Genomic DNA, 144,179 nt, shown 5'->3' on the forward strand with positions numbered 1-144,179 from the left:
CTCAACCCTGATGTTGAGTCAAATTGGAATCATCCATAACACTATAGCATCTTCATTGGATGTATCATGAGTATCATTGATGGAGTGGTCTCCGGAAGCGAAAAACTATGTCCGGTTTATGTGCAATGCACATGGCTGTCCAATAATAAACCACTTTCGCGCATCGCAAGAAAATAAAATGACATAAAAAAATAAATAAAATAGCGCGGTGGAATTAAAATCCAAAATCAACGATAAAAACCTAAATTATAAATCGCACTGATTTAAACCAAAACCCTGTGGGTCAGTGGGATTCTATTCTTTAGCAATATCTTTATTCGCAAACAATGAGATTGATAAAAAGTACAATGGTTGACTGAGTGAATACAGCAATAGCCTAATAAATCAGAACGTCCTCACTCCTCAGCCGCGGGCCATGTCGATCTAAGTTGGCGTATATTCTACTCCCTTTGTTTTTATTGGCGATGTGATAGGAATGTGGTGGAAATACTGCAATTTTCGCGGGCCGCCTGAAATCGTCTGGTCGGCTGTGTGTTTGACATGCCGGCTCTGAGCTCTACAGTAGACCAATACAATGACCAATTTATCCGGTCGCTATTACGCCGTCGAATTGTGCTAAGATCGCTTCCTATATTCACATGTTTCGAAATTTTTATGATCTCAGGTTCATGTACTCTTGGTCTCCGCAAATATCTGGCACCAACACTCATTTTGACTTCCATTCAAATGCATAATTAAATATAGAGTTTTACCGAAAAAAATTATTAGGCACTGAATGCGGAGAGCGTTGCGTCAATCATCTATCTGGCATGTGTATAATATACCTTACCCTTTGATACCGAGGTTTACAATCCCTGCTTAACGATAGGTGCGACGGTTGGGTGAATGAAGAAGAAGAGGTGTACCGATGGATAGTGAAAACAGGTCCCGCTAAACCCTTCGTCGGTCCGAGATTGGATTACACAAGGCAGAGCCGACGTAATACACAATAGTATTCACCTGTCACTCGGCAACGATTTGTGATGCATGTTTTCTTGTAAACTGCAGTGGGAGGCTACCTTTACTTCGACGATGGGGCGCTATCAGGAAAGGCAATCATTCGCACTCCGCCCATGGATCTTCGCAAGCCTGGTAAACACTGCATGCGATTCGTGTGAGTTTGCGAAAGCATTAGCCTACAACCGTACGGCGTGATAACAAAACTGCGCATTCTATCAGGTATTTTTCACGTGGGACCTCCCCGGGAGAGGTAAGGATATATCACGGCAATCGCGGCGAGTTTGGGAGGCAAATATCGGTATTTTTCAAAGCCGGTGAGAGCATCCGATTTTGATATTGCTACAGATAAATCAATTATACTACCTTAACCGACGTGCAATGTGGACCAATCCTGTCCCATTTACGTGAATGTAAAACCATAGCCAGAGTTGTCATCGACGTGGTTTAAGACTAAGGACGGATGAAATTGTGACTATAGCATAACCGCAAAATTCGATGTGCTGATGACTAAGAAAAGCTTACGTTCCTAATCAAGACCTGATTGTTGCCATCTGTGATCTACCTTGTATCCAGCCAGCTCAGTGATGACTAAAAACGGTAACCACTTTCACCCAGACCTTATTACGGCTTCAGTAGTAGTTGGAGTTTAATTATTACTGTACGTATGGTCCGTGTGACTATTTCGATGTGTGGTGGCCATTGAGAATATGACTAAATGAGGACATATTTTATAATAAATAAGGACGATAACTACCACAACCATAACTATATACCTATTTCCTTATTAGGTCCTTTGAGTAAAAATAACACACATTGGATCTATGAAGACATCTCAGTGCCGAAATTTTACTCCGAACAATCGTTTGAGAAATCCTATGTAAGTGTGCTACAATCGCTTCCGAAATGATTGACTGCATTTTCGTTCCAACTTCTTACGCCCAGTTCAGAATACAAGCGCTGAAGGGCAGAGGGGACGACAACGTCGTGGCTATAGACGACTTTTCCGTCACCCCCGGACCATGTCCGAAATTTCGACTACCTCGAACAGGTGAGTTCACACAGAATGAATGAATTTTTCCATACCTGAAATTGCTTAGTGTGATATAAGTTGTATACTAAGGTAGAACTAGGCATCACTAGCGTAGGAATGACGTGATTCCGTGATGGGACTCATTTTGTAAATGAAATCGCCTCAAAATAGTTCCAAATAACAATCCCGTAATTGTCCTTGGACATTGTGACGTCATGCTCGTTCACTGTTCGTTAGAATGAAGCCGTGACATCATGTCATCGTCAATAAACTTGGACACTCCGAAATTTCCGTTCTGGCAAATTTCCATCCTAAATATACTTATCAAATGATAGTATTTTGAAAAATCCTCGGACCGGATCTATGTAAGCCGTGGGAGTACTAACCTTTTTTAATGTAAATCAAATACAGAAACATATACTTTGGTGTAAACCCCGCCGGCTCGATTGTCAGTTACTTGCTCAGTAAGCATGATCAACACAACGGCCCGAATGACTAAAAAAGTCATTACGGTAACGATTCCCATATTTTTCTTACCGAGTAGAACAACTTTCGTCACTACCAGGTTTTAGCTGAAGAATAGGCATTTGTCATGGATGAAATCATCATTTTAAGACCCTGTCTTGCTGCGGCCCAAGGCAAATTGACTAACAGTCCATAGTTTGGACTTTGGACACCCCTGATGTCAGCAAACACACAGGCCAGCCACGGTATAGAAGAGTAATATTCCCTACCATAACAAAATGCAGGAAAACTGGTGTAGTGACTCGGTCCATACCACTATTCTACATCCCCGTAAAATAATTGTCACCTTTTTCGCCGCCATGCAGACACCCTGATCATAAATACCACAATAATCATAAATCATGCAGAGGTGGTCAAAGTAGTCAAGAAAGCTACTCAAGTAGAAGTAGAAGTAGCGACGCGAAAATCTACTCAAGTACGAGTAGAAGTACTTCTTTCATGAGCAACCTAAAACTACTTGAATTAGAAGTAGAATTTGCCGGCTTTAAATCTACTCAAGTAAGTAAGTAGTTTTGAAAATGGTCATAATACGTTCGCATGGACTTTCAAAAGCTGCAAATTGAGCTACGTGCGGAAGGTGCAGAGAGCTTCATATACAATGCTTATTGATGCATCCCAGAAGGTATATAACTTTCCGACAACATGAGCTACAAATATTATTAGTGATATAGAAATGAGATACTAATCGTTTGTTTACTCGAACAGCCCGTTTTAGAAAATATCAATGACTTAATGTTCCGTCACGCATATTACGGCCTTTAGTTTATTTGAAGAACAATATGGCGAAGTTGTATGTATACGATGTTAACACTTTCTGCGATGCGTATACGATGATAAAATATATGACGTAACGTAAAAATGCCATATAGTGTAATTGTATTTTAGGAAAGTAGACGGCGATGCTACACTTGTTAAATTTAAACACGTATGTTCTCCAGACAAAAGAAATGAAACTATAATTAGAACTCTTAGTAATGATACTGCGAATTGAACGAGAACTACCAATACTACATCAGAAAAGCGGAAAATGTATCCTATGTCTTTTGTCGAGACAGTTTTAACGGTGGTCTGCTAAAACAGATCTAAAGCTTAAAAAGTCAGAGCCCACTTTTCCATATTAGGACACGCCATGGGCTGCTAGATTACGATGTGATAGGTAAATGCTAGATTGCGAAACGGTTGTTTCAAACGTTATGATGGGCCATATTTACTGGGATGAAATATGTCATATGGGCGATAATGCGGTGCAACGCAACCTGCAACCTAAATAATATTCCCTTACGTGAAAACATATTTGTAACTCTATCTACTTGATGTGAAGCGCGATGGAAATTCTGGGTTTGACTTAAATTTTCCTGAAATTGAAAGTTAAAACTCCGTGAAAACAGCCCGAGAATTGCCCAGTTTCTCTTTCTAATTGGAGAGCTACACTACTTCTACTTGACAAACTGAAAATAGCGAGAAGTAAGTAAGTAGATCACAAAATAATACGAAGTAGAAGTAGAAGTAGCGAAGATTATATCTACTTGAGTAAGTACCAGAAGTAGAGGGAAACTACTTGAGTACTACGAAAAAGTAGAAGTACTTCGTTACTGACCACCTCTGTAAAGAAGAATTAGCTCCTGACAATAACGAGTGTGCTGACTGCTGTCATCACGCTAGTTTGTCTTAAACGGATCGCACGTTAATGCTACAGTTTCTATTTCATCCGCAGCCACGACCGCACCACCCTCAGTCGTCGAGAGCGCCCTGCCAGGATCCAACGAAGGCTTACCGGGACAAGAACCGGAAACTTTTCTCACGAATGAGGAAGTCGCGGCTCGAAACACCGCGTTAGAGCTCGCGAACATAGAAAGAAACAAAAAACTAGAAGAGATGAACGCCATGTTGAACTTACGGCAAACTGGAAGCAATATTTCCTACAGCGGACTTTCGGAGGCGGAAGCAGAGCGAAGATTTCAGGGCGAAATGAAGAGATTGCAGGAAATCGAGGAGCAGAAAAAGAGGGAAGAGGCCGAAAGGATTGCGCGGGAAAAGATGGAAATCGAAGCTGCGAAACGCAAACAGGAAGAAGCCGAGGCAGCAAGGCTAAAGATGCAGGAAGAGGAGCGCCTGGCGAAAGAAGCCATTGCGAAAGAAGCCGAGAAACGCAGAAAAGAAAAAGAGGAAGCGGAACGCTTGAAGAGAGAAGAGGCCGAGAGAAAAGCGAAAGAGGCTTTGGAGAGACAGGTCAATGCGGAAAGACGGAGAAAGAAGCTCTTGGAGAAGCAGAAAAAAGAGCGCGATGAAAAGGCGCGTAAGATACGTGAAATGCAAGAGAAGATGCGACAGGAGAGATTGGATAAGCAAAAGGAAGAGGAAGCGGCTCGGAAACTGGAAATGGACAAAAGGCGGGAGCGATTGGAGCAGGAGGCACGCGTCAAGGCGGACCGAGAGCAAAAGCGAAAAGAGTTGCTCGAGCAGAAAAAGAGAGAAGAAGAGGAGAGACAGAGAAAATTGAGAGAGCAAGAACTGGATCGACAAAAGGAGAGACAGGGCAGAAACAAACCACATACACAAGGAAACGTACAACAGAAAGGACAGAGACAAAGAAAAATGCAGCAGCAAAATCCAAAAGCGAACGATCCCGATTACGAGAAGTGCGGGAAAGGATACTCCCACAAGAATACGCAAATATGCTGCAACGGAGGCATAAGGTATGCGCGACTTAGCTGTATATGATCGGATCCTTTAGATATTTTGAATGTGACGTCCGTTACAGGAAAAGGTACAATGAATTCACCTCGTGTTGCGGTAGACGAAACTACAATCCGAAGAGAAAGATTTGCTGCGGGGCAAAAGTATACAGGTAAGCTGTATCAACAGCGGTGGTCAGTGACGGAGTACTGCACTTTTACAAAGTACCCAACTTGGTCTAGCCTACTTACAGTACTTACTGAAGTAGTTATGCGTTTTAAACTACTTCCACTTCTAATACTTTACCAGTTTTTTTAGGTAAAACTGCTAACTCTGTGCATCTAGGATTTAGAAAAGTGAAAAGTCGTTTTGGGGTCACTTCGCATCAATATACTATGTGTGAAATCGTCACGTGAACTAGCCATCACAGTTACGGCCGAATATGTTTTAGAAGATTGTACTTACCTGTAGCGTCATTTTTCATTTACGTTAGTTGCGAAGATGCATCTTGCAAGCCGAAGATGAAATGCATCCGTCACCTATTAACTGCCAAAAGTATATGCGAATTGTCACCCAAATCTATACTTTTCGAAACTACTCACTTGAGGACTTTTCAGACTTTTCATTTTATGCTTCGAGTTAAAGCAGTTTTGACACGTCTTGGAAATGACTACTTTTACATCTAATTTACGGCATTATTTCTACTTGAGTAGCAACACCGAATCATTTGACTGCTATCCAGGCTACATAAATCAACATTTAAATAATAATCGACCAACCATCTAGAATGCTATTTTCATAGAATCGGTACCCTGGCCCCGATCTATTGCTAGATATAAACTCCGTGCTCTTGGTAAATTAATTATTGGCCAAATGCATCGCTAAAACAATTCGAAGTCGTTTTGAAGTAAATATGGCCGTTTTGGGAGACTATTCTTGGACAGAATTCATTAATCCCCAGCATCTTAAAAAACGTTTTCACTTACTCGAATGATAATATTTATGTTGCGTTCACATCAAAGTATGCGACAGTTAAGCATGTGATTAAATATCATGGCTATGGGTAGGTTTTGATTATATTTAGGAATATTTTAAGGTTAGCGTTGGGATTGGAGTTCGTGTAAGGTTAATTCCTGCATTTTGTTGAGATTAGGGCTAGTTTTGGTATTATAACGTACTGAAGTGTCGCATGCTCAACTGTCGTTTTTCATTGTGTCGCATGCTCAAATGTCGGGCTACCATTATTTATGTAACGGAGAACTATACAACTACAGTATATGCAATACATAGACAATTTCTATAGTTTAATGAGTTATAATTGCTCCCATCTAGTCTGGATGACACCATGGCCTGCTGCGGGTCACAGACCTACAACTCGGAGACGCAAGGATGTTGCGAACAAAATGTATTCACACTGGCCGAAAGTGAATGCGTCGAAGGAAGCATACGCCCCATTTAAAATGAAGTGGATTGGGTGGGAGATGGCAATGGAAGAGGATTGGATGCGATAATTACTTCCGATTTCTAACATGTAATCGGCGTCATAAACTTGGCAAGGATGTGTGAATGTTATTTCTAATAAATTCCAACTTGTCGTGCAACGATGATCCAATCCGATTCGATGGTGTGAGAGCTCGATATTCGATCCCGTCAGAGATCAGCAATCAAAGCATTCATCAGAAGGCATACGAATTCGCGCCGTTTGTTTGTTTGTGGAATTCATGGTGTTTGTCGACTACTATGGTCATTTACACCAGGCCAAATTTCTTCATTTTAAATCCGTAGCTGCCGACCTGTAGCACGGCCCACTTCGGCTTTTATAAGACACCGCTTACACGGATGAGTTGGCGAGGAGGAGCCTAGATAAACCTCCAACAGTTATGTAGGAATTCTGGAGTCGGACTCGAACCCACAACCCGTTAGTGTTGCATATCACTATGCTATCTCGCCACGTCGATAATTCGCGCCGTGTTTGTCGATGAGTAGCCTAACAGCAATAATCGCCAGGTCAAAAGTTGACGTGACCCATGCAGCTGAAAATTTCCGCGAGAGCGGAGAGACTTAGCAGCTCCTGGTAAATGGTATAGTGCTAATATGGGTCCTTTGAAGAAAAAGGTCCCCGACCCGTCTTAAACGGACCACAAAATATCTTTGACCATGACTTCATCGTCATGCAGCGTTTCGACGGTTGGCGGCAATCATCATCAGATCATCCATTCCGTGAACATCTTTTAAACAAAGTGTTGTAAAACACATCTTGTCTCAAATGCAATCCTATAGTCGTATTATGTGTACGCGACGTCCTAACACCGGCAATACACTCATTACTATCAAGACATATAGTCAGATTTAGAATACGATTATTCAAGTGTGACTGAAGCAAGAACTATATGGCGTATGACCTTATCAATTGAAATCTGATTTCTGCCAAATGCGCAATTATCGAAATTTGATATTGGTGCATATATTACCAGTCTGCCCAGTGGCGATCAAATTAATTAGAATACAGAAGATTTCCGTTCAAACGAATCGACTAAAATCAGAATTTTGCTGCTGAAAAGCTGATGCAATTCAACGCCGTTCACTGTACAACAGTTGCAGCATTTCACGATCAACGTTTGCAAAACCTTGTTGAGTTACTATTATGCGCACTGCGCAGCATTGAATTGCAATTCGCAGGCATACACAATAACACACTTTCCAATTTCGAACTCCAATAAAAAAGACTAACATGAAAATCACTCACGAATCATTTTGAACACGGGAATGCGACGCTCATGGGTGCAAATACAATTTAATCTATAGCAGACCTGGGCAATGTGCGGCCCGCGGGCCAAATGCGGCCTGCGAAAGGTTGCTGGGAATTCAAAACATAAAACTTGCTTTTTGAATGACTAAAACCAATAGGCTGTATCAACTGAGCAGGAAACTCGTTTACCTTGAAGCCTGTTCATTAATATGTCATGATTACTCTGCCTATCCCTCGCGTGCGTAATCCAGATTCAAAATAAAGGTAATGTGGCAAAGTGTGAGAAGCAAATAAAGTCGCAAGAAATCACTCTTTCAATATATATATATTTTAAAGGGCATTTTATGAAATATTTCACAAATCTGTGAACTATATTGTTACCAAACAATTTCTTCACCAATAGGTCTGTCAAGGTCTCATATAACATGTGTTAAAATGTCGAAGTTCAACTCTTGTGGGAAACCCAGAAAAAAAGCTGTTAAATTTGACAACTTTAAAATATTTTTATCGGCTATAAGTAACCAAGGATGGGTTTAATAATGGTTTTTCATGTTTCTCAATTGATTGGTAAAATTTACATTTTACTACAGGCTGTTTTGTGGAAATATATGTAAAAGTATGGCACTTAGGGCATAGTTATCTAGTCATAAGTACACCGTTCAGTAATTCGATACCGAACGATTCAACAAATTCTGTATACTGTAATACTGGGTAACACACACATAGATAGGCTTAAAACCAGTTCAGTAATTCCTTAAATACAGTTCTAAGCCATGCAGCAAGGTCTAAAACGGTATTTTCTGTATCATTCCGTTCTATAAGATGGACGCAATTGTACCGAAGTAAAAAAGCGGCTATGAATCCAGCACGGCCTTGTGTGAGTTCATTGTCAATTGTTACTGAATGGTTCGTCGCTGTTTCACCATAATTTCTGATCCTTGGCATATGCATCAGATTGGATCAGACGCTCATCTATCCAGGTAACACACTATGAGCAGCGGTTTGGGTTAATAAAGCTAACGATCCTGAGTTTCAACATTCCAACTGGAATGGCAGGATTAAGAGAATCAATGGTAATGATGCAAAACAGCGCGCACAGATCGAGTTCCTTCCAGTTATTGAAGAAGACCCTGATGACCTCAAAACCTTCTTCGCCAGTCTTAAAGAGTGCACATAGCGCGTTGGGGTAGCCACGGTGACCGTCGACCTTCCGATTCGACTGAAGGCTATATATATAATGAAGCAGACAAATTTACCAGTCATTCCAAGGTTGAGTGGTTTTCACATATTGAAATCTTATCTTGGACCGATTGGTGACAACATGGAATAGTCTGGGCTACTAGATGTGATCCAGTTGATCTATGCTGGAAGCACAACAACCATCCACATCATGGATGGTGGATGTTTTGACAAGGCAGTCCCTCCTCACCTCCTCGTCGATGCAGCAATCTATCAACATACCATAGAAATTGCCTTAACTGAGGATAAGCGTGGTGACATGAAGTCCTTCACGGAAAAGGTGACTGGTGGGGAAATGGGAGCCAGACACTGTGACCCAGTATTGCGAGTATTTGAGCGAAGTTTTGAAGAAACGTTCAATCGATTCGCAAAAAGAAGAAGAACACCTGCACTCTAGGTGGAGTACCAATACATGGTAGATATGCCCAATGTCTTTATCAGAACCGAGTGACTCGCAGACCCCAATAAGAATCTGTCCTGCATTGTTACCAAGATGCTTCACACCTGCAGGCCATCGTCAGCGGTTCTCAAACTTTTTCGGCACGCCCCTTGATAAAAAAATTCTCCCCCCTCTTATCGTCATATCGAAAAGTATTATAAAGAGCAACCGATGTTTGCAACCCCAATGCATTGTTTGGTGGCGCGGGAGGTGTTTATGGCTGTTGAGAGTTGAGACAGTTCTCAAATATGTAGTTGCAGTTGAATAATTTATTAAACATAACCATGCGCAATGATAACATGTAGCACATAGATATTTTAGCGATTTTGGTGCCTAACCCCTTCTATTACCCCACTAGATCTTAGCTCGAACGGACCTGACCACAACCTAAATCAAAATCTAATGGCAGCAACACGCATTTACCAGTTACACTTTATTCAGGGACATCTTCTGATTAGTGCAAGGTTCGGTATCACTCAAAATCTAGCATCAGTGTGTGGATGGTACGGCGGAATTATGACATTTCAAATCGAAAGGCCTAATTAGGATTATTTCCATTGTTGAAACTGGAGGTTTCAGCACAAATTAAACTCATTCCGAGTTCAAAAAAATCATTTCTCTCAGGCGGCTTCGCGCCTCCCTTCAGATGACGGGAACCACGTTGGTGAACCCGCAGAGGAAAAATGAGCAACAGCTTTTCTGGCCACAGATGTTGGGTGCCCACTGCCCACTCTCAGTCATCTGTCAGTTATCAACCGACGAATGGAGGAGGACGTCAGCAGACATGTACCCGCTCACAGAGAGCTTACCAAGACACAGATTAAGCGAGATGCAGGGGCCATTGAACTTGCCCTAAAATGGTTTGAAGAAATGAAGCCATTCGTCAACGATGAATAAAAGGGGTTGCTCATGTATTTCTCAACTGGATTCACAAGTATACGGTGGATGACGTAGTCGAAATACTGAGGGAGCAGCTGAATTTAGGAAAAGTCAGTGACGCCGACCATAGTTGTCATGTCAAAGGTGAAAGCAGGGTTTTAATGACTCGAATCACGATTTTTTATGACTCGACTTGACTCGAGTCATTGTCTAAAAATACGGATCTGTGTATTGACTCGACTTCTCGAGTCATTGCGCATGACTCGAACCAAGTCATATGACTCGAGACTCAGACGGCCAAGACCAACATTTTATGATAATTTCGAAGAATAGTAAAGTAACCAAACTATTGGGATTTCGTCTAATAGTACTTGTACTTGAAAATGCGACCAGAAAATGCTAAAAATTAGGAATACTAGTATATTAGAAATGCGAACCATTCGATATCACTAAACAGAGTTATAAAAAAGGGGATTTAACATAGGCTTCAACTGGAAACTGAGCAGTGTCAACACAATGACTTGGACTCGGACTCGAGCCATAATACCATGACTCGGACTCAACCCTCTGCTCGCTGACTTGGACTCGGACTTGACTGGGTGTGAATTGAAAATGAATCGACTTGACTCGAGTCAAAACTATAAAATTGAGATTGACTTATGACTCGGAGCCTTATGAGTTGGTTACAACCCTGGGTAAAAGCCCTGTCATCGCAAAGAAAATGTCCTAAGGTTTACGAGAAAAACATTCACATTGACTCATTGAAGTTTGCTTTCAGAATATCATTGTGGTCTTTGATGGTTACAGCAGTTCACCAAAACATACAACATGTTCTAGAAGAAGACAGCGACAGGAGTGATAAAACCGGAGACACTACCTCTAACAGAGGGTGCAGCTTCATAACGTTTACTCCGCGAGTACCTGCAGACCCGGGATTTGATTCGTTTACAGAACTTGTCTCCGAACCCCAGTGATTACGGATGGACAATAGGCGCGCATAGATATGAGCCTGATGAGCTATTGCAGTTCAGAAGCTATATTTGTCATAAAGATTGCAACAACCGAATATACAGCTGCAAGAAGAATGAGGTCACGTGTATTTCAGCCTGTGGAGTATGTAAAGATCCTATTATGCAATAATTGCAGTTACGATGATGTTGAGTCCGAAGAAGGCATAGGCGATGCCTGTTGAAATGTCTGATATTGTGCATGTGAAATAGGCTACCTTTTCAGTGAACATAGCTATGCGAAATAAAGGCGATTTTGTGCATGAATATAAAAGTGGATGTGTCGTTTTTCACAAAGCAGAGCCTGTAGTGAATTATAAGTGTTAACAATCAATTGAGAATCATGGAAAACCATTATTAAACACGTCCTAAGTTACTTATGGGCGATAAAGATTTTTTTATTTTATTTATTTATTTATTTTTTAATTCGTCAAATTCACAAAGCAGAGCCTGCAGTGAATTATAAGTGTTAACAATCAATTGAGAATCATGGAAAACCATTATTAAACACATCATAAGTTACTTATGGGCGATAAATTTTTTTTTATTTTTTTTTATTTTTTTTTAATTCGTCAAATTTAACAGCTTTTTTGGGGAGTTTCCCACAAGAGTTGAACTTCAACATTTTAACGCATGTTATTACACACCTTAACAAACATATTGGTGAAGAAATTGTTTGGTAACAATATAGTTCACAGATTTTCACAAGTTTCCCTTACTAATTGTCACATTACGAATTCAAATTGTTACTCGCTATTACTATATGACTCACCATATCTATCACCCATAAAGGATGAACGGGCATGTAAAAAAGAAAGCCGAAAACTGAAATTTAAAGAAGGTTTAGACCAGTGGTTCCCCACCTTTTTCGACTCATCGCCGTATTATCAAGCTCAACACAAATTTTCGCCCCCCCCCTTATTTACGGAGCCGACAAATGGGGCATATCAACGGGCGATTTTTCACCAAACTCTGCTCGCCGGTGAATTGACTAAAAAAGAAAGGTAATTTTTCCTAGTAAAAGCTCCGAAAACCGGTTTCCACGTCTATACTCTTCTTTGAGTTGACATTTTTTCGTCAACTTTCGAATCATATGCAGAATTAGCCATCTTCACTTGCATTTTTGGCGAGCATGTCGCCGAGATTAAGGATTTTAATTGAAGTAGGTCTTATGACGGAAAAACGAAGCACTCGGTCCAGGGTGGGCGAATTCCAGAAAAACTGCAAGCTTCGCCTGACATCAAGGCTATTTACTTTGCACACTGCTCGGAATGCATCGACCAAGACAATAAGCTTTGTAATATCGATATGCATTTCAGTGCAGTGGTTCTCGAACTGGGGGCGTGAAAGCATCTGAAGGGAGGCGCGAAGTCGAAGTTTACTGAAAATGCTTTTCGCTCTTCGCGCGATTTAATCCCAGTTTATGGTTGTTGCTCTGTGTATTGTCCGACTTTGATATTTCAGAATTCGATCATCAACAGTCATAACCTTCCATACCATTGAACTATATGTTGGGATTGCTTGCATTCTGGTTGCGCTTTTTAATATGTCGTGATATCATGATGAGGGGGTGCGAAATTTTTCACTATCATAAATGGAGGCGTGCTTGAAGAAGTTTGAGAACAACTGTTTTAGAGTCTTGATAGAAGAGCCGGAATAGGGGTTTAAAGAGATTAAAAAATGTATAATCAGGCTTAACATTGTTTCGAATCACGACGGCAAATAGATATACCCTTACTTTCTCATTACCTAACATCAACACATTCACTCTCATTACCTATAACATCAACACATTCACTGAGCAGCATTTATTAACAATGTATGGGGTGCATCATTTTCCTCCGCTGTTCGCATCTGTACTGTGGGGCTCGGATTGCAAAGGGCACTAAATCAAAATCGAAAAATGAAGTCTCGTTGAATCGCGGCTAGCGCGAAGAAAATTTCAAGTTTACTAAAAATATCTCAAAAATTCGGGAGTCAATTCGTAAATTTAATTTTCATGTCGACAGCCGCCAACACATACTAATTGAATGACATGTTGTGGAGCCCCTGGCTCTCTCTCTCATATCTGTATATCACGTGATGTATGTCTTTCTTCTCGTACCACGTGACTCACCATTTATCAGCCAGTGTATTTCAATTTTAAGCCAGACTCATTTGCGATATCCTATTGTATATTTCATGCATATTCGACCAATATATCTATCTGGGGCAATACTGTCGTTGCGTTCACGTTGAAGTTGTCAGATCAAGGACTAACGCTAGGAACGTGCGTCTACCACTGCGAGCTATTATTTACCCAGCCACACGCTACGTGGAACTCAGGCTACAATTCTAGCAGGTTATCAGACGACACACAACTTCCATAATGTCCACGGCCGCATAAATTTCCTTCTGCGGCCGCAGGTTGGCCACCGCTGTACTAGTGAGTGAAATTTTGAGGGTTTTGTTCGTAATTGAATATGTGTATAATGGTATTCAGTTGATTTTACGGTATTATCTGCTGAGTGCTGAGTCGAGGAAAAATTGACTTTCCCAGATAGGCTAATTTCGCCCCGAAGGCCGTGGATTAACCGACCGCGCCAACTGGAATAGTAGGCTATTCCTCTTTTCGACAATGTCCAGAGATGAAGCGTTTTGGAGTAGGACCAAGCAATTTGTCAAGCTATTTTTCTCATTTCCCACTACTATCAGCCGGGAGACGTAGCCTATTGCGAGTGCAATGCGCCGCACGAAAACATCTGACTACAGCGACACCTGGACATCCACAAAATTAATGAATCGAGAACGAATGATCGTACGGATTGCGCGGTTTATCGAGTCAGCTCGTACTTTGCAAGCCGCTAGCAAGTCGTCATCGAAGACAGCTTGAACTTTAAGTCAAATCGAACATATTTCCTTTTGAGTGATTTTTATTCAAGTATGTACATAAAATATCAATAATTTTATAAAGAAAATCTTTCCCTTTCATCGGGTCATCTCGTCTCAGCCGTCGCCGAATTTGGATTTGTAGTCGAGGTCGTAGCCGCTCGGTTCATCTCATCTCGCTGTAGTCGATGTAAATTTGTAGTCGTGGTCGTAGTAGGAGCCGCCGGTATCTGGCGCTCGTTTGCGTTTGTGGATTGGGTTGGGTGCTGGGTATTCGGTGCGGAGTGGTGGTGGGGTTTGGGAGGCGGGGGGGGGGGTAGATGGGCTGGGGAAGGGTTTAGGGGGTGGGGTAGAGTGAGATTGGATGGGAGGTTAGAGTGGTTGGGATATGTTGTGGGTGGATTGGTCAGGGTTTTGTGGGACTATAAATACGATACAACAACATATTTCCAGACCTAATCTTACCTCACGATATTCTGCATCAGTTAAATATTTGACGTTTTATTTATTTTACCAATGCACAAGCCTTCAACATCTTGCATCTTGAAATTAAGGTATAAAATCATAATTTACCTCGCGGACCGGCATAAAAGTCGTCGCGGACCGGCGGCCAAGAACCACTGCAGTATAGGGAACGGGATTCGTCATAATTGGAACATTTTCTAAACTTTTCATCAAAACTTCATTTCAAAATCCTTCTTATAACGTCACAAATCTCAATCGCATAAAGCTTAAAACTGACGTTTTCGAAAGTTCAATGCAATTTACCAAAAAACGGGACCTGATTAAAGAAAACGGATAACAGTTTTGGATTCAACATCACAAAGTACACTAAGAACCGCCGGCACCGTTCATATACGTTATTAACCTCAAAATTAACGCAGCACCGTGTAATCAATACACACAACAGCACTGTGCAATCAATACACACAACAGCACTGTGCACATCAGCACATGTGCAGTGCACATCAGCACTGTGCAGTGTGCAATTGCGCACCTGCACAGCTTAGAAGGAACATTGGTCAAAAGATATTAATGCATTGCAATTGACAAGTATGTTCTTTATGATTTGGGCGGTGATAACGAGAAAGACATGGTCACTGTTCAGTTCATCCATGGGGTGATTGTGTGGCTATCCGGCCACATGATTGGTAACAATTGGTATAGAGCCGGCGCGTCAAACTAAACTTGGGTAGCGGGCCGGATTCATACTGCTCGATCGCTTGCGGACCAGACCAGTGAAATGATAGCAAAATGATGCCTCTGATTCCATACCTTTTATTTTACACTGGAATTCTTTATTATCAAGCCTATAACATACTCGTACTATGCATTATACGGATCGCAGGGACTTAATGCCAGCAACCCTTTTATTCATAAGTAAAGGAATAGGCAAAGATATGATGATTGGGTCATTTAATACAGTTGTAAAACGATAAAACAAGTGAGCATATTTCTATATAACGATATATATTACGAGCATAACTCGTAATGCGGCATTGGCACCAGGGCTTTGGAGCAGCCGTAAATTTAAACTGCTCCAGCTCCGGCTCCGGAACTTTCTTCTATCATACATTAGCTCCGGCTCCAGCTCCGGAGCCGCATTATTACAACTGCTTCGGCTCCAGCTCCGGCTCCGGCTATGAAATTATCGAATGGGCCTGTCTACATCATGTGCAGTGATGAGCGGATAGTGCTTTTCGAGACTCCGAATCCCTCCGACAACTTTAGGGTCTGAGGAAAACTACCTCCGACTCCGAAGAGCTCAATCCCAGACTCCGAGATACTCCGATGAATCTCGTCAAGTATCCGAAACAGTGGCAAGCATGGTACATGCTGGTCCACATGGTACATGTGATAATGTGGTTGACTCTTAGTATTGTTTACTCTCCAGCCCCCAATTGCAGTGCAGATGGCTAATTTTTATGCACTTGGCAATCATTTTTGCATGTTACCCGTCATATTACAACTTTACAAGGTGTCAACTGTCTGCGTTTTGGTTTGTAATCATAATCAATAGTGTATTCTGGTCAGAGCTATCCAAAGATATCGGAGACAAAAGTTACAATTAGCGTTGGGACCCCGGGAAATCCCGATCCCGGGATCCCGGGATTTGAAGCAATCCCGATCCCGGGATTGGTCCCGATGAAATCCCGGGATTTGTGAACAGCATCTACCAAGGCTTATGTAGCGCCATATCTCTTATTTTGGTAATAAAGCAGTGTCACAAACTCGGCTGATTGTCTAGAAAAGTGGCCTCAAACACGCGGCCCGCCAGAACTGTTTTTGCGGCCCACGTCGGCGTTTTGACTTTTCAAGCATTCTACAATATTAAACTCGAAAATTTCAGATTTCGGATTTGAGTACTTGAAATTTCATTCTGAAACCACTCCAAAAACCTGAATCGCTATCACACATCAAACGTCCACTAGCTGCTAAATTATAATGCGACAGCTTTTACGATGACACGATGCATTTGTCGTCTCGCATCGTTTCTAACTGTCTAACTCCTTTATGTCGCCAAATTATGCCAAGCACAACAATATGTTTAAAAAATATTGAAACATATGACTTTTTCGTGGCAACCGTGAATATTACAATATTGTATTACATTTTCACAATGTGTATGGAATGCCAATCTGCAAGGTCCGACAAAAAAGGCGTACTGGGAAATACATATTATACCCCTATTTGATGCTTCTGCCCGCCGCGTCATCAAAAACTACGAAATTGGCCCGCGATAAAATTGGAGTTTCGGACCCATGATCTAAACGATGATACTCTTGATGCTCTTATGTTTTGCGTCAATTCAATATCACAAGGACTAAATGTTATTTGTGTAACTTGTATGTCTATTGTACTACTTTTCTAATCTCGGGGAGTCCCGGGATTGAGGAGCGAAAATCCCGGTAAATCCCGATCCCGGGATTTCAAATTTGATCCCGAAGTCCCAACCCTACTTGTAATTGAGTCAAATTTGTTTTGCATTGTTTTTGAAGACAGCCCAACAATTGCATGGGGTTGACAGAAAAATTTGAAAAAAAAAATTTTTGAATTCAAAATTTTCAAACTCTACGAAACCCGCGAATATTGGTTGGAATGAATTCAAATTTGGTGTGCGTCGTTTTTTAAGGCAACTAAACGATTTTATAACGTACCCAGCAAGATTCAGGAAAAAAGGTTATTTTTGAACAGCCCTATTGTGTAGCTTGTATGTGTATTTCAATACTTTTCCAATCCCGGGAAATCCCGGGATTGAGAAGCGCGAATCCCGGGAAAATCCCGATCCCGGGATTTCAAATTTGATCCCGAAGTCCCAACCCTAGTTACAATACTCCGACATTCTCCGAAAAAATATCTGTAGTAGACTCCGACTCCGCTCCGACTGTCACAAAATCGGCAAAACTCCGCTCCTAATCCACTCCGACTCCGCTCCGATGCTCATCACTGATCAGGGGTGGCCAACCCGCGAGCCAAATGTGGCCCGCGAGAGGGTTTTGCGTGGCCCGCGAGGTAATATCCTATTATATTATCGAAAATGAATTGCTCAGATTGTGAACTTGCAATGCCAACCAAAAAATACAAGCCTGGCTGCGACACTTGGGATGTTGATGACTAAAATATCAGTTTCGACGCATTGGCAGATCCAGGGTCCAGTCACATTTTCAGTAAATCGTCGTACTTTACAATAAACTAAAATAGTAGTGAAATTTTTCTTCACGCTTCGAGTGTTTAATTGTCACACGATTTCTTGCTTGGTAGCCTACCCCCTATATTGAAAATGAAAAAAACGCCCAATTTCCCCGATTGAATCTAACTGTATTCGCAATTACGGTCTTTTTGCCGACGAGGTAATGTAGGCACAAAACGATTGTCGCATATTATCGGAGACCTTCGAGATCGATGTGGCCAGACGCCGAATAGTCTTGTCCTTGCAAACTGAGCCTAGCGGGCGGTACCCGCAATAGGTTGCCAGTAAATTCGGCCCTCGGTAAATTCGGCCAGTGAATTCGGCCCATGACATCGGTGAATTCGGCCCTCCGAGAATATTGTATTAAAATGTATTTCCAATCGTTAACATGAATTAATTAAATAATTATCCTATTATTATGTGATATTGATGTCAGGGTATGCGTAGATCGCATAATCGTGGGAGATAGCGCGGATATTCCAGGGGCCGAATTTACCGATGGCCGAATTTACTCGGTAAATTCGTCCCCGGGAGAATTTTGTATAAAAATGTATTACCAACTATTAATGTGAATGAATTACATAATTATTTTATTATCGAGTGATTTGAAGGTCAGGGTATGCGTATATCGTACAGTCATGGGAGATAACGCGGATATTTACGGGGCCGAATTTACTGACCACCGAATTCAATCGGTAAATTCGGCCCTCGGAGAATTTTGTGTAAAATTGTATTACCAACTATTAATGTGAATTATATTACATAATTATATTATTATCAATTGATTATGAGGTTAGGGTTATGATAAGGGTTATGATTAGGGTTAGGTTAGGGTTAGGATTAGGGTTAGGTTAGGGTTAGGATTAGGTTAGGGTTATGATTAGGGTTAGGTTAGGATTAGGGTTAGGTTAGGGTTAGTATTAGGTTACAATAACATTACCTAACCTTAACCCTAACCTAACCCTAACCTAATCCTAACCTAACCCTAATCCTAACCTAACCCTAATCCTAACCTAACCCTAATCATAACCCTAACCTAATTCCAACCCTAACCTAACCCTAATCCTAACCTAACCCTAATTATTAAGGGTTAGGTTAGGTTAGGGTTAGGGTTAGGTTAGGGTTAGGATTAGGTTAGGGTTAGGTTAGGGTTAAGGTTAGGTAATGTTATTGTAACTGTTATTATTACCCTGGCCCTGGCCGAATTTACCGGGGGCCGAATTTACCGAAGGCCGAATTTACCGAAGGCCGAAGTGACCGAGGGCCGAATTCACTGGCCGAATTTACCGAGGGCCGAATTTACTGGCAACCCCCGCAATATACTCGAGTAATAATATTATTGACCTAGTTTATTTATAAACTTTGAAAATTTTACCCGCTTGGCGCGGCTAGTGGACCGCGCACTCGTTCGTCAATTGCATGTGCGCCTTTACCGAAAAGGTTGGCCATTCCTGGTCTATATAGATTACTAATCTACCCATAGGTTAGTTATCTATAGTAATCTAGAGTCTGTCAGCCGTCAGTAACATCCGATGTATCAACGAAGACATAGGTGCCGCCGTGCCGGCTTGTGACGTCAGAATGAATACTTGCCAATTGTCGATAACATCGTAGTTGCACTAGAACGCACTTTACTCCATGCCATTGCTGTGCACAGCATTAAAATTCAGGCCTGCTCTTCAATTATGATAAATCAGCAGATGTGGTTGTTACAATGTTACATATATAATATAGCATCTTATGAAATACGTCGGAGCCGGAGCTACTCCTCAAATAACGGGCTCCAGCTCCGGCTCCGGCTCCAGCTGAATTTTATGTAGAGCTCCGGCTCCGGCTCCAGCTCCGGTGAAAATGCACGGCTCCGGGGCTCCGGCTCCGGGCTCCGGCTCCGGCTCCAAAGCCCTGATTGGCACAGTGTATGCGTTGGGGCGAATACAGGAGAATAAACGGTAAAAGCGTAGACTGGAATCACCATTCGGGGTTTTGGAAGCCTACGACCTCTTGAGTCAGAAGTTGTACAACAGTGCGACCACTTCTTTATAATATAGTCTATACATAACGGACATGCAACGGTTTCGCATTGATGTATTCACCCAGAACCGTAACAGCACTTCGTCATCCCCCTCCCCTTAAAAAAACGTTGGTCTTGGGCCCCCCATAGGTTGCTAAGCCGAACTTCTGGGGGGCTATGCGCTTTTTTTCCGCTACTTATTAGCTGCATGGGCTTAATGAATTGGCTAATATCGCCTAAACGCGCGAAGCGCGACAAAATCTATAATTCATGATTGAATCGGTTAATATGATCGGGAATTGCAATATATTGCTATCAATTTTTATCCTCTATCTGTTCACGTAATTTGATTTACCGGTGGACCTAGGTGAGGCGTGTTGGAAAGGTAGGACGGACTCCTAAATAATAATTAAACATCTTCGGGAGGACCCAGCATTGGTATAATGACTTCGCTACATGATGCTATTTCGTGACCTCCTATATCTGCTAAAAGATACTGAAATCGCCCAAACTTACTAAACTAAAAGACGCACCCTATTTAAAATTGGTATTTCTTTACTGGCAAATAATTTTTCCCCGCTGGATGGCATTTGTCTTGTGGGGTTAAGATTACCGGGACAGGAATATTTGGCGCCAGCCATTTAGGTTAGGGTTGCCATACGTCCGGAATTTCCCGGACATGTCCGGAATTTCACTGAAAAATCTGCGTCCGGGAGGAATTTCTAAAATATGCCGAAATGTCCGGAATTTTGAAGGCTTGAAGCAGGCTCAAAAGTTTTTCGTAAATCAACATAAACAATATTATTTTCAAGCAGATTTATGCTATTCAAAATTGTTCTTCGCGGCGCGGGCGAGTTAATGCAGCGTATAATGATATTAGTATGGGATCCAGGCACCAACCACCCTCGCCAAAAAACGCAATCAAAATAAATATAAATAACCATCATTTACTGAAATAAGTCTGATTGTAATCGCAATTATAAGCTATCGGTATATTCCTAGAGTTGGTTAAGGCCGATTGGATGCTTCAATCACAGACAGTGGCTCCAAATCTTGGGGTCATCCGCCTTTAGCTGGAGATCGCGATGATGTTGGACGTAATCAGCTTCCTAGGCCGTGAGTAAGTTTCGGCAAGCTGATTTTTTTTAGTAATCAGCAAGTTTTGAGCTTTGCCACGGAACATTTTCAAGTGGGAAATGAGGTCACGACCATAAAAGGTTGGAAATCACCGGATGTGCAACCTGCTGGTGCATTTTATAGTCGCCTAATATCTCGAAGAATCAATATTATTGACAGAATTCATACATAAAATTGAACAGCCAAATGCATATGGTAAGTGCCCAACAAGTTACATCGACTACCCTATGGTGGGCCCAAGATCAGTGCTTTTTGGGCGGAAGGGGGGGGGGGGAGAAAAAATGTTGTTTCAGACCTGATTGAAACACATAAGCAGATAGCCCCACCGACGTAGCTGTATAGCAGGGCTGTCAAACACAAACCTGACAGGCCAAACACGGCCCACCGGATGATTTCATCCGACCCGTGGAGGAATCTATTGCAAACCCTAGCAAGTAGCAATCACCAGAGCTCACATTACAGATGGCCCAATTCATGACCTATGCTCCACTTCATTCCTGTATAGTGTATACAGTCGATGAGCAATGCTTTGCTAGTGTGACGTCATATTGACGGTCAATGTGTTACACCTCATTTTAAAATCCGCTAGTGGGCGCTAACAAGTGTCCGGAATTTGCTTCACAAAAATATGGCAACCCTAATTTAGGTGCTTATAGACAATTAAACATATATATATATTCATATATCGAAGTTTTCGGTCAGCACAAGAGCAGTCCTTTTCGGCCAAGGTCTTTTCGCTACTGATCGTTCAGGCACACTTCTCGGAGTCGCATCTTACATGGCCTATAACTTCATATGTCTTGATGCGTCGTGGCGCGGTAAAGGGCAATGCCTAAGTGCCCACTTCTATAAATCATGACTATTTTTTATTTGGGGAAGGGTCCCCAATAATCAAGATATTTGGCAATATGAATTCACGCATACATTTGCACAGAAATATTCTATAATTTGTGTTAATTCACGAAAGATATGTCAGACTCGAGTCAAAATTTTCTGATGACTTTACTTGACTCGAATCATTTTCTCAAAATACGTCATTCTGTGTATTGAGTCGACTTTGACTCGAGTCATTGCGCATGATTCGAGACTCAGACGGCAAAAACCGACATTTCATATTAATTCCGAAGAATATTAAATTGACCACCTTTTGGGGATATCGTCTATTGGTGCTGGTACTTGAAAATGCGACCAGAAACTGCTAAATGTAACGAAAATTAGTATAATATAATTGCGAACCATTCGATATCACCAAACAGAGTTATAAAAATATGTTTAACAGGACCTTAACTGGAAACTGAGCAGTCAACACAATGACTTGGACTCATACTCGAGTCATGACACCATGACTGGGACTCGAACCTCTGCTCGATGACTTGGACTCGGACTTGACTCGGTGGTGAATTGAAAATGACTCGATTTGACTCGAGTCAAAACCATAAAAGATAGATTGACTTGTGACTCGGAGCCTTGTGACTTGGTTACAACCCTGGTGTACATTGTACAATTGTACATTTATACTGGAAGATTATTTCAATTAATACTACAAAAGGGATATCCTATACACAACTAGATCTGTAGATATTCCTGATACCGCTGATACTATGGTCCAAGTACATCAAAATTCTTGGTTTTTCATTCATATGCACGTCGCACATGAACAGCTGAACATTTCACGCGTACTATTGTATAGGCTCAGTATTATTGCATAATATAATTGTACAGGTTTTTAATTTAGGCAAAATACAATGTAATCGACAGTTATTATTTCAAGACTCAAGACACAGAACAATGATTTACAACTGTACAAATGACACAATGCACAAAAACAGTTGCGTTATTCACAGGCAATCAGCCTTTATGATATCCATGCGAAGGCATATGTAAGACTGCCAAGTCTGTGGATACAGCCGAACATATCGACAAGTCTTTGGTTCTGGAAACCAGCCGATGACTTTCGTATGCTGATCAACGTTTCCCCGAAATACCTTCAAAAGTGAACAAATATGATGTAAAGGGTAAACCTATGATCCAACAGTATATTCGCTTGGAATTCGCTTGTACGAGAATGCTGGTTAGTGGTTATCGCCTGGAAGGAGAAGTTAACGCGAAGAGAGAAATTAGGACATTTATTGATACAAGACTCACAGCATGTTGTCGGAGTATGCTCAATTGCTCATGCTCATTTGATATTCATGACCTTTCGAAAGCCGTGGCTTATTACGTAAGGCTAGATAGATAATATTGATCTTCACAGAACACGTTCCTTCTGCGTTTTGTACGGCATGCACTTCTTTCGTAGAATGGGAACTGATAAAGAGCTTGAGAGTGAGTTGTCATAGCGCATGCCTATGGCTAATCGAGTTTCAAAACGATGGATCGGGTGCCCTCTGCGCGAAATTACGGTGGTCGAAAACAATATTATAAGTTTTCCTACATGAGCTGGTCCGCTATGAAGAACGTTTTCTTTATCAGGGTATGTGTGTAGCAGACCTGGGCAAAGTGCGGCCCGCGGGCCAAATGCGGCCCGCGAAAGGTTGCTTGGAATTCAAAACATAAAACTCGCTTTTTGAATGACTAAAACCATACGTTGTATCAAATGAACAGGAAATCGTTTACTTTAAAGTCTGTTCATTAATATGCCACGATTGCGATGCCTATACGTATACCTGGTAGGGATGGCGTGAACCTCTGAAAGGTTCAGGTTCGTGTGAACGCGAACCTTTTTGAAAGGTTCTGAGTGAACGCGAACGTGAACCTCATGATGTCACGTGATGTCATATTGCTAATTCTAACCCTGCATTTCAGTGAAGTGAACGCCTATATTAATGTACATTGTACATTGTACATGATACCTAACGACGACTCGGGCCGTTTAATGCCCCAATGCTGAAGTATATATTGATGTTTTAAATGTCGCCAAGTGTATATCAACTCGGGCAATCAAATGACATAATAGTCTCTTAAAAATAATATCTTCCGTTGCTTCTCCAACCATTTCGACGAGGACTGGCAAGGGAATATAAGCTTATGCCTTAACGGTCTTGGCCAGACCGGACAATGTATTCGCCGTCATTGTATTGCTATACGTTGGTATTGAGCAGAGTTTAAAATGGGTTTCTATACTTGCCACCGATATCAACCCATTAACAAGTTATACTGCAACACGCCAATCGCACGGATTTGGTTTTTATGATGCAATAAACATATGAAATCAAGATTCCCCCCGTACGCCTGCTAGGTTTTTTACATCATACAGCGATATCAATTCCATTGGTTGGTTGAATAAGCGTATTAGCTGACTAACTACACGAAGTGTATTTCGCTCCAGATGCTGTGTGATTGCGGGTCAAGCACACTGCGAAGAGCCATTAATATTAACACACGGAAAGCTGGTTATTTCGAGCAAACGTTTATAACAAAAAAGTAAAATTTTGGAGATTGTCAAGGTGCATGCTCGTTTGGTTTTGATTATTTTATGCTGCCAGCGCCATGCACAGAGTCGCCCGCAGTGGAAATGCAATAAATTTCAACCAACGGTGTTATAATATAGTGAAATTGTAATACATGGAAAAGTTCACAGTGCAGAACCTACCAAGGTTCGTTTGTGAACGTGAACCTCGAAATTTCTGAGGTTCCCACACAGAACGTGAACCTCAAGTTTACACCATCCCTAATACCTGGCATGCGAAATCCATATTCAAAACAAAGGCAATGTGGCAAAGTATGACTAGCAATTGAAGTCACAAGAAATCACTTTGTCCATAGTTTACTTTAAACCTTCCTTGCTGACATTGTCACATTACGCATTACGGTATGTTTTTCAATTTGTGACATGATATGTTTCCAAATCCCTAATTCGTAAAACAAGTCAATCAGTGCTCTTAATTACTAAATGACTCGTCATATCTATCACCCATAAAGGTTTAATGGGCATGCCAAAAAAGAAAGCCGAAATCTGAAATTCAAAGAAGGTTTAGGTTTAGGATTTAGAGCACTAAATATTCGCATACTATGGAGCCAGGGGTCAACCTATCCTTTCAGTTTTTGGCGATCATGTCGCTGAGATAGAGGATTTTAATTAAAGTCGGTCTTATGACAAAAGCACGAAACTCTCGGTCAAGGGAAAGCGAAGTTCAGAAAAACTGCAAGCTTCGCTCAACATAAAGGCTATTTAACCTGCACACTGCTTGGAAGGCAGTGACCAAAAAATAAGTTTTGTGCTATTGCATGTACATTAGGGTTGTTCAAAAATAACCTTTTTTCCTGAATCTTGCGGGTTACTTGATTAAATCGTTAGGTTGCCTTAAAAAATGACGCACACCAAATTTGAATTCATTACAACCAATATTCGCGGATTTCGTAGAGTTTGAAAATTTTGAATTTGCCTAAAAATGCAAAAAAAAAAATTTTTTCCAATTTTCCTTCCAACCTTATGAAATTGTTGCGCTGTCTTAAAAAACGATGCAAAACAAATTTGACTCAATTCCAAGCTGCAGAAGCCGAGTTATTCAAGTTTTTTGATGATAATTCTGGGATGATCCACCAATCAAGGATAATCCCAGAATTATGAAAGAAAAACCGAAATAACTCCACTTCTACGGCTTCGAATTGAGTCAAATTTGTTTTGCATCGTTTTTGAAGACAGCGCAACAATTTCATAAGGTTGGAAGGAAAATTGGAAAAAAATTTTATTTTTGCATTTTTAGGCAAATTCAGAATTTTCAAACTCTACGAAATCCGCGAATATTGGTTGTAATGAATTCAAATTTGGTGTGCGTCGTTTTTTAAGGCAACCTAATGATTTAATCAAGTAACCCGCAAGATTCAGGAAAAAAGGTTATTTTTGAACAGCCCTAATGTACATTTCAGTGCAGTGGTTCTCTAACTGGGAGACGTGAAAGCATCAGATGGGTGGCGCGAAGCCGAAGTTTACTGAAAAAAATTTCGCTCTCCGCGCGATATACCCCCAGCTTATAGTTGTTGCTCTGGGTACTGTCCGACTTCGATATTTCACAATTCTCTCATCAACAGCCATAATCTTACATGCCATCAAACGTTGGAATTGCTAGCATTCTGGTTGTACTTTTTGATATTTTGTGATATCGTGTTAAGTGGGCGCGAAATTGTTCACTATCATAAAGGGTGGCGTGCCTAAAAAAGTTTGAAACCCCTGTTTTAGAGTCTTAATAGAAGAACCTGGATAGGGGTTTAAAGAGAGATAAAATGTATCACGTTTAGCATTGATTCGAACCATTACAGCTAATAGATATTTTTTAAAGTAACCGTCACTTTCTCATTACCTAATATCAACACATTCACTGAGCAGCATTTATCAACAATGTAATTTAGAAATAAAATTAAAATACACTGGAGAATATAGCTATATTTTTTCAGTTGGCCCGCCAACGTATTTATTTCTCTCATTTGGCCCGCGGAGGAAAATAATTGCCCACCCCTGGTGTGTAGGGTTTCTGTATACTAACGTGGCCAACGAGGGTCTCGAAACTAATTTCACGTCTACCTACCCTATATTTTTCGAGGTCAAATCAGAAATTGTCTTTTTATATTAAATCATATGAAGTAAATAAAGTTGCTTTTAAATGAATGTCCTACATTTATGAGCGAATTCGTCGTAATCGACACGCAGTCATGACGTGTCGAAAAAACGTCAGCAAACTCTGCGGCAAACATCTTTCTGAAATTCCTTACTAGAGGTAGTGTAGCGATTTTCAAATCTTCCGGTTTATCGTTTTATTTAAATTTGATTTGTCATATGATATTGAAAATTGTTTTTCCATCAGCTCTTGGCCAGTTGTCATTCTAACCCCTCCTGTCAAGTGCTTGTAATGGATTCATAACAGCATTTCGTATACGAACTTTGTCCGATTGTCCCTCGGCTATAAGCGACAAATGAGCCTCCACATCTCCGCAAGCCACTTTGTATGAAATGACCCAATGAGGATACGATGGCCGGCCTTGGATTACCACAGCTGCAATCAGGCGAGGTGCTCCCAGGTCAACTTGTATCCATTCGCTATTAGATACTAAAATAATAACTATAATAAGTTCGTCTGTCACGAAGATCATTTGATATTATTACGCACATACGCGCGAGCACCAGGCCCCGACGCTGGTTGATGGTATATCCGTGTAGTCGAGACGAGCCCATTTTGCCGCATGTCTATGATCGACATTACTAGATGAAGTCATAGAAGAGTCTGGTATCGATCCACTTTTCAATCCCATTAGGCAAAACTGCACTAGGATAATGTTTTTGCAATTAGCATTGGTAGGTCTATACATACCTAATCCCTCAGTAATATCATTCCATCACACTCCAATGACTATTGTAAGTTTGGAAGAACGTCAACTTTCACAGGCATTTAAGTGAGTACAGTATTGATTTTCTATTATACTTTACTACTACTTTTCTGCTACCTTCACTACTTAAGTTTCTAGAGTTGAATAACTGACTTTATATTTTCAATGATGTTCAATCAGTCTTAACCTACTAACGTAATACATGATTTGGTCACAAGGTCGAATGTTCCATTACTGACAATTATCGTGACTCAACATAATTGACACGGAAAAGTCTGGAATTCATCATTCTCATAAACTATGAGTCGCAGCTTCTCGAATTCTTTTCAGCTCTACCGTTTCCAGTGTTTCCCGGCTTTCCCAGAAAATCACATATACTTGAATCGATTTCACAGCATTACTTCTGCTGTGATGAATAGTAGCGGACGCTTATTTGACCTCTTAGGTCTATTACTCACGTGCAACTGATGGAATCACGCGAAGAGCCTGATGTACAGTACCTATAAAAATACATTTGATTTTAATAACTGTGATGGAAACTCTGAAATTTCCATTTGGGATGTGATCCCATCACGTTTACGGGTGAAAGTGTTTAATTAAAATAGCCCCTGTATCACGACAACTGAATATATATTCGATAATTGCACCACTTCTTAGTATACCCGTTTGTGTTAGTCGTGAATATGCACCCAGTAATTACGAAAGTATATTTGCGACGTCTGGACCAAGTTTACTTTTGGCAACTGGTCACTTGAGTACTCCTAAAATCTTCATTTTCTACTTCCACTTGAAGTAGTTTTGACATGTCTTGGAAATCGCTACTTCTACTTATCACTAAGTAGAATTAAACAGTAATTAAACAGTGCTTGATATCAGGGAAGACTACTTTAACCACCTCTGCATGTAAATATCGCAGAATCGCAGTCTCCTCCGGGACAGTTTTAAGGGTGACATGATTTTTTGCACCAAGTTGAAGTTTACGGACGATAACGTCAATTTAATTAAGAGAAAAATGTTTAGGATATCGATTCGAACTTAATTTACTTCTTCTCAGCCAAAGCAATGCCAATTTTTTGATAATAATAATATTCAGATTATATTTAAATCGGGTGTTTTACTAGGCCTATAGTCGCCGTAAAAACGGCCACACGGGTGAGAGGAAAATAGAATAACCCCCACGTGGAATTGAAGTTGCAGAAGTTTGGTTTATGATGCTATGGGGGCGGGGGTAAGAACTGTTTCACTACTACGCTAACTCCCGCTTACGATGTAATTTCCAACACTTCTGCGTGAGATACTTGGATCCACTTCCAGGTTTGCGAATTATACTCTTTATGGTGTAGGATTGCGGGAGGGTCGTACAAGCTCCGTCAAATCTATGTGCGGATCGTGAAGCAGTGAGCACTGGCCACTGGGTATTGGTTGTCGCAACCACGCACATGGGAGATACATGAAAAACGATCTCGATCTCTATACGGATAGGCTACCAGTAATTCTAGCTGCCAATTTACTTTGCAATTCGTCAAGTTGCCTTTTTATATCTGACGCATCCGATAAGTCGCCCTTGTCTCCTTTACTGCCTCTGCTGCCCTGCAAACCGACCGGACCTCGTTTTCCTGGTGTTCCTGTACATTCGGTACATCGTTCGCGATGATACTCCCTGTTTTCGGTCATTACTGTAGAGCAGAATTCCATAACGTTTTGTCGGTACGCGTCCACCAAAACGCACAGACAGATTATTAAACAAATATGGAATATCGACTTCATTACTTTGTCTCTCTTCAGGTATCAAGCTGCACGCATACCTTCTGATGAAGACATCTAATGCTGGAATCGGTTTAAATTGGCTATATATATATACATATTCTCGCGTGATTTTTTTCGAATGCATACCTGATTCGGGCACGTATTTGGAAACAAGCGTGAAGTATGATTTATGTGTTGCAGGTGCACGCTGCACGTGTTTGTTGGTTGTCATCGTTTAGGAGACGAGCACCACTACGAAGTCTACAGTAGTTTCAGAACATATTAACGAGTGAAATTGTCGAAACAACTGGATGAAATAGCCACGGTATCACCGTAACTGAATATATTTTCTAAAATTGCACCAATTTGTAGTTGCATCATTTCGTTTGGCCGTAAAGATACACCCTGCAATTTCGAAAGCATACGACGTTTCCGATTACCCAGATCTACTATCTGCTTTTCGGAATTACCTACTTGCGTACTCTTTAAAGTCTCCTTTTGTATTTCCACTTGAAATAGTTTTCATATGTCTTGAAAATCGCTACTTGTACCTGTAACTGAGTAGAAATCTAGTAGGCGTCGGTTCGAGTTCAAAGTGGGATAATAGATTGCTTTACAAACCACACATATTTACGCAGTGTCATGCGTTACGTATTTCCCATATTTCTGTATCACTTGTCTCAATCGGGCGAGTTCCAAATAAATATTTTTGGTACAATATGGGACAGTCACGGTAGCTCAGTATGGTTACTCTGGCAGTCTCGCAGACAAGAGATTGTGGTTTCCGCTTGCTGTCTCTGAGAACCAACAAGTCGATGCCGAGAAATTCTCTCTCAAAAATGTTATAATGTTTTAAAGTTAATTTTTTGCTAAAATTGACCGACTTATAATTCATTTTAGTTCCAGATATAATTCAATGAAACCGCAACATGGCAATACATGCTGCTGCACAGTAGTCGTGACATATCACACTGGCGATAATGCCCGCCATCCATTTATTAACCACTGACAGCTATGGGTTGCATTACAAAAACTAATTTAAAACAAAGATGTTTAAAACGTGTTTTATTATGTTTTATGTTTGTTTTTGTTTTGAAGTCATCACGTCAAGAATCTGTAATTTTGCCATCACAGTGGGTCGACCTTCACAATTGAAAATATAGGATAAATATGGTTCCTTTGACGAAAAAGGCTTCCGACCCCTGTCATAAACGGAAAAAAATATCTTCAATCAGGACTATATCGGTATGCAGCATTTTTACGGTCGGTGGTCATCATCATCAGACCATCTATTCCGTAGCAGTGATCTAATGGACCCCGGTCCTCGGGTACGGGCTATAACTGTTGAACCGACGACGATTTCGAGGGTTCTAACCATTCCATGTCGACTATATCAGGTGCAAATCGTCCGTTGTTTTTAATGCAACCGGGGCCTACGATAAGTTATCGTAAGCTCCGATGAAGCCTTGCTGACAGTGCTGATGATGTTAATTCATGTCATCTTCCTTCATGGTAGAATACTATTTATCGCTACCAGACCAGTTATACCTTGTTGTATATGTCTGCTGCATACTGCACAATGCACAGAATAGGGTTACCATATTTGGGCAGAGGACACTTTTTCAGAGTTTTCAGACTTACAAAACTGGAGTAAAATCCGTGACAAATGGTAAATTTTTCACCCCTTTGTAGTTGGTTAACTTGAAAAAGGTCATTTTTCCGACTCGACTCCAAAAATATACACTTTTGTTGGATTCTCCGTTGGTTGACTAAAATTCTTTATTTCAGTACTAATTCCTTATATCTCAGCCGAATTTTAAGCTATATTTAACCAACATTTTCACAAAAGAGGACATTTGGGGGTCCTCCGAGGGCACTTTTGAAAAAAAAAGAGGACAATTCCTCTTAAAAGAGGACGTATGGTATCCCTACCAATACATTTCACAGTTTCATATATGAAATCTGTCAGTAGGTAGTCGTAGACGGAGGCGTGAGAGTCAAAGTTCGTAGTTTAATAATTAAATTTAAATCTACTGCTAGCCCGGGAGTGTATAGTAAAAGAGAATTACATATATGGCAATGGTTCAAATCAGTGCAGTTGTCGAGAGCCGGTACTATAAGCATCGAGCACCTCATTCTTCATCCTGCGATCAGGTCAAGCCAATAAAGTATTCTGACTTGATGTGCAACGTGTAAATGACTCGATCCTTATTGTAACGTAATTGACAGGTATAGAATTCTAATGATTTGGAAAACACGAAATACACAAATCACGGACTAGCATTCATTATGCTCCAGAGATAGAGTCTGAGTTAAGCCTATTGGTGATTACCAAACTAATGTGTTTCTCTCCGATTGATCTCATTATTCGATTATGAATAATTAACCTCGGATGTCGTCATAGCTTTCCAAACCCAATATATATATTGCTTGGTGCTACACATATCGCTGATATAACATATTTATGACGATATGGAAATGTAATATATTTCATGTAGAACTTCTGATAAGCAGCACCAATAGAAAAATATATCCCAAATAAACTTCATATATTCATAATAAAACTCAAGCAGAGTTAGAGATTATACTACTTCTAGTTCAACTTGAAGTTCCGCGATCACGACGTCTAAGCGTTTTCGGCTATTGGTGAGCTCCTATAGCCCTCATAAATTAATCCAACTGTATTGAAGACGCTTCACCAGAATTGTAGGAGTGGTGACGTCACTGAGCAGGCCGATAAAAATGGACCGATATCGATATTACTACGGGATGCAGATCTCCATTGGATTCTAGTAATCATTCCTTGGGAATGGGTCGTTTTATCCTGGCGGGTCGAAAGCCTGGTCTACCGATGGGTTGCCTAATCTTGGAGTGACTACACCGATCCTACAGTCCGGCGTTAAACGAATTATCTTGCAGCAGTCTCTTCAGTCACGTACAAGCCTGATGCCTAAATTGTTTACAGCATTCAGACAAGATCCGACATGTAGGCTGTAAAAGCATGATGAAACCCAAGGGATACGCGCGTGGTATTTCCATGGCGTGACAAATCCACGCGTTGTCAATCAAGGGCGGAGATCAAAGGTATGAACTTGTCAACGCCGATTGAGTCAGCTACCAGTTTTCGCAGATCGGATAACAGTCCGATGTCGACAGGGAGACTTTGCGACATGAGTTTACCTTGAAAGATTTAACGGTGTTATTTCCGTAGTACAGGTACCACGGGTTAGATACACGAGTGCAGGTGAACAGGGTTTACAAAATGGGATTTCATGCGTGTTTCGGACGCTCGACAATTCGTGGAGCTCCAGTGCGCGATTGAGAAGATTATATTACGCTTTAATAATGATAAATTGGATGATCTGATAACCTGCTGCTATCAGAACATTTGCGTTCGTATATAGAGATCTAAGTTCGATTTGTAACCCGGGTCCATCCGAAGTCTCCCTGAAATCAGTATTGACAGTCGTGTCTATAACTCAAACCCTCAGCCTAAAATAAGCCCACAATTGAATAACTGGGACGTTTTTCTGAAATCACTCTCGAGGATAAAATAAAATAGTTGTTGCTGGGGAAGCTGTGGAGGTTTGTAAATATGACATGCATTTTGCATGCCCGATGTATGGTAATAATGTATCCGATTCGTGTAAATATGATGCCACCTTCGTTCAGATATGATCTACACATGTGGCGCTCATATAATCCACTTCATTCATTCACATATTACCGTGACACCATAAACAACACGCTCCTCGAATTTTCGAATGTTTCCTAGTTGCGTAGTCGTCCGATGCCTACTAACGTTGATAATTTTCAGTGTTTGACATCGCGTAACTATTTTGTGGTGCGAAATGTGTATTCCTACATCAAATGCAAAGAACGAATCGTGGACAGATTGGAACATGTTTGACAAGCCAATCCGGTTCGGCTGCTGTTTATCCTCAATTTCACGCGATTCCAGGCACGGCCAAACGATTTCCTGTTATTTTAACACAGCCGTGGCAGACGTTTCCTAAATAATCTTTTAATGGCTCCGACGGACAAGAATGGATAATGACTTTCACACCTACAGTACCGCAGGTCTTTAAAACCAATAAAACGTAGTCAAAATTGTCTGACTGAACAGAACACGTTTGCTTTTGATTCGTTCCTTGCCGATTGAATGCAAGATCCCGGGTTCGTTGTTCCGAGTATGATTTCGAAGTTCGCGTCATTGAATCGCGTTGTCTGTAGTCAGATTATAGTGAGCGATTAATGTGACACAAGATGCAAACTTTCAGTTATTGAAAACGAATTTCTAATCGCGGGTTCATCACCCGTCGCGGCCAATTGTGCGCCTCCTATGACGCCTGGCGACATGAATTGAACTGCGCCCCGCTGTTGGTGGTGTCGCAGGATTGTAAATTATAAGGATCGCGGCGTTTTGGCTATCGGCACTTGAGTATGTGGTGGCGCTCGTTGTCCGGTCATGGCCTATTATTTATAAACAGTCGTAATTCATAAACGCGGTTTTATTTCACGGCTCATTTATGGAGTTCTCAATTCGTTATACAAAGAGTGGAAATTTAATTATATGACTTGTTACAAAGATTGTAACACACTATACAGACTTTTAAATGAACGGATATATCTACGAAGTTGGCTTGAGTATTGAATTGAATAGCGCGAGCGACACATTGAAGGACAGGACCTACGACGAATACCGCGCTCTTTAATCCTCATGTGGTATTTTTCAGGCGGCACTCATTCAAAGCGAGCCGCTCGGCAAAGTCGGCATAAATCCGTAATTGAGTAATGCCTTACAACCATCGTCCGCGACAGGGCATGCGCGAATATGAAAATAACGTTGTTGCGGATTTGGTCTCCTATAACTTCGCAGCAATCAGTTCGTAGCTACCACGGGCAGGAAATAGACCATGGTAAGAAGACTGAGAAAAATATCAAGTGTGTTGCTTTCGTTAGCGTTGTTATCCACGATGACGTTACGCGTACTCTGTAGCTTGTTTAGTTGTCCGTGTTTGTTTTATGAAGTAATGTTGGACAATTGGGTACACATCAATTACATTCCGTCTGGACGCGTGTACTAAGTTTAAAGTTGAATTGAATACAGTGCCTTGTTACGTAAACACAACATGGGGGATGTGTTATTACTTTAGATTTTTAGGAAAATCGTTTGGATTTCGTTATTTCACGGGCTATTCTAGCTGTGTTAATTTGCAGCACACATAGGGTGTAGTGTAATTGTAATTCATCGGTGATTAGAAATATTGAAGGAGAATAATAGTGGAATAAATAAGGGGCTCTACTAGCGCACGTGTATAGACTCAGCTTCCTCGAATGAAGGGTTTACGGACCATCATAGCTAAAAAAATCGGTGGTAAGGTGCCATCATTTCAAGAAGATATCCAATCGGTATAAGGTTGAGCGGTTTCCGATAGCAGCTATAGCATATTCGGCCGCGTGACATGGCACCGCCCTGGAGTTACGTATGAGTTGTGGGTTATATTGCTTATATTGCAGAAGAACTTTTTACTTTGTCAAATACCTTTCAAATGTAGGTTATGCGTTAGCTTTTGTTGCCACAAGCGTTACATGCTTGAGTAATATTATCAAGCAATCGTAATATATCCTACCAGAAAGAGAGCCATTGTTTAAACTGAACTTTCGTAACATTTTTATACTATAGTGTCGGCCCTACTTTTAAAATCAGCCTGCATCCAGTCGTGCGTTGCCCAATTGCTTAATCCCACGTCTCACTTCTATTCTATTGACTTGGCTCACCGTGAAATGTTCTGAATGAATCTTTCGAAGGCAACCAGCAAATAGTTTCGCTAGAGTGAAAACTCTCCGTAAGTGTTGCGCGAGTTTAATGGACATGGACAATCACCCTAACAGTGTCGTTGAACCAAAACACAGCCGCGCGTGGATTTTCACTACTATTGCGTCCTTGGCATTACCGCTAACAAGACACCATTTATTCCACTTTCCTTATTCTCAGCCAACTCTTCTTAGCATACACTACGATGGCGTGCCTGAATATATCATTGGTCAAAATTACAGTCTGAAATGGAATATTTCGAGTGTTTCTATAAGAGTTTTGCTTTACCTCAACGCGGCCTATAGTTCATACACCAAGATGGCAGCATTCCGTGAACGACTAATAAAAGTAAATTCTAGCAAAACGTGACAACTTGAGGGGATTTGTCGTAATCGTTTTATGAAAATGTGATTTGTTAGTGGCATGGCCGAAAGACTTCTTTCAGACCGCTTCATTCGTATTTAGCAAATCCCGACTATCCGAGATTTGTAATCAAGGTTGCGTCCGAAGATTAGATCGGTCTGGTTCAATGAATGATCTCCATACTTTTGTCAAAAGCATTAAAAAAGCATTTCAATGCGTGGGTTTAAATGTTGTCACAACTAGACCGTGTTTCCACTAACACACGATGATTCACTACGGGCGTGATTCAAAGACCTTGATCCTGACACCGATGAAATGGATTGTCGGGACGGACTTTACACGGAAATTAACCTACCACTTCCGCTCGCGTCTTTCGCGCGCGTAAGAATGATTAAAATCGCGAACCCACGGCGAATTCGACGAGGAATGTTTGATCGTATTACGAGGCATTGTATTGCATCTTCGAGATCGGCCAGCGATAGCCGCTGATAGTTATGGGCAAATTACATAATTGAAGCGCCGTATGTAACATATCCTCTTCGTCGCAAGAGATAAGAATTTCGTCGAGGTACCGCGGCGAGTACCTTGTTCATGGGAGTTGTTCCCACGGCAATCTGTGAATGAATGGATTGAGTACAGCTTGTAAATGATATTTCTACGTGCGCGATATAGGCGATTGGTTCTCTCGAATTTCACGAATACACTTTTGCCCACACTGCGGAGCGGTTGTTTCGAACTGTAGGCTGACCGAACGCCTTAGTACATCTGCCGAGGAGAATTTATTCATGGTAATTCTTCGTGTATCGTTTGTAGTTCGTTTCGAAATTTTTTACAGCGCCTTCGCAGTGAAAATGAACTAAATTAAAACCATGAGTGACGCTCAATAACCCAATGCCGTGCTGTCCACGATATTTCTGTGCTTTGCAAACCCCGTGAAATTTACGATGGATTTTACTAACGAGCCCTGCAGATATTTTGCTAAGATCAAAAACAGGTAACAGAAATGTTATCTCTTTGGATGGAGCTATAATGGTACGGATAGTGCGTGCAAGCAAAAAGTATTATGAATGGAATCCTAAATTTGTTTGGGCTTCCACTGACTGGCAAAGAGATGTAGCTTATTCGCTACGTTTTCAGCATCCTTCAGTTGACTTCTTTGTCGGTCGAATCCTAGGGAGTCTATTTATAGAATTTGAAGATTTTATTTCTTTTTAGAGAAACTCAATGGCACGCCGTGGCTATCGATGTCAGTAGGCGGTATTCGCTTCTATGTCTCTAGCCAGCTAAACTGGAACGGTAATTTTTTCTAGTGTCTGGTGTGAAGAGTACGAAGAGGGGAGCATCATTTTTTCGTAGTAATTGATTGTTGCAATATAATAGATAAGAGAGTATATCCGATCTCTAAACTAACAACCTATAGCTTTGCGTTTTGCCCATTGATAAGATTGTATGCTCTAGAAAAGAATAATTTTGGAAGTTGCAATAGTACGTTAACAAAGTTTAGCTTTAATGTTTCCCGATAAGGTGAAGTCATTCTGTAACCGTTTAGATTATGTGTACTTCATGGTGGCCAGAAAAGCGTTTGCGCGACTTCACGACTGTATACAATTATATTATACTTGTAATCTTGGTCTTGCAATATTTCAGTTGCTGACTATGCTATAGTGAATAAGGATTACTCCCACGAAACACCATGCACAAAGCGAGTGGGATATTTTGCTTTTGCTTATTTATTATTTTCTGCACGGAATTTTGTAACGCAAAAGACCGCGTGGAAGTGCCGGAATTAACGCCTGTCGAAGCGCAAACTTTAAGTCGCGAGAGACGCGAACCAAGTGAGTATAGCGTGTTGCTTTATTCGCGTGTGAAGTGCATTAGGAATTTGCCAAGATGTTTATACATCAAACAGTTGCATTTGCACTACACATTTCGCCAAACTGATACTAACGGATACTGCTAAACCACATGACGTAACGCGATCTTGGGTACACTTCAACATCGTACAAGCTGTATTTTATTTCGAGTGTTTTATCGATAAAGTGACTGCAAATATGTGACTATATAGTCACGATGGGAAATTGAAAAATCGCGTATGCCGTGTGCGCAATATTCAACTGTAAATGAAAACATTTTATCTCTGTAAAGAGGAAACCAAGTATATCCTACATGCGTAAATCATATTTTCATATATACTGCGTCTAGCGATCGGTGAGTGATTTAATCAAGTACGTCGCATCGACTGATGTTTCCTATTCATAAAGATTCAACTGAAAGGAAGTCTTCAGACAGCGTAGCCGATATTTGATGTTGAACCGCACGCATAAATGCAGATTTCGGCATCGATACACAATGATGAAACTCTTCCATGGTTCAGGCTAATCTGTATGACAAAATCAACGTGGATTTATCGAACACACGTGATTGCTTGGTGTGACTTCTACGGTGGTCCTGCGCTAAGTGATATCCACCACATTTTAATTAAACGGTTTACGAGGTGAGATTTAACACAACACCATTTCTTCAAAATGTATGGTTACCATGCAACAAGATACGACGCTATGCTGTCGTATAAAGAGGATGTGCCCATCAATTTAGTTGCAATTAGCAATCTTTGTGGCAACATGGTGTGATCTTTCGTGATGTGTTGAACGTAAATATCGCAATGTCTAAATTTTAATCGTTCAAAGTTTTTGTTTGCAATGCGAAGGATATGGTATAGGGTAGTCCAAAGTATCGAACACAGCCGATATGTACTACTCCATTTAAGTTATTTTGACAATGCCCGATTGTCCATCCCTCAATTGCCGTATGAACACGCCACGGCCAGGCCCTTGTACTATAAGAAAGGCAGGTACCGTAAATGGTAGGCCTATATACGCAGATATCGACTACCGGACAATGATATTTTGATGGTTCGTCTCAGTGTATCGTAATTACATAATCCTTTATTTTGACAGCACTTTGTCAATTTTATGAATACCTTGAGCGGGTAGTTACGAATGTCGTTGGCATATTTTGCATTTCATTGAAACATGGTATTTAGAGTGAAGCTCACTAAGTCTTAGCCTGAAGAAGAACTGTAACAATGCAACTACTGTTTCTCTGTGCAAATATCTCCGCTCGATAAATTGAAGGAATTTGATCGTAACATTTTGCAAACTTGGTTCGGTCATTTCAATGCCCGTTCATCGTTACAAGAACGGGTGTCAACTGTATTTCGATAATAGCAAATCAGAACTTCAAATTCAACTTTGTTAGTAAGATTTTAAATGCTGCCATTTAACAGCCTTATGCCAATATCACGGCCGACGCCGAGATCACCAACTCGACTCATTACACACAACAGACAACGCTTTCTTAAACCTTTACCGTTTAAGAAAACAATGTGGTTTCGCTTTATCTCCCTCGAATCACAACCAGTGTATATACTAAGACACCGCTGGATTTATTCTTCTGTTTACGTTCATCCATCGTGAAGTGCGAAATCTTCTTTTATTCCTGTGGCATAACCGAAACAAATGACAGCGATAGTCAAATCGCTTTAAATGAGATCGTGTGTGATTTTGATGTGAATTTAAAAACAAATTATACAAACTAATGTTATCATTCGAACACCCATGTCGGAAGAAAAGTGTCACAATTGCGACCAATACAACATCAATACACGTCCGCGTTTCAGACAGTGAAGACAATACTCAATACGAATATAGAAATGATCTTCCCATTTGGGAAGTAGTACATTCACAATCAGGGACAACCAACCTTAAATCAAATCGATGAATGAGTCAGATTATATTGAAAACATGAAAGCCCTTACTTAATATACGCACAGTACATCGCTCATTGCATGTCAACAATTCTGAAGTGTGCGGCCCTTCATATATCAGTGTGACGGCTTACGGGACGTATACAGCACGACTCCACTGTGACGCCACACGAGAAACCTTCTTATATCAAATTAATCTCGTAGACTTGGGCGATTTAGATCAGGATTGATAAAACATTATCGTTATGTGGCCCTATTTTTTTTTTAAACGGAATTACTATGTGATCACACTATTGCCAGTGATATGGTAGTAAGTAGCCTAAATAACTAAGTTATCATAGGCCGCGGGCATAGTACACGACTGAGTGCAAATTTGATAAGCCCCTCCAAGATACTTAGTTACTTACGCTTCCCATATCGCCAAATCTAACCATAATTCATTTCGCAGTCTCGCGCTTGAAACATGTGAAGTATAGAGTGTTGCATCGCATCTGCTTTTTCTTGTGTGTGGGCTCTATGTATGATTGTGTGTTACTGTGTACTTATCTCTATCGAGGCCTAAGATAACGTAGCGTAGGCCACATCTGTAATAACATTTCTCGCCGTGAGGACGCCTAAAAATGCTTTCAATTTGTGTCGAAATATTGTGGAAAAGATTCTACGTACGTAGAACCTATGGCGGTGGTTCGTCAATGCTGGTTTCAGAGACCGAATATGAGATCTTTTTAGTATTTATCAGAAAATATGAGAAAGGTCAAATTGATATCTCCAATCCATTTCATCAGCCCATTAGATTTTATGAACCAGGAATTCGGCGTCACTTGGGCGCTCGTCACCCGTTCACGAATTTTTTGAAATATTTTACAATGTACACAATGCACAATGTAAATATGTCAGTGAGTGCACGAGTCTGATATGGTCATGGGCCGAGGAGCATGGGAACGAGTCCCACGTACACGAGGCAGACAAGCTTGCAAAAAATGAATGTGTCGTAATAATTGAATTTGATGCTATTCATCCGAAAACAACGCATTCCAAGAAACTTTAGTTAACTATATATCATAATAATCATCACAACCCTCAATTTTTCAGGCGGGGGCAAGTAGCATTTGTGCTGAAACATAGTTGTTAAGTTATGATTTTGTTGAATGTTTATGCGTGTTATACTCAATGCGCCCTGTGGTCATGGTCATGGACTGAGGAGCACGGGAACGCGTCCCACGTACACGGGGTGGAACAGCTTGCAAAAAATGAATTTGTCGTAATAATTGAATTTGATGCTATTCATCCGAAAACAACGCATTCCAAGATATGGTTATAAACTATAGTTAATTATAATAATATCATCACAATCATCAATTTTTCAGGCGGGGGTAAGTAGCATTTGTGTTGAAAGATAGTTGTTAAGTTATGATTTTGTTGAATGTTTATGCGTGTTACACTCAATGCGCCCTGTTCGATAATGTATCTTCGTAAAACCAATACAATGTCTGTCGATAATTTGTTACTAGCTTTTTGTATAGTAAATGTACAACGAGCACGCATGTTATGGCTATTATTATTTAAGACGCATGTTTTTTCCATTCAGCTGTATCTCCAATCTCGTCACTCGTGATTTCGAGGATCTCCAGCACTGGATTCAACGCGAATTGGGTGCTTCCGCCGGCGAGAAGGTAACACCAAATTTCGATTATACTGATGCATCTCAATAATCCTATTCCGAGGATCGATTATACTCACCACATAAGACATAACAGCATTCCAAGTATGATTTTGGACATTCGCAATCCACAGAGGTCATTCATCGTTATATTCAAGACACATCACAGCTCGCAGGAGTCGCGCGAACGTGGTATCAAGTTCCGTATCTAGATATATCAATCCACGAGTCATGTATATCTATTTCACGTAATCCACTTGGAATCTAGGATTATCTGTGGTATACGATTTAGCCGTTCTAGCGAAAATGCCTGTGTTGTTTTGTAGTCGAGTCACAGCCATTCACCTGCGTCTGCAAATAGTCGGTGGCGACATCACCCACGAAGAGACACTTAAACGTAAAGTCCACTATTACAAGTTCAAGGGATTAAATCCGAATACTCGATATGTACTATCTTTTCAAACTGCAAATAAAAGAGGAAGCTTAAGCATACCAGTATCAACTGAAATCACTACAGGTAATGAATCTATAGGAGAGTATTTAAATGTGCCAGTTCGCATTGATTTCCTAGATTCTAGTCTAATCAGGGTCACAAGAAACTCAAGTACAATGCCATTGCCCATACTCATGCTGGCCTTCGTCTTCCTGGGTATGGGCACTGGGCAGGGCATATACATCTGGCCCTGTGAGACATATGATCTGGCGAGATAAATATACGGCCATTCGTGGTTGTGGCTTCTCATAGAATATAATTAGACCAGATTAAGAAAAACTATTTAGAGGTTATGGTTGCATAGAGTTTTTAAAAGCAAAGTCGACCCAAACGCTATGAATATCTCCCATTGGACATTTCCTTTTTTAGTCGCTCGCTTTCTCATTTTTGTCAACTCTATTCGTACATATAGTCATATATAGAGATCGCAAGCCCGGCCAGCAATCCCAAACAGGCTGTAACTGAATGTAATGGTTTGATGTGGCCCCGGCGCCTACTAAGTATCGCAGGCCCTGATGGGCCCCATATTTGCAATAGAACATACAACTACAACTCGCTAGCATTCCTATTAGATCACGAACTGCTGGACGGGGTCGCTGCTACAGAAGAAAACGTTCGTCGCATCGTCGAAGGTGTGAACAGATTTTCATAGACTTGCAAGGCTTTTCGTTTATTGCGATTATTTCAGGGGAAGCTCCCGTTCGATTTATTGATGTGTGCCAGAAAGCAAAACGCACCGATGTAGTAATTCTTATTGATGGATCTTGGAGCGTTGGCTCAGCACATTTCAAAAAGATGCAAGCCTTCCTCGTGTCGTTGGTAAACGCATTCGTTATAGGACCCGATCGTGTGCTTGTCGGCTTGGCTCAATACTCCGACAACCCGAGGTAAACTTGCGATAGTCGCAATATCACCTGCGTCTTATTGGATAACACCATGTAACAAAATTGTAGTTGAGCCTTTTTTTTTTATATTGTCTATACGACATTACTTCATAAAACATGTTTACGGTATTCTTTTGCAACAAGTGTCGCTTTTTTAAACTTCCCGCATCATGTTCTTCAAGATCCTTTATGGAATTTCATATTACCTGTGACGTCACATCGATCCATCATTCAATTCAAAATAGCTGGTTGTTAGTAGCAATCATCTTCTCAGTGTAAGTAATTCAGTATTGGCTACGCCGCTACAGGAAGCAATCTCAAATTCCTTTTCGTTTTGTTCTGTTAATGCACAGATTGTGATTGTGGATCTAGTGCAGTGGTTCCCAACAGGGGGGGGGGGATTCCCGCCTTGGGGGGAATTTTGATATTTTTAGGGGGAAATCTGACTTAAATTTTTAGGGGGAATCTGGCTTTGGCATTGTATCGGAAGATACACAGGATTCACAAGGTTTTTAGATTTTGATGGTATAGAACTGTTAAGAAGAAATTTGTTCTTAAGAATTGTATGTTTCTTTGGCGGATTTCAAGCTAGGTGTATGTTTAAATGCCTTCCGCAGATATTACAACCCCCTGATAAAGTGAGGCTCACGAGACGATTTTATTGAGCCCGCGACAGCCTTTCGACCAAATTGCTACTAAGCAGGAAAACGTCAAGCCGAATTCAGCAAGAAGGCCGCTAGTGAAATTGTTTAACTTTTTAAGCCAACATATGAGCTAACGTGAAAAACATACCAAATTCATCGATTCAACTCAAGTCCATAGCAAGCGGACTTGGTGATTTATTTTTCGTCGGCGGCTACCCGACCGGTCAAATTTAACTGTACTTTACCAAAGTTTAGTGCGGTCCGCATTCGACATAGTTCGAACATATCTGAATATGTTTGGCCAATAATTGCTCAGTCAACAAATGGTTGCGCGTTAAAAAGCACATTTTTTAGTCACAGGCAACTTTTTCATAGGGGGGGGGGGGGGATTTTAGCTCAAATATCGGCCAAGGGGGGCACGAGACGAAAAAGGTTGGGAACCACTGATCTAGTGAGTCTCATCAATAATGTCAACATCACAAATGTAATCTGCCTGCTCGCTGTTATTGCTATACCTGCATGTGGTCTGTATTTCAGCTTAAAACAAGTAAAATACAAAATATAGATAGAAGTAAGGTTTCTTATACCTAATAACTTTACTTTGGCATGAAGATTGCAGACAAAGATAAAAACTGGACATTACATGTAATCTGCGAAACACGCCGATGAAAAATGGATGGATGGCTAAGGGGAGATCGGCATTCAATTTCATTTGCTATTAAAGAATCTGAATGGAAATTAGAAACCTCATTCATTACTGTTATTTCTGTATGGGTGACGTTCCAAGGTTCAGAATAACTAAAAAATGACTTGACATTGCATATCCTCCCATGCCATCTTCTGTTAAACACCTGTTCCAAAGTTTTCACTGCCCGAATTATCAGGCAAAAAAGCTCTAGAAGACTTGACAGGGCTTAAAGATACAGAAGATGACTCCGATGACGACTTCAACATCTCTCATAAGGATATAAAACCAGAACCACACATTTCGAACCAACACGAACTTGATGATTTAGTTGGGACACGCTAAATCAAATGCGGAAATTCTGACTTTATGGTTGAAACTGGAGAACTTGTTACATTCGTCGTGTCGATGTCCTTCGTCGAGAAAATGGCATGAACGATTTTCACGGTATATTTCTGTGGCAGGATCTCCTTGCTTATACGGGAATGTTGGCAATCTTTTGTAAAGCACTTTACTATAAAATGACTTCGAGAGAAGCAGGAGCATTTTGTTAGTGTGTTTGTACGTCCAATAAGGAATTATGCGTATTATTACAGGGCAATTTTGAGTAAAACGAGAAATCAGAAAAAGTGCCATTGCCTAAAGACTAGGGACACTTCATAAGAAATTTTTGTATTTTAGTGATTGGTTTGGAATATCAAAACGCAAGACATAAAATTTTTGACTGAACTAAAATTTTGTGGAATATTGTGTCATGATCAGGGCTGTGGAGTCGGTAAATTTTACCGCCGACTCCGGCTCCGACTCCGACTCCGCACATCTTCAATATACCGACTCCGACTCCGACTCCTTAGTCTTTAAACGTACCGACTCCGACTCCGACTCCGACTCCTGGGTCTTCAAACGTTCCGACTCCGACTCCCGACTCCGACTCCAGCATCATTACCAATTTACTTCGAAAATTATATGCCACATTCTCGGTTGAATGACTATCATACAACCATTAAACATATGCATGCACATATGATTAACGGTGGCATGCTAAATTGTTTCATTGTGGCACAGCTCGAATTATCCACTATGCAATTAACATGAAAGAAAGATTTGATAAATATCCTTCCTTTTTCAAGTTTTTGTAACATGGACTCTCTAATATCCTGAAATGTATGAATCATTCAAATATGGCAGATATCCAATCCTGTATAATAAAAATGTAGATAAAAAATCCGAGTGTAGCTCTTGTGTATGAGTCAGCAACTAATAAAGAGATTGAACTTACTAATTTTGTCATTACACACTATCCTGATTACAAGCACACACACTCTTACTACTAATAGACATTGATCGTAAATTGAATTTAGTTAAGTAGTCAAAGACCATAGCCTGTCTAGTCTTCATGTACTTAATTAAGTATTCAAGGATCGGGACTTGCAGTCTTTCTTAATCATTTGTTCGACCCAAACGGCTAAGCTACGCTACAAATATTTTTTATTTTGTCAAGTGGGAAGCATCGTTTGGTCATATTTACATCATTTTTACAATTTTACAAAACCAGCCGATGCATTTGCTCTCTGTCACAGTATCATGGTATAATTCCAAAAATTGCATCAATTTTGACTGCATCGCGAAAACGCATCTTGCGATTTTCTTCCCCTCTCCAACTGAGTTGTAATTTGCAAGTAATGTCTAATTTTATCTATATCAGGGGTGGGCAATTTTTTCGGCGAAAGGGACACCTGAGATTTACGAACCATTGCGCGGGCAACTGGGATGTTGATAACCTTTTTTAGTCGTCGATCGGAGCGAACCGAATTAGGTAACATTGCAAACAAGACTTACGCTTTAAAATTGATAACAATATGTCATGCAACTGTGCAGTGCGCAAACAGGCCCTGGTCGCGCGAAGCGCGAATTTTTTTGGAAAGATAACAACTGAATTAGGCTATATCAATAAATATGTCGCTAACATACATTGGGGTCACATCTGTATACTACTGCGCTCATTTGGCAAGAACAGGATTATTCGACGTTTAGACATAGCAAAATCGACAGTATCAGTGAACATGCCTCTATCATTTTGTGCAAATGTTTTGTCGACGATCTCGCTGCGAGTGCACAAGCGAAGCCGCATGTTGGACGACACGTTATCTCCTAATTGCGAATATAGTTAGACTCAATTCTGTGAATGATATGTATTTATAATTTTCAGAAGGGGGCTCAAATACTGAATGTAGTAAATCTAGTGACAATGAATCATGCGAAGTACCGAGAAAAATTTCAAGTCAAATAAATCTGCTATGAAAAACTCTACTTTATGGTCATATACGGAGATCTGAGATAAAAGTGGCTGGCCCCTGGATACTTCAATGCGTCAGAACTGTTGTTTTAGTCATCATCAAATTTCGCGGTCATGCTAATCAAATTTTGGTTGGCCTTGCAATTGTACCTGATGTCATAAATAATTTCGAGAATTACCTCGCAGGCCACACCTAACCTTCTCGTGTGCCAAATTTGGCCTGCGTGCCACGGGCTGGCCGCACCTGATCTGTATGGTTATTAATAACAGTGATTGGTGGTACATAAAAATTATATTTAAAATCGTTTGAAAGCAAATGTTTTCATGATACAGAAGTTGGAGTCGGAGTCGGAGTCGAAGTCAGGGTCATTCTCACAAACTCCGACTCCGACTCCAGTCAGTATTTTCCCACCGACTCCGACTCCGACTCCGACTCCAGCTATTATAGTTTTCAGGACTCCGACTCCGACTCCGACTCCATCAAGCGAAAATTACCCCGACTCCGACTCCGACTCCACCGACTCCGACTCCGACTCCACAGCCCTGGTCATGATGTTATTTGTGGTCAATAGTAAAATAAGATTTCTCATTTCAAAGACGCAAGTCACGCAAACAAAACCGTTTCTGACCATTTTTGAAGTGTTTGCATTATTACTTGATGCATGAGTATAAGCTATGTTTGTTCATATTATCCTTTTCATTGGCGTTTGATAACGTCCAATTAAGAATTATTATGATCTAACCGGAGCAATTATGAGTAAAATCAAAAATTAGAGAAATTGACATTTCTTCAAAATTCGGGACACTTCAGGAAAAATGTTGGTAATTAGTTTGGAATACTAAAACACAATACATAAAAATTTCCAGCCAACTAAAACTTTTGCAAAATTTTGTTACGTGGTGTAATTAGAATTTAATAGAAATTTTAATATACAAGTATTCCATTCACACTTGAGAGAGTAGCCAATTTGGTATTTCCTTTTCCGAACTTCATAATGTCGTCATATGATCGATTGATGGATCCAGAAACGACAAGCATTTTGTACCGAAACATATAATAACATAATATCGTACAGATAAGTAAAAGTTCATTTATCCTACTTGAGGAAAACCTATTGTATTCATCCCAAATATGGGTTCCATTGTAGATTCCTCGTTGTGAAATGTGCCGAATTTAATGTTAATTTCTGTCCGACGACCCTCCTTATGACAAATATATCACCCAATACACAACTTAATTCGTCTTGGCCTGTACTCGCCATTTATGATTCTTGATCCTTGATTACATTTTCTTATCGTGCCGAAATCCTATTTCCTGCAATCTCGTATTCATACCCAATTATTGACGGTGGTGCATTTCTTAGTACGCAATCTTTTACCGTGGTGCAAACTATCAACAGGTGATAAACACCTAATATTACGATTATTACACAACAACAACAACAACTACTGTACTCATTTGTACTTCCAGATGTAGCTGAAACATGAAAATTAAAACAACAAAAATAATCACACGTTATCCACGTGGCTCGAGTGTTCTAATCGGCACCGAGTATCAATCTTGATTATTCGGATAGAGGCCCGATGTTTCTGAGTGCTGAAATTACACGCCCCTATTATTTTATGTACTAGAATTGTCGCTGCGATACTTTCTTCCCATTGCAGAACCCTTGACATTTTGGCAAGGGGAAGCATAATATTTGAAACATGTTTATGAAAACGAGATTAATGTGTAGTAGCGATCTCGTCCTCCAGTATTGTCACATACCGCATTGACATGCCATGGTCATCAAATTGGCAATAACTAATGATTAATTGATGCTGAATTATTTACTTCGTTGTTTGTTTGTTTTATTCACACACATACAGGCGCTTATCGCCTATACGGTCATTTGTGCCACAACATTAATTTCAGTAATTTCAGTCCATTAGGCCTTTGTAGGCTAATGTTTCGGACGACTTCCATGCTCGCTCTCTTTCGTCGCCGGTCACTCTCGTCTTTCATGCGCCCATAGCTTGAACTTCGCTGCCGACTTTGTGGCTCGGCTCCTTTTCACTCTGGGCTTTGGAAACACTGCCACGGCAGTGAGGTCAGCGATGAGGCGCCCAGAGAGACCTCCGACACATAGAAACTTGGTAGAGCCGAAACTCAAACCAACAAAACAACCATTGGTTTCGTGGCGATATCGCTTGGCACACTGCTAGCTAGATGCCCAAGTCTCCTCGTGACAAGTATCCCATAACACACAAATCAAGGACGCGCAATTGCACATTGACTCCCGGTTCGTTGCAGTCGATCACTATACGGTAATTAACAACTTCGTTTTTCACAATTCTTTTTCACAATTCTCAACAATACAAGTAATATTACAGTTTATTGCTGAGCTAGTATGAATCGTTGTACGTGTAAAACTGTTTCCCTACAATACTTCGACAGGATGGAGTTCGCATTGGGAGAACACACCACAAACGAAGATGTCACCAGAGCCATTAACAACACGAGATACAAAGGAGGAAACACCGCGACGGGATTGGCTCTTACGTTTTTACGAGAAGAAATGTTTGCCCGCGATGGCGGCGGACGAAACGGTAGGCCTGCCTGCTATACCCTGTGCCGTCTTCTATAACAACACTTCCGCGCTCAGGTCGTGATGTTCGAAAAACTGCTCTTGTCATCACCGACGGTGAATCCCTGTTGGATGACGTTCCTGAACCGGCTCGTCAACTTCGGGAAATAGGCGTCGAAGTTTTTTGTATTGGAGTGGCGAACGCTCTGCAGTGAGTTCAGTTCATACTAATAAGCTGTTTTAATACGCATGGCTGAACAATGGAAACGAGACTAATGATCAATGAGCAATTGAACAAATGAATATACATTGTCTAGGTCGGAATTAGAAGACATCGCTTCCGACCCGGACGAGGATCATGTTTTCTCTGTACAAGACTTTGACCATATTGATGAGATCAAAGAAAAACTGCTAAAAGATGTTTGCAAGTCAGTGGGTAAGTTACAACGCAGAAGGAAGGATATATCTCACTGTCTGTCTCGAGTGGTATTCGTGGAGAATTGCCGTAGTTGATTAATCCGCCACCATCGATGTGCAAGACCCCGGTTTACTGTCGACTGTAGCACGTTTCTGGTTTATTTGGCTTCCTCCTCCTCCCTGTTCGTTGCTGTTCTCACGGCGTCTTAACAGAAATAAGCCCCGGGTAAGACCCATGTATACAAGGAAAACGAATACAAAGAGCAAAGAGACCACCAAAGATCAACATGGAACACTGTTACATCGGCCTTTAGGCTAAGGTGGACAGATTGAGATACCTTACTTGACCGTTTTGACATCCTCCTATATGTTCATTACATATAGCATTGGGTCTTGTGCATCGCATTAGACAGACAGACAGACATTTATTGTTTCGACAAACGTAAAATTTGACTGGAAGTGATGATATGACCTATCAAGGCCTTGTTACTCGTCACCTCCATGACAGTGAAGTAATCGAGTGTATTAATTTAAAAAAAAAATATAACAGTGGACAAGTCTACAACATAGAAGAAAATAATAAACACAAATATATATCAAAGACAGTAGCCATGATAACATACTGTTATGTTCTTGATCTTGTTCGAACAATAACTCAATACGACGAGGTTGCAATATGAAATCAGTATATATTAACAGCAGAATAACTTTAAGACTGGCGACACGATCCAGAGTTCAGTTAAATGAAAGACCACGAGACAACAGAACACAGGGTATAAATACAAAGCACGACACACGAGGAAATAATGATTGGCGGTAATTACTGATCCTAGACAAATAAGAAACAAACGATACCAACGTAAAATGCACGAACATAACAGTCCTCCCCTGTAAGTTAAGAGTACAAGGTGATCTACGTTGGCCGATAGAAATCAGTTTGTTTTCTAATTCTATGCGGATAACGTCTGCCCGACGTTCGAGCAGGACTAGCTACAGGACGTTGTGCCCTATTCCTGACCAATGGTTGCTCAACTTGTGGTTGCTGAGGCTGAGCAACTTCCTGTGTGGCTGTATTATTGCCAGCTGAAATCAAGCGTGGTTGGAGTTGGTTTTTGTGCCTTCTCCAATACCTATGATCCGTTTTTACAATGTACACAACACGCCCCAGTATTTCCGTCACCACGCCAGCAACCCACTTTGGTCCGCTTCGGTAACTGCGAGCGTAAACCGAGGAACCAATCTCGAAATGAGTGACTGATTGTCCAGGCGTAACGGGTTTCGATTTGTCGAAGGTAGGGCTGGGCAAAATCGAGTACCTGAGTGATTCGATTCTGAATCACGTAATATGCTTCGAGTCGAGTCGAGTAATCGAGCATCACTCATTATGACGTCATACCATAATAAAATACGTCAAAGTGCAAATATATATCTTTTATGCCACCGCAAATAATATAATGCCTGTTATCCTTCTCATAAATGATACTCTGGTAGTGGTACCATACCGAATTCATTCCACCTGATGACAATGTTGTCGGATAATCATGAATTCGGAAATGTGCTACGTCCAGTAGCCTTCGTCGCTTTGTACTAGACGTTTCGCAAGCTACGATATGGCTAATTAAGGTTATAACGCTTCAACAGTGAAAATAAGTATTAAAACTATAATTTTCATTGATAAATTAACTTTCAGTGGGGATAAGCGTATAATTTCAGTACTCGAAAAATTCGTCTTTTGCTACTCGACTCGAATCATTAAAATTATTACTCGATTCAGATTCGAGTACTCGAATCATTGTGCCCAGCCCTAGTCGAAGGGCGAGCACAAACTTAACAAATTGCGCGGCTGTCGACCATGTAAAATCTCGGCAGGCGTTTTCCAGTCTATGCCCGGGTGCGGTGCACATCGGTACGTAGCGAGAAGTGTTTGGAGCGCGAAGTTGAGATCTTTCCCCCGTCGCAATTTTTTATTAATCCAGCTTTCAAAGTCTGGACGAATCGCTCCGCTTCCCCGTTCGAGGCAGGGTGAAAAGACGGTGATACGATATGGCTGATTGCCAAATTAGAGCAAAACGTATCGAATTCATTCGATGTGAATTGCGGCCCGCCATCCGTGACAAGTGTTATGGGCAAGCCTTCGATAGAGAAGACTTCCCTCAAAGCGTTGACCACACACAAGGTTGTGGTAGAACCGACATTCATTACTTTAACGAAAGGATATTTCGAATGCGCATCGACGATGACAAGAAACATCTTATTTTTTATTGGACCTGCGAAATCCAAGTGAATTCGTTCAAAGCTTTCAGACGTTTTAGGCCATTCGCGATACTGACGATCAGGCGCTTTCATTACTTTGCGGCAAGCGTCGCAACTCTTTACGAGATTTTCAATGTCGCGATTAATGGAAGGCCATGCGATGTAACGTCGAGCCATCTGCTTCATTTTCGCGATACCCCAATGTCCTTCGTGCAACAATGATAAGACTCGCGAGCGAAGTGACTGCGGAATTACTACGCGCTGAAAACCATCAATATTGAGCATGACTATGTCTTCGTGCAGAGAAAGCGAATGTTTGCGAGTCGAAAACCAAGAAAAATCATCAATGTGCGTCTTTGGATTCCAATTACCATGAGTGACAGATAATTTTACTAGTTTCATGGTTTTGTCCTTCAGCGTCGCGTCGCGAATTTCATTGCGAGTTAACGGCAAGCCATCGAATGCCATATTAATAGCGTGAACGATCTCCGCGTTTTCACGAATTTCCAGATCGTCAAACTCAGGGTCTGGACCCTTTGGTAGGCGAGATAAACCGTCGGCGTTTCCATGCTGATTTGAGCGAATATCGTATTGGTAAGCCATGAGCGTTAGTGCCCATCGCTGTAAGCGTTGCGCTGTAATCACGGGAATTTTCTTGTCTGGCGAGAAAATAGCTAAAAGCGGTTTGTGGTCCGTTACGAGCGTAAATTTTCTACCATACAAGAATTGACGAAATTTAGTGACTCCGTAAATGATTGACAGAGCTTCCTTCTCGATTTGAGAGTAGGATTTTTGCGAATCAGAAAGTGTTCTCGACGCGTGCGCGATCGGTCTCTCTTCGCCATTGTGCTCGATTGAGAGGACAGCGCCGATTCCGAATTGAGAAGCATCATTTGACAAAATGAGCTGCTTGTTTACATCATAATGAGCTAACTGCGTAGCGTCGATTACGTCGTTTTTGAGAATGCGAAAAGCTGCGTCACAGTCCGTATTCCAAATGAATTTCGTGTCTTTTTTAAGTAGACGGTACAAGGCAGCGGCTTTATTCGTGAAATTAGGAATAAACGCGCGATAATAATTTACTTTGCCCAGGAATGCCTGTAGCTGGCGAACATCCTGAGGTTTAGGCAACTGTTTGATTGCTTCAACGGATTTGTGAGACGGGCGTTTGCCGTCCTTGTCGATTATGTGACCAAGGTACTCGATACTACTTTTGAAAAATTCACATTTAGCGAAGTTGACGGTGAAACCGGTCCGTGGACATATGAGCATGCGACATTACAGCATGCGGGACTTTGGCATGCGACAATTTGGCATGCGACACTTGAGCATGTGGGTTAAATTACGGGTTAGGGGTAGGTTAGGGGTGGATTTACGGTTGGGTTAGGGTTAGGCTTTAGGTTAGGTTAGGCTAGGTTAGGTTAGGTTAGGCTATGTTTCGGTTTAGGGTAAGTTTTTGGGTTATACAGTCACATGCTGAAGTGACGCATGCTGATGTGTTCCATGCTGAACTGTCGTTTTCCATTGTGTCGCATGCTCATATGTCGGGCAACCGGTGAAACCGTATTCGGTGAGGCGCTCAAAGAGTAGCGATAAGTTGCGAAAATGGTCGCGTTCATCAATGCCAGTAACGATTATGTCATCGATAAAACTAGCAACACCGGGTAAGCCGGCGATCATGGCATCAATACAGCGTTGAAAATTTGCGGGACTAGATGCGACTCCGAAACACATGCGTCGATAACGGAATAGACCGAATTGCGTGTTGATGACACACAAATTCTTCGCATCATCATCTAATTCTAGCTGAAAATAGGCATCGGCAAGATCAATTTTCGTGAAAATACAACCACCCTGTAACTTGTGAAGAATTTCATCTAAGGAGGGCAGGGGATGTTGATCTATCTGAATCTGTTGATTCAATGCTTTGAAGTCACCACAAATGCGTACTGATCCACTAGATTTAGTGACGGCAACAATTGGTGCTGCCCAATCACTGTAATTGATTGGTTCGAGGATACCTTGATTGACTAATCTATCCAATTCGGTTTGAACAGCGATTTGCCTTGCGAAAGGCAAAGGGCGTGGCTTGTTGAATACGGGCTTGGCATTAGGTTTCAAGTGAATTGTCACCTTTGTCTTGGTGCATCGTCCTAATACATTAGAGAAAACGGAGGGAAATTTGGACTGAAAAGATACCAATTTGTCGTTCGAATCAGAAATGTCAATAGTATTACATGATTGCGATTTGACCATCTGCGAGGAAATTGCATCCAAAGCAGACGTTCCCTTAGTGGTCATGGAGAAAGCATCGCTCCAATCGAGACCAAAAATGTTTTGCCCACGGTGTTCGCCGAGAACGACCAATTTTAAGCCTACTCGAACTTCCGAACCCACCTGCACGGTTACAGTGCAAATACCTTCCACTTTCAATGGCTTGTCGCCGTACGCTACGAAAGAGCAATGGTATGCTGAGAGTTTCGGAGAGCCAAAAGTTTTGTACCCAGTCAATCCCACCATGGCGGAGGGTGCACCAGTGTCCCACTATGTCGGCAACGGAATGCCGTTGATGCTGGAGTTGACCCAGAGCTGGTTTCCTACGCGTCGATATAGTTGATCGATGTCGAAGGAGAGGAGCGGCACTGAGCAGAAATGGACGGATGTGACCTGTTGCGTGATACTAGGTTTGGACATGCACACAGGTTTGATATGACCTTTACGACCACATTTCTGACATACTGAATGTCGATATTGACAGTCTTTTCTCTGGTGATCGATGAAACAGCGGCTGCAGGATTTCAGTCTTTCCGGGAAGATGCCCTGAATGGATTTGGAAGGTTTTTTCCCCTTCTGATAGCTTCCAGTCATTTTGTTGACGATGGAAGTATCTTTACCACTACTCTGGCCCTGGATAACCCTATCGGTTTCCAGCGTTCTCACGTGTGTTGCGGCTACTTTGAGAACGTCGTCGAGGGATGGATTGGTTTGTGTTAGACAATGCCGTCTCACATCCGCGTGCGGCGTTTCTTTAATGATGAGATCGCGCATTAGCTCATCAACGTAGCTCTGATCACAGCCATCTCTTGAGCATATGAAGTTGCAATCCTTGGAGATTCCGCGTAGAGTTGCGATCCAATCGGCGTATGATTGTCCCGGCTGCATTTTTCAAAATTCGTACCTGGCCGCTTGCACATGAATTGAGTCCTTGAAGTGTGTAGACAACTTCTCAGTCAACGCGTCGAAGGATTGTGCACTGATATCAGCAGCACCAAACAAATTACGTAGGAGCGAGTACGTTTCAGGTCCAACCCATGAGAGTAGACACGCTCGTTTCTTCTCCATGTTGGAAATGCCGTAAATTGCTAGGTGATGGTTGAATCGCTGAAGATATTGGTCCCATTTCTCCTTTGATTTTACAAATGATCAAACTTGGGAGCGGTAGCTTCAGATGTTGACGCACCGGGACTCAACCTCTGCGTTAACTGTGCCATTTCTTCTTTGTGTTGGTTTTTTTGCTGTTCCAACCCAGCCATGACTTTCGCCATTGCTTCGTCATGCTGTGCGCGTTGTTCCGCCATCATTTCCTGCTGCTTCTCCAGAAGCTTCAAAATACCCGATTCCATCATATATACAGTATTCGTCGCAGAAATAACTTTGAATCCGACTTCTGACACCAATTGTTATGTTCTTGATCTTGTTCGAACAATAACTCAATACGACGAGGTTGCAATATGAAATCAGTATATATTAACAGCAGAATAACTTTAAGACAGGCGACACGATCCAGAGTTCAGTTAAATGAAAGACCACGAGACAACAGAACACAGGGTATAAATACAAAGCACGACACACGAGGAAATAATGATTGGCGGTAATTACTGATCCTAGACAAATAAGAAACAAACGATACCAACGTAAAATGCACGAACATAACACATACTATAGTTAGAGCAATATGAAATCAATAAATAGATGTATAATATATAAATTAACGGGCACAGAAACTCTCAGATATTATTGTAATTTGCAAAAAGGTAATCCAGGTATTGGGTTTTTAATTCATGCTGAGGCAGTTCTTTAATATTGTCGGGTACGCTATTCCAAATGTTACGGTCAACATATTTAATGGACTGTTGGGTCAGTCTAGAGTTCATAAGGTGAACATAAAGATGTCCAGATTGCACATTGCACATTGTGTGTCTTGAGCGAATGAAAAATATAACCCCTCATTATGATAATTATGATGATGATAGATCGGAATAGTATTTAACAGGGCTAATTCACATATCAATCGCTACTCGTGATTCATTTTTATCATTATTATTATTATTTCAATTCATCGCAAGACCATCTCTAATTTAACGATTTTCCTGTATAATAATAGGCCCGTCCTTACCTTAAGCAACATTGTTGTTTATGACTGTGCATTGCTCTTCCAGCTGTGTGCCCTCAGCCTAGGCCAGTTGAAAACGGCCAGGTGACATGCAATGAAGCGGAACACTTGCCTGGAAGCAACTGCAGCTATACTTGTAATGGTCCTCAATACAAGTTACATAATAAGCATGAGGCGGATGCGGGAATTGCTTATAGACATTGCAAAAAGGATGGACATTGGGACAAACCGCAACCGTACTGTGATCGTGAGTTCGAAAAACATTTCAACTACATGATGCAGCATGTCTATGTATCCACTGATTTTATCATCAGACTCGGTATGCCCAGTCTTGAATGATCCCGCCAATGGAGGATACAACTGCACCAAGGAATTCAGGATTGGTAGCGAATGCACCTTAAAATGTGACGCTGGGTACAAACTGTCGCAAGTACTTTCTCCGAGATGTAGAAAAAACGCAAGATGGTCTTCTCAAGGACCCCAATGTATCCGTATGTAACAGCGAATTATTCCACCGAAACTGTTTTATTATTCGTGGGCTCATGCAATCGCTTTGTTCAGAAATTGTATGTCCTAATATGAGTGCTATACCTCATGGCTCCGTGGAATGTGATAACGAAAATTTCCATCTATCCATTTGCACCTTCAAATGCGATGAAGGCTACAGAATAAACGGACTGCCTACGACACAATGTACTGAGGACGACACGTGGTCAAGGCCGGCTCCTACCTGTGCTGGTATGACTTCACACCATTTATGGTTTGTAACTTGTCAGTTCTGCGCAGAGCCCATTCGCGAACTATTGCATTCGCGATCGCGTAATATCGATGCAATCATGAAGCGACATACACTCTGCCATTCGAATGTTTTAAAGTTCTTGCGGAGCTACATTGCGTATTGTACACTGTAAAAACTGGACCCACCCATAGTGAGGTTCAAATGTCACGCAAAATGGCCTAAAAATCAAATGCAGGGTGGGAAATATCCCACCCCTTTGCACCCTATCCGCTAGTTGCATTTGTCTGCAGTTATTGTTTTTTTTTGTGTGTGCAGCTTAGATATTGCATTAAGCATGATCTTTGTCCTATGCAATCTTACATTTATCTTCGTATCGATTATATATATTCCATTATTTCATAATTGTTCGCAATTCGTCTCAGTTCCAAAATATCAAAATGATGATTGAGCAGCGGTGTCATTTTGATGGCAAATATTCGTTATGACTTGTCCTATCAGCAAATACAAAGGAAGTTCGGGAAGCATGAATTAGATGCTCTATTGGAAAGACGGCACCGGGATTTCTGACGTTCGATGACCGCAAAGTATCAAAAGCTTCCCGGTGATAACACAAATGATTCCACAAATGATGTGACTATAAGTAGCCTAGAATTTGTGAGCTGCGGAAGCTTTTTGAGTTGAGTGTCTTTTTTGAAAAAGTCTTCTAATTGCACTCATCTCCGTCGATGTGTATTTGTTGAGAAAGTCTTCTAATTGCACTCATCTCCGCCGATGTGTAATGCCTTAATGTAGCGTGAGTAATCGTATGCACATCTAGTCCTGGTCTTTGTGACACAACCACGGAAGCTTTTTGGAGATATCAGCACTTATTCTTAATGTAATGAGTGATCTTACATCCGACGCTTCCGTTCCAGTAATTACGTGCTCACCATTGGCGCCCCTTGCACACGGCACGACAGACTGCAGTGACGAAGCGAATTACGCATCGAAATGTTCCTTCTCCTGTGCGGAAGGATACGAATTGAATGGTTCATCAGAGGCCGTGTGTGACAGCCAAGGGTGGTGGAACTTCAACGATGCCGGAAATCTTCCGCGTTGCGAAAGTAAACTGCAACTAGTGAATTGTATTTTGATATATTCGTATTGGTGGGTGTGTTCATAGACATCCTGTGCACCGCATTCATCGAATAACTGAGCGATGGTGCTTCCAACGCCACCATGTAAAAATTGTAATCAAGACATGTCTCGTATTAATGTAGGCCCCTATGTTTGATCTCAACGACGTTTTCTTATCTGTTAATGACACGACTTGTAGACATACCTGCCTATAATACATGCTACATCATAGCGTATACGTGTGTGGGACTATTCTCTGCCATGGCGTGCCACGATATGTCAGGATGGGGCCGACATCCGACGCAGCCTAGTGCGCTGTCGAAAGGACGTGGGCCTTAAAAGCCGGCCCTATAAAAACCGTGACCCAAAATGACGACCCATGTTCGTCGAAACAATAATTCTCTATGATGATCAGGCCCGGCGGCCAAAAGATCAGCGCTGTAACGGCCTGCGTAAATATGGCGGTACTGATTAGTCCTGTCTCCCATATATGCGGCCGTTCAAAGTAAAACAGCTAACATCGCGAAGAATATAACATCTCCTCTTTGTCATTTTACTGAAGTTGGATTGTCGAGAGTCAATCGATATGAGCGTGGTCGCTAAACTTGATTGCATGTTATTTTCTGTTATTATTCTCTTCATAGGAATAACCTGCAACTCTCTACCGGAGACCGAACACATGACCAAAGATTGCTCAAGAGGAGACTACTATAGTAGTGTCTGTACATTTTCTTGCGACAGGGGATACGACATGTTGGGCACGGATAGGAGTACGTGTACTGGTGATAGTTCTCCGGGCAATTGGTCGAGTCCAGCCCCATCTTGCCAATGTGAGAAAAACATTCTTATGGAGTATTTTTACATTTTCGATCCACGGCCATATGTATACTCCTGGCTAATAAACTTATAGTATAGAACTCGATTTCAAATTTTCTAGTATCGAGTTGTCCTCCGTTGAAACCACGTCCGAACGGCCGCATCGAGTGCTCAGATGGCGGAAACTATAGATCTGTATGTAGATTGATTTGCGAAGAAGGGTTTGAGTTAGCAGGACCAACTCGTTCGATGTGCGAAGCATCGGGATCGTGGAGTGATGGACTATCCAGTTGTAAAAGTATGTACCAATTAGGATGGTTTTCAGTCTGTTTTGACGGTTTTTTGAAGGCTTGTTTCACAAGCGTGATGTGTAACAGCGTAACCTTTTAGAAATTACCTGCCAGGAAGCCGAGAACATTCAACACGGATCTGTTGTCTGTACTGACGAAAACTATTACAAATCCGAATGCAAATATACGTGCGAAACTGGTTATGAACTGACATCTGGCACCCCGGAACGAGTTTGCGGTCTGGACAGATTATTCTCTGGAGGAGCGCCCACTTGCACCTGTTAGTACCTTTTATAATCCTAGTAATATCCTGTCTGAAATGGCTCAAGCTATAACCTCGCGAATTGAGACAGCCTAATCAAACATCTACGTAATCTGATTCCCATGATTCGCTGTGAATGAGTGTCATACAGGGCATTTATCAATGTTAAATGATAATCCGTCGAAGGATCAACGTATGTCAGTAGCGATGGATAGCTTGTAAATATAATTTCATGCTTGGTGACCTCACTCGCTATGACATCATTATAAGTGCGAAGAATCGGGACAAATGTCAATAACTCATCATCGTACCTAAATGCACATACCGATGTATCTCGCCGCTTTAGTGACCAGCCAATTTTTCGCCCTATTACGCACAGTCGCACACGTCTAGTCGTCTGATTTTATCCAATGTTATTATTTGTTATGCATCATATTTCAGTTTATTTTGAGTAATAACGTTCTAAAATTCTCTTAGACTTTAGAGTTACCTTGAAACGATACCCATAGGCCGTTACTATATACTTTGTGCAACACTTGGTTAGCTTTTTCCGAAGGATTTTTGGCATATGACCAATTTTCTATTCACTGTCTACGGAAGTGCGATGGTAGGCCTACCCCATCATCAAATTCGGTTGGTGTCGGTTATTTGGGCAATACTAACGGCATTTTATCAATTTGTATTAACATTTGAACAATGCCTTCATTTTCGAGGGCAGAAATAAGCATATTTTGCGCAACTCATGCTCATCTGCCGAAACTGTCACCATCAGATTCAGTACCAGTTCATTAGTAATTTCAAAACACCGCAAGACTACGATTCAAAGACAAGATATGAAGGTGTCGAAATGACTTGGAGTAGTCAGTTTAATCAGACACCCAACTGTCACGACGTCGTTAGTTATCGTGACGTCTCATGTGTTGAACCATTGTATGTGGCGCAGTTTGCAACTTACAGTCTATGCTTAATTTGCTAATAGATATGTTGTTTCCAACCCATCCGACTTACTCTAATACTTCACTTTGTAATCGTAGTAATTGCACATTTTTGGTTTGATAAGAGTATACCTATCTTTGCGCTTTCCGCCCTCATGGAAATGGTAACGCATATAAACGAATATTTGCATCCATGGGTTGATATTATGAAGTCATTGTCCCTGATTTCCTGTAAAAATCATCATCGATATATTTTCAGAGACAGCACCGCAGTATTTTTCGTAGATAAAGTTCGCTGTTTTCAGTACGTTGCGTATTTTCAGTGATCAAATGCAATCTGCTGGTACAGCCAGTCAACGGAGTCGGCTCTTGTACTGATGTAAATAATTATGGATCAGTCTGTAAATATTCTTGTAACACGGGGTTTGAAATCTCCGGATCTCCTGAAAGGATATGTAAGGATGACGGGAGCTGGTCAGGAGAAGAAACGACATGCACGCGTAAGTTTTAATCCGTGATATATACTAATACTTTCACTACCGAAGCGTGAGTGACCTTCATATTAAGAGATTTACTTCAATACGTTAAAGGATTTGGCTATTTTCGCTACCCTACAAGTGTAACGTTTGTTCGCGGGATCGCTATGTACTTGAATTTAATCCTTACAACTACCTCGTTGTGACTTAACCACTTATATACTTGTAATTGGATTACGAAGAAGGAATTTCACGTAACGGAATGCATGGTATTTACTTCCTCTCAGTTGTTTGTATACAGATAGGATCCAATGTAGCCGATTGACTACTCTATAAATACGAATGATATGCGTGACAGATCGATAAATTACATTTTGTTTAGGGTAGATTTGGAATTTGAGATACAAATATAGATACATTAAACGATTGTTTGAGCAATACAAGTATTACCAATACTAATATATTCACTATAGCAGCTGAGTAAACGTGTATATATGTATGTATAATGTATATGCCCGATCCATCAAAACATGGGCTGTATATGGACTTTCAAATGCTTCGGATTTCCTTGAATGCGTTCATCTTTTGTGTGTATTACTGATACGGATGCCCTATTTGTACCATGTCAATGGAAATTGGACTTATAATACACCCTCGATTACGAAACTTGAGTGGGTTTTCCAATTGAGATAAGCTTAGCTGTACGCAAGGTATTCGGCAAAAGAACTTTATGCTTAAGATTTATGGATTACTCTTTAACTTCGTCAAGCATGTCCATTGTCCACATTCAAGTGAATACAAGCAGATTCTTCTGAACGAATACTAGTATATGCCCCTTAGATTACTTGACCACGAGCTGACAGCGGCACATGCCGCTTCGTGTTCATCGCTTGTCCTTTTTATGTTATCATCTACTTATCTTATTCCGTGTATACTGTACAATATGTGCCATTTTGCCTCCTATTTACACCTTTCAAATCAATGAGGGTGTTTGATTGAAAGGCTATATTCCGTAATGTTTCGACTCCTCCCTATCTCTTGATTTTACCGCGACCTTGTAGTGTTTTGAAATCATGAAATAATTAGTACACGTACTGAACTGAAAAAATATCTGATTTGAAAATGCCTTATCATGCACCAGTCAATGAACTTATGTGTCTCGCATTATGTGCGGTTGATTCGTAAGTGTAAAATCTTATAATATCCTACGTACTTTCAGTAATGGAATGCGAACCGCTTTCCGCACCGGAAAACGCCGATATCTCGTGTACGCCGAGTGATGGTTTCGACGGCGAAGATAGCGACGGTGACTCCGCTAGTTACGGCACGAGATGCGATATAACTTGTCACGTGAGTCTCGCATTCTGTGCTATTCGATGCTCGTAGGTGTGCATTGTGCATAGAGTCACTAGAAAAATATCACAACTTTGTATGCATACAGGAGGGATATTCTATCATTGGAAGCAAAAAGAGAGTGTGCGGTAAAGATGGAGCTTGGAGTGGCGAGGAAGCGGAATGTGTTCTCATCAGATGTCCTTCATTGCCGGAACCGCCTCACGCATCAATGACCTGTACGAAAACTAATGAATTCGGATCCGAATGCGTGGTGGAATGTGATGTAAGTGACCCGTTGCCATCGCGATATTCCTCCTCTCTTTTCCAAAGCATCAAATGGAGATTTGTTGTTGACTGAGAATATTGGCAGTATCATTCTTTAATACGCTCTTCCTGCCGTAACGAAGCTACGAGCATTCTCTTCATATGCATTTAAGCATTACCAATATAGGCAGTGTATCGACTCAAATTCAACCTGGGGTTTTGCAGCGGGTTGTATTACACTTGATGCCTCTGTTCTTCATAATAAAACATAGTAATACTTATACATGTGTGCATGACGTATTTTAGGTGTACAAAATGGACTTCGTGGGAAGTGTATCGATAATTGCTCTGATTGTCTCACATGTTCACCCTCTGTTGGATTGAGTGTATATCCAAAACATCCACCGCTTCACCAATAAACTATGCAATTATTAAGCACTCGCGGTATTGCCAATATTTTGCCCAAAACACATCTAAATCAGGTTGTGGAACCATTAGTATTGGTTTAACAACATTGGCTTCGGGGACTTCTGAGCTTGATTTGGCCAGGTTTTTTTGTGCCAGACTAAAATTGTTGCTATGTAGGAATGTGGTGATTGACAGACACATTTGCCGAAGTGACACGTTACCTTTCAGATTGGTCATTATCTATCGGAAGGAAGCGCAAGGCGAGTGTGCAAAAAGACCAAAAAGTGGACTGGAAAAGATGCTGTCTGCAACAGTACGACACATTTCTGATTGTTTTTTTCGCCAGGCCTCACATAAAACACCATTTGTTTGTAGTAAAGACCTGCGATAATCTCGTGGCGAAGCCACACACAACGTTATCGTGCACTAATGGAAAGAGATACGGTTCAATATGCACCGCTAAACCAGAGTTGGGTTATAGGTTGCGGGGACCAAGCGTGGTGGAATGCACGGAAGACGGTGCTTTAGATACTCCAATCGCAGATTGTAAGTCTTATTTATTTAACATTTAGCGACGATGGATTATCTGGAAAAAATAGGTAAGCACTCAATAAGGAGATGTCGTGCCCAAAAATAGTTTTGCGTTACTTTTGTCGTGTGAAAATGGACGAAATAACTAGTGGTCGAACATATATCAACATTCCACCTTTTTGAACAGGAAAGAATTGGTCTATAAAGTATTATGATGCGTATATAATGAATCGTTGCTATCATTTCTACACAACGTGCACATTCAAGAGTTTGCTCTCAGAATGAATACATTCATTTCAGTAATAACGTGTGCATCGTTGGCATCTCCACAAAACGGACACGTGAAATGCACGGACAACTTCGATTTCGCGTCAGTATGCTCCTACACTTGCGCTGTAAGTATCAAAGTAACGTAAATCTCCCTAAATAGGGCACAATGATTTTTGGAATCCTAATCAAATATAAATCCTTGTCGAATTGGGAGAGAGTATTTCATCAAGTAGGCCTATTGAAGTTATTCACCCCTTTACACTCGGAGCTAGTAATAATATCATCGAAAATTATAGTTTTTATGCTTTTTATTTCCATTGTGGGACCTTGAAACCCCGATTGGTCGTGTCACATTGTCACAAGCTGTAACGACATAGGCTCGGTCGAAAAAATACCAGATTCCCTGTAATGTGGTTTAGAACTGACAGAATTTTCTTTGTGTTAGCATAATAGGTACAAACTTGAAGTTTTCACATCATCTATACGTCATAGCTAGGGATACTCGAATATTCCACTCGAAAACTAATACTCCCATCCGAATCGATCCACATAGGCACTCGATTTAGCCCCGCCCATAACCTTGTATATACGAAAGACACCACCCTTTGATACCGTCAGTAAAGTACCGATGAGAGTGGAACAGTGTTAATAAGACTATATAATTCTCTTGCGCTTTATTAAGAATGGTTATGATTTGTCCGGGCCTCTCAGCAGAACATGCCTGCCAGACGGAGAATGGTCTGACGATGACGCGAGTTGCACAAGTGAGTTCGCTCAAGCGTGTAATCTCCCTAGTTGCCTTATGCCGAATGCCAATCATAATCACCCATCTTTCAAATTTTTTAGTTGCAAATTGCCCGAAACTAACGGCTCCGACAAACGGCGCGATCAGTTGTACAGAAGAAAACGTTTATCAGTCGACATGTTCTTACTCGTGTGACGTAAGATGCACCGCTTGTCTTAATATACGGATTGTCTTCTCAATATTGCGCCTGCTTGCTGCAGGAAGGATACGAACTGTCTGCCGGTAGTCCGAGAACTTGCAAAGCGGACCACACTTGGACCGGAAATAATGCTATTTGTACGAGGATCACGTGTGAAGAACTAGACGCACCAAAATATGGAGATGTGTCCTGCTCCAGGGGAAACGATTATCATTCAGATTGCACTTTTCATTGCAATGTAGGTTAACGCATGCGTAAATGAGACAGGAAGAATTTATATACACACAGCCTCTATATTTCCTTCAATCTGCTATCACCAGAGCCCTCTTTAACATGGTTAACAAAGTTATCCGGTGTTAACTTCATGTGTTTTTGAAGCATTCAGCACGTTCCGCATTATCCATAATTTTAACTTCGGTCACTCGCGGTTTACCGTAACATCAGAGTCTTCTAGTGTCCAGTGCCACTATCTGTCACCCAAACATTCTGCATTTTGTGACGACATACACAGTCCTCCACTGTGTTTGACATGTTTTACTAATGGAATTTCAGGAGGGGTATGAATTGAAAGGTTCTAAAGTTCGATCGTGTGCTGAAGATCGTGCTTGGACCGGGGTCGCCGCCTCTTGCTCAAGTCAGTGTAAAATCTGATTATTACAAATGAAATGTTCTTAACAGAATATAGTTATTATTATTATTATTGATGAAAAGATGAGTGACGCTTTTCGTCTGTAAGGCCAGGTGCGTCACGGACTAGAATGAGCGATACAGAATATAGTGATAATACATTGAGGAATAAAAAAACCGATGCAGGACTGAGACTGTTCGTCAGACATGACAGCCAATCGTATATGTTTACATTTCACGAACAACTTGACTGTAGGCTATACTCCTTGCTGGCTGAACAAGTTAATGCTTATACCAATTACCAGTGAGAACTGGTCAAAGACGCTCTATTCTATTGTCAATGTCGATGCACTTCTGTATACCAACGTAATGACTGATGAATATCAATATAATTTAAATCCGAGTACTAATGACCGACTCGTCTAATGCATAAGGAAGGTCTATTGTTGTTGTGTAAATTGTTGATTAATAAAGAAAAACAGCTTTGTCGCTTGAAATGCTTCCAAGTCAATCGTAATCACGACGACATAATAGAATTGCACTTGCCTGCCTATTTTCTTACAATTTTCATTGTTCCTGACGGTCACATCATCATACGGGTACTGTACACTACAGCAAACAGGGTCAAACTACAACACATTAAGACCAACAACGTTTCAGTACACAGGAAGGATTTTTATTTCTTACCATCCCTTTCCCTACATCGCAGTGATCACGTGCGACGAACTGAGAAGTCCGAGAAACGGCAAGAAGAAATGCACCGATTCCAATAACTACGATTCCGAGTGCAGTTTTGTATGCGAGGTAATGCGGTGCAGTAGCTCTCTGCCGTGTTCACGTTTTAACTCGGAAATTCGCGAAGGTCGGATACGACTTTTCGGGCAGCAAATCGCGGATTTGCGGAGCCGACCGCGCGTGGACTGGTCAAGACGCGTCGTGCACGATGGTGACGTGTGGCGCATTGGAAACACCGCATAACGGTAGTGTAAGGTGAGCCATATATTTTAGTAAACCATTAGTCTATAAGCCAATGAATATTGAAAATTGGTTCCTTTGAACGCGAAAATGTGAAAATAAAATAGCACTGTCTGTGTCTATGCTCTATGTCAGGGGTGGCCAACCTGCGGCCGTAAAGGGAAATTTGTGCGGTCGTGGACACGCAATTCAATTAGTATGTGTTGGCGGCCGTTGGCATGCAATTTGAATTTAACGAATTGACTCCCGATTTCTTGAAAGTTTTTAATTATTCTTGATATTTTCTTCGCGCGATCCAATGTGGCTTAATTTTTCGATTTTAATATAGTAGCTCCCGTTGCAATCGGAGCCCCACAATACAGATGCGAACAGCAGAGAAAAATGATGCGCCTCATATGGAAATACCAACTCGGAATCGTGTGCTTCTCACTATACCGACTATCCTCATTGGAGGTCAAGAAATAGCAACATGTAGCAAAGTAACTAATCACAATTGGTTATAACTAGGCCAAGTTTTTGTTGCAATTAAATCCGTGGAAAGTTGCATTTATTTATTTATTTTTGAAGAAAGTTGCAAAAGTTGCATTTTGACCACATTGACCGGTTCAGCTCCCGAAATACCCGTAAAATCGTTACTTCGGTGCTGTTTTACGGTGTTTCAGTCGAATTTGGCCGTGTATTTCACCAAAATCGAAAATACTTTCATGAAAAATCAAAAAAGTTGCAAAATGTTGCAAAAAGTTGCATGACAAAAAATGACAAAAGCTGCAAAAAGTTGCACTATAAGATTCCTTCAAACAGCTTAAAACAGCATTCTACATATCTTACGAGTATTTAGGAAGCTGCCGGAAGCTGTAAATAAAAGTTGCAAAAACTTGCCCTATAGTTATAACTTACCCTAAATTTTTGAAAACAACCGTTGCATCAACTCTATGCCGGTGAATATGATCGCTGAGAAGGGGTAAATGTTTGATAGTAATATGTAAAACTACTAATATTAATAATGAAATTCATTAGGGAATCTGAAAATTTTTCGCGCTTCGCGCGACTATAAACAGTCCCTTAACATTACCAGTGACCACTGGAGATTTCGGTGTATATAGTAAGCCTGTATCATTAGATAGATTAGTCCGGAGTTCACCGGAAATGGACATAGAGACTTTAACATGGGTATTTGGCGTCCAGCTCGTTCATTACGACTATGCCCTGGAATGCGGCCGTGGGCTACATGAATAGTCGAAATGCGGCCGTGAATGGCAAAAAGGTTGGCCACCCCTGCTCTATATGAACCTGGTTATCCGAGGAACAATTTAATTCGCCGCATAGCTGAGCGGTTAGAGTACCATGGTCTCATAATATCTAGACCAAGTTTCATATCCCATTCGCGACTGACACCTTAAAGGTAAGGGCAGGTAAAGGCGGGTTTGTGGTATGAAGGTCGTCCAGCGTAAAATATCAGACAAAGTGATTGTGCGGATCGCTTATCCGTTGAGATAACCCCTAGACGGGTAAATCCGAATGATAAGGAGGACATGTTATGATTTGGTCTCTTCCTAACTACTCTTTCAAAAAGTAATCCCAATACACACTGAAATTTAGACAAAAGGACGTACGGTATCAATGTCAACTCCGTCGATACAACGCAGTCATATAAAATCCGCTCCTATGACAGCTCTTATTTTCGCTTCCACTTTAGAGTCACAAAAATGCCACTCAGATACTCTAAAGTCTAAACTAAAGACACAGTTAAAATCGGAGGAAGAATAAAATAAAACCAGACCTGTTCTTGATATCAGGAGAAATAATATAGAAGCGGAGATTATGCGCACGTCACTAGTTCCTAAGCCCAGTTGAAATGAACCAAACCGACTTTGAAAGAGGTATTGACATTCCGTAACCGGACGGCAACGGACGACTTCCTCGAGAATATTTTTCGTTGCGCATATATAACATAGCCTTCTATGCGGCCCGTCTGTTTGATTCATTTTAAAATTATCTAACCGGCTTTAAATAATGTTACGAATGCGCTCAATTGACTTAAACTCATTCAAGGGATATAAAAAGCTTCAGCGCATTCTGTTCATAGTAAAATACGGACATTCTTTCACTTAAAACCCAGTTATTTCGATTCGGACCTTCCTAAGTTGCGCCTCAACATCTTAGCCAATAATAACTCTTTGACGTACGACATCATGCCGCGACTTATACTGAAGGCCAGGTTCACTGACATCAAATCCGATGACGCGTGTGGGGTCGAGGGTCGCTGAACATCATAAAACTAAGGCTTCGCCAAATCCTTTCATGCGGAAAATTGAATGCCAGGATTTGTTTCCGACAGCTTTTCATTATAGGCGGTTTGAGTTATATCCATTCACGTCTGTGATCTCATATCCTATGAGAGTATTTGGATACTGCTGCTACCCAGTTGCCGATGGTAAGCAGGGCCGGGGGAAATCGAATATTTGACTGACTCGATTAGTGACTATGCTGCGAGTAGATTAATTCACTAGAAACATCATTTCAACGAACTTGCGTAGCCATGTGCTGCATGCTTAAAGGCTGCCAAGCCGAGAATAAATTTTCGGAACTATAATTTCCATTGATAAAATCGTTCACAGTTGCGGGGTCATCTAATTTATGTATTCGAAAATATCGACTCGCACTACTCGACGCGAATCATTGTTATCGATTCGTATTTGAGTTCTCGTATCGTTCGGCCTAGCCCTAATGGCAAGCGGCATGGGCGCCAAACTAAACTATCGACAGCTATGAAACTACAAAGCATAATGATAGCAAATATAACGGTAACATATTCAGTGTTGAAGGGTTTGCAGGAATAGTATAACCAGTTGTCAGTTACCAAAATATGTTGTTGTCACGCTAGATCAGTGGTTCCCAACTTTTTTCGACTCATCCCCCCTCCCCCCCCCCCCCCCCCCCCCCCCCCCTATCAAGCTCGACAAAACTTTTGGCCCCTCATATTTACGGATCCGAAAAACGAGGCAAGTCAACGGGAAATTTATTCAGCAGACTCTGATCACTGGTGAATTGACTAAAACAGAAAGGCCATTTTTCCGAGTAGGTGCTCTGAAAACCGGTTTCCGCGTCTACTTTCGGTTGAGAGGACCATTTTTAGTCAAGTTTTGCGTCATATGTATAATAAGCCGTCTCGGGGCCTATCAGTTTTACCTTGGTATCTTATTACGCGCTTGCTATACAGATGTGACGACGAGGACAATTACGATTCCACCTGTCGCTTTGCATGCGATATTGGCTTTGATTTGCATGGCAGCTCGAGAAGATCGTGCGAAGCTGACGGCAGATGGTCCAGAAAACAACCCTCATGTTCAAGTGAGTTGCGCTACGCGCGGATTGCTTATTGGGCGGAGTCGTGTTATCAGAATTGCTACTAGCATCCTGAGAAACGCCTCATTGTCGCGGGCATTTCGTGGGCGTGTTTATTAAAAACATATCGCTAAGGTTTAACTTCTTAATAGATGGACGTACGCGTTCCAGATGGCAAATTCCTTTATGTTCAAATCTTCAACTAATAAATTTGAACTATGTATTTATTTCTCGATCTTTGCAGTTGTCAAATGCGGAAAAGCTACAGCGCCTCAGAACGGATTCGTAGACTGTACTATGAAGGACCGGTACGAGTCTGTTTGCAAATACAGATGTCGCGTGGGTTTCGATCTTATCGGCTCTAGCATGAGGGTCTGTGAATCCGATCATCAATGGACTGGCACGCAGCCGAGCTGTGAACGTGAGTAATCCTGTATGCCTGTATATATCACATCGCACACTAATAGCAAATCGACAATGTCGAAACATTACGTGTTTAGGTGGTCTGTAAAACCGAAATGTGACAGTGTAAGTATGCCTACTAAACACTTACAGGTATAGACTTACTTGATTAGTTTATCACATTTTCCTATACTACACGAAAAGAGAAATATTATGCATGACCGCGTGTAGTAAAAGTATAGGGTGGGTTTAATTTATTACCAGTCGTCCAGTGCTATTTGTCAATGCATAGGCCTAGTACAATAGTCCGAATTCCAAAGTAATTGGCTCTTCGTTTGTGCATGTGCGCATGTTTGTGCGTGTACTGCTATCAAATGTATGTGCGCCTTCGTATTCGTAAGAAAAATTTGCAGGAAGCTACGTGTTATTGTTTACGATTACCACATCAGAGCAGTGCGTGGAATGTCGATGTCCTACCAATATTAAGTGGACTACCGGCGGTCAAAACCATTTTTGACGGCCTAGTACAGGCCGATTAGATTGAGAAGTACATTTCTATTCAATACCGACACAATCTAGCTAGACTCATATCAAATTCGGTGCCATTGTCACGAAATATCTTGAGCACAGCGCACAGTTCGGGCACGCCGAGAGAGCCTATTTGCGGTGGTGCAGTATAGGCTTGCAGACTCTGGATTTATCCAATATGTCTATATTCAATACAGCAAGTAGGTTCATGATGGCATCTCGCGTCAGTAGACAATAATACCCTGGTGTATTTGTTCATTTATTGACGGATGTTTCATGTTTCTACTAAATGAAGTGAGCAACGATAGGCTACCAATAGTGGGCACGGATGATCTGCGGTAATGTGGATATAAAATAGCTTATCCTTGCACAGGAATGCACTTCTCAGATTTGTTTATATCCTATCCATGGATAGAAACCTGAAGTATTAAATTCCCATAACGTTCCGTTTTACTCGCCTGATTGAAGAGTTTCGAAATCACATAAATCCATGGCGATTGGATTTAAAGACGGAAACAAACCACATAAGCTTTGGTTAAAATCTCATTTGCGGTTTATAGAGCTATCGTAACTACACAGTAGGGCTCTTCAAAAATGACTTTTTTCTCAAATCGCACTAGCTACTTAATAAAATTGTAAGGTTACCTAATTTAAGCCTACACACCAAATTTGGTTAAATTCCAACCGGTAACTGCATTGCTACAGGAGAAGAAAGTTTCTATTTATTATATAAAAATAAATAACAAAATATTTCAAAATTTTCTGTTCACCCCATGAAACGACGTTCACCAAATTTGGTTCAATTCCAAACATCGGAGGCGGAGTTATTGCCGTCGAAAAATTTGGATTTGAATAAAACAGTATTTACGGTGAGCACCACTATAATAAATAATTGAAGAATTGGTCACCGTAAATACTATTTTATTTATAATCCAAATTTTTCGACGGCAATAACTCCGCTTCCACTGTTTGGAATTGAACCGAATTTGGTGAACATCGTTTCTATTGACAACCTAACACTTTCATGGGGTTAACAGAAAATTTTCAAATTTTTTGTCATTTATTTTTATATAATAAATAGAAACTTTTTTCTCCTGTAGCAATGCGGCTACTGGTCGGAATTGAACCAAATTCGGTGTGTAGGCTTAAATTAGGTCACCTAACAATTTTATAATGTATAGCCAGTACGATTTGAGAAAAAAGGTAATTTTCGAAGAGCCCTTCTACACAGTTCAGTGTGTGCGGTAATCAGCAATCACGACCAGCAACCCCGTTTTAGCGTACCGAATATCGGCCCTTCGCTATTCTGTTATAAAGACAATTGAATATCTAGATCAGCTTTGCAAATAACTGTTTTATAGAGTTACACATACCCTAATAGGATTAACTAATAGATAGGCACGTGATAATCTATGTAAACCGAGAGATTTATGATTAGTTGTCAGATGTCGACCGCTGAAGGCTCCGCAACACGGGCAAGTCACTTGCACTGACGGTGTCCGATTCGGCTCCATATGTGACTACACTTGCGACGAGGGATACCGGTTAACCGGTTCGGAAGAAACTGGCAGACTGTGCACTGTGGACCATGTCTGGTCGGGGACGCAGGCGTATTGTGAAGGTAGGAAATTGCGTATTACTACTCGCGTTCAATATATATGAATCAAAAACACTGCCGTCCCAGAAATTACTTGCGATGAGTTGGCTGCTCCGGAGAATGCATTCGTGGAGTGCTCCCGTGGATTTTCCTATGGATCGGAATGTGCTTTGGTTCCGAAACCCGGGTACAGTTACGACGGTCCCACGCATATGACATGCCGGGAACTCGGCGCCTGGTCGTCTGTGCCAGAGATTGGAAATATCAGAGGTATTTGCCATGGACATTCCGGTGTCTTGCCATTTCAATATCTGAAATTGATGTAACGAATGCTCATTATGGCTGTTCAAAAATAACTTTTTTTTTCAGATTCCAGCCATTCACTGATTAAATTGTCAGGTTACCCTAAAAACGCTGCACACCAAATTTAGTTCAATTCTGACAAGTATATAGGACTCCGCAGATCCAATTAAATTTTTCAAGTTTTTGAGTTTTTCGAACTGACATAACTCCGCTTCTACTGGTCGGAATTGTCTCAAATTTTGTTTGCAACGTCTTTGAAGACAGCTCAACAATTTCATGGGGTTGGCAGAAAAAAATTGAAAAATTGTTATTTTTAGTTTTCCATAATAAATTAAAATTTTTAATTGGATCTGCGGAGTCCTACACTTGTTAGAATGGAACCAAATCTGGTGCGCAGCGTTTATAGGGTAACCTGACATCTTAATCAGTGAATAGCTGGAATCCGGGGAAAAACGTTATTTTTGAACAGCCCTAATGCTCATGCTCAGTAACGAACTATACTTCTTTTTTTCAGAGTAGTCTATTCATAGTATTAATTTATATCTTGCCTGTGGCATTATACAAACACGTAATATTTGAGAAGTATTTGAATTTAATCTATTTCGGATTACCTAGTCCTGGGGTATCTGACTCTGGTGTAATTTAGGCAATGGCGCCATTTCCGAACTATCGCGATTGAGGCGGCTGCGCCACGTGATTCCAGCTCCCGCCTAATCCGTGTAAATTGAATCTGATAACACGGCAAATTTTACTGATAACCCAGTGCTCTGTTTGTGATCAAAACCCTGGGATGTAACTGATAAATGAAATTGCTATTTCAAGCACTTGACTCTCATCTCCATCCGTATTTGGCAACATGGATTGATTACATCGCTACCTCGTTAAATCACTTATCGGTAGTATATAGGCTTCATCCGCGATGTTTACGGTCTGGTTCATTCTGTCATTTGTCTGTTTACTAAGATTGTGTCGTAAAGAAATATTAAGAAGGATTTGAAACAACCTAGAATATATAGCCTGTCAAAGAAACACACAGCTTGGCATAAGATGATATTCAAATATCAATATATATAAACAACGTAAAACATACAAATAAGATATTAAAAATTAACCTCCTGAAATTTTCCTAATCCGTTTCATTGGTCGATTCGGATAAAACAGGAGGAGAAAATATTCCAACGGACAGGTAATGTCACAGTTCTATATTGTGACACAGGGACGTCATGAAGGGCTTAGCCATATTCATGCGGAAATTTGGAACGTCTACAATGTGCATTGTGCCTATATATGCTTATTGCTTATGCGCAAACCATACGCTATCTACTGCTTTTGCTTTCGATAAATAATGTTGCTTTTTATTATCCAGTGGTAGAGTGTGCGGATCTTTCAGCACCAGAAGACGGTTCTATGGAATGCACTGCGAAATTTGAGTTTCGATCAACCTGCAGTTTCAGTTGTCAGGTAAATATGGAAATGAATAGATGGGTCGTGGACAATCCTGGACATATAAGTATGCGACAGTTGAGCATGTGAGTTATAGTTGGCTGAGGGTAGGCGATAGGTTTGGGTATGGAATTAGGCTTTGTGTCTGGATTGGGGTTAGGGTTAATTTTTTGGTAGGAAAGGCAGGGGCTCAAGTGTATCGTGCTCAACACTCGTTTTCAGTGTGTCGTATGCAGAAATGTCGATCCACCAGATATAAGATATCCTCATCAAACTTTCAACGTTTGCTACGCTTTTTCTGTCAGATCGGATATCAGCTCCAAGGATCACCGAGCCGCACCTGTCAAGAAACACAGGAGTGGACTGGAGATGAGGCACACTGTGAACGTATGTACAATTGTACACTGTACTTGTGCAGCTCTGACGCACATCTGCACAATCGTGTTGTACGAATAGAAATGTCTTCGTCCAAATAGTGGAATTACACCTCAACTGTGGAATATATAAATTAATTAGAAATTGTTTAACGCTCTTATTAAGTATTAATCGTAGATAACGACTGCATGTCATATATTTCACTATACACTTGATTATATGTTGTACACTGAAGGTGAAGTGATTTCTGCAGAAGATATAGGCCTACATATATACTGCGAGATTATTTGTAGGCGCTGACATTACAAATCACGCGGTTGAATAGGCTATTAAATAAACTATCGAATGGGTCAGTCATTGCTATCATTTAAGGCTGTAAACATATGAGTGCTCAGCAACTTGGTAAGTTAATTCCTAATTTCATGACATGGGTTGCTGTTGAAGTAAGTGAATTTAGTAGCGTTTGTGAAGTACATCAGAGCCGGGGCTATCTTTAAAGCAACTTGCTTTAACTCCACTAGAATTTCACGGAGAGTTCCTGCACCTTCTGCAGCCCCGTTAAACATGCACGGCCACGGCCCCAAAGCCCTGGTGTAAGCCATCACGCACGTGGGTCAATGACAGACCGCTGTGATCTTGAAAACGTTTACTCCTGACATCATTCATCCATTGCTATATGCTAGCCGTAAAAATTATGTATCGCGAATGAATTGTATGAAACACTATCTTGACCCTATCAGGGATAAGCTGTGGCGCACTTATCGCTCCGAACAACGGTCGCGTCAGCTGCACTGCTGGAGATCTGCATAACTCCACCTGCACGGCCGCTTGTAATCCTGGTTTTGAATTGAGCGGATCAGTAACTAGGACATGTCTTCATTCGAAGAAATGGAGTGGGGACGCACCCAAGTGCAACCGTGAGTACATCAGCATTTAGTGACCATCAGCATCAACCTTTTAGACATGGTTGCGCCTCTGAAATGTAAACTTAAGTGTATGGCACCGAGGCATTTCGAGTGCCCGGAGTGCAAGATATGGGAAACTGATGAATCAAAAATGGATCATCAATCCACGTCATACCAATGCTCGGCTACATAGTATGATGGTCTTGACTAAAGAAAACAACCAGAACTTTCGGCCAAGCCTCAATATCACGGTATAACTTGTTGATTACCGCCGGGGTAATGTGTTTTTTAGTCACCAGCATCGAAATCGTGGGCTGAACAGTGATGCGAATTATGTTGCCGCCTTTTTCTAGTCATCAGCTTCCCATATGCTACACATAATTTGGACGTCCTTAATTTTTTTATGTGTCGACGGCAGCCCTCTTTTCCCCAGTTTCTCGCGGCACCCCTGAGCAGTCCAGTATAGGCAACGGCACCCCGGCTGCGAATCATTGTGTTACCGCGTCACGGCATACGCCATTATGTGTCGATCATGGGCTGACAACACGTCATCATGAGCGTCTTAGCCCATATGTAGGAGATATTGTGAGCTTCATGAAAACACCCTGACTTCAGTGTTAGGATTTTAAGGTCATTGATACCTTAAATGCCATGAGAAATTGAGCGATTGCCATAGTAGCGAGATCAAATTAATGGATTATACAAAATAGCGAGTTAGACTCATAGGGCTTGGGTAGATGTGAGGGGTCAGGTTGAATTATGTTAGCATCTGAAGCATGGTTAGGGTTGACTTTGGTTATTTTGGGCTTGCTGATTGCACTCTCTGTTTTGACACTTGCTGTACCTTGATTCCCTTGATAATCTGCATGCCTCACTAAGTCACTATTATGACACTTGCAGTTTACACTCGCTATTTGAAGACCTTTCTATTTTGAACTGGAACCTCTATATTATAATCATTTCACTTTACATGCAGTGATGCGATGCGGCATGCGAGATGCTCCCTTGCACGGTACAGCGTCCTGTACAAACAGGGATGCGTATTTGTCCGCTTGCACCTACACCTGTAACGGTGGCTACACGCTTATCGGCGATATGCTTGCAACCTGTGAAGAAGAGGGAACGTGGCTTGGAGAGGTACCGTCTTGTGAACGTGAGTTTGAAAAAGCAATGAAATATATGTTGTGAGAGTTTCTACAATTGATTTACTGAATGACCAATGGATAGTCCAATTTTTTACGTTAGGACAGTGGGCAATAGAGTCAGGGATATATAGAACTATAGAACTAGTTCTATATATCCCTGAATAGAGTACTAGGAAAAAGTGGAAGTAATATGTTACTGACCACCCTTGGGTGAGGCATAGTGACGCATAATAATTTTCCTCGCCGGCAGGGTTCAACTCAAATACTGTAAAGCCTATTTGGTGACCGACAATGTCAATCACTTTCTTCCGACGCCGTGCCATATACATATTACCTTCACTTAACACAGCGCACAGCGCATTTACATTGTCGCATTGCACGCAATGCTACTTCAACGTCGTCGGCGTAACGTCAACAATCCCAACATAACTGACGAAAATGTAACATAACTCTCGTTTTTATCAACATTTATCTTTAGTGATCACTTGCGAGGAATTGAGCAATCCCGAAAACGGTCAGATCAAATGCACTTCAGGGAATGAATACAACTCCCTGTGTCGGACTATTTGCATGGCCGGTGAGACCTATTGTTATGCAGTGTCGGACGGCACATTTTATAAGAAATACGGATTTTGTTAAGGCCATGAGCTCGTCGGGAGCAGGTCGAGAATCTGTCAAGGAGATGGTACGTTTTCGGGAACTCCAACGGAATGTCGAAGTAAGATTTTTCTCTCCAGATCCCGAAAATGGTAGGCCTACAGCATGACACTTATATCGTTACGTGATGATTGCGTGGCATATAGCGTGACGATATGCTCGTTGACGAATGATAATTGCGATCAGCATACTCCATCTACGGTATGTCTGATTTACCGCAAACTCATCTGAAATGTATACTGCGAAGCAATTGTTTTTAATTTCTTTGGGAGCATTTTCTCCCCTTTTTATAGAATCGAATTCAGCTCGCAAATTCCCGCAAATATGTAGACCTATGAATGTATGTATAGAATTCGCAGTCATGGTACGGTACGTCTAGTTCTTCGGACCCCACAAGTAGCCCATTTCTTTTATGTGTTGGACTACCTCATCTATTTTAATTAGTATACATAACTGTTCTGTCTTCAAAATCGACTCCAATACTTGTTAGTAAGTGGTTAATGTACGACATTAGTTGTACTCAAGTATCATCAATGAGTAGATTGACCAGCTATTCGCCTATTATATATGGCATGGTCTTCTATTTGCCCGTGCAATTAATGCAACTATTCAGTACAGTGCCCTTCAGTATTATACAAAACCGGAAGTGGTAGGACACATTCTCACGCGTGGCTTCCCTTTCGCCAGTAATCACTTGCAACGCCGAAGATCAGCTTGAACACGGCGAGGTAAATTGCGGAGACGGGGCGAATTACGACAGCGAGTGCGCTTTTACCTGCGAGGAAGGGTACCATCTAATCGGATCGGTTACGAGAAGGTGCCTGTCGTCGGGCTATTGGTCGGATACAATGCCACATTGCGAAAGTAAGATGAGATTATCCCCGGTTTACTTACGGAATACTTGAAATTGATAATATGGGGATGTGATGCGTGCAAAGTAAATTGGTGTTTACAGAAAGCGTTTTGCGTCATGCATACCTCGCCTTACGTAATTGGTATTTCGAGACCATTCAGCTGACACCCGACATTCACAGAGTAGCTAAGTGTCTGTAGTGCTGCAACAAAGCGCCTGGATCACCCATGAGTTCACATAACTTACAAATAGCAAATACATCCCGTACATGGATCTACTGCTATCTGCAGACGTGACTCATGTAACATATAACTGACAAATAGTCTTCCGGAATTAGTACAAACGCTCACCGTCAGAGTTATCTATTATAAATAGCTATCGATTTCATGCTACACAAGTAGATTTTACCCACTTGCACATCAAGTGGATATGTTTTGGACTTCTTCCTATCCTATCCTATATAGGCAGAACCGTATTTGGATAACCATTGTGGATTTTTAAAAGTAGAGTCTAGTTTTGGGATAAGTTTCCTCACTTTTGCGAGTGAAATTCAGAGGTGGTCAGTAACGAAGTACTTCTACTTGTTTGAAGAACGCAAGTAGTTTTCCGCTACTTTGGTAATTATTCAAGTACATTTAATTTCCCGCTACTTCTACTTTTACTTCGTAATATTTTGTGATCTACTTACTTACTTTTCGCTATTTCCAGTTTATCAAGTAGAAGTAGTTTAATCCTCCAATCAGAAAGATAGCCTGAGGAATTTCGCGGCTGTTTTCACGGAGTATCAACATTTAATTTCCATAAAAGTAAGTCAAGTAAAGCCCGGAATTTTCGTCACGCTTCGTGCACTGTATAGATAAATATGAATTCATGAAGGTGTTCGTGAATATAATTTAGTTAGAGGGTGCGTGGTTCCATTCACACCGCATTGTCGCCCGTATGAAATATTTCATCACAGTAAATATGGCCCATCATAGCGTTTGAAACTAAACCATTTCGAAATCTAGCCTTTACCTAAATATATTTTCCTCTTTTTAGAAGTAGTATTTCTATTTCTTTTCCAATTCTCAGTATCATACTTTCAGTTCTAATTAGTTTCAGTTCTGTTGTCTGGAGAACATACCATGTTGAAGTATAAAATCAAGTGTAGTAATGCCTCTATTTTCCGAAAAGATAAGCTACACTATATGGCATTTTTACGGTCAGCCACATTTTTTATTAACGTTAACACGTATCCGACACCTCCTCTCCGTGTTCCTCTTCGACCAAACTACGGATCGTATGATATGGTGGAGGGCGCCATACCATGATATTTTCTAAATCGGGGTGTTCGAGTAAACAGAGGATTAGTATCGCATTCCCATATCAATGGTATCATTTTCATCCCATGATGCGGATGAATGCTTATGCTGTCGAAAATTTACACCTCCTGGGATGTATCAATATGAATCAAGCTCTGTACTTTTCGCTTAGCTCAATTTGCAGGTTTTGACAGTCCGTACTCGAATGAATCACGATCTTTTCCGCATCTACTTACTTACTTGAGTATATTTAGAGTCATCCAATTCTACTTCTACTTCAAGTAGTTTTAGGCTGCTTTTAAAAGGGCTACTTCTACTCGCACTTGAGTAGATTTTTTCGTCGCTGCTTCTACTTCTACTTGAGTAGATTTCTTGGCTACTTTGACCACCTCTGGTGAAATTGTCATAAGAACCGCGTAAAATAACCCCTGTATCGCGGTAATTGAATATAATTTCGACGAATCTACCTAGTCGCAGTGTCATTAGTGATTTTACATGAGTCGCGAAGATACATCTTGGATATCTCATAGTACACTCTTAGCTAAAATGTATTAGTGTCGATTCACACCCTAAAGGTGCTACGCAACAACAGAACCTCTCTCAATTACGTCGCGGGTATAAATACCACGTGCCCACGTGCATACCTTCCTTCGTCCCTAGGAGCAAGCATCAGTAGGATTAAAATATTGTGTTTGATTTATACCGTGGCGTAAGTCTGAGGTATGTTGTGGTTTCGTGTACCACGGGTGATACTCGGGTGTGAATACACACCCTTTCGCTGAGAGTGTATACTGAATAGCCACTCCATATGACCACAGATCCTATTAGCTAAGAGTATGCTACCCCTCGTTTGAATCTACATTTTGATACTATTACCACTTGAGTAATTGAGACCATTCATTGGTTACTTCCAATCGAATCAATCTGTCTCCTTCTACTTGTAATTGAGTGTAAATTTATGGCGCTACTTCTACTTGAGTAGCCTCGTTGACTACCTCGACCGCCTCTGGATGTTACTGACGACTCCGCGCTTTTTCAGGAATCCGCTGCAGAAATTTGAGGCAGCCTCCCAACTCCAATTTCACGTGTTCCAACCAGAATCTCGCGGCCAGCGTGTGCTCCGTGGAATGCGAGACTTGCCACACGCTGTTGGGCTCCGGCCGACGCACTTGCAGAGAGGACGGCTCGTGGACCGGCGAGGAACCGGCATGTGTTGGTGAGTGAATAAAATCCAATCTATAGCTGATCTTCGTTGCGATTTACCCTGTCGAGATGTAACTAATCACCAGAGGTGGGGACCGGTCACTAGTGAAGTACATCTACTTTTTTGAAGTGCTCAAGAAAGTTTTACCGAGTTGCGTTACGCATACTGAAGTCGTTCTGGTTTTGACGAGTTCCACCGCTCATTGGACACTTGGACAGTCTTTGGAAAAAATTAGCTACGTGTTGCTTACTTGTACTACTTACTCGGGTGGTTATGTTTTAAGCCAGTTCCATTTCTATGTGACAGTTTTAGGCAAAACTATCTACTTGTTACACTTTGTATTTGATAAATTAGTATGAAATATTGGGGTGTCCGGTCAATACTGAGAAAACCATTACCGAGAATGCCATTACCGAGAATGGACATTACCGAGAATGCAATATGCAGACATGTTATGCATATGTACAGGTCGTGTGTATGTGTAATTGTGTATGTTGCCACATTCCGTGTCGATTCTCAGGTATAAATCTCGACAACGTCCGTCCCAGTAAGTTTGATTCTCGTCACTGGCCATTCTCGGTAATGTCCACTCTCGGTGGTGTCCATTCTCGGTAATGGCATTCTCGATAATGGTTATCACGGTATTGGTATAGAATCAAATATGGGTGTATGTTGCATCATCGATACGTGTGAAATAGTTATAACGACTGGGCGAAGTAGCTCCCTATTACAATAGCTGAAAAGAAGGATATTTTCGAGAATTTCGGCTATGTTTAGTGCCATTAGTCGTTTTGCGTCAGTCGCGAAAATGCGCACATCAATTTCCAAAGTTGCTGCGCGTCCGGTTAACTTCTAAAGGTGTGCGACCCCTCCATCATACCTACTTCTTGAAACTACATCTTCCAGTAAGATTTCAGTTTGAGACCATCTTTTTCTGGTTCCACTCGCTAAGTCTTCTTGAAATTGAGTTGAAATCCTTCTTCTGCTTGAGTATTAACACTGACCATGCACTTCTGCATATTACAGCGATAACGTGTCCCATTTTGAGGACGCCCCTGAACGGAATCAAGCAATGCGATGGCGGTGATCATGAGTGCGGCACCACATGCCAGTTCACCTGCAACGAAGGTGATGAGTTGATTGGATCGCGGGAGAGAAGTTGCCAAGAGAATGGGCGGTGGAGCGGAGATCCAACTGAATGTATACGTGAGTCGAATAAGCTAGGAACGGAGATGGGCATTTAGGCATAGCTATAAGTCATCATCTCGGGAATCATAAAAGATAATATCAGATATTCGGAGCTCCAAATTCCACGGGATAAGTCGCCTGTGGCCCCACATCTTTTCTGCAACATGCGGAACACGGTCGCATATATCCCAAGGTTACTTAACCCAAGCCGGAATTATTTTCGAGTTTAATTCCTTGTGGTGTAAATCATACAGTTTTTACGCATCGGTCAACCTTCGGCGTTACCAACTTGAATATGGTGGTGCCTTCGTTTTTACGGATGACGAATATGATAGGCTAATATCGGTGGCGTTTCATTCAGGCAACCAGTGTCCGATACTTGTATCACTCGACGAAGACCTAATGATGAATTGCACCGACGGGAACCGCGTAGGCAGCAACTGCTCGTTTTCGTGCGCGGACAGCGAGTCGAATTTAGTCGGGTCGACGCACAGGATATGCTTAAAAGGCGGCGTCTGGAGCAACACGGACCCAGTGTGTAGAGGTGCGAAAGATTCGCAGTCCGACGCGTAAATACCAAGTTACTGTCTAAATACGCGACTCAATTTACAGCGTGCAAGACCGCCGTTAGCGATATAATATTTGTGGTGGACGGGAGCTGGTCGGTTGGAGATCAGAACTTTAAAAAGATTAAAGATTTCCTCAAAGCCTTGGTGCTGCCTTTCAAAGTCGGGTATGTAAATATATATATATTTATATATTACGGATGTGGTCAGTAGCGAAACACTTTATATATGATTTTAGCACACGTTTGCATCTGTTTTGTGAGTGAAAGTTGTCATAAAAACGTTACGTCATTATCTTCAACGGATGTATCCGACGTTACGTCAATATATGCAAACTCCCCTCCCACCCCAAAAGAATCATCCTGACTTAGCCGACGGACTTTACCCTATATTGCGATATCGGCAGCTAATTTTTCATTCTCGCTTTAACTCTCCATTTTTCTAGTTGGGACCACACGCGTTTCGGAGTGGTGCAGTATTCGGACGACCCGCGAACGGAATTTCTCCTCACTGATTATCTCACTTTGAATGAAGTCATGTCGGCGATTGACGCGATGCCTTACAAAGGTATGCATCAGTTGAATCTGACTGGATTCGGACCACATCGTATTGCAGCGCCACGAATATGATCCAACGAAAACGGTTTAATTCGAGTTGCTCATTCAGTCAAGTCGCTTAACGGGATCCGTAATTGGCACCAAAGAATTTCAGCCATGTCATGCTTTTCTTGGATTTATCCTAATGTACATGTACATAGTTCTGGAGGATTCAGTAACATGCAATGGCATTATACAACAATGTACTGGGCAATATCTATGGTATGGAGTATGTACAACTTGTGGTCTGCAGAGACAACTACATACTTCACCCAAACTTGCATGAACAACAGGTCAATTGGAATAATTAGACCAAATTGCTGGTAATCTAATTCTAATCCAATTTCTGAAATGTTTCTACGCTCCAAGTCAATCCTAATCTAATTTGTGAAATGTTTCTATGCTCAAATTTTAATTCTAATCTAACTGGTGAAATGTTTGTATTCTCTAATTCTAATTCTAATCTAATTTGTTAAGTGTCTCTATGCTGCAATTTTAATTCTAATCTAAATTGGAAAAAAAATTCGTAGCTATAATTCTAATGTAATTTGAAAAATAAAATTGTAGCTATAATTATAATCTAATTTGGAAAATCTGAAAATTTTCTAGTTGTCCAGTCATTATCACACCTTTATTTTCTACTTCCACTCTCGCTGCTTCTACTTGCTATGGAGTGTAAATTCACCACTTTACTTCTAATTCTACTTGAGTATACCAAACGTTGACTTCACAATATAAATTTCATATTTACAGGTGGCAACACAGAAACCGGACGGGCCATTACGTTCTCTCTGTACAACGCGCTGTCACTGTCATCCGGCGCGCGACCGTACGTCAGAAAGACTGCCTTGATACTGACCGATGGTAGAAGCCAAGATGACGTCGGAAATCCCGCGCGTGAAATGAGAAACGCGGGGATGAGAGTGAGTGCTTGCATAGCGTTACGACTCCCGTACTCTTTTGAGTACAATATGCGGAGAACAGTTCCAGAAATTGCGAACACTTCGACGCCCATTTAGTTCGGACAGCTTCATCGCAAATCATATTCGACTTGCAATTATTTGCAACGCGATAAATTTAATCCGATGGACCAAACCATACACCGTACATTCGATAAAGTTTAGAGATTTCCTATGCACTAACCGACATAGTCACTGTTGCCGGTCAAGCAGAATTGAAGTAACCGCATACATTTTTTCTGTATTACAATTAGCAATTTCCGAGACATTTCAAAACTACTTCAAGTGGAAGTACAAAGTGATAGGTCGGAAATGAACTCAAGTAAGTATAGTGACAAAAGCAGCTTTCATCAAAGGGTCGCATAATTTTATAGTTAATCTAAGCAGGCTACTTTCAAAATTGCAAGATGTATGTTCACTAGGGCTCTTCAAAAATGACTTTTTTTCTCAAATCGTACTGGCTACTTGATAAAATTGTTAGGTTACCTAATTTAAGCCTACACACAAAATTTGGTTCAATTCCAGCCAGTAACCGCTTTGCTACAGGAGAAGAAAGTTTCTATTTATTATATAAAAATAAATAATAAAAAATTTGAAAATTTTCTGTTCACCCCATGAAAGTGTTAGGCTGTCTGTAGAAACGATGCTCACCAAATTTGGTTCAATTTCAACCAGTGAAAGCGGAGTTATTGCCGTCGAAAAATTTGGATTTGAATAAAATAGTATTTACGGTGAGCACAACTATAAAAGATAAACATAGAATCGGTCACCGTAAATACTATTTTATTAAAATCCAAATTTTTCGACAGCAATAACTCCGCTTCCACTGGTTGGAATTGAACCAAATTTGGTGAGCATCGTTTCTATAGACAGCCTAACACTGTCATGGGGTGAACAGAAAATTTTCAAATTTTTTATTATTTATTTTTATATAATAAATAGAAACTTTCTTCTCCTGTAGCAAAGCGGTTACTGGTTGGAATTGAACCAAATTTTGTGTGTAGGCTTAAATTAGGTAACCTAACAATTTTATCAAGTAGCCAGTACGATTTGAGAAAAAAAGTCATTTTTGAAGAGCCCTAATGTTCACGACTAATATAAAATAACTAATGGCACTGCTGCAACAACAAATGGTTGCTATGGTTCGAGTTAGACCGAGGTAGACTCCAGAATTCCTACCCAGGTGTTGGAGGTTTATCTAGGCTCCTCCCAGAGGTGATCAGTAACGAAGTACTTCTACTTTTTTAAGTACTTGAAGTAGATTTTGCCTACTCACACTACTTTTTAAGTAGTTATGATTTTAGACTACTTCTACTTTTACTTGGCAGTTTTCAGTTTTGTAGGCAAAAATAGGCGTAGAATATCTACTTACTTACTTGTGAACCACCACTTCTACTTCTACTTGAGTAGAAATTTCGGCGTTACCTCTACTTCTACTTGAGTAGCGACGATGACTACTTTGACCACCTCTGGCTCCTCCTCGCCATATCATCCGTGTAAGCGGTGTCTTATAAAAGCCTTAAAAGCGGGCCGTGCTACAAACCGGCAGCTACGGAATAAAAATGACGAGAATTGGCCCGTTGTAAATGAACAATTTTGACCATAGTAGTCGACAAACACCATGAATATCACAAACAAACTAATGGCACTACAAATTGGTACATTTTTCGAAAGCATTCTGCTACTGAGACACGGGCAGTATTTCACACAATTCATATGGCAACCTCACTGCTAATAGTTCTGCTACTTTTCAAACTCCGAAGCGTAAAAGGTTCGTAGTTTTTTTCAAAAGAATATCCAAATATAGAAGTGAAGTGGTATAGTAGTCGATAAGCATAATGACTTGAGTAATACGGAGCGCAAGTCGGGAAATATTATTGAGAAGTCCAGAAGTTAAGAAGTGCTTTGTTACTGAATGCATCTGGTAATAGGCCTACTTCGTTATCTACCTCTTCCGACCCTCAACCGAACACACGCCGGGTATCATCGATTTTTGTCGTCCGTTACAGGTTTTGGCAGTAGGCGTTGGCGATGCGGATATTGACGAGCTGAAGCTGATGGCCTCGCCGCCCCACGACTCGTCCGTCTACCACGTAAAAGACTACGACTCCATCAAGCAGATTCAGTCGGTGCTCGCCGCCAAGCTATGCGAGGACGACCGTGAGTAGAATTGTATATGCTTCTGGCGGGTACTTTTAGCAGTTGGTCGGAGGCGACTTATGTCGTAATTGCAAGGGCGCATCCACGTGACCTGCGTAATGTCGTGATGCAGGGACCATTTCGCGCCAAGTTTTTATGACAATGTCACTCTTTTGTAAATGATACAAATCATAAAAAGCAATTGTTTCGCGAAAAAAACCTACTTGACAACCCCGATAAAGTGGAAGCACTTCGTATTGACCTTCTCTGGTCGACACCGATCATTTTCAAGCTTCGCAGATTGTCTAATGACTCTAAATCGTGACATTTTAAAATCTTGCGGCCAGCTATTTCATTGCGATATCTATTGCCAGAACCCAGACCCACCGGGATGTGTAACTGCCCGCCTGGACCACCCGGTCCGCCCGGTATCCCTGGATTACCCGGCACTTCGGTAAGACATTCCCTGCAGTACGTTTTATCACAATCAAAACGTTTTCTTGCTGTTTAGGTTGCTCCTGGAGAAACTTTGAAGGGGGCTAAAGGGGAGCCGTTCGCGGTCATTCACGTTGTGAGTATTTGGCGTGATGTATAATGGCTACGCGGTATCACCTTTAGGTAGCAATCGAGCGATATTCTCGAGTAACTTTAATAGAATGAAATGTTAGTCACCACGTGACGGTATTCGAAGCCAATCCTAGCCAAACTTCAGCTAGACTCAGAGGTGCCCATCGCCAATACTTGTACTATACTCAAGTTGTTATGTTTTTTATACTTGCACTTCTACTGAACAGATTTTTTATACAAAACTACATGCTTTCAACACTTTGAATTTGGTAAAGTGGAAAGTATATTTGGGATATATATGTTTGCATCACTTTTATGAATGAAAAGGCGCCAAAAATTGCACCATTTGTAGTGTCATTGCACAAATCTTGTTTTAAAGCTATACTTCCCCGAGTACGTTACGTATCTTGATTTTCTACTTCTACATGAAGTATTTTGACATGTCTTTGAAACTGCTATCCACTTGTGATCGAGTAGAAATTTACATCGTCACTTCTATTTCTGCTCTCGTAGTAACGCTTATGCTTTGACCACATCCTGATATTCTTTAGAACTACGAAGATCAACTAATTGAAGCTAGGGGCAGCGACGGGACAACCACTTCATTGAATCTTCCGGACGGATTACAAGCGGTAATGCACTAAAACTGCTATGTATTCGTGGACGTTCCGTTATAGCACAAGTTTTTCAGATGAGAAATGATGACGGAAGCAAAGTGTTCTTTCCGATAAAAGGCGAACCTGGAAATCCTGTAAGAAACTGTACATTGGCAACGAATTTGAACGCGTCCGCGCGCGTCGTATTGATATGTCATGTAGCTTTAAAATCGCTTAATCATTGATAAAATGTGTTAGCCGATCCCGTATACATTACGCATCGCATACCGTTTTGAAAGCAGTCCCCAAAACAACACTTACAAAACCAAAGTGTGTTGATCACAAGAGAATATGACGGCCTTGTGCATCTGTATGATTATGAGTCAGAGTCAGTCCAAATGATATAGCGGTCTATCGTATTGTCATAACGAGGCATGAATGTGAGTTCTGCAATGAATCACTGAGATTTGGTGTCGTTTTGCATAGTGGCGAGTTCTGAGAATGACATATTGCACAGCATATATAGCATATACTGCCCGAGGTGGCCAATAACGAAATACTTCTACTTTTTCTAAGTACTCAAGTATATTGTATCGACTTGTACCACTTACTCAAGTAGCTATGTTTTTCGACTACAATCACTCGTTCAACATAAGGGGTTTTGAAGCAAAATTACTTGGATTTTATAGATAGTGTATATAGTAGTTATGAGTTCAGTGAGCACCACTTTTTTGACTGAAATTGTCATAGGAACCGAATGATATAGCCTCTGAATCACGATAACCGAATATATTTTGAAGGATAACGCCTATATGTAATGTCCTTAGTCATTTTACATTAGTCGCGAGTACTCATCTTGCTTTTACAAATGTAGTACCCACCTCCGATTGAACGCTGAAAGTATCTGACCCCACGGCCTAACCTTGTTTTTCTAATTCAGATTGGAGTAGTTTTGACAGATCTTGTAAATCACCACTTCTACTTGTAATTCAGAAGGACTTTGCGGCATTACGTCTCCTGACGTAGCAATGCTGGCTACTTTGACTCCCTCTTGATTAAATATATTCCTTACTTACTTATCCGCCCTCACAGCAGGGCATGGTATGGTATGGTATGGAACGAGAATTTTCCATACTCCATACTTGCCTTACTCTCTCCATACCATACTTGCAATTTTCCATACCATACCAACATTGTTCCATACCATACTTTCCATACATTCCATACTTTCAAATACTTCAATATCATAAGGAAAGTACCTTTTCGAGCACCTATATTATTGATATTTCGGATGTCGTTATTGCTTAAACTTAGCCATGATGCGAATCTAACTCCTGGTAATAGTTTTACAGAGTCTGTTTTGGTTAGGTTTAGTTCACAGTGGTGAGGTGCCGTGTACCTCTACTCGACAGCTTCCGCGAGCAAAATGAGATAGTCAGTAGATTTTTATCTAGGAATGTCCGCAAAAGGGACTGGCAACATATGGTCCGCAACGAGATTTTGTCCGCCCCGCGGACAGTTTCCCGTCTAACATGATCATGTGGCCCGCGGCCCCAATCTACCGAGATTCCCCACTACTTGCCTAAACATCAAATTTTAGTGACTGCATGTTATTATATAGGTCTGCGCACTGCGCGAGAGTGGAGCTTACGTGTAAGTCATTCGAAGCGATAAGACTCGCATTAACGGCATTTACGATGTACTCAACCCTAATGAATTTATATTTGGTACATTTTGGGTAAAGGGGCTTATCAAACGCTTTGCAATTTTAATTGAGGATTGCACTGTGAGTTAGTTGATCAGAGAGAAGCAGACATGGCGGCGCCTGTAGGACTAAGCCGTTCATAAGTTGAACATGACTTCAATACTGTGACTTGGACTCGACTCGAGTCATAACACTATGACTCGGACTTGACCCTTAAAACGGTGACTTGGACTCGGACTCGAGTCGGTGATGAATTGAAAATGACTCGACTCGACTCGAGTCAAAACCACAAAAGTCAGATTGACTCGTGACTCGGAACCATGTGACTTGGTTACAACCCTGCTATGATGATATCGTACACGCGCCAGAAACAATGGCGAGATTTAGATTTCATAGGTTGGTCGACCTCAATAACCAATTTGTCAAAACTATAGAGATGAAAGTCTATTGTCCCGATAATTAGAACAGGATTGAAATTTAAATCTGTGAGCAGTGATCAGTTCATAAATTTACTAAATCCGCTTTGGGCTCAGTTCCAGGACACACAATGCTGACAGCATCATAACCATATTACCTTCAAACACGCTTCTATACTATATGTGTAGATTTCGCGCCCCCTTATTGTCATATCGCAAAACGCAAGCAGGTACCTGTAGCAAACCTAACGGATAGTTTGGTGGCATGTGAAGTTACGACTATTGATGAGAGATTTTTAAATATGAAATTCATACTAAATACAGGGCACTAATGAAACAAATCGCGCGAAGCGCGAAAAAAATTTTCAGTTGAGCTCAACTTCGCGATCCCCTTCAGATGCTTTCGTGACCCCAAGGGACACGCGTCCCCCAGGCTGACACCCACTGCCTTAGAATTATCAAGGTGAAATATACTAAGAAAATGTTTAATCAAGTCCCTGCATTAATTCGATTTTTAGTACGCATTTTATCAATATTTTTAATAGGTTTCTTTAGACTCTTGCGGGCTGCACAGAACGGTGTTGCGGGCTGCATGCGGCCCGCGGGCCGTAGTTTGCCCACCCCTGGTATGAATGTACGGATAACGTTCAGAAGAAATGTAATTATATATTAATCACATTGAGCATTAAGTACGTTGCCTCATGATTGCGTGTAAGCTCTCGTCACTCAAGGAATGAGGTAGTTGGAGTAGCCAACATTACCAATTATTGCGTCACATGATAGACTATGCTCGGAGACGTCGTGTCTAGACTCAATAGAATATCGGATCAACATTAGTGTTGTCATTATTACATCACAAAGTCATGTCATTCCAAGTGCTCGTAAAACCGTTGCACAAGCGTGTATTTGATCCTACACAGCGTTCAATAGTTCACGTTCACACATAACAAAAGCGATCATATTCCGTGAACAGTGAACAACCTACGCTTCTTGAAGCTTGCACGATAAAATGTATAAAACACCAAAGTATGGAAGTATGGAAATGTCGTTCCATACCATAGATTAAAATCTTCCATTCCATACCATACTTGCATTGTTCCATATTCCATACCAAAATATCGATCCATACCATACCATACTTCCATACCATACCATACCATACCATGCCCTGCCTCACAGAACTGACGCATGCACGCAGTTACCTAGGGCGGGCCATTGTGTAAGGTTTAAATTGTATTTTGAAGGGCATGCCGGGCACAAAGGGCGAGCCGGGTACACGGGGAGCGAATGGAAGTCCGGTATGCAAGACTTGATGCAGTTATTCGTCACATTATGTATTATGCTATATTACCAATTTCAGGGTATACCAGGGGACATGGGAATAGAAGGATCTCCCGGCGCGAGGGGACCGGAAGGACCTAGAGGCCCTCCAGTAAGACGATTTTGTGACAGTAACGAACTTGGTTTCAAAAAAGCATGTGTGTCGCAGGGGTTGAAAGGAATGAGAGGTGAATCCGGTAGTAGTTCTCCGCAAGCTGTCTTGGACGAACAATCAATCTACGCACGGGCTAGAAGCGACGCTGCGGAAATTGTGCGAGGTGAGAACGTAGCGCGTAGCATAGATCCATATGCCACCAGACTTGGACAACTAGATAATTCTAGTTGGCTAATTTCACCAAATTAGAGCTAAATGCCAGTAATCTAATTCTAATCTAATTTGTGAAATGTTTCTATGCTCTAATTCTAATTCTAATCTAATTTGTTCAATTTTTTGTGCTCTAATTTTAGCTATAATCGAATTTATTGTTTTCCTCAAAATGCCTCTTTGTCTGGGGCATTTTGGAGCGAGTTAACAAGAATATCCCCCTCGAACAGGGAAATCCAGTCCCAAGCCGCCGTCGCATTACTTACACCGTGCAATCATAGTAGTTGTTGCATAGTATATTCATATTGAAATGAACTCGAATATTTTCGGCTGACACTCGTCAGGGGTAATCGTCAGCAACTAGTAGAGAATTGGAAAGAACATTGTATATCAACAATCGTATCACAAAATATGACGTCACCAGCATGAAATTCCGTGAATGAGAGAGCGTTCTTTGTACTATTTTTACGTGGTACACGAACTCCTTTTGTTGACAGAGTTTTGGTTGGTGTATTTTGATAAAAGTCGACTCTAAGGCACACAAATGGAATTGTGAACGGCCATCGGCAAACGTCGGTTAGATAATCCGATTTGTGCGAATAATTATCGAGACGACCGATTTCGAATCGTTGGGCGAGGCCGTTCACAATTCCATTTGTGTGCCTTAGAGTCGACTTTTATCAAAATACACCAACCAAAGCTCTGTCAACAAGAGGAGTTCGTGTACCACGTAAAAATAGTACATAGAACGCTCTCTCATTCACGAAATTTCTTGCTGGTGACGTCAAATTTTGTGATACGATTGTTGATATACGATGTTCTTTCCAATTCTCTACTAGTTGCTGACGATTACCCCTGACGAGTGTCAGCCGAAAATATTCGGGTTCATTTCAATATGAATACACTATTCAATTGTATATTGAAGTTCTGTACCTCCAAGAAGCTCTTCAAATAGTAGTTGTTGTGACGAATAATAGCCATGCTGGAATAGTAGCTTGTAGTTTGCGAAAAATATCGATTTCGATCACGCTTTAAAACCTTTACTTAAGTACAACACCGTGCTCACTTACATGGGCGATGGGCATGGTTACCACAAAAGAAGTAATTTTATTAAAGAAGTAAAAATACAACAAGAAATTTTATGATCACAAACTACATTTTATTTTGAACTATGAGCTGCGCACGATACCTGAATACGCTTATCAGCGACTAATGAATCGATATTGGGGCTAGTCAGACATGCTACTAGCTCAGGGGTGGGCAACATACGGCCCGCGACGGGATTTTGCCCGGCCCGCGGACAGTTTACCGTCTTAGTTGATAATTTGCCCGCCGGCCGGTGTCCGGTCAATGCTAAGAAAACCATTACCGAGAAATCCATTACAGAGAATGGACATTACCGATAATGCAATGTGTGCAATGCAGGCATGTTATGCATATATACAGGTCGTGTGTAAGTGCATGTGCATGACGGCTTAGCCACATTCGGTGTCGACTGTCATATATAAATTTCTCGACAACGCTTTTTCAGTAAGTTAGATTCTTGGCATTGGCCGTTCTCGGTAATGGTACTGATCCGGCTCCGATCCGGCTCCGGCAAAAAATGAAAACGTCCGGCCGGAAATCCGGCCCAACACGGTACGGTGGTTCCGTGAATTTATAAATATGACTCGTTTATTTTCGTACTGGCTTGGCGGTTACTTGCGTGTGGTTGGCTGGTAGTTATTTAGTTACAAACGGCATGCTTGCCCAATGCCCATGAAGATTCTGGCCTCATCAAAAAAGTACTGATCCGGCTCTGATCCGGCTCCGGCCGTATCAGAAAAAGTACTGATCCGACTCGTATCCGGTCCGGCTAACATTGAAAAAAATCCGGTCGGATATCCATTCCGGCTCCGGTCCATGCTCCGCACTGGTAAGTTCGTAGAAGCGACAAGACTTGCATTATCGGCATTTACGATGTACTCAACCCTAATGAATTGATATCTTGGTAAATTTGGGGTGCCGGGCTTATCGAACACCTTGAAATCTTAATTAAGGATTTCACCATGTGTTGATTGATCAGAGAGAAGCAGACATGGCGACTCCTGTGTGACAATGGTGTTCTCTAATCCACATTGTCTTCGTCATTATCGGAGAGAAATGGCTTTGGAATGACATTGCTGTCGTTACGATAAATGGGCGAATAATGTATCGATTCAGCTATCCGGCCCGCCAAGTACTCAATTTTTCTACATACGGCCCGCCGACTGGAGAAGTTGCCCGCCCCTGTAAGCTGAAAGACTATTTCGTCCTAAAGATTGATCTTGTGGGACAAACCTAGGCCATTTTCTGAGCGTCTTGGCAGTGCTGGGGCCATTGCACGGCAAGGCGATATGCTCATTGCTCATAATAACTGACTCTCCATCGATGGAATGCTGTCGCCATCGCCGAAACCGTTTCAGGTAGTGAGGAATAGTGTTGTTGGGCACAAACGAATAGATTATTTTGAAACAACTACTACAATTGGAAACTGAAATCAATTTCAGCATTTCAAAATTGTTTACTTCGCGTTCTTGTTCCAAAATCACAAATCAGATCGCCGACCGCATGTCGCCCGCGTGTTGGTGACCCCTGGTATGGTTCAAAACCAGCCAAGCTTGGTGTAAAGACGTTAACCGTTCTCGTGTTTATGGGAACGCACTGTGATTTGACGTGAACTGAACTTCATTTTAGCTGTATTATTTTCTCATTCACAATTTCATTCAATTTCCAAGTTTTTGCGAATTCAGTATTTCGAATTCTAATTGTAATCTAATTCGGAAAAGTGGACAATTTTCCAAGTCTGCATGCCACTGCAGTCTTTTTTCCATCCGTATCATTTTTACACCATACCAGAGGTGGTCTGTAAAGATGTGACTTTACGGAGTACTCAGGTAGGTTTTGAGTCTTACACTTCTTACTCAAGTACTTATGTTTTATGGCTACTTGCACTTACACGTTTTTTAGTCAAAATAACTTTCTTTTTACGCGTTGTATTTGAAAAAGTATAAAGTAGTTTTTGGATAAATTTTCATCACTTTTACGAGTGCGATTGTCATAGGAAAGCTGGGCTAAACAGCTCCCGTGTCGCAGTACTTTCTTTTCGACGATTGCATATATTTGTAGTAGCCTGTCATCAGTCATTTTATTCGCCTAGATGCATTTTGCGATTTGCAAATTGTGCACCTATTCGATTTATTAACTTCTAAAATCGTGCGACCCGTCTACTTAATATTCTTTTTGAAACTATAATTCCTTGAGTGCTGTTCAGAATATAATTTTATATTTGTATTTGAAGTAGTAGTGATGTTTTTTTTGGAACTGCTACTTCTAATTGCAGTTGAGCAGAAAGTTACTGCGTTATTTCTATATCTACTTGAGTAGCAACCCCTGGTACTTTGACCACGTCTCATCGGTTTTCTACGCGTCACCACAGTATACAATCATGCCATTGTTTTACCTTGCAGAAAAAATTAACGAAGTCATGTTGAAGTTTGAAAGAGATAAACGTTCGAGAGCGAGAGCAACTGTGGTGGAAGGGCCACCCGGTCCCCCAGGGCCTCCGGGACAACGGGTAACATGAAATTACTGATCTATGATTGGGTGAATAACTCAAGCATGGTGATTTTAGGGATATGAAGGTCCTGTCGGGCCCCAGGGGCATCCAGGAGTGCCTGGATTGCGCGGTGCGAAAGGAAGTAAAGGAGATATTGGGGATGTTGGTCCGCGCGGAGCACCGGGACATGGAATTCCCGGTCCTGTAGGGCCAACGGGTCCGCCAGGTATGGTATTTCAGGCTGTGGTATATTGAAATAGAATCATAACGGTTTAGGCCTACCTATATCAAGCCAACCTTATTTACTACAGGTCCGAGAGGCAAGTCATTACGTGGTAAGCCTGGACCGCCGGGCCCGCGTGGACCCCCTGGAAAATCAAAAAAGAAACCTCGACAGATGGAAGACATTAATAGATTTTAAATTATTAAGCAACAGTACTGAAATCAGTGTAGAGATGTCGATATCTTGACCTCGTGTTCTTCACGGCATGATCGTTACTGTAGCCTACTTTTTTCAAGATCGAAAATCGTACTTGAAGGATTTTGCACTTCACCCGTGCTTTAACGGACAGCATGGCATATACTTCTGTTTTATATACATTTCGTGCCACATAATTGTGGTTGCAGACGGATGAGCAATTTCGTCGTATTTTGTTACAAACAAATATTTTGTCAAAAACAGCGGATAAACTTACTGTCATAAGACAACCATGCAGGATGATTTTTTCCCTGGATGTCGTGTCATCGTTTCATCACTGACTTAAATACCGGCGATAATGCAGAATACGTGCCTAAAGATATTTTCTGACTTTTTTAGTTTAGAACCTTTCGCGTTGCCATTTTACCTTGAACTTACAATGTTTTGTAGTGATATTTTATGCGGAAATAAAGCAACGCAAAATAGCGCTGTCATCCAAGATGTGTTCGTTGATTTGTATCAGTACCTTTCCAACTGCGGAATAAACGAGAGGGAGAGTCTAGGCATGCGGCGAATATTCATGGTCTTCCAAATTCATTATATTTAGGGCCCGTTTTATTCTTAGTGAAAAATTGCTTCAACTCTGCAACCAATTGACGGTGAGTACCCAGAATTGCATTAAGAAATAGGGCTGGGAACGATAATTCGAACTCGAATGAAGCATTGATTGCGATAATTCGAGTCGAGTAGTTAGAAAGGATTTTTTTCGAGTAGTGAATATGAACACTGAACAGGGATTACAGCTTTGATACCATTTTCCCACCGTGGGAGCCTTTGAAACCTCGAGTGGACGGCCCAGAACAACCTTTGCATAAACGCCTCGAAATCGCAATTGCTGACAGTTAATTCAAAAAATAACCTAACCGTTAATATCGCTGGTCAGCCCGTTTCCAACACAGATAATGCCAAATATCTCGGAGTTTTACTGGACTCGAACATGTCCTGGAAGAGTCATATTCAGTCCCTAGAAACAAAATTATCACCGAAGTGCGGCCTGTTCTACAGCCTTGGGCGCTTCATGCCAGCATGGGTTCTTCTGATACTCTTTAAATCCTTAATCCAATCGAAGTTACATTATGGCATCCTCTGTTGGGGGGCTGCCAGTAAAACTGCACTCAAGCCACTGCAGAAACTACAGTATAAAGTGCTCCGAATCATAGCTAGGGCCCCAAAGGGGCCTGGCTGCCCATCCAATAAGTCGCTGCTGAAGAGATTCGACGTCCTAAACATGGAAGATATGCGGAAACTAGAAATCGCCAAGTTTATGTATCAGTTTCACTGCGGTCGTTGCCCCGAATATTTCAATGACTTCTTTACCTCTGAATCAAAAGCGCACAAGTACAACACACGCGCGTCCACGTCGTCCAAATATCATATGATCGACCGAAAAGATCATCGCTCCATCAAATATGCCGGACCTGATGTGTGGAACAGTATCCCGCCGGCCACCCGACAGTCGACGAGCATGTCCACATTCAAGTCGAAATACAAGCAATTACTACTAAATAAATACAGTCCATCCTCAAGATTACCGGACCACGACTGACCTATCGATCTCGTTTCCCATGACATGCCGCCCTATTTCTTGTCGCATTCTTCTTCTATACTATCTTCTTTACTTTCATTCAGTGTGCATGCCTCCTCTTTACATCGCCTAGGCCAAGGTGGGTGTCAGATTCCATAGACTACTCCTTGTCGCTTCGACATCTTCCTGTCTTTTCATTGTATCGCATTTTTGTGGTGTATTGAACTGATAAAATTGCTAATAAACCAATGATGATGATGATGATTTTTGGCAATGACATCTTTGTGAAGTCGTGATCAACCCACAGCATTGTCTCAAAGTGCAATGAAATATACATGGTCGAAAATACGAAATGTCTACCGCGTTTTCTTTGAGGTAGAGTGGAATTGGCATTATTTTCTTTGTAGCATAAAAGCATGGATGTATAGTTCTATATATCCCTGCATAAACGGTACGTATATGTGAACTTCCTCTTCGTCATATTGAGCGATACCCCACTCGATTCGTGATCGAATCGATCACAACAGTCGCATTCGATTCTCAGGAACTCGATTCTGCCCAGTTCGCTTGCAAGCAATCCAATAGTTTTGATATAATATGTAGGGTCATGATGTTTGATCATGTGCTGAGTCAGTTGAAAAGGAGAAAAAAAGTAGCATGGGGAGATATGTGACCGGTGGTACGGACATTTCAAAAGGCGCACAAGTCTCCAACTATCGAATGTAAACATTCGATACTCCAACTAAGAACAGCAGAGCTTTTGGTTCAACCATAGTGTCCTGTATGGTGTCGACACAAGCAAATCTCACGCCTCAGTGAAATTGATTCACGTCACAATTTCCATTTGGCTACAGGCAATTTGACGGTCATTTTTGACCGGCTTGCCGAGCATTCAACTTGGTAAAACGGGTATCAATCGAAAGATGACTCTGCACTGATTACGAAAATACAAATTTTATTCTGCTCGTGGCCCTGGAACTCCCACAATCAGCCTCGAAATTTTCATTGTTATGGAGATTGGCATTGGGACGCAACAATGCTGTCTGGCGAAACGAGAGAGTAGCTCAAGAGAACAAGAGCTAGGCAGTATTGTTACGTCCCAATGCCAATCTCCATAACAATGAAAAATTCGAGGATTATTGTGGGAGTTCCAGGGCCACGAGCGGATTAAAATTTATATTTTCGTAATCAGTGCAGAGTCATCTTTCGATTGATACCCGTTTCACCAAATTTAATGCTCGGCAAGCCGGTCAAAAATGACCGTCAAATTGCCTGTAGCCAAATGGAAATTGTATCACGTCACACTTTCCATTTGGCTACAGCAGGGGTTCTCAACCCGCGGCCCGCGGGCCGCATGCGGCCCACAGACGATTATTTTGAGGCCCGCGACATCTTTCATTATACCGCAAGTACTACTGACACAGTATTGTTACAAATTAATTTAGGTTCTTAGCACTTTTATCGTACCGTCTCTGTTTCTTTTGATTACTCATTCTTGAATGCAGTGGTTCTCAAACTGGGGCGCGCGCCCCCTTGGGGCTTGAAAGCATCTGAAGGGGGGCGCGAAAATGAGGTCGACTGAAAAAATGTTCGCGCTGCGCGCAATTTATCTCCAATTCATAGTTATTTCACTGTGTATAGTCTGGTTTCATATTTGAGAATTCTCCCATCAACAGCCATAACCTTCCATGCCATCAAACTAGCCGTTTGTATTCCTAGCATTCTGGTTGCATTTTGTTATATGACGTTAGGGGGTTCGAATTTTTTCCCTATCAAAAAGGTGGGCGTGTCTAAAAGAAATTGAGAACCACTGCTTTAATGGGGCGTTTCTTGAGATATGCTCGACTTCAGATTGTTATTGTTTTGAATCGGTATTAGGCTGGAATCGGATTCAAGAGAATCCCGCTATGTAGTAGGCCTACACTTTTAAAGAGTGTTTGACGCAATGCGAACGGTTGTTGAGATTGCCGACTACGTTACAGCGCATCGTTCAAAATTGCTTAGAATATGGCTAAACTCAAATCTGCTATAGAAGGTGTGATTTCAATAAAACCTAAACATTATGTGCGAATATTTGCTGTTTCCGGAACTTAGCGGCAAGGGCAACATCACCTGACAAATTTGTAAGATACAGTCGTCCGATTCAATCGTGACCAGACGAGTAACATTAAAGGGGCACTGCGCCCTAAAAATGATGTGGTCTCAAATTGAAGGTAAAAACGAACAAAAATTTTTGGCCGCAGCCATTTCCTTCAGAACGCCACCGTAATGGAGCTACAATTTATTGAAATTTCTACAAGACCAGCTGCCGCGGCTGCTTAACCCGTTACATGGCACAATATCTTCACCGTCGCACTTGCTCGACGCGATTAGGCAGTCACGCAGATAACGAATTTTAGATAGTTGTCAGCCGATGTTATGAAGGAAATGTGTCCAAGTTTCGTTCTCTGCGTGACTGCCTTATCGTGTCGATCAAGTGCGATGATGAAGACATCGTGCCATGTAACGGGTTAAGCAGCCGCGGCAGCTGGTCTTGTAGAAATTTCAATAAATTGCAGCTCCATTACGGTGGCGTTCTGAAGGAAATGGCTGCGGCCAAAAATTATTGTTCGTTTTTACCTTCAATTTGAGACCACATCATTTTTAGAGAGCAGTGCCCCTTTAATGCCAGTCGATCTTTTATCGCATGTTCTGAAACACGTTGCCACGTATACTACTTTAACCCAGCCTCGGACGAATCCACCGACTTGGCATAATATATGCAGAGGAAATGCTGGCTGGGCAAACGTGGGGAGGGGACCAGCGAAAAATATCAACTTGGCAAAGCCGACTTCTGCTCCAGGCACGGAAGGAAATGACAAGGGGTGATTGGTTTGCTCAGAAATGGCCCGGAACGCCACTTCTCATATCACTCAGAGCGCAATGTGATAATGGCCCGTGTAACGCAAAAGTTACCGTAATTTATACTTGCTCGCTCACGCATTGAAACAGAGAGTTCGGTTCTCTGGTGGTAGGGTTTGAAGTTGCATATACCGACTTGGCAACGAATGCAATGAACCCTCCATGAAAAGATTTACTTGCGCCGCTAGAAGATAGGCCTACATTATACATTCTCACAACAAGCAGCAGCTGCAAACTTACGAACGCTGTCCATTATTACTTTACAATGCATAAAAATGTACTAAATAACCGTATACGGCTGGTAAATAGGCTACAGTAGCCTAAATTTAATATTAGCCCACAAATACATGGTAATATTGTTCTGCGGCCTGCAGCGTCTTTTGCTGTTAAAATGCGGCCCGTTATACAAGGGAAGTTGAGAACCCCTGGGCTACAGGCAATTTGACGGTCATTTTTGAGCGGCTTGCCGAGCATTAAATTTGGTGAAACGACTATCAATAGAAAGCTGACTCTGTACTGATTACGAAAATATAAATTTTATTCCGCTCGCAGCCCTGGAACCCCCACAATCAGCCTCGAATTTTTCATTGTTACGGAGATGGCATTGAGACGCAACAATGCTGTCTGGCGAAACGAGAGAGTTAGTCAAAAATGACCGTCAAATTGCCTGAGCCAAATGGAAATTGTGACGTGATACAATTTCACTGAGCCGTGAGATTAGCTTGTGTCGACACCACATAGGACACTATGGTTCAACTATCGAATGTGACTCTGACTATGGACCGGAAACTCCCGTTTTCCCATTGTTAGGTCACGCTTGACTGAATCTAGCGGCTTTGGTCAATCGCAGCGCAACAATCGAACAATTTGCCTTAGGTTAAATGGCATATCACACTTATAGATACTCGACTTTGATAACGAAATTACTAGACTAATCAGTTAGTGGTAATCTTGAAACTTGCTACAGTGTTAGATGACATCGTAAAGATATACAATTCGGAAGCTAGTCGCTCATCTGGGTATGCAACACAATCAAAATCATCATAGACCGATAGTGGCTTTTGCGAAAACTCCATTACGCGCTAGGCTGCGTGACATTTAGAAAAAATTGCTTGTATTTCGACTTGAATGTGGACATGCTCGACGACTATCGGATAGCCGGCGAGATGCTGTTCCACAATAGTCACATTCGATAGTTCAACTATAGAAATTAAACATGGAACGGCAACGACCGATTTTGCAGCTTCGTTCCGCTCCGCCGAGGCTGGACTGGAGAGTGGTTTTGCGTAAGCGACTGTAGGATTTCTGGCAATCCAAAAGCTATCTTCCCGAGCGCAGAAATTGTTGAATCTGGTCTTGATCGAAAGCCACTGTTGCACCGATTCCGAATATATAAATTAAAATAATGATCAGGCACTGATCCACCTAGAATCCGTCCTCAAAGTCGAAATATCGGCATTGTTCGAACAATCGGAGAGTCGCAACGGGTCATTGTTACGGTCATTGTGTTGCGGTTACCCGATTGTTCTGAACAATGCCGATATTTCAGACTTGGAGGACAGATTCTAGGTGGATCAGTGCCTGATCATTATTTTAATTTATATTTTCGGAATCGGTGCAACAGTAGCTTTCGATCAAGACCAGATTCAATAATTTCTGCGCTCGGGAAGATAGCTTTTGGATTGCCAGAAATCCTACAGTCGCTTACGCAAAACCACTCTCCTCTCCAGCCTCTGCGAAGCGGAACGAAGCTGCAAAATCGGTCGTTGCCGTTCCATGTTTAATTTCTATAGTTCAACACTTTGTTCCAAGTCATACTTGCTCTAAACATATGTAGCTATTCGAGTTAGAGATGAGCATGGGTTTGAACCTGAAAACGGATGAAACATTTCTTTGGGGCTCGCAGTTTTAGCTTTATCAGCCGGGTCCTACTTCTGATGTGCAATGTGTATCATATTTTCTTATCACTGCTCAGCCAGTCATCCTTATCGCTTCCATGACGCATCGACGCGCGACTGCGCGAGACGCGGCGCAAGAAAAACAGATACGAGATTACCGTAAATGGTACCGCTTGTTGTTGGATTGTGATTTTTGGTGCGATATCACGAAAGCTATAAATTCTATCACATATATTTATATCTGTAGGTTCTGTTAGTAATGAGTTAGAGTGTCGTCTGTCGTGTATCGTGTTGGGAGCACTATCTAATGATTGTATTTTAGAACTCCCAACATTGGCAACATCTTGAACCCTTGAAGCTTCAAAATTTTCATTTGGTACCGGTAGGTAATCTTATTGGTCTATTGCTGGCCTCCGGAACGGATCAGCACACATTGTCATAAATCTGATTGGACTTTTAACATCGGCATTATTGGCATTAACATTTCCTGTATTGTATTTATACACTACAAAAAAAAATTAGACAAATTTGGTCTCAAATTTAAGAAATGAGGATGATTTGGTCTCATTTTACCACCCACTCACCATAAATGCTATTTTCGACTCAGACAACCATATATATATTGATCTGAATAGTACACGTGAGTAGTAAGTGGCATGTACCTTGATAACTATATCTAGTGAATACCTTGTAAACTTAGTACAGGATCATCTCAACACTGCAATTTCTGGTCTCTCTCATCCTTCCCCGCCTCCGCTCAGACCCCTAACATTGAAAAGGATGCCCCCAAGGCACTGCTACCATTTTCGATCAATTTCTGGCTTACTTTTGAGACTTTAAGTACTTGGTAAGACTAATTGGTCTTTAAGACATTTTTTCATAAAAAGTCACTTTAAGTTAATAAGATAAAAAATGTCTTATTTTTTTTTGTAGTGTAGTAAATTTGAGTGCAGTATCTTAGTAAAATTCAAGAATGGCTCAGTCTGCAACTTCGCACATAAAACAAAAAATTCAGTGCTTGAAGGAGGAACTTGATAAAAAAGATGGTGAGATCGAGGATTTACGGGCTAAATTGAAGACTGCCACTGAGCAAGCTGAATGTGTAAGTTCCCTATACTACTGCTATTGTATTGCTATTCCTATTGCGTGATATAATATATCAGTACATGTGATTCTTTAAATTGAAATGCATTACTGCATCTGTTGTGGGTTTGCATTGATGTCTTGTTGTCTCAGGCTATCTTGCCTGATTTAGTAGGCTTATTATTCAATATAACTCTGTTGATCAAATCAAGTCAATTTCTTTTTACTGTTGGCATCTTCAACATTAAATCTCAAGGTCTTGACGAACCATGTCCTGTTTCCTGACTTTACACTGTCTTGGAATGTGTACAATTCGACAGAGAAAGTGCCTGGGACATAGCAATAACTGATGTCGATCAACTGTTCTGAAAAAGTTACTTTTTATGCAGCCAGAACATTTTTATTTTTTAAAAACCTCTAAATGTTCTCTATTCTCTCATAAAATCTCACATTTAGCCTAAATGTGAGATTTTATGAGAGAATAGAGTACATTTGGAGGTTTTTAAAAAATAACGAAGGATTTAGCTATAACATAATGACAACGTCTTCTTCAAGTTCAATTAAGACAGTGTAGGCTACTCAATTTTGCCACAAACTTTCGGTAAATATTGAGTACTGTAGGCCAGACAAATTTGACAAAAATTACAATATCTTCCTGCTCAGAACAATGTAATAAAGAACAACCGATAGGCTAACGTTTTTAGGCCTATTTGATGGTTTCTGAAAATGACAACTGTTTGAACTTGAAAATATGCTCAAATTTAGGTTGATCTTGGATTTCACTGTCATGCACGTGCTGTTTTGACTCTCTTTATTTGAATGCCTCACTGTCAAGACACTTGACTACGACTAGCTATCTCGATTGGCTCGCTATTATGACACTAGCTAAAATGATAGGCTATCTACAATGTATTAGTAGGCCTATATCTATGGGTCGTTTAAGCCTGGTCCAACGCAAGCATTATGTAACTTACAATGCATGAGCAATTGAGCATGGTTGAGCATCTCGCTTGAATTGGTAGTTATAATATTAGGTCTAAACTCAATAGGGTTCCGCCTAGACATTTACTCATTCAGGCCGAGGCTGAAGCGCGAGCCTATGAGAGAAAGTACACATCTATGGAAGAAAAGCTTGATCAAACGGAAGACAAGCTGTATGATGCCAAGAAGATCCTTGATACTGTTCAAGCAGACCGAGAAGATAAGGATAGGTAAGCCCAACTGCTTTTCGAAATTGTGTACAAGAGAGACCAAATGCTGCTATAGGTCATAATCTGTGCAAAATCTGATCAGACATTGCATAATCAAAGCCTGTAAACAACATTCTGTTATAGTACCATAGCCCTGAATCCAGTAGTTGTCACTTGTCAGCATAGGCGCCGAACGCTAATTTTCCTTAGGTATGCGGGTTCGATGACGTCACAAAGGAATGACGTCATATGGTGACGGAATTGATGATTCGTGTTAATATAGCATCGATTCATTAGGGTAAAGTGCATGCGTAAATGCCGATTATACAATCTTCTCGTGTTAACGAACTTGCGCGTATGATAAGCTTGTCAACGAGTCCGGAAGTGCTGTCAATTGGCGAGTCCCTGATCGCTGGCGAGCTATTAAATACGCCACTTATCAACGCGTATTACATAACCTCGGCGACGATTTGCGAAAGGCAACATGTCCGAGTTGTTATGGAATCTGTTCTATATTGGCACCGATTTCAGGTTGTTCAAACCTTTCTCGTCTTTTACAACTCAAGCCTTGACAGACATCTTCTGATGGTTATGTTTGAGTACTAACCGAATCCAATTATGCATGCACCGATGAACGCACAATCGCACATGTCTGCGGATATTCGATGTCATTCAGTTTATCGATGTCACTCTTTAATCACATTCGCTAACCTTAATCACAATCGCTAATCAGCCTACACCTGACGGCATCGTCTCCCAGCCATCGAGAGAGAGGAGACAACGCATGCTAGGCCCGAAACGCGATAATTGGCCAGCGACGATATCTTCGGTACCAGGCCTGTTGCAGATGCGATTGTGAAGGCAAGCGATTATATCGTGCGCGCCAATGCAGATGCGATAGTGCAGGCTAGCGATGGTATTGTGCGCACCGGGCCTACTGCAGATGTGATTCTTCAAGCCAGTGAAACTAGGCTTGTTGGAGACGCGATAAATCAGGCAAGCGACGATTGCCGAGCGCACGGCAATCACAATGACATAATTTCGCGATCGTCTCAGCGGAATAATCGCGTCGCGTTACATTTTGCACAGACGGATCTCGCTAATTGGCAACACGCTTCTCGCTAATTGGTCCCGCGCAACGGGTTACTTCGCTCACATTAGCATCAGCAGGTAATGTCGTTAACTGAAATACATTGCGATTTGATCTGCGATTTGATCTAAATAACACGATCGAGGATATGCCGATACATGCCAAACCGAATTCTAGGTATGCCGCATACCTAAAAAAATGTCTAGGTATGCCTGGCATACCTTGCATACCCAGGCTCGGCGCCTATGCTTGTCAGTGTTATCAAGTTACACGCACACTCAAGATCAAGACTACAACTTATAGTGTAAGATATGCTGAATCTCAGATACTTTTTACTTACTAAACTGATGTTTGTGAAATTGTGATCTCTGCCTTGCTATATTTTGAACAATTTATCTGGAGATCAAAATTTGTTTACAGTAATGGTCATGAAAACCTATGCTGGGATTTAGTTGGTTTAGAAATGGCTTATCCGTGTCCAATTTTGTATGTATACCCACTTATGGGAGGACTATTTACAGCTCCTTGAATTTTAAGCCTGTCCTTAACATTCCATGCTCAAAATCACTCGTTGTTCTAGCATTCGTCACGGCAAATATATTTCACCAATAAGAATCTTCTATCTACTCTTTATGCAACACACCACACAAGATGCATGCAAACCAACTCATATAATCACCTAAGTTAGCTAATGCTTGACATTACACAAATGTTGTAGTGTGATGTTGCATCAAATCCACGATATTACAAACCAACTTGAAACATGTTCTGGTAATGTCGCATAAGCTTGTGAATTGAAAATTATCTTTTGTTTCAATTCCTTCGCTGAAAACTCAGTTTCAGGTTTGTTAGTTGGCCTTAAAGATTAATATATGTCATTGAGCGGTAATTAAGATTAATATGTGTCATTGAGCGGTAATTACTGTCTTTTTTATCTTGAACGTACCGGTAATAGGCATCTACCCACACTGTTGAACATTGTCTGTTTACTCACAGAGAACTAAGGAAATACATTGGTGCAGAAGAAGCCACAGCAACAATGGTGAGATTGAATAAGATTTTTATAGATCCCGATTTTAAATCGTACAATATTCATTAACACTAGTTGGAACAGCAGGGTCACGACCTCAAAGAAGCCAAAGACATCGCACAGATGGCTGATTATAAATATGAAGAAGTAATAGCACTTGTAATGTCCCCGTGCATGACATCTTAATTCCAGTGGCTCGTTACCCATGCAGATTGCTAGGAAACTGGTAGTGTTAACAACAGAATTGGAACTCGCCGAAAAACGGTTTGAGGAAGCGGAGGCGTGAGTTTGATGTAGTTTGAATCATGGTGATGGCACTGTTTCATGGCATTGTGCATGTACATCATCCCGTCTGTCGGATTGCATGGAGGCGTCTGTCAATCCGGTCATTTCAAGAGGTGATTGGAAATATTCAGATATCCGTTAGAGTCTGTGGTAGCCGGAATATTTGTCTGATTTATGTCTGGTATCGTAGAATTTTGCATCGAAAGGCAAGATTTTCAATCCCGTCACTGTGTTGGATGCAAAAGGTTCTACTTGCGATTGATGTTAACTTCCCTTTCGGATGTCAAACATGTAACATGAAATTGTGTACGTAGCTAGCGCCAAGTCACCGGTGTTAGGTCAGGATATGATGCTTACAAATGTGTCCTATTCATTAGAAAAGAGAATATGAAGTTTATGGAGATAAACCTTCAAACATTATTAGACACTTGAAATCGCAGTTTAAATTCGAGAAACCACCTGTTCACGCTACAAACGAATGGCCCATTAGCATTAGGGTTTCAAGGTTCATTAGCTTGGATCTAATTACTGAATGGTTTGTTGTTATGTGGACATAACTTGGTAAATTCCTCATTAAGGGGACCAAAAGTTGATTGAAACGACGCATGTACAACGTCATGATATGGGATCTAATCAGAGAATAAATGTCGCAAACTTATTCTTTACAGACCCTATAACTGCTGTAACCCAATTGATACATTTACTTTAGTTTGGAAACCATTAGTTTATCAATGGTTTCCCTCGTGTAGCTAAATCAGATAAACCCATGTCATTATCTAGTAATGACACAGAGAACATCTCTAAATTGCATCCAGACGTAGAAATACAGAAAGGTTTACAAAACCAAGTAAAACAAATTCTGTGTCTTTTTATATCACAGGGATAACCGTAACTATGAGGAAATGCTAAACGGTGCTCATATTGATTTGAAATCGTTGAAGACTTTGGAAGCAAAAGTGTGTAACCTACTTCCGAGTTGTAATGTTCTTCAGCCCTATCAATTTGTTTCAGTAATTTTTCTGATTTGACAAAATGCATCATTCGATTAGGACATGTACATTTTGAGGCAACCTTCACAACGCTTTCAGAGTGAACACTGAACAGCATTGCACTTAGTTGATAAATTGCATCGTGTGAGTCATCTGCGAAGAGGTTCTGGTGCATGTCAAATTACTTGATGTGGAATGTGATAAGAGCCTGCAGCAGCTTTCCTCGTGCCCTGTTGGTAGATTTACCAATTGATAAATACAGGCGTGCAGAAGACGCAAGACGTATGGTGAAACTTACTTTGCGGTGTGTAAATTCACAGAAACAAGAAATTGAAAAGGTATGCCTCGACAAACGCCCGCCACGGCCTGCGATAGTCACTGGGCCAATCAATGTATTTGTAAACCTATTCCGATCTATATCTTTCCTTTTTAGCTTTACGATGCGGAAACAAGTGCCGAGGAAAAAATCACGTTGCTGCAAAACAAACTAGATCAGGTTTAACTCCGCTCTTTTATCGTTAGACCATCATATGTTAAGCCTGCTGACGATGCTCAATCATGTTCATGACTTGTCCATTTCATTCCTGCTGTTGTGTGCGAAACGTTGAATCTGGTCAGGTTTTTATTTTACCTTTGTTTAGATGGAGACCTTGTATCTCGAAAAGTCCAGGGAATGCGACAGGCTGGTGACATCGGTGGACAAGCTCGAAGGTAATGCCGCTGTGCACAGTGAATAGACCTACCCACCAAATGTTTAATTATGGGCCAGGACTCGTTGCTTAGCAGCAAATAGGTGGGCTTTGTCGCTTTGAATTCTGTCGTTGAAAGATGGCGTGATTTAAGTGACAGCAATGTCACAAAATTACTTTGCGGGGCCCGCTAATCGTAATCCAGACTTTGAATCGCCTATCCTCGTACTATGCGACTCAAATCGTGGCGCGATTAGAGATCACCTTTCCAATTTTTGGGAATACGGTTAATTGCACTCTTTCTCGTTCTTAACAGTATTCGATCATGTTACGTTACCTTGCCTAGAGTTTAGACTGCAAATCCTAGGCTAGGGATCGTTTGATCGACGGCCAGTTTGTCAAAATTCTCTTCATTAGCCAAAGAATGACATGTTTGCAGGGTAGCGTGCCATTGTGCTGACGAAGTCAAAAGTGGTCGACTTTGGTACTCAAGTAGAAGTGACATCAAGTACAGACGCAAGTTGCGATAATGAGTATTTGAATGTTCATGTTCACATTATAGCTGACGTTAACCCCTGATCAGTGTCAGCTCAGTTTCTGTGCTCCTAAGCGTATCTGTAAGTAGCGATTTACAAGAAGTCTGAATTGATTAGATTTAGTCGAGTGGTCACAAACTTTTAGCAGTGAATTATAGGTTTCTGCTTCTGAAAGTGCATCTTGACGACTAATGCAAAATTATAACTGAAACTGCAAATAGGTTCAATTTTAAAAAATTTCTGATACAGGAGCTATTTTTTTCCAGTCATTATAGTAATTTAACGCACAATGGTGATACCAAGGATGCCCCAAAGCTACTTTCTACTTTACAAAAAGAATTTGTTTTGCCTTCAAAACAGAAGTAAATTGGAAAGAAATGGTTATGCCTAAAAATGTTCAAGTAGAGGCAGCCCAATAACAACCACTTGAAATAGGCAAGTAAGTAGTGCAAGCAGTGTTGGGATGACTCGAGTCACCTTTTTCGTATGACTTGACTTGACTCGAGTCACTTTGCCAAAATGACTTGACTTGACTTGGCGTATCAAAAATGTGGATTGACTCGTGACTCGGAGCAAAATTCACGAGTCAATTTCAAGTCATCAAGTAATCGGTGTCGATAAAAATCCCTGTATCTTGCATATGGTCGGACTGTTCGCTAAATGCTGGTGTAACCTGTGAGAGCGACCAATCTTTCAGTGATCGTGCGCTTTACTGAACCTTCATTGTTCTCTCACAAATAAATTGACCGCAAACGAAGTGATCGAAACTTACAGATTACGTTGTCGTAAACTAGTACAGTAAAGTAGTTTAATAGCAAAATGTATATTTCTGTTCTCTGTTCTTTCTTCAATCAAACCTCTTATTTTATTGAAATTGAATTAAAATATAGTTAATAAAGCCTCAACTATTAGCGTAGGCTTGAATTGTATCATATCAATTAGTAAATAGGTAATGTATTGCATCTTATCAATTCGTTTCGCTATTCTCTATTTTGGCTGGTAACTATAAACTGAGGCTGTGCAATTACTTACGTAGTTTAGCAGTTCTACGTATATGTGAGCGATACAGGGCCTTTTTGCGTGTATATTTGACTCTATATTCGCTCATTGGTTTAGAATCAATGACCACTCAATCTGTATTTCAGACAGCTAGCAAAATGCAATGATGTAATCATGTCTCATACTTCAAAAAGGCAACATGACTTGAATTGTGACTTGACTCGTGACTTGACTTGACTCGACTTGACTCGAGTCACCTCCAAAAATCGAGTGACTTGACTTGACTCGACTCGAGTCACTTTCGAAAATCGATTGACTTGACTTGACTCGAGTCAAAATGTGCAATGACTCGAGATGACTCGTGACTCGAAGGTAGTGACTTGATCCCAACACTGAGTGCAAGTAGACGAGTGGTGAAACCTACTTGAGCACTCCGAAAAAGTAGAAGTAGCTTACTCTGTTACTGATCACCTCTGCCGATATTGGATAACCCCATCGGCACCAGGCAATTTCCAAAGACCTATTCGTCATCTCTTTTCCGTGAAAACTATCTCTCTCCTCTGCCCGTGACGTCTTATCAGATGTTACTTCTCTTCTTTTAACACATCTTCTCTCCTTTGCTTTTTGCTTCTCGGAAGACGACCTCTACGATCGGCGGATGTACAACTACACCATGCAAGTAAAATGCGGCAGAAAGTGATCGGTCTTGGTTTTATAGTCTTTGTGGAATGTCACGTCGTCTGACGCGGTGTTTCATGTCTATCTAACAAATTGCACGCAGACACAATCGCTAAGAAAGATGAAGAACTGGCAAAAATGAAAGAGGAAATGGATTCCGCGCTCAGCGAACTGGATGGCATCTGATGGAATAATGACGCCGCTGATAACCTCGAAGAACTTGCCGCTATTTCTCCCGTACCTGAGCTGTTCACTCGTGAAATCCGCTTTTTGCACTGACAAATCATCCGAATAATGCTTGCTATCGGTTTTATTATACATAGGTTACTCACACAGTGTTGCTTTACTAACATTTTTCTATTAACCATGGCGTTAGTTCACTTAGTTTTTATGCTGCAATTGCACGAATGAAATATATGAATATAATGATTTTACTCTATCTATTGTTCTTTACCTCGGGCAATGTTAAAAGCTGACGTTGGTTTGGTAGGGTGTATGAAGTTGGATGTACGAGTATGATTCTGCTTGAAGCCATTTATGGGGTGCTGCTCGGGGATCTGGAACCACCAATTATTCGTTAAATTATTGGAGCAAAAAGCTTCTCAAGCCAATTTCTCGGATGTTCAAAATATCACACCCTAAATGGGCTGGAGGAGGTGGATAAGTCCAGCAGGGGAGCAGAGTTTGGAACCAATCATATCTGTAAATGCCGTAGGTGGTCAGTGACGGAATTCTACTTCTTCGAAGTACCCAGATATATTTGACCTGCTTACACTACTCACACTCCAGTGGTTGTGTACTGCAAGAAGTATGTGACTTCACGACTTATTTAATATTTCAAACTACTTTAATTTGTTACTTACGAACTGCTACTTTTACCTGTAATTCGCCCAGTACCGCTTCTTCAGTCACAACGCTGATTACCTTAGCCAGATAGCCACCTATGCAAAAGCGGTGCATGTACCGTCGAACAAGTACACCGAAGTTTATTTGCTAATAGTCTGAGGGTCCTAGTCGCAACCACTGCTTGCATATTTCTTCCCATGAAGTATATTTAATAACATTGACATGATAATTTTTGATATGCTATATAAATACATTTCTATTCTATAATCAAAAGTATCACGGCAGTCGGGCTCCAGATTATTTCTTTTTGATTTCGTCCAAAATATTTCTGACTTTGCTCTTTTTACTCTTCGACGCCGCAAGTACGATACATGACAACAACGACGAGAGTTGCTTTTCAGAATACTCCCCATGCTTTTCTTTCCAACCTTCGAAGTCATCCTCGCTCAGGTAGAACGCTCTGAGATAGTTTTCCACAAAAGGCTTGTTAGGCGCCGGTGACAGCCGAGATAATTCTTCAAAGTTGGATATGAACTGTTGATAATCCAATTGCATAAGTGCCCGTCCTTCGTTGCTGCACTTTTTCACGCACGAAAACCCTTCCACGAAGGCGCTGTTACAAAGAACAGCGCAGTACTTCCATATTATACGCATTATATCTTCGGAATTTCTGCAACCGCTCAGCATGGAGAGTAGCTTCGATTCAAATACTTTGCATTGCACCAGGAAATCATCGACATATTTGCTGTGTTGAGACATGATCTCCGTCACGGCCCAGTTAACTTCGGGTATCTTCCTTACAGTTTCACCGTAATCCAGACCACCGGCGGCAACAGGGTAGTAAACCAAAGATCGCACTTCTATACAGGCGTCAACAGTCTGTGCATAGAATTGATGCAGGAAGGCGGCGTTCGCAGATTTCAATACTTTCTCCAAGCTCGGTCGTAAACTTTTAAATTGCTCCCCTAAATTAACAAGAGATTCGGCCGCGATGATTCGATTATGAAAGCCATGGAGAGTTTCTCTTCCCAGAATATTGATCATTGGTGAAATTGTTGGAAGCGCCAACGATGTCCCGCCATTTTCAACATGCTGGCTTCTTTCACTTTTAATTCGTTGCAAGGTAGTCGACAGTTTCTCAGTGAGTCGTAAGTTGTGTGCGTTATCGCGTGCAAATATTTGGTATACTGTGATCCAGTAATAATCAAAAAGTCTCGACATACACACTATTACTTCGGTAGCAATCGGCTCCAGGACTTCACACATGCTGAGATATTTGCCACATATTCGTAAGACATTCAGAGCCGAGTTGGTCAAAATGGGACCAGAAGTCACTGGAGAAAAGTCAGGAGAATTGTCTTCTTTATCATAAAGCGATTCTAGATTTTCAGAGGCTTCTGTATGACTCTGCAAAGATATATCAAACAGTTTTGGAAATGGGTTCTCGTCGGACATTGTCGAGTTTCCAGTCGGTATATTGGGCTTGCTGCTAATACCGATCATTTCTCTTCGGTTTGCAACATGATATGGTTTAAATTCAGCCATTTGTAGCACAGAAAAATCCTCAGAAACAGGACAGCTTTCCCAGGCCTCGTTTGTCAAAAACATATGCAATTCGTCCATACATTTTTTGTGATACGCTCGAAAGTACTGCATACTCAAATCATATATCGGATTTTGTAAGTCAGTAGAAAAACGCTCAACATCATCTGAATGATTTGGTGATTTTCCACACAACTTTTCTCCCACCGATATGAATATGTTGGTGACATCTATAATCTTCAGAAATTGCTCATATTCAAGATTGGCCATATCAGCACTAACCAGAAGAACTTTGACCTTGGATTGGACATCTAGCCATACCCGTTGTTTACCCTTTGCAAGCTTTTGAATAATGTAATTATGGTCTGTTTCAAGACATGGGGCAGCCAGGTCGGATTTTTCATTATCGTGCCATGAGTATACCTTTTGATAGCACCACAAAACATTGGACAAGGAACGGCATAAAGCGACAAGGCATGGAATGAAAATACTCAGATCTATGTATTGACATATATCTCCAAACGTTTTCTTTTGTATCGTGACCTTTTCAGTTTTTGTTGATGCATATTCCAGTAGGGTTTTGAAAGCTGTCTTATGCACACACGTTGTGAAGTGCATTAACAGTTGATCAGTTGCCGTCTGATTCTTTCCAAGCAGTTTGTAACTAGCCTGTAGGTTTTCATAAGTCGATTCATCATAGTTATCGCATACTTTAGATAAAGCTTCATCGATCTGTTCTTCTATCTGATCTAACGTGTCTTGCATCTTTACAGATAAATCCTTGATACAGTGATAGTGCCCATAGGCAGCAGAGACTTTACGGCATTCCAAACAAAGCTGTATTGCTTCAGGATACTTTTCCTCGCCCATTAACTCCATAAGCCTGACATCCGTGTACTCCAGTGTCTTAATTGTATTGAGGGAATTTTGAAGACTCAAGAGGTTTTGTAAGTGCTGATACTGGACTAATAGTTTGAGGGCCCTGTCGCTTTGAAAGAAATTCATTTGGCTTTTGCCTTTTTGACAAGCGAGGTAGGCATCCTTCAGATCCTTTTGTAAATCCCTTACTCTTTGAAGCTCTTTGTCATATGACGGCTGGTTTTCTAATATTGTGTTGGACAGCTTTTTCGAAATGTTTTCGAGATAGAATTTCTCTCGTTGAGATATGGCCTGAATGAGTTCCTTTGTGGCGTCAGCGGGGAGCTTTTCCAATTCGCATATCGGGACATCTGTGCCTGATGAAGATCCGAAGAATTCATTCAAGTTTTGTGATGGAATTTTCGGCTGGATGGCTGCTACTGATGGGGAAGATGTCGGACTAGCAGGATTCCTTACGACTCCGGCATCATTGCTGCTTGGTTGCGTGGAGGAAGAGACCAGGTTTTTTATCCGTTTCATTCTCCAACACTCCAACTGTTAACTAGTAGGACTATTCTACAGTCAATCAGACCGTCGCGGTTTACAGTATGCTTACAGATATGTCCCTGTATAAATCACAGACGAGTGAAACGACAATCGTATACTAGTATAGTATTAATAGCTTTATCCACTATCATTATCCATAACTAACCTCGGTAGGTCCTGCTCCTCTACTCCAAATCAGACGATTACCAGTCCAGCAAGAGAAATCATTTTCTGCTCAGAATTCTTTTCGCTGTAACGGACATGAACATAAACTACAACCACTGAGCTTTGTAAATATTACCGAAGTCGTCCGAGTCAAACTAGCATTGTCTATATTCGACCTTAGATTAAGACAGTCAAACTATAGAGGATGCACATCCTCTATAGTCAAACTATATGATTCATGGAGGCACTTCAGTTTCATGTTATCATATTCTTTAGTCCGAATTCCAGAGCAGAAATCGTTACGATCCGGTTCAGGAACATGGATGGAATCACGATTTTATCGATTTTTGTGACATCTGGATTTTAAAAATACTTCGAATATCTGATTTTAACAGGATAGATGAACTTAAGCTGTACTCTGCTGGATTTCCTAATCTTATAATCCACATACTCCAAAAATCGGATATGAAGGATCTCACCAGATTTAGACCGATTTTTTCAAATTGGATTTGTATTACAATAATAGACGAGTTCCACTCGCTGCGCAGTGCGCATGGGCGGCGCGATTTTTACGAAAGGCTGGCCAGATGTCGGAGTGCGTAACGAACGTTTCGTTACTTTTGAAGGGGTGTAACGTAACGTATAGCTCAGGGGCGGGCAACATACGGCCCGAGGGTCGCATCTGGCCCGCGAAGGTATTTTGAGTGGCCCGCAGAGAGTTTCTGGTATTACATGATAATGTGGCCCGCGGCAGGAGAAAAGTGGCCAATGGACATGAAACGACTTGTTCTGTTCTGGTCCACATACAATTATGAGCGAACATTTTCTACCACGAAAATGAACAGACCAGCCGCGTTCCAATCCAACTGATGCTCACGTGCAGTCTTCACCAACGGTTACTACGTCCGACAACTTGTCCACAACTTTGATCGACCACAGATCTCATTGGCTTCAACAGCTATTGAAGTATATTACGTAATAAATTCATTAAATACTGTTTTGGAATCTATGCTTTCAACTTGAAATTCTGATTATATGCGAGTTTATAGGTGTATAAAATATGGCATAGGTATAGGTAAAACTTGTAAAGGTCGAAAATAAACGATTACTGTATCGATTTAGGAATCCGGCACGCCAAGTAGCCTACTTCATTTCCTATATCCGGCCCGCCGACTGGAGAAGTTGCCCGTCCCTGGTAGCTCATTATAGTTGTAGAATGAAGATATAGGCTATATGTGCCAGTGTCTGCATATATCATGTGATACGAGGCCGAAGGGAGAAAGGTGTGTCATACATATATAACATATATATTTATATTTACTTACAACATCTGACGACCTGCCCTGCATATTAGTAGTGCCGCCAGTGCTGTTTAGTTCTATATTTGTGTTTCTTCTTCTGTCATCTCCAAAACCTATATGGTTACCATATTTTGGAATACGAAAGGAGAACAGCTTCTTGGAGGTACAGAACTTCAATATACAATTACATAGTATATTCATATTGAAATGAACCCGAATATTTTCGGCTGACACTCGTCAGGGGTAATCGTCAGCAACTAGTAGAGAATTGGAAAGAACATTGTATATCAACAATCGTATCACAAAATATGACGTCACCAGCATGAAATTTCGAATGAGAGAGCGTTCAATGTACTATTTTTAGGTGATACACGAACTCCTTTTGTTGACAGAGTTTTGGTTGGTGTATTTTGATAAAAGTTGATTCCAAGGCACACAAATGGAATTGTGAACGGCCTCGACCTACGATTCGAAATCGGTCGTCTCGATATAATTATTCGCACAAATCGGATTATCTAACAGATGTTTGCCGATGGCAGAATTAATTGCCTTTGATCGATCAGCATCAATCTTAAGTGGATGAGTTAAGGGTGAGCTTTTCACATCGCGTGACGCACGTGTTCTGATAAATCTGGGGACATGTTGGTTTATGCGGTCCTGCAGACGTCTTGACGTTCTTCCCACGTAGCCACAATCACAGTGGCACCTATATTCGTACACTACATTACTTTGTTGAAGTGCAGGAAGCACGTCTTTGCGTGTTGAAGGGAGCAGTTGTGTTGTTGTGAAAATCACATTGGTTTTGACTGTATTGTAACATTTACCGACAGCAGAAATCAATTGTTTTTCAAAGCGGGTGGAAATGGGGCCAATCCAAGGTAGATGGATATAAACATCTTTTATTGTTCGTGCGGTGGGCTCTGTTCGTTTTTCTGCTTTTATCAAAATACACCAACCAAAACTCTGTCAACAAAAGGAGTTCGTGTATCACCTAAAAATAGTACATTGAACGCTCTCTCATTCGAAATTTCATGCTGGTGACGTCATATTTTGTGATACGATTGTTGATATACAATGTTCTTTCCAATTCTCTACTAGTTGCTGACGATTACCCCTGACGAGTGTCAGCCGAAAATATTCGGGTTCATTTCAATATGAATATACTATTTAATTGAAAGGAGAACACTTCAAACTTAGAATACCGGAGTAAAATCCTGGAGATATCGTAAATTTTTCACACTCTGTGGCCTGTTGATAACAAAAAAGGTCGTCACTTTCGTTCGAACCACGAATTTCCTATGTATATATAACGTCATTGCCCATTTTCACTCGAATCTATCCACTATCTTAGTTATAAAAGCTGTAAAGGAGGACGAATTGGCAAAAAGTAGGACATTTAGGCGTCCTCGGAGGACATTTTCAAAAACCTAAAAAAGTAGGACAAATAATCCTCCTAAAGGAGGACGTATGGTAACCCTAAAATGATATCATGTCTCAGTGTCCAGGATTACCGGACCACGACCTAGCATCGACCTCGCTCTTCGCCACATGCCACCTCATTTTGTCGCTTGCGTCTTATATTCTCTGTATTACTTTTCATTCAGTGTGCATGCCTCTTATTTACTTCGCCTAGGCTAAGGTGTGTGTCTGATCTTAAAGGCTACTCCAAGTTGTTTCGACACCTTCCCACTGGCGTAGCAGCATGTGCTGTCGCCCCTGGCTCTGGCTTAAAATGCCGCCCCCTCCCTAAGTAGCAGTGTTGGGATGACTCGAGTCAACTTTTTCGTATGACTTGACTGGAGTCGAGTCCCTTTGCAAGAATGACTTGACTTGACTCGGCGCTTCAAAATGTGGATTGACTCGTGACTTGGAGTGAAATTTACGAGTCAATTTCAAGTCATCAAGTAAACGGTTTCGGGTTGTTCGCAATAAGCCGGTGTCACTTGTGACAGCAACCAGTGATTTACTGATTGTGCGTTTCACTGATCCTCCATTGCTACATCATAAATAAATTGACCGCAAACGAAACGATCACAACTTACGTTGTCGTAGTTGCAGTAGATAAATACGCAATAGCAACGCATCTTTGTTTCTTATACGGCTCAGTGCTTACATTGCGCAGTGTTTACCTTTACCAAAACTCTTGTATGATTTAACGAATCGAATGAATATAGTTCATGAGTTTATATTCTCACGGATGTGGAGATTGGTAGTGCATTGTACCACATCAATTTGTTCAACTTCTCGATGCTTCGTATTTGATATTCTATATTGGCTGAAAATAACAGACTGTAGCATGTCAGTATACCGTTACTGACGTATTTTATTAGCAGTTCTACGTGTGCGTGAACGATACAACATCTTTTTGCATGTATATTTACCTTTCTATTAATTATTTTATTCAAGATAAATAGCCAGTTAATCGGTACTTCACCCAGTTTGCAAAATGTGATGACTTTGCATCATCATTCCTACTTCGAAAATTCAATTTGACCTGAATCGTGACTTGACTCGTGACTTGACTTGACTTGACTCGACCTGACTCGAGTCACCTCCAAAAAACGAGTGACCTGACTTGACTCGAGTCACCTTTCAAAATCGAATGACTTGACTTGACTCGAGTCAAATTGTGCAATGACTCGAGATGACTCGTGAATCGCAGGTAGTGACTTGATCCCAACACTGCTAAGTAGACAGCAGCAAAATTCGACATATATTGATTTTCAAGCAATCTGGTCAATACAAATAATTACAAATAATATGCCGCATCTCAGCCTCACCGTCTCATCAACGTTAATAAGGCCAACAACAATACTGACAAGAAATAGCGAACGAATGTATTGTGCAAATAGAAATCGATAGCCGCCTCAAAACTTTTTTTGAACGTATATAAGTCTCTTTCTATAGACAGAATGGATATTAAATAAGACTTAATCAGTTTGAGCTTTGAGAAGCTCCTCTCACAGCTTGCAATTGAAACACCAATGGCCAGATAAAGTTTCAGACACGAGCAGAAATATGATGTCGAATCAAGCAGCTTTGCATTAACTAACCATTGCTCCATACCAGCCTCCTAAATCTGTCAATTTCCACAGCTAACTTCAAAAAGTCCACTTCGTCGTCATAGGTTCGCTGGTGTCGCATAAGTGCTGGTGAATAAATTCTGACTTTCGCTTTGCAGCAGCGCGTGGGGATTACTTTTATTATTATTATTATTAATATGGTTAAAAGTTGCAGTGGCGCTTATCTCCCTTAAGGGTCTGGTGCACCACGGTCTGAAGTTACCTACTGGTATAAGTACCCTTGCAATGTATTTCAACCTAATCTATATACGAATCAAATCTTAAAGGATTCTACGACATGACAGCACGAATTCAGCCACAGGGGTTAATAGCTCGGGCTGGACTAATAGGTTATAAGTCGTGAATGGGATGTCATGATTACGGCAAGACTCAATGAGAAAGGAACGTTGAAAATCGTATCTTGCACAATTCAGTAGAAAATGGTCGACGGTTTCGGCGACATTACAATGGAGACATAGCGGAGTATCTGAACATCCTATTTTGAACGAATGAGCGTTAAGCCTACAATGGCCGGAGCGCAGACGGAACATGATCACCTCGAATTGCCGACATGCATGCATTGACGGGAATTTATTTGAAATGCAACTATGGAAACGCTTATAAAGCATCCCTTTATCTTCACATGCGTACAGTTCCTGCCATAGAGTTCGCGAATATTGGCGGACAAGTGACTTAGCTTCTCCGATGGTCACAAAATCCAAACATATCATTAGGGGTGTAGGCTATGCCGGTAAACCTATAGTTTGAACTTCAAGTTTAGTTGTCACACTTGAATACCCAGGCCTAAAGGCCTACTGCTGAGCCAGCTAAAAGCAGCATAATTGGTCATGGTCATCCTATAGTTGGCCAGGCCCTCCGAGCGCTCAAATTTAACAATATTGATCTTAATCGAAAGCTATTGTTGACCTTATTCCGGAAATACAATTCAAATACTGGTCTGAAAATCGGCATTGTTCCGAATAATCGCTCGATATAATTTCCATTATCATGGTCAATTGGTCAGTGTATTGCGGCGCTCCGATTGTTAGGTACAATCGGCCTTGTCGGCTATTTTGGAGTGGTTCCATTGCCATGTTAACATATTAATTCGTGTTTTCGGAATCAGCGCGACACTAGCTTTCGATTGAGACCAGTTTGATTAAATTTTAGCTCACGGGATGCCAGCTATAGGACTACCAATTACGCTGATTTTAGCCGGCTGTGTACAGATACACTGTGCACTGTGTGCAGCCTCATTTTGCCGCCCCCTTGGAGCCTGCCGCCCCTCTGGCGCAGAGCCAGAACCGCCAAGTGCCTGCTACGCCACTGCAACTTCCTATCTTTTCATTGTATTGCATTCTTGTGATGTTTTGAAACGATGAAAATATTAATAAACCTGATTGATTGATTGATCGTGATTTCCAGTCACATTTGTTTAATTTTGACGAAGCAATAAATTGTCTGTAGTTTGTGATTTACATTTCTAGAGAATACAAGAGTCCGTGGAAGACATTTCCAAGATAGTGATATCAGGCTTGTCTCAGTTTGTGATTTACTACTAGAGCTCTCAGAATGCAAAAGTATGTGGAAGAAATTTCCATGACAAAAACATCAGGCTAACGCGTTGCACCTGGCAGAATACAAGATGGAGCTCTGTCGTCCCATCTAAATTTCCGTGGAAAAAGATTTCAGTTGAATAACACTGAGTGAAGAGAATCTCTGACAGGTTGTGCGTTACGTGAATATTTTTCTATAGAATCAAGAGACAGATCCAACAACTCAGTCAGTACCATCAGTCGATGCATTAAGGTTCACCAACTGAATACCGAGACGAAATAAAGTCACACATAGTTACCACCAGGGCTTTGGAGCCGGAGCCAGAGCCCGGAGTCGGAGCGCCGGAGCCATGCATTTTCACCGGAGCTGGAGCCGGAGCCGGAGCTCTACATAAAATTCAGCCGGAGCCGGAGCTGGAGCCCGTTATTTGAGGAGTAGCTCCGGCTCCGACGTATTTCATAAGATGCTATTATATATGCAACAACCACATCTGCTGATTTATCATAATTGAACAGCAGGCCTGAATTTTAATACTGTGCACAGCAATGGCATTGAGTAAAGTGCGTTCTAGTGCAGTGGTTCTCAACCTTTTTCACCTCGCGGACCGGTAAAATTTCAAAAAAATGACTGGCGGACCGGTGAACTTTCAAAATTGAATTAAGCCAAAATGTAAAGCATGCAGCCGTTTTTGGCAGTTATATGATGCTAGAGAGTGACATTTGGAGGGTTTTGATCGTGATTAATTATCTTCACGATGGCATCCATGTGATATTATGGTAGTCAGTCTGCTGAGTCGATGTAAAATTGCCTAATCCAGATAAACGTGCTACCGCCGAGAGTCGTTTACAGTCTTTTGTGCCGAAGGCCTTGGGTTTAACCGACCACGCCAACTCGAATAATATTCTTCTCTTTGACAATATCGATACAAGAAGCGTTTCGGAGTCGAACCAAGCACCTTGTCGTGCTGCCTTGCTCATTGCCCACTGCCACTGGACGCATAGGCTACTCTGGCAACTACGAATACAATGCGTGACGCAAGAAAACACCTTACAGTAACTATATACCGGCAATCCGTGCCGAAAAGGCACTTCGTCAGCCGACCTCCAAAAGCGTTAAGCTTGTGTCCCACAGGTCGATAAAGCCACAGTTGGGAGGATGTTTTTTCTGATGACTCGACTTGGACTCGAGTCATTGCGTATGACTCGAACCAAGTCATAGGACTCGAGACTCAGACGGCCGAGACCGACATTTCATTGTAATTTCGAAGAATAGTAAAGTAACCACACTATCGGGATTTCGTCTATTGGTACTGGTACTTGAAAATGTGACCAGAAACGACTAAAAGTGAGGACATTTAGTACATTATGAATGCGAACCATTCGATATCAACTAGCAGAGTTATAAAAAGTGGGTTTAACGAGACTTTAACTGGAAACTGAGCAGTCAACACAATGACTTGGACTCGGACACGAGTCACGTCGAGTCATAATACCATGACTCGGACTCGACCCTCTGATTAATGACTTGGACTCGGACTTGACTCGGTGGTGAGTTGGAAATGGCTCGACTTGACTCGAGTCAAAACTATAAAAGTGAGATTGACTTGTGACTCGGAGCTTTGTGACTTGGTTACAACCCTGCTCGGAACCTTATGACTTGGATACAACCCTGATGTTCATTTGCAAAATAATTTCGGGTTCTTTTCAAGCTCAGCCCTTCTCCAATTAGGCGGTTTGGGGTGCCCCGGTTACGGTCTTGCACAAAATGAATGGATCGAAGACGAATGCTCGCGCAAACTGCGCTGTTTAGCGATGAGTCAGCTCGTACCTGTTCTGTACTTGTCGCTCGCATTTCGTCAAATGACACGTCTTGAGCTTCAAGTCAAATCGAACATGTTTCCAGCCCTAGTGTTACCTCAAGAAGTTCTGAATCCGTTTAAAATTTGATGTTCTATTTAATTGATCAATGAACAAGCCTTTTACATTGAATCTTGAATTTAAGGTATGAAATTGTAATTTACCTGGCGGACCGGCACCGGTCCGCGGACCGGCGGTTGAGAACCACTGTTCTAGTGCAACTATGAATTATGATCTTATCGACAATTGACAAGTATTCATTATGACGTCACACGGCGGCACGGCGGCACCTTTGTCTTCGTTGCTACATCGGATGTTACTGACGACTGACAGACTCTAGATTACTATAGATAACTAACCTACGGGTAGATTAGTAATCTATATAAACCAGGAATATGGCCAACCTTTTCGGCTAAAGGGACACATGAAATTGACGAACGAGCGCGCGGTCTACTAGCTGCGCCAAGCGGGTAAAATTTTCAAAGTTTATAAATAGACTAGGTCAATAATATTATTACTTGAGTATACTGCGGGTCTACTGTATACTAGGGATGGTGTGAACCCCTGAAAGGTTCAGGTTCGTGTGAACGCGAACCTTTTTGAAAGGTTCTGTGTGAACGCGAACGCGAACCTCATGACGTCACGTGACGTCATATTGCTAATTCCAACCATATCTTTGAATGTAGTGATAGCTTATATTAATGTACACGATACCTAGCGACGACTCGGACCACATAATGCCACAATGCTGAAGTCATATTGGCGTTTTAAACGTCGCTAAATGTATCAACTGAGGCAATCAAATGATATAATACTCCCATAAAATCAATATCATCCGTCGCTTTGCCATCAATTTCGACGAGGACTTGCCAGGGAATACGCCTTAACGGTCTGGGCCAGACCAGACAATGTATTCGGCGTCGGAGCATTGCTTATACATTTATATTGAGCAGAGTGTAAAACAGGTTTCTATACTTGCTACCGATATTTGGATACCCCACATGTTATACAGCTATAGCCACCAGACCGCCCGCTGGGCTCAGTTTGAAAAGACACGACTATTCGGCGTCTGGCCACATCGATATCGAAGGTCTCCGATACTATGCGACAACTATGTGCCTCGACGATCTTTATGCGAGCGCAAACGCGAAAAGACTTTCTCCCGTAATTGCGAATACGGTTAGACTCAATCGGGTAAATTAGGCGTTTTTTTTTTTCATTTTCAGTAGGGGGTAGGCTACCAAGCAAGAAATCGTGTCACAATTAAACACGCGAAGCGTGAAGACAAATTTCACTACTATTTTAGTATATTGTAATGTTGTATTGTAATGTACGACGATTTACTGAGAATGTGACTGGACCCTGGATCTACCAATGCGTCGGAACTGATATTTCAATCATCAACATCCCAAGTGTCGCAGCCAGACTTGTAATTTTTGGTTGGCATTGCAATTTCACAATCTGAGCAATTCATTTTCGATAATACAATAGGAAATTACCTCGCGGGCCACGCAAAACCCTCTCGCGGTCCACATTTGGCCCGCGGGTTGGCCACCCCTGATATTGACAGGCCCATTCGATAATTTCAGAGCCGGAGCTGGAGCCGGAGCAGTGGTAATAATGCGGCTCCGGAGCTGGATCCGGAGCATATGTATGATAAAAGAAAGCTCCGGAGCCGGAGCTGGAGCAGTTTAAATTTACGGCTGCTCCAAAGCCCTGGTTACCACAAAACATAGTATTTAATTGAAGGAATATAAATACAACAAAAAATATTGGGATCATGAATATCATTTTATTCTCAAGTATGAGCTACGTAGGCCTACGATACCTGACACAGTTTGCATCACAGTATACGAGCTGAAAGACATCTCGTGGTCTTATGGGCAGGACCTAAACAGCACTTCGATACGTGACAGATTCACCCTTGCAGGACGAGTTCAACTAGGTGAGCCTGAGAGAGAGATAGAGAAGAATGGGGGTATTCGGTTTCGTCTGCACCATCGAGATGCTTTTGACGACGGAGATACGATACGATCGTAAGGTCATCTAGTCAGCACCCCCGCGTTTTTTCTCCCCCATGCTATCCATGGATGCCGAGCGCCTAGCAGGATAGCGGCGGATACCAGTTTTCGAGTCTTTGGTCTGACCCGGCCGGGAATCGAACCCACGACCTACCGATCAAGTAGCCGGACGCATCGCCATTACACTATCTTGCTCGGTATTACACTATCTTGCTCGGTATTACACTACCTTGCTCGGTGAGCATGCAGAGAAACTATGCTTCCTGCATTACAATTAACCTCTACTGGACTGATCTGCAATTTTGTATCACGATTTACTTTTTGGGTTATCCCAAATTTCAATGAATGTGCACAATTAGGCAATAATTATTTTTAAGTTCAGTTTCTCGGTTGTTGTTCAGCTTTCTGTGGCATGTACAAGTGGCATCCTGCCTAATATAAAATATTTTTGGCGAAATGGGGCTCTGCTCCTTCCATATTAATATCGGCCTATGATATCGGTTATCGGCCTAGTGAGTGTGTCGATAATCGGTATCGGCCTGCAAAAATCAATATCGGTCGACCTCTACAGCAGACCTGGGCAAAGTGCGGCCCGCGGAGCTATTCTGTGCGACCCACGAGAGGATGCTTGGAATTCAAAACATTGATGTCTGGACTAAAACCGTAGGCTGAATATTCTGGACTGGAAATTCGAAGTGAAGCCTCTTCATTAATAGGCTTACTCCACGATCACGCTGCCTACGTATCCTACCTTGCATGCGTAATCCAGATTCAAAATGAAGTCGACGTAGCAAAGTATGAGTAGCAATTATGTCACAAGAAATCACTCTTTCCCTAGTTCAAACCTTCTAATGTGGCCATTGTCACAATACGCATAATACGGTCTATGTTTCAAATTGTTACGTGACACTTTTCCAAGTCCCTAATTCATAAAACAAGTCAATCAGTGCTCGCGATTACTATATGACTTATCATATCCATCACCCATAATCAGGGCCGTAACAGCACTTCGTCAGCCCCCCCCCCCCAAAAAAAAACTTTGGTCTAGGGCCCCCCATAGGGTTACAGACCGAACTTCTGGGGCGTTTCGTCCCCCAAACCCCCATTCGGCGATACACTGTTCACCGCCATTCATCATATTCATTGGAAGTTTGTTTAGTGAATCAGCTTTTGTCGCCTAAGCGCGCGAAGCGCGGAAAATTTCTAGAATTCATGATTTCATCGGGAATCGCATATTTTGTTATCTATTTTTATCTTCTCTCTGCTCACGTAATCAGATTTGCCGGTAGAGCTGAGTGAGGTGTGTTTGAAAAGGTAGGACCACTCAATAATATAATTAAACATCTTCGGGCGTATACCCGTTGGCAGGAACAAAACGACACCTCGTCAGGCCCACAAAAACGTGGGTCTTGGGCTCCCATAGGGTGATAAAACGACCCCCCCCCCCCCATCGCGTTTGTCACGAAATTATCTGTACTGTATTGTGAGCCAGCGCCAGGGCACACAGTTTCAAATTGGTATTTCTTCACTGGCATAACCTTTTCCCCAGCGGGATGGTATATTTGTCTTGTGAGGTTCAGATTGCAAAGACAGGAACATTCGGCGCCAGTCATTTAGGCGCCTATGGACAATCAAACCTATTTGTATTTTGTATAGCCTATATAACGAAGTCTTCGATCTGCATAAGGACATAGACCTATTCGGCCAAGCTTTTCTCGCTGCCGATCGTTCTGGCACACTTCTTGGAGTCGCATGTTATATGGCCTAAAACTTGATTGTATGTCTTGGTGGGTCGTGGCGCGGTAATGGCCCAATACCCAATAATATAGATAAATGGCTACTTGAATTCGCGCGCAGCACGAAAAAATTTTGAAAAAATTGCATAAATTTTCAAAACATACTCTATGATTTATGCTAATTCACGAAATAATTTAGGGCCCCCTTCGAGCTCGGCCCTCCCTATCGGGGGGTTTGGGGTGCGGCAGTTACGGTGCTGCCCATAATGAAGCACTAAATAGGCTATGTGTATACTGGAGTCAGAGGTAAGCCTTTTAGTTTGAACCGAGCATGTCGCCGAGATTTAGGATTTTAATTAAAGTAGGCCTACGGCTTATGACAAAAACACGAAGACAAACACTCGGTCAAGGGAAGGCGAATTTCAGAAAAACCTGCAAGCTTCGCTCAATATCATGGCTATTTAAGCTGCAGACTGCTCAAAAGGCAGCGAACAAGACAATAAGCTTTGTGGACCTACTATCCAAAATACATTTCAGTGTAGTGGTCCTCGAACCGGGGGCGTGAAAGCATCTGAATGAGACGGGAAACCGATGTTACATGAAAAACATTTTCGCGCTTCGCGCGATTTACTCTCAGCTCATTGTTTTTGCTCTGTGTATTGTCTTGCTTTGATATTTCAGAATTCTCTCGTCTACAGCAATCACCTTCCATGCCATCAAACTATCCGTTGGGACTGCTAGCATTCTGGTTTCTCTTTTTAATATTTTGTGATATCATGATAAGGGGGCGAACAATTTTTCACTATAATAAAGGGGGACGTGTCGAAAAAAAGTTTGAGAACCACTGTTTTAGTTTCTTAACAGTAAAACGTGGATACGGGTTTAAAGAGAGTTGAAAATGTATCATGTTTAACTTTGTTTCGAATAATGACGGTAAATAAATATTTTTTTAATGAACCGTCACTTTCTCATTACCTAACATCAACACATTCACTGAGCAGCATTTATTAATTACGTAATTTAGAAATAAAATCAAAATAAGCTGCAGAATATAGCGAAATAATTTCACTGGGCCCGCCAACGTATTTTCTACTTCTCATTTGACTCGCGGAGAAAAATAATTGCCCACCTCTGGTCTATACAGCCTCTAATATTCAATTTTCGTGCGACCTCATTCGTGCCACAATATTCCTGTTCCGGGGTTGCACATGAACCACTTTAACATGTCAACCACATTTGACTGAATGAACTACTACTACCCAGTGGTTGAAATCGTGGGCTCACGATTTTGGTACATCGACTCTGTACGCACCTCTGCGTCGGCGCATGACTCTGCAGACTCTTCGATTGCCCGGGACAAAATGCAACCAGGATTCTAGCAATCCTAACTGATAGTTAGATCGCATGTAAGATTGTGACTGTTGATGAGAGGATTCTCAAATATAAAATTGAGACTATAGACAGAGCAATAACTATGAACGGGAGGTACATCGCGCGTACTACGATTTTTTTCAGTTGATCGCAGCTTCGCGCCATCTTCCGATGCTTTCATACCCCCCAAGGGAGGGGCGCCACCCAGTTTGAGAACCACTGCTTCAAAGGTTAGTACGTCATCAGTGGCCAGATTCAGGAAGGCGACTGCAGTGTGCGATAGCGAGGTTAGAGATTTGTTCCACAGATGAGAGTCAGTCAGTAACGAAGTAGCCTACTCCTACTTTTTCGAAGCACTTAAGTACTGTTACTCTCCTTGCGGTATTTTATCAAGGTATTGTTGTTGTTTATTAAAAAATGGCGCTATGATCTGTTGGTCTTTTGCACCACGGTCAATAATGGCGTAAGAAATAACAAACAGTATCAAGTAAATTTATTTTCCGTTACTTCTACTTTGTCATATTTTGTGACTATACGCTATATGTGCAGTTTGTCAAGTACACTGTAAAAAATCTGGTAGATTTACTGGGAAATCTCTGTAAATTTCACCACGAGTTACCGGTCGCAGCCAATTACTGTGCGTAGCTTGTCATTTTACATTTTGATATGTAATATTACCTTAATATAGCTGTAAAGTAAGTTACCGGAATTTCTTCGCATAATTACTGACAGTTACTCGTTACTGCAGTTTACCGGGCTATTGGCAAAATTGATTAGCTTCAAAATCGCTGCAGCCAATCTATACGTAGAACTGAATGTTACTGATATATCATTCTAGAGGTGATTTGACCTGATTGAACCTCGTTTGCGAGACTGGGGTCTGTCATACCGAAATTGTTGGCCCTAGTATCAATTTAAGCTTAGTAGGGTACAAGAAATAACTAACAATCGTAGCTAATGTGGTACATCGTAGCCATATTATATTATAAGGCAATGGCTGTACGGCCAGTCTCGCTGGTTACATTCGTTGTCACGGATAAGGATGATAAGTTAGAAAATTAGTTCAGGATGTGTAATATTGCTCGGGGAAACTAGAAATATCAGCACCGCATGCTCAGCTGACCATTTGTTAATGGCGGACAAGGCGACCTGTAATAGGTTACAGGTGACTGCTTTTTCTGAGATTCGTAGTAAACAACCAACTCACGACTGTGACATCACAACCAGCGTCTGGTTAGGTAAGTACAGTAAGTAGTGAACAACACATGGAATATATATCAATTTATACGAAATTAGATGAAAAAAGGGACTACATGCAATGATAAATGTTTCTGTATGGAAAAAACGACCCAGATAAAACATTATAACGTGGCCAGTAAATATTATTGGTGTCATGTGTCAGCGGATGAATACCATTTATTTCGAAATCGTTCGAGTGTCGTCTGGCCAGTGGCCATTAGTGAGATTTGAGCAAAGGGTGGAGCGAAGCTTGTTGTGCTTGAAGAAAGTGGACACGATCGTTAAAAATTCCTAGGAATGCTGAATGGAATACGCATCTTAAAAGGTAATACAGTATTACATAGTATTTGTTACCGCGAATATCTGACTCTGCACACCAGCCCTCGATGACTTAGATTTCATGATTGATATATTTCATTCGCCGCATTCTCTGTTCTATTTTGGGATATTTGTCGACTTTATATAGTGACCACATACTCCGCTGCGGAGAGGTTGAAACTGTTGGCTTGGTAATGTCATTTTCGGGCCATAGCATAGATATGTTTTCATCCGCTGCTGGATTTGTTTGCCACACATGCCACCTTAAATTAGGAACCTTTTGCTTCAATACAGAGATAAAGTCATGAATCTCTGCTATGTCATGTAAAAGGTGGAGCCGTCATCACACAGTGTGCCAGTACCGGTACTTCAAAACATGTTATATTTTTGTTAGCCTATTTGTCTTAGTCTTTATAATGTCATGTCCACTGTCCAGGTTAGGAACTTTGCTTTATATAGCGACTTACGCATGAATTCTTTTTAGTGGAACTGCAAGATACTACTTACACAGAAGGAATGAGAATGAGAAAAAGAAACAATTGGAAGTTTGGCCGGTGGTGGAATTAATTCACGTTTTCTTGAGACCACTCGTGTTACTGCATGTCTCCTAAAGAAGAATTAGACCTCCAGCAGCAATATTTTTCCATGGATAACCACTTCATCGTGATATCATGAATGAATATACAGTTTGTTCCTATGTCGTTTTGGAAATGTGAAAAAAATGTTGCGATATTTTTGCATCGGGTTGCTTTGCGATAGGTATGGATGTACGTGAATTTACCAGCTGGTATGTAATCCTGATTTATAGGGACAGCATGTAGGTAGGTAGGCGGTAAAATGACAGTCTCGATCGCAAATGTACAGGAGAACATGTAGATTAGATATACCGGAGGTGACTGTAACATTACAGTCTGGCGTGTAAAGTGAGATTACCGGACGAGTGTAAGTTAAATTTACATTGACTAACGGTAATGTTAGATTACCACGAAATGTCTGGCTACCGTGCTTCCAAACATTTCGCGGTAAATCGAGGTTTTTATTTTTTACAGTGTAGTATTATGTCCTTCCGATAAGAGAGAGTGAGACCAAGACGGAGAAATTCAGGGACACTTATCGCGGAGAGTCCAAAATCCGCATGAATGTTTCCTCGAAAGTCTCGGTCAATATCATCACATAGAATAGATCTCAGCAACAGGCCTGGAATTATATGATCTACCATAGGCTACTTCCAGTATCCGGTTTCCTTATCGCGCAAGGTGACAATGCGATACGACTTAACCGTGGCGCTTATCGTCTAGTTAGCTACGGGCCTTTCACTATCCATGGCGGGCGGAATATCGCCATATTTCCTAAAATAGGGGCATTGGGGCGAAAAACGGTATAGCACTAATGTTCTATAGCAAAGCCATCATTTGTGTCACATGATGCAGTCGAGTCCTAATGCTGTTGAACATATGTATGTCCGACTTGAAATGTAACAACACATGCGGTCAATGAAACTATGAAAGCGTACTTATGTCTGCTATTTAAAACATTCTTACTTACCTGAGTAGTTGTCAAAGACTGCAAATTCCACCTCTACCGGGCTGATTCTAAAATCACTACTTCTACTCGCACTTGAGTAGAATTCTGCGTCGCTACTTCGAATTGAGTAACCGCCTTAGAGTATTTTGACCATCTCATGATTTGTGTTGGGGGTAGTAAAATAAATTTAGCAACACTGCAGCTCTGATACCGCGACTCATGACTATCATGGCATATCATATCATAACGTGACATATCCATAATTCTAGAAGCTCGTGACTATCAACAAGCTCATTTATATTGTATAATAGAAAAATGTATAGCAAAAAGATGAAAATCAAAGGATGGCAACTCGAATGAAAGACGATGATGACTCGGCAATGAATAAAAATATATAAAAACTAACAGTACAAAGAAAAATTGCGGTGTCTTCTGAAAAGAAATCACCAAATGTTTTGTCCGAATTTGTTATCCGGTGTAGCTGAAATTCTCCATACATTTCTTTCTTGAAACCTTGCGAACTACGCACACATCAAAAGCAGTGTGGTCAGTTATGTCATTAGAAGTTGACCGATCCTAGTCCGGTGTCGGTTGGCAGATCAGGTTCGGGTGGTGGTGCTGAATCCGGATCTTTATTTGGACCTGAGAGAACCAATATATACGTTTTAGAATTCAGAATTAATTAGACTAAGTGACATAGGTAGCGTACCCTTCACTTCTAGAGGAGCTGGTGGTAGAAAACCGCCACAATTAGATGGGTCGCAATGGCCCGCCGGACCCATCACTCCCTGTGGCCCAGGATGACCACGAGAACCAGCAGGACCTGGCTCACCCCGCAGTCCGTCCCGTCCATCTCTTCCGTAACCTGGAGCGCCTTCTCTTCCTATAGCACGTGGTTTTGTCATATATCTAATAATGTTAACGAAGCGTGATTCCATTACCTTGCGGACCAGGTGGGCCTGGGATGCCAGGAGCACCAATACCGGTCTCTCCCTGTTCTCCCTTGTCTCCTGGTGGACCTGAAAATGTAACGGAGTCGTAACATGTTTCCATTCATCACGACTCTGCTGTACATTCACTCTATAGCAAAACCCATGAACTGCCTCAATTCAATATTACTGCCGGTGTCCAATGTCCATGGCCAATCTGGATGATTGCTTGCACCTCACTTACGTAAAGAGGACTAACTACTGGGGCGTTACATTAGCTCAAAATTAGTTAAATATTTTTAGAATTTTCATAGCCTCCAAAGCGTTGGTACAAGAAGGGAAGTTCACTGTCGACATGGTCCAAGGTTCATAATATGTATACGTTGATAATATAAGCAAGCTGTCGACAGACCAGAAATTTCCGACGACCAATTATGGGCCATTTTGGGAGTTTCCACGAAATGGATACTGTTGCCTATATGTTTGAAACCATACGTCTCTGTAACGGTGCGTTGCGTCAGTGCGTAGCTAGCAGTATCGTACCAAGTTGCTTATCATTACGAAGATGTAATTATGTATTTGGGGTCAGCACCTGGTTCGCCCTGTGGTCCTCGATCCCCGCGCAGTCCCTGATCTCCGGAAGGTCCTGTCTTTCCTTCTGTACCGGGCAATCCTAAATGGAAGCAAGGTCGTGGTTCAATTTGTAATGTTAGTGAATCCTAAATGGAAGCAAGGTCGTGGTTCAATTTGTAATGTTAGTGATACGTAGCACGGCAGATCAACAGGTGACAGCATGTCAATCTTATTATACCTCGGGGTCCTTGGGATCCTCGGCCGCCAGGTCTGCCAGGTCTTCCTGGTACTCCTGGAGTACTTAACCCGCGCACATATTGCGACATTTCACTCTTCTGGCGCCTTGCGAATTCTGAGGAAATACAAAGAGTCACTCCCGTGGCCGCCGTATTGTTACATCCCATGCGGCAGCACACCTTCCATTTCTTTCCGCACGATTTCCCGGATGTGTTCATCGCTTGGTGTCAGTCCAGGTGGTCCGCGGTCACCAGGTCTACCCTGTGGCCCTTTTTCGCCATCGTACCCACGAGGTCCCAACTGGCCACGCGATCCTTCAGGGCCAACGGGGCCTTGGGGGCCCTGTGGTCCTCTTTGTCCTGGTTCGCCAATGGTACCCGACTGCCGATCACAGATTTGGTTATACGTCCTATCCGTTGTCTACATCAGTACTCCTTACCGGTCCTTTCTCTCCAGGCTTACCTGGATCTCCCTTTGCACCGGTTTGGCCTTCTGGTCCTTCTGGTCCCAGGTCCCCCTTAAGAATTGTACCGAACCTTTCAATATATCTACGAAACCGTTAGTAATTTTACAAACTCACAGGCTCTCCCTTTTGGCCGTCGCTACCAACTTGTCCCTAAGAAGTATATTCCGCAGTTTATAATCTGCGTAGTTATGGAATGCAGTCAAGCCTAAATTTTTGCTTTAAAATGAAACTTACTCTGTGTCCCTTCTCTCCAGGTCTGCCAATAGGTCCAGGAACACCTTGAATTCCACGACCTCCATTCTCGCCCTGTCAGAATTCGTCAAGAACACAATTGGATAAAATCTAGAACACGGTGATAGGGTTTATTACCGGCGTGCCCTGTTCCCCTTTGATGCCCGGCGGTCCTTCAAGCCCAATATCTCCCTAAAATATAATATTATAAATGGATTGGTGCACTAAGCTGCCACGTAGACAACTTACAGGAGGTCCAGCATCGCCAGGAGGGCCCAATGGGCCGATTGGTCCAATGGGTCCCTGTATAATAAACATATTATTGTGTACCAATTACCAATATCGAATCGGGTCATACGTCAGAACCCTTTGACCCGGCTGGTCCTTCTTTACCCGGCCTTCCAGTCTCACCCTGAAACATTTATTTTATATACTTGTGTTTGTATGACCCGCAGAAAAGACAATAAATTACCGGATTTCCTGGCGCTCCTTGATCTCCGACGTCTCCTTTCTCACCCTGAAATATGATAGCATATAGAGTTACTGAACTATATTGTGTTCTCCGCCCCACGCCGACAAAATACCGTTGGCCCCGGCTCTCCATTAGCTCCATTCGGTCCCTGTTCTCCTATGGCCCCCTATGGAATAAATCAGTATGAATTAATCTCATATTTACTTTATTCACAAATAATTTACTGTTTCGCCGTCCTTTCCGGGTATTCCGTCTTGTCCGTTCAGACCTCTGGCACCCTTAAAGAGATAATAGATTTTATATCTGTGTTTCTCAGAGGCTGTATATGCAAACGATGTACCTCTTCTCCCTTGGGACCGGGCTCTCCAGGATTACCTTTCACACCTTGGTCGCCCGGTGGACCCTTTCCACCGCGTTCTCCAGGTTCGCCTGGAGCACCAGGTTCTCCCTATCAGTAGATAAACGCGTTGTTATCATATCAAAAATGGATATCGTGGAACACCGACCTGTAGACCCTGATTGCCCTCTGGACCCCGATCTCCCGGAGGACCTGTTGCGCCCTAGGTATGAGACTACTATTGAATATTCCATTCAAAGTACGAGTATGGTAAGCATTGTCCTTACCACTTCACCTTTGCGTCCAGTTTCACCTGCGTATCCACGCTGTCCTGGTGGTCCCTACGGAATATACAACACTCTTAATTCTACAGTTTGGTCAATGTTCGCACAGGAGTAGGCGTTTCTGAGAGCATTTTAATTTGCAAAGCTACACCCCATTAGATTGCGCATTCGGGTGCGTGCTCTAGCTAGAATGCAATTAGGCAAAGCCGTTTTGTTCGGGTAAATTGAATTGCCAACAAGGCGTCCAACATTACGTTATTCAACACGAGAAGTCGATGGTTGATAGAACGTAATGGCAGATAGTAGGCTAGTCACTGCTTCTACTCGATTACAGTAAGAGATAATCGGTGAAATCCTACTCAAGTGCCAATACAAGTGAGCGGCAGCAGCAAGGGAACACAAAACCACCACAATCAGAAGCTACAAAACCAAGGGTGCGATAATTACCCAGTTGTTCGATACGATGCATTATGTGATGTTTATAGACTTGATTATTCATCAGTTGTTATAACGATTTATTTGGCAATAATTACTTAGTACTATCCGATTTGATGAAATGTTACAAAACTGAATGACTTGACTGACCTGATGGTAGTAGCCTAGTGGCAGCAAGAAAACGTACTTCTGGAGTAGAAGTAATCTACTTCGTTACGGAGCTACTCGCGACATGAGATAGTATCACGTTTTATAGGGTGCCATCAGTAACAGACGATATTTACTTCAGCTGGCTTATTGATAAGGGTCTTATGAGCTGGCTTATTGATAAGGGTGTTATCCTGTAAGCCAACTCCGAGACTTTTCAAAGTTACCATAGTTCCACATCTGCTTATAGTTGCTATGGAGATCTATATTCTTGGTTATCTCTAAAAATCATTGACATTTTCATTATTATCATACCGCTGCGCCCCCTTGTCCGGGTGGACCCTCACGACCTTCTTGTCCGGGATCTCCCTGTATGATGCCAAGAAAAGATTACAACAATCTCCTCTAAATTATGTCGAATTTATCGTTACCTTCGGACCCTGCTTTCCGTCAGGACCCATGTGCCCCCTGTTGCCTTTGTGACCCTGTCAATACACGTGAATCATATTGAGAAATAGCGTAATTGTGATTTTTCTCGTGCGTAAGCTTGCCTTTGCTCCGCGATACTGCGGTTGCCCAGCAGTGTCACAACCTCCAGATCCCTCAGAGGAGTCGCACCCTGACCCCGGTGGGCCTGGAGCACCTCGCGATCCCTGTGCAATGCAGTGTATTCTATGAGGTTTAAACCAACATTCAAATATTCGTCCTATCGATTCATACCTTTCTACCAGGGGCACCACGATCCCCGTCGCGACCATCTTTACCCGGAGGTCCCTACGAAAAATATATATCAATTACACTACAGCTCTGTGACAATCTCGGTCCGCATCGACGAAAACACAGCTTAGAAAGGCAAACCGCGAATGGCTTACCTCTGGCCCAACGACCTCACGACCCTGTAAAAACCCGAAATTCAAAAGTGTAAATTAACGATGAAATTTCTCTTACATATACGAAAGCTACTTACGTCGACGCCGGGAATACCAGGGTCTCCGCGAGAACCTTTCAAACCCTGTAAATTAAAACTGTTTTGATACAGTTATTCACAATTAAAATATGCATATACTCACAGGGACACCGTCCAGTCCTGGGAGTCCATCTTCTCCCTTAAAACAAAGGCGGGCATTTTTTCATTCATGCAAATGACTGCTAATTTGGTTGGTATGCAGTTTGAATTTACGAATTGACACTCGGTTTCTTGAAAAATTTTATTTGATCATGAAATTTTTTCGCGCTACGCGCGATTCAATGCGACTTCATTTTTCGATTTTAATATAGTAGCGCTCTTTGCAATCAGAAACCCACAGAACAGATGCGAACAGCAGAGGAAAATGATGCGCCTCATATAGAAGTACCAACTCGGAATCGCGTGCTTCTCACTACATCGACAATCCTGATGCTCAAGAGGTCAAGAAATAACAGCATGGAACAAAGTGACTAATAACAATTGGCCCACCCGAAGATGTGTTGTCATTTATAGCTTGCCCTAAATTTTCGAAAACACTTCCTTCATCAACCCTACCGGTGAATCTAATCACATGGGCTGAGAAAGGATAAATGTTTAATAGTAATACGTAAAACTATTAATACTAATGACGAAATTTATTCGTGAATCTGAAAAAAATCGAGTCTCGCGCGACCATGAACCACTCCTTAACATTATCTTGTGACCACTCGTGATTTCGGTGCGTAGTATAAGCCTATCTATATCATGAAATAGATTAATCCGAAGTTCACCGAAAATGGACATAAATTCACTTTAACATGGGTATTTGGCGTCCAGCTCGTTCATTCCGACTATGACCTGGAATGCGGCCGTAGGCTACATGAGTGGTCGAAATGCGACCGTTAACGGTAAAAAGGTTGGTCACCACTGCTATACGTATTCATGCCATGCGGAAATACCCATCCATTAAAATTACAGTTAAATATTGGCCATTTAACCATTCAATCACAATCCCTGCATAGCTTGATTCATTAATACACTGCAATACAGGGGTTTATCACATGTCTTGGTGTCCAGTAGAACGTGAATTGTCTATCCACTTTGTGTTTTTGGTGGATGGATGCGCGAGTGCGCTGACGAAATGGTCAGATTCTCCATCACACGGGTTCACATAACGTTTCGGATGCGTGAGGCTTTTGTTAGCTAGACTACTAGGGCTCAGACCAAATAAGTGCCTGGTTTAGCACGTGTCGGCAAAATCCAAAGTACCACATCGTGGACATAGCCAGTAGCCACTTGAAGGGGGCAGAACATTTAGGTCATGAATCAGGGGCGGGCAACATACGGCCCGCCAAGGGATTTTGTCCGGCCCGCGGACAGTTTTCCGTGATACATGACAATGTGACCCGCGGCCCCAGTTTGCCTAGATTCCCCACTTAGTACGTCACATTTTAGTGACTGTATGTTATTATATGCGTGTATGCGCATTGCGCAACGTGCGAGAGTGGAGCTTACGCGTAAGTTCGTCGAAGCGAGAAGACTTGCATTATCTGTGGCGAGATAGCGTAGTGGTATAATTCGCTGCTACAACTCCAATGGTTTATGGGTGCGAGTCCGACCGAGGTCGACTCCAGAATTCCTACCTAAGTGTTGGACGTTTGTCTAGGCTCCTCCTCGCCATCTCATCGGCGTAGGTGGCGTCTTAGAAGAAGCCTACAAGTCGGCCGATACGGAATCAAAAAGAAGGAATATCGGCCTGGCGTAAATGACCAGAGTAGTCAACAAACACCATGAATACCACAAACAACAACAACTTGCATTATCGGTATTTACGATGGACTCAACCCTAATGTCGTTTGTGGTAATCATGGTGTTTGTCGACTACAATGGTCATTTACATCAGGCTGATATTTCTTATCTTTGATTCAGTAACCGCCGACTTGTAGCACGGCACATTTCTATAGGCTATTGTAAGACTCCGCTTATGCAAGGGGTCGCCAACTCAAAACGGGACGCGGGCCACTTTTCAAATTTCGTAGAGGACGTGGCGCGCGTTCAATATCGAGATTAATTAGGCCACACAGTTGAACAACGACGCTATCTCGTCATCTACTCAACCTTAAAATGAATTGATATCTTGGTAAATTTTGGGTACCGGGCTTATCGAACGCCCCGAAATCCTCATCAAGGATTGCACCGTGTGTTGATTAATCAGATAGAAGCAGACATGGCGGCGCCTGTATGACAATGCTATTCTCAAATCCACATTGTCTTCGTCATGGTCGGCGAGAAATGGCATTAAAGTGACATTGCTGTCGTTAAAATACATTCATTAAATACGATTTATTCCTTATATATGTGGATAAACGGGCGAATAATGTATCGATTCAGCAATCCGGCCCGCCAAGTCCCTAATTTTCCTATATCTGGCCCGCCGACTAGAGAAGTTGCCCGCCCCTGTCATGAATGGATGCCGCAGATACGGTGTGACGTATCCAACGAGTATGACGTTACGATGTTTGAAATTGCCAAAACACGCTCAGTCTATCATGCCTCCCCTTGCTACACCACTTAATATTAATACCATATAAACTTCAAAGGTGGTCATTAACGAAGTAGTTTTACTTTTTCGGAGAACTCAAGAAGGTTTTCCCGACTGGTACTATCTCCTCGAGTACTCGTACATACTTCTACTTAACAGTTTTCGGGCTTTTAGGTCGATCTAGGCTAGGGTTACCATATTTTGACGAGACAAATTCCATACACTCTTTAGCGCCCACTAGCGGATGTTAAAATGAGGTATGTTACATGTCAATGTAACGTCACACTAGCAAAGCTTCGCCATCGACCAGAGGTGGACACGATCCGAATCAGGAACCGCTAAAATGCTACGTCGGTTCATTTATGTGGTTTTGTGTTGTTGCCAGGACCGAGAAATCATTTTTCAGCCCACTCCCATCCAAATAAACATTGCTCTTGAGCCCACCATATGGTAATCGATGCCACTTGTGGGGGGCTTACTATATACATCTGGTTTCTATATGCATCTGGTCGTTAAATTTTGTGAAATAAACCTGTCTATTCTATAATATGGATTCTTCCATGTATTACTATAAACTTTTAACCTCTCTCCGCGTACATGAACAATGAACATAGTTAGCGGTAGAGCTGGTGGAGGATTGCGACTTCGAAAATGCAGGGAACGTTAATTATACATCGTAAAGTCATGTCGCGTCACGTGGATAAGACTATCTATGAGCCTAAATGTCGGGACGCACCAGTAGGTTGCAAATCCAGTGGTGTTCAACCTTTTATGATCGCGACTCCATTTCTAATTTGAATATGTTCTGTATCCCAGCTCAAAAATTGATAAGCTGATTACTGAAAAACGGTCAGCACCTTTGCCCGGACTTACTCACGACCTATTTTGGAAGGTGATTACGTTCAACATCTTCGCGAACCCTAACGACCCCAAGGTTTATAGCCACTATATTTGACTGAAGCACCTAAATGGCATTCCGACTGTGGGAATATACCGTTCTCCTTTAATTGCGATTACAATTAGACCTATTTCGGTAAATGGGGGTTATTTTTAATAATTTTTATTGCATGTTTTGCGAGGGTGGTAGTACACATATTAAAATCAACAAATGTGACGCTAAATCGCGCGCAGCGCGAAGAAAAACTCAAAGTGGCGTAATTCTGCCCACAAAATAATATCGTTTATGTTGATTTACGATACAAAAAAAATGATCCTATTTCAAGCCTTCGAAATTCCGGACATTTTGGCATATTTCAGAATTCCTCCTGGACGCCAGTTTGAACAGTGAAATTCCGGACATGTCCGGGAAATTCCGGACGTATGGCAACCCTAATCTAGGCCATAAATCTTACAAATTTGCATACTTGGAAATGGTTACTTTTACTTGAGTAGAAACGATGACTACTTTGACCACTTCTGATGAACACTAATTAGACAGAAAACATGACGCGATCACGAAAGTACCTCCGTGTCAAGGGCGTCAATGTTGCGCGGGATGCGATGTTCATGTGTCGAAGATTTATCATACGATCATCTACCGGAACGGTTTACATTGAACTGTGACACTCGAGTGTTTCGCACGACTTACCTTCGCGCCATCGTCTCCAGGTTCGCCCTTCGGTCCCTGTTGAAAAATATAAACTCGTAGTTGAAGTGCGCGAAGCGGAATTGCCGCCACTAACCGGATCTCCGTCGAACCCGTCGTTTCCTGGAATACCCTCTTCTCCGGGTTCGCCCTTTTCTCCTTTTATGGAGGGCGGCGGCGGAGTGCTTTCCTAGCGAAACGAAAGCTGTATTCACGTCCGCGGTTTTGCATGGCATTCGCGGTGCTTGGGTCACGTTTACGAAATTAAGTGGGAAAGAAAAACACCAACTGTGTTTGCAGGTGAGTTCCATGTCAAGCAAACGGCGTTATGCCGTTGCGTTGGAGCGTAAAACTCCCTGATCTGTAGGCCGTGGTGTGATATCATACGTGACATACGTTCCGTTATAATCAATATCAGTTATGTTATCATTGGAGAAACGATTTACCTATAGTATCAAGTGAGTCTTTTCTAGTTAATACGATAGCATATTACGTGCAAGGATAGGGCCGAATCGAGCGAAAGTTCCCGACTCAATTTATAGAATACTTTGCGATAGTATACTACGATATCTAGGATACGGTGCGGATTGAATGCTGTCAAGCTTTCGTGATTGAACATATTTGGTGATTAGAGAGAGATATTGATATAGTCAGTTATTGTAGTTTCTCAACCACTGCACAGTGCGCACTGTACAGTGTACATGTACACTGTACAGTCGTCTCTACCCGTATATCGCCGTCCGTTGTATTTACGTATCAAATTTTAGTGTGACGATAACCCGGCCAAAGTGGAGCAATTGTGTAATGTGCGCATTAACGACCCTTGCGACCCCATTCTACGCAGACACGATGGTTTGTTCTCTACACTTTACAGTTATAATCTGCAACGATGTAAGTAAGGGGCATAAATTATATTTGGTTTCAGTAAACTGGATTTGGGTGTAGTGGACGCAATAGAGATTTTTGCCATGTCGGTCTAATATCTGGATTTCGCCACCGATTTTCGAATGCTCCTCGATTTTCAGAGCATATATTCTGGCGAGTCGAATCATTTGAGATCGAATTCAAAGCACAAAATTGAAGTTGAAATTAGACCACACGCCATGATCAATAATACATTGAATGCAGCAGGCAAATAACTGCTAATTCGGTTCTATGATTACATTCATTACGAGTTTATTATCGAACACTTGCATCATATAACTTGGCCGATCCATATATGTACTTTAACCGAATTTTGAAGCTCGCTTACGAGCTGAGAATATTTTTCTTTCCTGGTGTGACGTGCGTGAAAAAAAATGATGAAAAGGCCCCAGTCTGACCTCCAGTAATACACGTATAGGCGAAATCGCGTCGCGGCGGAAACCGAAATACTCGCTGCTGGTAAATGCGCGGCCAAGTGTATCCAGAAGCGCTTACTCAGCCTTGGTGATATACGCGTATGCGAGAGACTGAGGAAACTACGGCTGGTAAAAATTAAGAATATATTTCCCCGACTTACGACAACGTACAGGCCTTGCCTCTTTTCGCAACGTAGCGAACGTCTTTATTTACAATTGTGCCGTACAGAATGAAGGGTACTCACGGCTTGCAGTCTTTTGCGTCTGTGCAAAGCTTTCCTCTTTTTCGCCTCCGTACCGACCCCGATAATAGCAATCACCACACAGACTAAGACGGTGGCGTGAAATCGCATGGTCGCTACTGGACGCCGCAAGGTATTGCTAAACGTGTGCGGTATCAGTTAATTATCATATTAGAAAAATAATCTCTTTGAATAGAACTTTTATCAATGCAGCACACCAGACGAGTTACGATACAATTGACATTTATCTACTAGAACTTTAGCAGTCTATAAATAGTCCGACTGATCATCGATGTGCCTTCGATGACTATGGTGCCTACAATACACAAGCCCTCGCTGAGAAAGTTTTCCAGTGCGAGGGTGAAAAAAAATACACATTTGATAAATGCTAGCTCAAGAGACATGGAATACGTACAGTATACGTGACGATATAATGTCGAGAACGTGAAATCGGCTTACCGCGGCTCAGTTGGCGCGAGGAGCTCTTCGGTCTTCGCAACGCGTTATCCCAATCCGACTAGCACTTCTTTTGAAGTGCGGGCTCGACCCAAACGGGACCGGCACTGATTACTGTGTTTGTTCTTCTCCTTATTCTAGCGAAATTCCTTGCACGGAACGATTCACCATCCGTGACGTTGCTGCAGGGATGATTACTTCGTTATATCGGAGACTTCTTCGTCCCAACGCAACCTTAGGAAGCTTTTCCCTTTCTTATATCAGACCGTGACGAAACACTCAAAAAAATGATTCTTCTTTGACTCGCTGACGCGAAAATTCCTATTGCTAAGATAGAACGGCGGTGCAAATGGAATCTCTCACGTGTCGATTTCCAAATCGTAATTACCAGAGAGCCTAAGCAAACTGTTGTTTGTTAGTCAACGCTGCTCGTTGACCCAATTCCTAGGTAGCATTCCAAGTACAGTTTCAGGTCGTCTCGCAGCACGGATTGATGACGGATTGCAATGTCAAAATTGCATGCTGCGTAGAAACGCACCACGTCTACATTTTGATTCGCACCGCTTGTTATGTAGAACGTTGCCTGCGATATTTCGTGATCGATTTCACGGTCTACTCACAGCCATGGCTTCTTCCGACTCAAATATTGCTCGAGCAGTAGCCTGGTAGATATTGTAGGCCTACGACAAAGTTCCCGTCATGTGGCAGTCACAGCTACTCGACATGTAAAATACAGACTATAGTGTAAAGAACAAACGATTGCAATTTCTGCATTGTTTAATGAAATATACAGGGCGTATAAAAGCGAACAAATTACAGGTGTTAATTTAAAAATCGCAAGTGCATGTAATTTTTGGCACTCATTCACAGACCGATGAGACTTTGATAGGCAATATGTAACCACGAACTTCGAACATTCACCCGATTGCAATATGTCGCGTTGCATAAATCAAGCACGCTCTGAACCTCTGACCCACACGGTAATTCCAATAATGATGGTCCATTATATATTTTTTCGAGACCACCCTCTTTCGAATTTCTGGTTTGAAGTGGGATTAACAGAACAATCAATTCCGCGTCGCCATTGGTGTATTTGCCAGCGGTTTGGCTGTTTATTCAGGATTTGGCCTTCCGCCCTTGACCGGTAGATTTTGCCTTTCATCACAAACACAGTTACATCTATAATGTGGATCTCTAGTTGGCCATGTGTTTTCTCTTGTGGCTTATGCAATTGATGCATGCTGTGATTTGTTTTCCTGTCAATCGTGTGGTGGAGCTCTAGATTCAATTCGACACGGGGGACAGGAGTTCGGGTTTTTCTTGGTGACATCATAAGCTATTACACTGGTCAACAAAATGAAAAAAAAAATTAGGCAGAACATCTGAGAGCCGTTTCTGGGGTTTTTGAGGTTGCTGATTACGAATATCACATTAGTTTTGTCAGATTGGCTCTCTGTCAGAAGATATTTATACCCCTAAAAAAGCCCAAAATTACTATATTTACCCTTAAATATTTCACTTGGTAGGAAGAAAATCGTCGTTTTTTTCTCATTCTATACTGCGCCTAAATGGCTAATTGACTATGAAGAACCCTCATGTCATTCTCAGTCATTCTATCAATATTAACATGGCATGATGCGAAATATTTGTCTGTCAAAAAAGCAATTTGTCAAGCCTAAAAATTGTACTTTTGCACAACGGAAATTCATATTCTCCTGTATCAATTGGTCATTCTACCAAAATTAAAGAGGAGTATGAAACTGTAAAATTTGTCCTTAAAAGGCTTGACTACAATACTCATATGTGTCTCATTTCTTTTGACTGGTAAATGGATAATTTTCCACTGATTTAACAAAGTGGGTATACCTATTAACCCTGTCACACGAGAAGCTTAATTCTGGTATCTAGTATATTCGAATACCGATGAAAGATTCCAATTTCACATTAGGAAGGAGTTCACAGCAAGTAATTTCTCCTAGGATGTAGTAAATAATTTTTTTTAGATGATCACAAAGTACCCAACTACATACAGTTGGTCCGAAAATTCGTATCTGCATATCGAACATCTGAGCACAAACATGAGCATCAAAGCTCACTTCCTGTTCAGTCATCTTGATATATTTCCTTATCATCTTGTTGATTAGCAAGGGAAGAGGTTCTACCAAGACATCAGAACAACAAACGAAATATACCAGGGCAGATGAGATGAACCATTGCACATATTATGTCAGACCATTTCCGGAACCTTTCGAGAAACTGCACTAAATAGCTTACAGGCGAAAATCGTACAAAAACAATTTCGATTTAAAATATATCAGTAATATTGCATTCCAACTGATTATTTTAAATTTATAATGGTTGACGAAAAACTGATGGAATTAATGCCACGTTATTTGAGTATCTAGGTAAATACTTATATACATGACTGGAGTTTATTTATGTACATGATATCCGTGAAAGTCTGTAACTATGATAAATCTATTACCCCCAAATATAGTGCTGTTGCTGTATTTTGATTTAAAATATGGTCTTCTGTGTGTAAAAATAACAAGTAGATTGAATTTCTAAACTTTATAGTACGACTAAGCCTATTTTTTATCTAGTCAATATCGCGAAAATGGGAGATTTTGGTCAAAATAGCCCCATGGGTTATCTCCACAACAAGAGCCAATTTGAAAAAACTAAGGTCATATTCGGAATCAGTGCCCTTCAGAACGCCCAAAACCACTCTTACTTTGTCTGCCTAAAAATATGTGTTGACCAGTGTTATGTACCGATTCAAGTCTCCCCGACTCTTCAAGTCATTTTGGAAGGGGCCGTTAAAAATTTCTAGTGGCCGATTTCAACAACGGTGTACCGTCCGTCCCATATACCTTGAAAGGTAACCAACAAAAATCACGTTGAAATGCCCAAGTTCAAAATTAGACACCCTCTCGAGCAAGGTGACCGAATACGTCATTGGGTGTAACCTAGATCAGGGGTGGCCAACCTTTTCGGCCAGAGGGCCCCATGAGATTTACGAACCATTGCGCGGGCCACTTGAACGTTGATGACCTTTTTTAGTCGTCCAATAGAAGCGAACCGAATTAGGTTACGTTAAAAACAAGACTATTATTACCTTGCTTTGAAATTGATAACAATTATGTCATGAAAACTCTGTGTGCATGTGCAGTGTGCATTCGTGCCCTGGTCGCGCGAAGCGCGAAATTCTTTTAGGTAATGAATGAATTCGATCAATGAATATGTTACTTGAATATATATGGGGTTTGCCTCTGTATACCACTGGGCTCATTTGGCAAGGACAGGATTATTCTACGTTTAGACACAGCAATATCGAAGGTTTCGGTGAACATGCCTCTATCATTTTGCGCAAATGTTTCATCGCCGACGATGTCGCTGCGAGCGCACAGGCGAAGTCGCATGTTGACTACACGTTGCTAATACAGTTTGACTGAATTCTTTAAATTACGCGTATTTACAATTTTCAGGAGGGGGCTGTAATACTAAATGTAGGAACTTGAGTGACAATAAATGATGCGAAGTGCGAAAAACATTTCAAGTCAAATAAATCTGCTGCGAAATATTCTACTTCACGGTCATATACGAAGATCTGCGATAGATGGTACGCCAATGCGTCGGAACTGATGTTTTAGTCATAATCTCAGACGGCCAATACCGACATTTCATTGTAATTTCGAAGAATAGTAAAGTAACAACACTATTGGAATTTCATGTAATGATACTGGTACTTGAAAATGCAACCCGAAACTGCTAAAAGTGAGGTATTAATGCGAACTATTCGATATCACTAAACAGAGTTTTAAAAAGTGCGTTTGACAAGACATTAACTGGAAACTGAGCAGTCAATACAATGACTTGGTCTCGGACTCAGACATAATACCATGACTCGGACTCGACCCTCTGCTCGCTGACTTGGACTCGGACTTGACTCGGTGTTGAATTGAAAATGACTCGACTTGACTCGAGTCACAAAGTGAGATTGACTTGTGACTTGGAGTCTTGTGACTATAGGTTACAACCCTGGTTTAAAGACCAGTAATTTTTAAGTCGTACGTGCTTCTATTATA

At 41.5% G+C, this 144,179-nt stretch overlaps 6 protein-coding genes across 10 annotated transcripts in view; 3 read left to right on the top strand and 3 right to left on the bottom strand.

Annotated features, from left to right (window-relative positions):
* LOC145448156 (uncharacterized) overlaps window positions 1-6,834 on the top strand; it is an 8,891-nt gene extending 2,057 nt beyond the window's left edge. The window contains exons 2-9 of the mRNA XM_080326484.1: window positions 869-978; window positions 1,048-1,153; window positions 1,219-1,313; window positions 1,788-1,876; window positions 1,942-2,047; window positions 4,269-5,250; window positions 5,316-5,402; window positions 6,563-6,834. Of these exons, the coding sequence (XP_080182610.1) occupies window positions 869-978; window positions 1,048-1,153; window positions 1,219-1,313; window positions 1,788-1,876; window positions 1,942-2,047; window positions 4,269-5,250; window positions 5,316-5,402; window positions 6,563-6,689 (1,702 nt within the window). The 3' untranslated portion in view covers window positions 6,690-6,834. The remainder of the gene's footprint in view (window positions 1-868; window positions 979-1,047; window positions 1,154-1,218; window positions 1,314-1,787; window positions 1,877-1,941; window positions 2,048-4,268; window positions 5,251-5,315; window positions 5,403-6,562) is intronic.
* A 16,039-nt stretch (window positions 6,835-22,873) lies between these two features.
* LOC145448478 (lactadherin-like) lies at window positions 22,874-29,403 on the bottom strand. Its single transcript, XM_080326860.1, has 5 exons — window positions 29,083-29,403; window positions 28,030-28,071; window positions 27,355-27,510; window positions 27,128-27,294; window positions 22,874-23,235 (listed from the first exon to the last, which is right to left on the bottom strand). Exons 1-5 carry the CDS (start codon window positions 29,336-29,338, stop codon window positions 23,089-23,091), a joined length of 768 nt encoding a protein of 255 aa, XP_080182986.1. The 5' UTR covers window positions 29,339-29,403; the 3' UTR covers window positions 22,874-23,088.
* Window positions 29,404-36,906: 7,503 nt separating this feature from the next.
* Window positions 36,907-94,473, top strand: LOC145448475 (sushi, von Willebrand factor type A, EGF and pentraxin domain-containing protein 1-like). Its single transcript, XM_080326856.1, has 55 exons — window positions 36,907-37,333; window positions 40,853-40,937; window positions 41,251-41,441; window positions 41,990-42,049; window positions 42,106-42,304; window positions 48,364-48,515; window positions 48,572-48,704; window positions 48,811-48,929; window positions 55,603-55,803; window positions 55,871-56,047; window positions 56,118-56,294; window positions 57,210-57,398; window positions 58,056-58,241; window positions 58,349-58,525; window positions 58,618-58,797; window positions 60,038-60,214; window positions 61,410-61,540; window positions 61,632-61,808; window positions 62,426-62,510; window positions 62,573-62,743; window positions 63,029-63,123; window positions 63,681-63,762; window positions 63,845-63,939; window positions 64,004-64,180; window positions 64,495-64,576; window positions 65,279-65,373; window positions 65,432-65,559; window positions 68,765-68,895; window positions 69,134-69,310; window positions 71,258-71,440; window positions 71,504-71,686; window positions 73,086-73,180; window positions 73,468-73,549; window positions 74,278-74,454; window positions 75,419-75,595; window positions 76,066-76,164; window positions 76,228-76,305; window positions 76,932-77,108; window positions 79,438-79,614; window positions 80,629-80,808; window positions 81,152-81,334; window positions 81,403-81,523; window positions 81,802-81,923; window positions 82,706-82,875; window positions 84,921-85,071; window positions 85,425-85,504; window positions 85,562-85,621; window positions 86,169-86,249; window positions 86,309-86,368; window positions 89,579-89,632; window positions 89,695-89,766; window positions 89,824-89,932; window positions 93,468-93,574; window positions 93,632-93,782; window positions 93,868-94,473. The coding sequence occupies exons 1-55, from the start codon at window positions 37,192-37,194 to the stop codon at window positions 93,975-93,977; spliced, it is 7,410 nt and encodes a 2,469-aa protein (XP_080182982.1). The 5' UTR covers window positions 36,907-37,191; the 3' UTR covers window positions 93,978-94,473.
* Window positions 94,474-101,260: 6,787 nt separating this feature from the next.
* Window positions 101,261-109,366, top strand: LOC145448479 (uncharacterized). Of its 5 annotated transcripts, none has more exons than XR_013917932.1 (9): window positions 101,261-101,460; window positions 102,519-102,652; window positions 104,718-104,763; window positions 104,827-104,898; window positions 104,963-105,033; window positions 105,917-105,992; window positions 106,288-106,363; window positions 106,459-106,521; window positions 106,667-106,736. XR_013917932.1 is itself a non-coding variant. In XM_080326864.1 (9 exons), exons 1-9 carry the CDS (start codon window positions 101,332-101,334, stop codon window positions 108,947-108,949), a joined length of 723 nt encoding a protein of 240 aa, XP_080182990.1. In that variant the 5' UTR covers window positions 101,261-101,331; the 3' UTR covers window positions 108,950-109,071. The 5 variants fall into 5 exon arrangements, 4 of the variants coding, with proteins under 4 accessions (XP_080182990.1, XP_080182988.1, XP_080182987.1 ...); XM_080326864.1 differs by lacking the exon at window positions 105,917-105,992 and adding an exon at window positions 108,888-109,071; XM_080326862.1 differs by lacking the exon at window positions 106,288-106,363 and adding an exon at window positions 109,031-109,366 and having other exon boundaries at window positions 101,262-101,460.
* Window positions 109,367-109,961: 595 nt separating this feature from the next.
* LOC145448476 (syndetin-like) lies at window positions 109,962-112,897 on the bottom strand. The gene has a single exon (XM_080326857.1). The coding sequence runs from the start codon at window positions 112,711-112,713 to the stop codon at window positions 110,071-110,073; it is 2,643 nt and encodes an 880-aa protein (XP_080182983.1). The 5' UTR covers window positions 112,714-112,897; the 3' UTR covers window positions 109,962-110,070.
* A 16,252-nt stretch (window positions 112,898-129,149) lies between these two features.
* On the bottom strand, window positions 129,150-140,325 carry LOC145448477 (uncharacterized). The gene is made up of 29 exons (XM_080326859.1): window positions 140,095-140,325; window positions 139,639-139,774; window positions 138,151-138,243; window positions 138,057-138,092; window positions 134,051-134,086; window positions 133,948-133,992; window positions 133,853-133,876; window positions 133,701-133,754; window positions 133,532-133,633; window positions 133,412-133,465; window positions 133,296-133,349; window positions 132,402-132,455; window positions 132,284-132,337; window positions 132,118-132,225; window positions 132,002-132,055; window positions 131,890-131,943; window positions 131,778-131,822; window positions 131,664-131,717; window positions 131,555-131,608; window positions 131,444-131,497; window positions 131,309-131,380; window positions 131,189-131,224; window positions 131,048-131,125; window positions 130,788-130,989; window positions 130,610-130,723; window positions 130,391-130,471; window positions 129,811-129,888; window positions 129,579-129,752; window positions 129,150-129,511 (listed from the first exon to the last, which is right to left on the bottom strand). The coding sequence occupies exons 2-29, from the start codon at window positions 139,744-139,746 to the stop codon at window positions 129,429-129,431; spliced, it is 2,055 nt and encodes a 684-aa protein (XP_080182985.1). The 5' UTR covers window positions 139,747-139,774; window positions 140,095-140,325; the 3' UTR covers window positions 129,150-129,428.
* Between the last annotated feature and the right edge of the window lie 3,854 nt (window positions 140,326-144,179).

This window comes from Botryllus schlosseri, chromosome 10 (assembly GCF_051294905.1).
Source record: "Botryllus schlosseri isolate E-star chromosome 10, Bs_hap1, whole genome shotgun sequence".
NCBI lineage: Eukaryota > Metazoa > Chordata > Ascidiacea > Stolidobranchia > Styelidae > Botryllus > Botryllus schlosseri.

Bases quoted from the DNA above. Each gene is read 5' to 3' on its own strand.
- LOC145448477 (XM_080326859.1), bottom strand. From the start codon at position 139,746: ATGCGATTTCACGCCACCGTCTTAGTCTGTGTGGTGATTGCTATTATC. The intron at 133,466-133,531 runs GCAAGCTTACGC...GTGTATTGACAG, and splicing joins CGCAGTATCGCGGAGCAAAG to GGTCACAAAGGCAACAGGGG. The intron at 131,126-131,188 runs GTGAGTTTGTAA...ACAATTCTTAAG, and splicing joins ACGGCCAAAAGGGAGAGCCT to GGGGACCTGGGACCAGAAGG.
- LOC145448475 (XM_080326856.1), top strand. From the start codon at position 37,192: ATGCACAAAGCGAGTGGGATATTTTGCTTTTGCTTATTTATTATTTTC. The intron at 56,048-56,117 runs GTATGTAACAGC...CGCTTTGTTCAG, and splicing joins TCAAGGACCCCAATGTATCC to AAATTGTATGTCCTAATATG. The intron at 63,124-63,680 runs GTAAGTATCAAA...CGCTTTATTAAG, and splicing joins TATGCTCCTACACTTGCGCT to AATGGTTATGATTTGTCCGG.
- LOC145448479 (XM_080326862.1), top strand. From the start codon at position 101,332: ATGGCTCAGTCTGCAACTTCGCACATAAAACAAAAAATTCAGTGCTTG. The intron at 102,653-104,717 runs GTAAGCCCAACT...GTTTACTCACAG, and splicing joins GACCGAGAAGATAAGGATAG to AGAACTAAGGAAATACATTG. The intron at 105,993-106,458 runs GTGTGTAACCTA...TTTCCTTTTTAG, and splicing joins TGAAGACTTTGGAAGCAAAA to CTTTACGATGCGGAAACAAG.
- LOC145448476 (XM_080326857.1), bottom strand. From the start codon at position 112,713: ATGAAACGGATAAAAAACCTGGTCTCTTCCTCCACGCAACCAAGCAGC.
- LOC145448478 (XM_080326860.1), bottom strand. From the start codon at position 29,338: ATGAAGTCGATATTCCATATTTGTTTAATAATCTGTCTGTGCGTTTTG. The intron at 28,072-29,082 runs GTAAATTGGCAG...GTATTTTTATAG, and splicing joins GCAACTTGACGAATTGCAAA to GTACTGTACATCAGGCTCTT. The intron at 23,236-27,127 runs GTTCGTATACGA...TCACTTTTGAAG, and splicing joins CCGAGGGACAATCGGACAAA to GTATTTCGGGGAAACGTTGA.